This window comes from Phodopus roborovskii, unplaced genomic scaffold, assembly GCF_943737965.1.
Source record: "Phodopus roborovskii unplaced genomic scaffold, PHOROB, whole genome shotgun sequence".
Lineage (NCBI taxonomy): Eukaryota > Metazoa > Chordata > Mammalia > Rodentia > Cricetidae > Phodopus > Phodopus roborovskii.
In genome coordinates this window covers 9,210,732-9,333,995 of record NW_026126558.1, presented here as the reverse complement: position 1 = coordinate 9,333,995, position 123,264 = coordinate 9,210,732, and the positions used below count along the sequence as shown (strand labels likewise).

Sequence of the window (123,264 nt, the reverse complement as noted above, 5' to 3'; positions counted from 1 at the left end):
CCCCTTTAGTTTTCAAATGCTTGGCCACTAGACACAGAGAGCTTGTTACTAGAACAATGACCCACTGCATTCAGTCTTGGAATTCAGAACAGTGGCCTGATGTGGAGGAGGGAGTCATGCAGGCGGGCTCACAGTGAGATCAAGGTTTGGAGCAGGCCTACGTGAGAAAAGGCCAGTGTTAGAGGTCGATGAGATGTCACAGAGTGACTGACTTTCCTAGTAGCTGTGTCTAACCATACAAGGAAATGGCCTGGGGGGTGGGGTGGGGGGTCAGACACAGTCGTGGTTCCGTTTGAGCCAGTGGAGCAGTTTTCAGTGTAATCACAATCAAATGTCAAGGAAATACTCACTTCCCACCAGTTCTCAAAGTGCTTGCTCTGGGGCCATTGTGGGAGCTGAGGTGAATGACTTGGCTGGTGAAATGCTTCCCTTGCAGGCAAAAGGACCTGAGTTTGATCCCCAGGACACATACAAAGAGGAGGGTGTGGTTGTGTGTGCTCATAACCCCAGCACTGAGGAAACCAAGACAGAAAGGTCCCTAGTGTTCACTGGCTGGCCAGCCCAGACATCTTGAAGAATTCTCAGCCAGTGAAGAACTATCTAAAAAACGAAGTGAATGGCCACTGCCTGAGGAAGGTAAGTGAGTTTGTCCTCAGGCCTACAAACACCACACAGGCACACACACACACACACACACACACACACACACACACACACACACGAAAGCATGTATGCACACATTGTGTTTGGCACATGGCATCTGCTTTATATTTAGGACTGTTCTCATTTGGAGCTGCCATGTGGCACATGTTTAGTGATCCTGTGACTGTGTAATGGATGGCACAGGTGAAGAAAAATGGGAAGGTGACCCCAGCTGCACCTGCATCCAGCACAGCAGGGTCAGCAGTATTCACCTACTGCCTTAGGCATCATCTCTGTGATATCAGAGTGACCAAAGGGGCCAAGAAGAAGAAGCAGAGGAAAAGCCCACCAGGTGGAGCTGGATATCTAGTTCAGAAGACAGAGGGCCAGCACTCCAATCAGTGTAGACGTGCCCAATAGCAGCGGTGGTGTGAAAGGCCCTATCAGGAGCCACACTGGGAAAGCAGGGGGTCCTGGCAGAGAGGGAGTGCTGTGATAGGGGCCTGCTGGGGGGAAAAGCCCTCCTGGTGGGGAACTAGGAGACCTGGCACAGCACAGACAGAGGAAGGTCAGGAGGGCATCCCAGAGCATCACCCCAGCTCAGGCAGAAGCCAGGCCACCCACAGAGAGACCCAGGAACTGGGCCAAGAGCCTGCTGTCCAAGAATGTAGTATAGGCACATGTGGAGAAGGGGAATGGGGGCTGGGAACCGCTTTAAGGGAGGTGCCGCTGGTGGTGGGTGGGAGGGTGCACCCATCTTCATGGGTGCCCATCCTGCTGGTGCCACCCTGCCTCACAGGATGCACCCCAGGGCTCTCACATAGTGGCAGACCTGAGGCGTGTGTGTGGTGTCCTGGGGCCCCCTACCCCCTGCAAGTGCCACTGGGGCTGCAGGGAGGTCTGACCTCTCTCTCTTTAGAGGAGCCCTCAGGAGGTCCGCTGGGGCTGGGGTCACACCTTCAGCCCACACCATTGCCTGCCTGCTGTCAGAGCAAACATGGAACCTCCTTCTACCTCTGTGCCCCCTTCTGAGAAGTGGACATCCAAACTGCATCTACCTTTGCATGCACAGACAGGCTGGTGGTGACGGGCTAGGTGCTGTGTGAATGGTTCAGCATCAGGACCCTCAGCGCAGGTGGATGAAGGCACTTTGCTGTGCTGTTCTACTCTGTCCCAGAGTCACATCACAGCAGGAACCCAGAGATAAGAGCATGATCTGCCTCCCGACACCAGGGCCACAGGCGCCTGTGGTCTTCTGCCCCCTCCCTGCAGCACCCCCAAAAGCATCTCCTGGGGCAGACAGTCACCAGCCGTACTGAGAGCAGCCCCAGCCAGCAACCCAGCCCAGCCCAGCCCAACCCAGCCCAGCCTGAGGCAGCAACAGCATGCTGGTTAGAGAGGAGTGGCAGGCCCCTCCCGGCCACGTCTCTGCTGGTACCCCCTCCTCCCTCTGCCCAGCCATTTGAGCTGAGCTGTCCAGCTTGCAGCAACCCTCATCACTGAAGCTACAGGGTGGGCTGAAAATAACCTGAGGACCAGCCATCACCCAGGGCGCAGGTGCTGGGGTGAGGACCCGGGATCCCTGGGGCACGGTGTGGAGCACCAAGCCTGAAGCAGGCAAAGCACTTCTGTCCCTCTCTCAGGCCCCACCCAGGCTAGCGTCCCTCCTCCCTGTTAACCCCTTTTGCCTCCTTTCCTGGGCCTGCGGAGGTCACTTGGTCACTCGTGCTGGAGGAAACCCTGTCACCAGCCTCGGGATGGGCCACTGCCGCAGGAAGGTCCTTTGGGCTCTGGGCTTCCTGCTGCTGCTGGGCGCCAGCTCTGCCCAGGGTACCTGGGAGGCGATGGTGCCGGCCAGGCTGGCGGAGAAGTCCCGCGTAAGTGCTGGAATGGGTGGAGGGGCCTCTGTGGGTGGGAGGTGGCCCAGGGGACACAGGTCCTCAGATGCTATGGTTTCTCGGCAGGGTGGGCGTCTCCTCTATCTGAGCTGCATCCGGTGGTGGGCAGAGGGGACTCAGTGCCCTCCAAGGACACTCTTCTGCCAGCAAGGGGGGCAAGAGACGTGTCTGCCCACGGGAGACTTTGCTTTTGAAGCTTAACTGAAGCATCCTTCTTCCTGGAAAGCAGAGTCTAGTGAGCATTTGGTGTGTCCCCCCACACTCCTCCCTCTCCCCACTCTCGTGTCTGAAGCCTGGCCAGGACGCCTTACTCAAGGAGGAACCACTTAGTGGAAAGTATGCTGACAGAGCTCTATATGGCAAACCTGTAGGTACAAGATGAGGAGACCTGCTCTCCCTTTGAGAGTGAAGCAGGCGGCCTGGGGACAAATGACAGCGATACCTGGGAAGGTTCTGAGAAGAAAGTCAATGAGAAGCAGACCCAGTGGGACCCTATGGCGGAGTCTAAGTCAGGGCTTGTGACTTTAGTCAAGTTGTTTGACCTCTCTGGATACCAGCAGTCTCCTCTGCAAAAGACAGGGTGATGTGTTCTTCTCAGTAAACGTGAACATTTTGTTGTTGTGTGTGTGTGACATGCACATATGTGTATTTACAGGTGTGTGCAAAGCATGTGCATGCACATACATGTATGTGCAAGTGCCTGTGGAGGCTGGCAGTTGGTGTCAGCTGTTTGCCCCGATCACTCCATTTTGTTTACTGAGGCAAGGTCTCCCACTGAACCCAGAGTTCCCTGGGTGGACTAGTCTAGCTGGTCAGCTGGGACTGAGCATCCTGACTGTCTCTCAAGTCCTTGGGTTACAAGTGCCTGCCACCCCTGCCAGCTTTTACATGCATTCTGGATATTGCAACTCCAGCCCCACACTTGCATGGCATCCACTGAGGCATCTCCCCAGCTCTGCTGTTTGGCAGGCACTGTCCTGGGTGGGGGATGTGTCTGCCAGCGGTCTGCCTAGGGTGTCTACACAGCAGTGTGGGCAGCAGAACATGAATGAGAGGAAGGAAGCCCTGGGGTGTGTTAGCTTTGGAGCACTAAGGACAGACAGATAATGAGGAAAGGGCTGGGGTGGGTGTGAGGTGGGCACCCTCCAAGGGAGCACAGATCAAGGGTATAGAGCACCTGCAGTGACATTTCACACACCTGGGCAGAAGTGGAACTGGTGCACAGAAAGGGCTCAGGACTCGGAATGGCTGGTGTGTCTGTCTCACAGGCTTCAAATCAAAGAATGGGAAAGTGCCATGCATGCCTCCTGGGGCTGGGGCTGCTGAACTCCCTGCCAGGTTCCTGCCATCAAGTCAGCACCTGGAACATTCTTGTGCATGACTTGAAAACAAGTGCAATGAGGACAAAAGAGTGAGTTTGTTTAGCCCTGCCCAGGAGCAACAGGAAGGGCTTCCTAGGGTTGGGGACATTCAACCTGGGGCTTTGAAGGGCAAATAGGAGTTTGCCAGATCAAGAAGCATGAAGCTGGGATATTAATCTGTACCTTGCCTGAGCTGGGCTGGCTGGATGTTCTTGGCAAGAGACAGGAAGTCGCAGGAGGGGAGTCAGAGAGTGAAGTAGTTGGAGATGAAGTTCATATGAGCATGTAACTGCCAAAGGCTTCCTGGAAGAGGTGGATACCCTGAAGGGGGCCTGAGGAAGGATTAAGAATTAGGAGGAGGGGTGGGGCGAGCATTCCTGGCAGCTCAGTATAAACTGAAGCTCAGAGGCCAGAGGCCATCTAGAGGAGGGTTGGGTGGAAGGAGGGCCAGAGGGAGGAGGTGAACTGTAAGGAAAAGGTCTTTTCTGCTTCCCCCAGGCCCAGCTCTTTGTGTCTTGTTCTGCCATTGGACACAATCCCTGGGCTTTGCATTATTGCCCCACACTGCTGCTCAGTCACAGGTGACAGAATGAAAGAAAGTGGGTGGAGAGAGCACACCTTGGGGGAGGCCAGGCTGTGACTCAGAGGCTAGGCTTAGAAATCCTCATGCATAGAGAGCTGTGCAGCCTTGGGCCGATTGCTGGCCCTCTCTGGGTCTCAAGCCATCCTTTAACCTGAAGATAACTAAGAGAGATGCAGCCCACATGTGCTTAGCAGTAAGATGTGACTGTAGCCTTACTCCCCTCACGCAGCTTGGTGCTGTGGGCTGGTCAGAGCTGGGGCCCCATCCATAGGTATTTGGAGCAGATGTAGCCGTAAGTGGAGCCACTTTCATTGAGGACAGTTAAATGTTAACTCCAGTATATCTACCATGGATAATGTATTATAGTCTGGTCTGGAATGCTCCCTAAAGACTCGCGTGTTGAAGGTCTGGTTCCTAACACGGTAGTGTTGAGAGAAGGGGGCTGTGAGAGGTGATTGACAGGTCAGAGCTCTGAGGACTGGATGGGTTAGTGGGTTAGTCTCCAAATGGGCATATTCCTGGATGGACAGTTAGGACACAAGGATGTCCTGAGAACTTTAGGGGGTGGGGCCTGGTGGAGGAAGTAGCTCACTGGGGTCACAAATTTGAAGGGATAATCAGTCCCTGCCCTTTCCTCTCTGTTGTCTCCCACTTCCTGGCTCTCTACTCCCGTTCTGCGATGATCTGCTTCTCAGGGCAGAGCATTCATAGTGAGACCAAGCGAACCTTTCCTTCTTCCAGTTGACTTACTCAGGGGTTTTATTACGGTGCCAGAATGCCATTAGCTCACATTCAGGAGGGGACACTCTGAAGGCTTGGTTGTTTTATCTTCCTCACTGCCCCTGAGACTTATATCTGTAAACTTGTGGGGGTTAATGAGGTGATACTGTTATTTCTCCTCTCCTCGTGGCCTGGAGTCAGCCCCGGCCACAGAGGGGAGATGGTTTTTAAACCCTGCCAGGCACAGCTGCCTACATCCCTTCCCTGGTTCCTCCCACAGTGGAGTGGCTTGTATCTGGGGACAGAGCAAGGCCTGTCCATTTCCTGAGTGACTCACAGTAGGGGACAGACAGGAACACTAATATAGTCTTCCCAAGTGAAGCCCTAAAGAAAACCTAGAGATGCCAGATGGTATTGGCTCATACCATTAATCCCAGCACTCAGGAGGCAGAGGCAGGTTGATTTCTAAGTTCGAGGCCAGCTGGTCTACAGAGTGAGTTCCCTAGGGTTGTCATCTTTCTGAGCCTCAGTTTCCATGTCTGCAGTGGGGAGTACAACAGCATGTGCCTTGTGGGTTCAGCAAAAGATCAAGTTGGGGCTGGATCGGCAACTCAAAGGTTAAGAGCACTGAGTACTCTCCCAGAGGCTCTGGCTTCAAGTCCCAGCACCCTAATGGTGGTTCACTACTGAATAACTCCAGTTCCAAGGGATCAGACACCCTCTTCTGGCCTTTGCAGGTACCAAGCCACTCTGTGGTTCACAGACAGACATGTAGGTAAAATACCCACACACATAAAAATAAAAACTAGAAAGACCAGACCATGGCTCTGTGCCTGCACCACTCTGTGTACGTACACACACTCATGCATATGTTTGTGTATGTTTGCCTATGTGTGTATGTTTGAATGTATGTATGTGCAGGGATGTATTTGTAGATACTATGGGTGTATGTATGCTTGCATACATGTATATACATATATATGCACATATGCATGTGTATGTTTAGAGTATATAGTGTGTGTGTATGTGCGCGTGTGTGCGTGCGTGTGTGCTTGCGTGTGTGTGTGTGTGTGTGTGTGTGTGTGTGTGTGTGTGTGAAACCTGGAGCCCATGACAGCTGGAACTGTGGGCAATGACCATCTTTGTCCCCTTCCCAGAGGCCCTTACCCCAGAACCTCCCAGACATGTGTCATCTCTGCCTCTCCTCCCCACCCCCAGACCCCCCTTCTGTGCTTGCTCTCAGAGTATCTTGACGTACTCTTCACTCTGTTGTTCTTATCAGAAAGATTTGTTTATCTTTTTACTAGCTGCTTTTGTAGAAGACAAAAGAAGCAGAGGGTTTGCTCTAGGGTGGGTCTCACTTGCTTAGTGTCAGGGGAGGGTTAGCCCATGTCTGGAACTGGGCCAAGTGAAGACAGGGGCAGTGTTTGGGGGTCCAGCCCAGAACTCTTCAGACCCAGCTGAGAGCCCAGAGCATATAGGCTCAGGCAGAAGATGTCCATGTTACCCAGAGCATAAAAGAAGGCATGGAGAGCTTTAGAGAGGAGTCATATGTGCAGTTGATGAGATACTATCCAAGGCTGTCTTTGGAGCTCCCCTCTGGGAAGGGCCCCATGGCCTGCTGTGGAAGCCCAGCATATCCTCACACTGAGCCCCAGCGCTGTGGGCCAGGGAGGTGCTTATTTTTAGATCTCTGACGTCCAAATTCCAGAGGAAGGGCAAGTGGGGCTCTGAAGAAAGTTGGCTTTCTTCCTCTACCATGCAAACCAGACCTGAAGACATTTTTATTGGTCTAGCTATGAAGTCTCTAGAACATTCCAAAGAAGGGCAATGTTCTCTTGTGGAATGAAGGGGTGGAGAATATAGGGGAGGTGTGGGGTGAGGGCAACCTTGCAGGTGGGGTGCCAGCTCCCCAGATGGAGGTCACTCCACAGTTCTCTCTGATGGGGCAGCACTGATATTTACCCTCATAAGAATCTGAGAGCCCACAGCTAGAGGGTTGAGGACAGTCCACGAGCCATCTTCCTCCACCCATTGCTCGTCTGTGTGGACCTCTATTTTTCCATGAGCCCTGCCCACAGCACATGTATTGCCTTTCATTCATATTGTTTAAAATGTTTGAGTTGAGTTAAACCTTGCATGACATAAGACAATTTTTATTTTTACTTTTAACTTTTTGAAACAGGATCTTATGTTGCCCAGGCTGGACTCAAACTCCCTATGTCACTGAGGATAACCTTAAACTTCTCATCTTCCTGTCTCCACCTCCTGAGTGCTGGGGTCGCAGGCATGTGCACCACATCCAATGTATGTAGGGCCGGGGATTGAACCCTGCTTTTTTAAGCATGCTAGATGAGCACGGTACCAACTAAGCTTCACCCATGACCCCAGACAAACCATTGGTGTGTGGGAGTGTGTGTATGTGTATCTATGTGTGTGTGTCTTTTGTGTGTGTGTATGTGTATCTATGGGTGTGAGTATTGTGTGTGTGGCTGTGTGTGTATCTATGTGTGTGTGGTGTGTGTGTGTCTGTGTGTATCTGTGCATCTCTGTGTGTGTATCTATGTGCGTGTGTGTCTCTGTGTTTGTGTGTATGTGTGTATATCTATGTGTGTGTGTGTTTGTGTGTCTGTGTGTGAGTGTATGTACCTATGTGTGTGTGTTTGTGTGTATGTGTGTATCTATGTGTGTGTTTGTGTATATGTGTGTGTTTCTATGTGTGTGTGTATGTGTATATGTTTGTGTGTGTGTTTCTGCGTGGGTGTGTGTGTGTATTTATGTGTGTGTATATCTATGTGTGTGTGTGTGTGTATCTATGTGTGTGTTTGTGTGCATACACAGTTCTATGCAGTCACCAGTTCTCCCTGCTCCCAAAGTGCTTCCTTCCCTCCCTTTCCAAAGGAAACCCAGACCCAAGAAGCACTTGCTTTCATTCTCCCAGCAGCCACCCAAGGACTCTGTCTCTGTGGGTTCCCTGCTCTGGGTTTCCTTTTGTGCATGGCAGATTCGCTCTGCACACGATCTGCACATGATGTTGGCTGATTCTTGTCCTTCCCATAAGGCCCATGTGATGTTCCAACCTGCAGCTGACCCATCCCTTACTGCACCCGGCCTCTGGCTGTTGGAGACACTGACCTTGAACTTGCTGATTCTCCCTCTCAGGTCCAGTAAGACATATCCTTGGTTCATTTCCTGTGGATGGTATTGACCAAAAGAAAAGGCTTTGTTACCTGTACAGGTACCAGAATGTCTCTCCAGGCTATTGAGGCGCTTAGGGGAATCATTCTACTCAGGTCTGGCATGTGGGGCTGGGACATCGGAGTGGTAGTTTGGGGGACACCCTTAAGATATAATCCTGAGTGGGGGTGCAGATGAAGGCTGGGCCTCACAGGAAGGGGTGCCAAGGCCCTCATGAAAGATGCTGTCATTCTGGCTGAGCCTCTGGCTTCTGTGAGAGGTTTGACATGCTCCTGTTTCATTTCCAGCGGAATGGCAACATAGGCTGGAGAGAAGGGTGGGTTACAGCCACAAACAGGCCAGGAGTGAGCTGTTTCTAGAATGTGCCTGGATGAGGATGGCAGACACCTAACTGTATTCTGGACTGGGGCTGTTCCCCAGGACCCTGGAAGCTGGCATGTGTGTGAGATAAAAGACCCTCAGGGCCAGAGAGATCCAATCTGCCTCTGTCTCTGGAGAGCAGTATTAGCTCAAGCAAGATGCCTTTTCTAGTCGCAAGCCTCTGTTTCCCCATCTGTAAAGTGGGTTAATAATGCAGAGTGTGCTGTAGGCTCCTGAGTGAGATTAGAGCTTGACAAGCACTGCTTCAGGCCGCAACTGTGAATGAGATTGCCCAAGTTCTGAGTCTGGAGCTCTTTTGGGCGGTGACTGTGTGCCGCGGTTTTTTGACTGTGTGACAGCGCCAGCAAGAGAGCCTACTGGAGAGGGACAAGGCCACACCAAGCAATGGTCAGAGAGTGGTGTGAGCGCAGAAACCTGTCCCATTGCTGGAGTCCTTTTCCCGAATGCCCCTACCCCACATCTCCTAAGAACTCTGCCACCATGGGGTTGTCACAGTGAGGTTACCACATGCCCACCACACTGCTATTTGTGAATCTGTCTCTGAATGTCCTATGTGCCCAGCTGGACCAGAGCTCCTGGGGCCAGGGACACATTTTTCTTTCTCTTCTTTTCTTTTTTAAAGATGTTATGTCTATGGATGTTTTGCCTGTGTGCATGTCTGTGTATCCTGTGCATGCAGTACCCACAGAGGCCAGAAGAGGGTGTTGCATCCTCTGGAACTAGCGTTACAGACAGTTGTGAGCCAGCATGTGTGTGCTGGGAATCCAATCCTGGAGTTCTGTAAGAGCAGCCAGTGCTCTAACCACTGAACAATCTCTCCAACCTTCTTTTGAACCTGTCTTAGCATCACACTTCAGTCCATGGTGTTGGGGGTGCCCAGCCAATCACCCGCTGTGAGTGATGTGTGGGAGGGAGGCAGGAAGCCAGAAAGGGCATTGGTATGGGTTGCACAGAATGTTGTAGAGATGGGAAGGGAGGTCCCTGAACCCATAGAGTCAAACTTGGTAGAAGCAGTAGTGATCAGTACCAACTGGATTGAAGCATCAAGGCAGCCTCTGGAATATGACCCATGCACTAGCCCTATCTAGTCTTTAGAGTGTGGAGTCCTAGTAAGATACTGGCACACAGGAACACACACACACACACACACACACACACACACACACACACACACACATCCAAGAGTGACAGATGGGGTGTTGTATGTGAGCAGAGTACACAAATGACCATCCAGGCAGGTGGTAGATGGTAGATGGCTAGCGGGGGACAGCCTGGACATCTGGAGAAGGTACAGTAGGAAGACAGGAGGGAAGGGGGGAGGGAGAAGAGGGGGTTGGGGAGCCAGTCTTGGCCTGACCCTTGGGGCTGTCGAGCCTTTAATTTGGGACCAGGAGGGGCTACAGAGCATACCCTGTGTTTCTTTGAGTTCCTTAGAGTTTTTCTAAGTGTCACCTTGCAGGACATGGAATGTTCTTCAAAAGTATTTAATCAGGGCTCTCAGTTCTCAATCCCTAGGGAACATCTGTTGTCAGGAAGGAGTTCTAAGGTGCTTATTTTCACCCTGGGAAACAGGCTTGTGTTCCCATGGGACAACAGCGGCCAGTATAAAACTGATCTCTCCAGACCTCTCACTCAGGCTGCCCCTGACTAACTAATGAGACAGGAGGCCAGGGAGGTTAGAGAAGATGCTCGATGCTGACCCCAGGCACCATGGTGCCTGCACATGGGACCTACTGGGAAGAAAAGCCTGCTCCTCCCCTGATAGTACCCAGTGGCTCTCAGTTACCCTCTGAGGGGCCAGCATGGTTGTCATGGTGGATCAGGATTAGGGTTGGTGAAGCTGAACCCCATGAAGTTCCCTTAATCCTGTAGATGATGAGTTGTGGAGTGGAGGGTGAGGGGTTATGTCCCCTGCTGGTAGTTTCCAAGCAACTGGGACAGTGTATGAATGTGGGAGACAGACAGGGGCAGGATGCTGAAGACAGAAGACCCAGCGGTCAGAATCCCCACACAGGTCTCCCTTGAGTCTCTGGGGGCCTCTAGCTGCAGACCTCCTCTCCATATCCAGAGCACTCAGCAATGCTCTCTCATTTACTTACTTTTGTATGTGTTTGGGGGGTAGATATATGTATGCATGTTTCCGGGTAGACTTGTGTAGACGGGGATAGATGTGTGTGCATGTGTGGGTGCAAGTGTATGCACATGTATGACACCTCAGGTGTCCCTCAGGCTCTGTTCACCATGTTTTTGGCTTTTTTTTTTTTTGTTTGTTTGTTGGTTGGTTGGTTGGTTTTGGTTTTCTGATTTTTGAGACAGGGTTTTTCTGTGTATCCCTGACTGTTTGGGAACTCACTCTGTAGACCAGGCTGGCCTCAAACTCAGAGATTCACCTACCTCTGTCTCCCAAGTGCTGGGATTAAAGGGGTGTATCATCACTGCCTGGCTTTCACCTTGTTTTTTGAGACAGGGAACTCACAAAGTGGACTAGCCTGGCCTGTCTCTACCTCCCCAGCACTGGGAATACAAGCACTTTTTGGTAAGCCTGGGTATTTATAAGGATTCTGGGAATTGAATTCAGGTGCTTATGTTTGCAAGGCAAGCTCTTTACTGAGCCCTCTACCTTTCACAAATTGAATGAGCAATCTGTGCAAGCAAGAAGACAGATTCTCGAGTGAAGCAGGCTATAGCCAGAGGACCCCCATCTTGGCTGCCCCCACCCTGCCTGCTTTTGATTTTCCTGTGTGCCAGCTTTTTGGGCAGGAACCCAAAAGCCATTGCCTGCTTTGAAGCCAACTGGGGGTGGGGGTGGGGGAAATGCGGGCAGATTTATTCCCTGTGATCAGACTCCCCCAGCAGGACATCAGTAGTAGTGCATGGTGTTCTCAGCCTCAGAGATGGCAGCACAGAAAGGGTGTGTGGGTAAGGATTGTACCAGAAAGATCCATGCCTCTGCTAGTGAAAGAAGGCCACCCTCAGGAGGATATATAAGCTGAGAGCTAGAAGGTGATCCAGCCAGAAGATAGACGGAGCAGTCTTCCAGGCAAAAGACCAGTTTGTAGGAGTGGCCACCTTCCATCCAGGGACAAATGCCACACTGGACACTGTGCACATCTCACCGTATCTAGTCATCACAAACCCAAAGAAAGAGGAGATATGTTGTCCCCATATGGAGAAAGGTCACATAGCAGAATGCTAACTCCCAGGACCCAGATTTGAAGCCATCATGACTACAGAGCAGAACAGGATAAAACTAGATGAATCAGAGCACAGTTAAATACAGGGAAAGTACTGTTAATATTAATGATGGGCTTTTGATGCAAACAACCCTCTGACTTTTTTTTATTTGAACAAGGTAAGAAGTTTGGCACTGGGGTCTTTTGACTCCCTAACTGCTGTTAGACCCTTCCCTGTGCTAGACTTCTCTCATGCAGCCCAGCTGCTTTGAACACTCCACAGATGCCGTGAGGAAGATGCATGGCAGCCACAGCTGCTTGCTGCTGAAGCATAACTCGGCTCCAGCAAGCAGTGTCTTAGCCAGAACTGTTTTTGAACAGCTTGCACTGGACCGCTTGTCCACCACAAGCCTCAGTGAGCTCCAGCAGACATTTTCAACTAGAAAGGAAGCACTGGGCAGGTAGAGAAAGGAGGGTCAGAAGTTCAAGGTTGTTCTTAGCTAGAAGGCAAGTTCAAGGCCAACTGGGATACCTGAGACCCTGTATATAAGAAAAGAATTGGAAGAAATTCATAACTCAGTCACCAAGTGTGGATCACTGTTGCTATTTTGACTCCCTCCCCCCATTGCCATGCGTATACATACATAATACACTGAACACATATGTTCTGACTAATGTATATAAACACATAGTCATGACATGACTACATAAGTCACTTCACTTATATATTTTTAAATGTGCATGGGGATTTTGCCTGTTATGTCTGCATCATGTACATGCTAGTGCCCACAGAGGTCAAAAGATAAAATCATGTCCTTTGGAACTAGACTTACAGATGGTTGTGAGCTGCTGTGAGCATGCTGGGAATCAAATCCAGGTCTTCTGCAAGAGCCAGTGCTCTTAATCCCTGAGCTGTCTTTCCAGCCCCATGTCACTCCTTGTAGGTGTATAATCAGACTTTTTTTTTTTACATTTATTGTTTTGGTAGAAATAACATAGGGCTGTGGAGATAAAAGGACAATTTGTCAGGGTTGGCTCTCCTTCCACTATGCGGGTCCTGAGGATCAGACTAATCACCAGGCTTGACGGCAAGCACTTCTACCCTCTGAGCCATCTCACCAGCTGTCTTAGGGTTACTACTGCTGTGATGAAAGCCATAACCAAAGCAACTTGGAGAGGAGTGGGTTTATTTGGCTTACACTTCCATATTGCTGTCCATCATTGAAGGAAGTCAAGACAAGATCAAGCAGATCAGGAACCTGGAGACAGGAGCTGACACAGAGGGGTGCTGCTTACTGACTTCCTCCCCACAGCTTGCTCAGCCCGCTTTCTTAGAGCACCCAGGACCACCAGCCTGGGGATGGCACCATCCACCATGGGCTGGGCCCACCCCCATCAATCATTAATTAAGAACTGATCTACAGGCTTGCCTACAACTCCATCTTTCTCAACTGAGGTTTCCTCTTCTCGGGTGACTGTAGTTTGTGTCAAGTTGGCATAAATATAGCCAGCACATGAGCCCTGACAGTCAGATGGTTTGTGGCTATGACAATACTTGAGGAAATAATTAGAGTGTTGGAGGGTCAGTCCATAGTTGGCTGGCTCCATGGCTGTGGGCCTTGGCAAGAAGTACCCTGGTAGTAGGAATGTGAGGAAGAGGAGCTGCTTACATCATAACAGTCAGGAAGCTGGGGACAAGTAAGGACCAAATATCTCTTTCAAAGGCATAGGTCCATGACCTGCTCCCTCCAACTGCACCCTCCCTCCTAAAGTTTCCACCACTTTCCTTGAACAGCACCATCTGCTGCAGGTCAAGTGTTCTACACACAAGCTGTGGAGGGAAATCCAGTTCAGCGTCTTAAGTGGACAAATGTCGCTGGAGAGCTTGGGGAGGTGACTAGGTAATGATTAGATGAAAGTGACAGTTCAAACCAGGAGACAGGCAGAGCTGCCCCAGAAACCTATTCTATATTGACTTCTTATGTGTCTATCTGCATGTGTGAGTGTGCATGTCACCTGTGCATGCCACCTATGTGAGTGCCACTTGTGTATGTGCCGCCTGCATAAGTGCATATGCCACCTGTATGTGAGCATGTCACCTGAACATGTGTGCATGTCACCTGTGTGTATGTTCATTCTACCGAAGTGTGTGTATGTGCATGTATGTGTGTGTGAATGTTTGATGATCTGCCCTCCTCACATCCTGTTTCAAATTCCATCATGACACTGTGACCAGCATAGATTGTCTTGTTAGTGGGCTGCCTGGAGTGACCTGCCCGGGCCGGCCAGTCAGTGCCACCAGCAGCCTCACTGACTCCCCACACCAGGCATCTGCTTTGCCTGGCTCTGGATTAGTGTAACAAATGAGGGTGCACAAATGCTCTCCAGTGACCTTTTCACCTCCATGGTCGTGTGTGAGAGTTATCCAACATGTTTGTGACTACATCCTGTGTGCGATCATGAATTCTCAAAGCTCTAAACATGTGGATGGATTGCAAAAAAAAGTTTATACAGAAATATACATGTACAGTATCTGCATGTGTGTTTACATGTGCATCCATGTATGTGCAAACACATGTACAGGACAGCTAGCTCATAGGGGGTCCTGTAAACTGTTACTCCAGCACACACTCCGAAAATACCTCCCTTCCCTTCTTCCATCCCTCCCTTCCTTCATTCCTCCCTCCCTTCCTGAGCGATCTCTTTGGGGACTCACAGAGAAACAGCAAGTCAACCCAGAACTGCTCTATTCACCCATCCATCCTCACAGCAGATTCTGCCCAGATAACTGTTTTCCCAGGGAGGAAGCTAGGGCTGAGAGCCTAGGCTAATGCCCTTCCACTATGTCCCACAGACTGAAGAGGGTACACCAACAGGTCCCCGGCAGCCCCACGCAGACCGATGCCCACCACCCCCACGGACACTGCCTCCAGGTGCCTGCCAGGCCACACGATGCCAGGCCGACTCCGAGTGCCCCCGACACAGGCGCTGCTGCTACAATGGCTGTGCCTATGCCTGCCTGGAGGCTGTGCCACCTCCACCAGGTAAGTTGAGCTGGGGTCAGGTGGACCCAATGCTGGCCTGATGGAGAGAAGGAACTGAGCTGCCTGCTGCCCAGCCTGGGTGCTCATTTGGAGCCTTCAGCCACACCTCCACATGGAAAATACACATTCCAAGGACATCACACTTATAAAATTCCATCCTTTAAAAAGGGCTGCAGTTTGTGGGATGGCTCAGCCTATAAGGGAGTATGGGATAAAGGGGTCAGAGCACCTGCAACCAAGCCTGATGACCTGAGTTCAATCCCTGGAACCCATATGACACTCACCCAAGTTGTCATTTGACCTCCACGTGTGTGTGTGCGCCCCACCACACACACACACACTCTTTATATTCAGTGTGGGAATGTAGTTCAGCTGTTAAAGCCCTGGGTTTGATTCCCACCACTGAATAAACCAGGTGTGGTGGGTGGTACACACTTGTAATCCCAGCACTCAGGAGGTGGAGGCAGCAGGATTAGAAGTTCAAATTCATCCTCAAGAGTTCAAAGTCGGCCTGAACTACATGAGGCCCTGTCTTAAAAACTAATAGTAATAAAATCTAGATTGGGGACTTTTCTTTAAAATCCCTAGCCAATGCACTATGTCCCCAGCTGGGCAGCTCCTCTAGCTTTTCTTAGGCAGCCCTGATCTGATGCCTGGGTGCCCCTAACATTTTCCCTGGATACCTACAGGGTCACTTCTTCACAACCCTTAGACCCTCCTCTGAGAGGTGCTCTCTTGACAGCAGCCGCTCATCCAGGAGATCCTCCCTCCCCACTGTTACAGGCTGCAGAAGTCTGGGTTTACTGTTGTGTATACCTAGTGTCCCCTACTTGGAGTCAGCCCTGCAGGGCAGAGGGTAGGCTACTCTACTCCTTTCTGTATCCTAGTACTGTGGTCTCTGGACCATGCCAGGCACTCGGTGAACATGGATGTTTCATTTATTCATTTCTGGCATCAGGGGTGGTTATGTCAATTAATAATATTGGCAGTGATGACATCTGACTCAGGTCTCTCAGCCTTAGCACTTGGCCGTGGGGTTGGGGGACAGAAGGGTGAGGGTAGCCTGGATGCTGCAGGCCTGTAGCATGTCCCATGGGGCAGTGTGCTGGAACCATCCTCACCTCTTCTGTGGGTGACACACCTCTTCCTCAAGGCAGGTCACATTGAACTGCCCCTGGAAGGCTTCCATCTTACCCAGCTCTCTGTCAGTTCTAGATTGGCTGGTACAGCCCAAACCGCGATGGCTTGGTGGCAATGGCTGGCTGCTGGATGGTCCTGAGGAGGTGTTACAAGGTACCTGCCATGGGTCCCCAAGCCAGGGTTGGCCCTCCTTTTCACTGGCTTCCATGGGTCACAGGGATGCTAGCTGGGAACCCAGTCTGGTTTCTGTGGCCTGTGCAGAAAAACAGCAAGGCTCTACCCGAGAATGGGCCTCCATCTCAGTAGAGATGGAAGGGGGTCTGGGACCCCTAAAGTCTTAAAGGGCCTCATTGCCGACTATAGAGCCAGACTCTATGTGGATGGGCATGGAGGGCAGTTTCTTAAGTAGCCACATACAGACTTGAGGCCTGGGAGTTTGTAGAGGTAGGGCTGTACCTGTGTTCGTACAGCAGGACCTGTGGCTTTGCACTCCCTCATGTGGACTATGTCCATCAGGGTACGCCACACATGTTCGTGTGGATATAGTTGAATGTGGGTGTCTTTATATAAAGACATGTGCAAAAGCATGTATGTATGTGTTGATTGTGGCTGTGTTGTGTGTGCACATGTGGCTGTAGCTGTGAATGTGTGTTTTAGGGTTTGCCTGTATGTGTGTATTTGCACATTGCTCTTTGGTTGATGGTATGTTTAGGGTACTGTGACTGTGTACATGGGCACTGGGTGCTGGAGTCATCACACAGGTGGGAAGTAGTACCTCTGGGTGCACATGTATGTACAATCATGGCCTGGTGCCTGAGTGTACATGTGTGCACTGCGTGAGAGGCATAGACATGGTATTTGGGTGGGGCTGAAACTTGGCCTTTCTGGATGGGGAGCACTGCCTGCTCCCCAGGTCCACCACCTGAGACCTGGCCTGTGTCCCTCCACAGCAGAGGCATGCAGCACCACGGAGGATGGGGCAGAGCCACTACTCTGTCCCTCAGGCTATGAGTGCCACATCCTGCGCCCAGGAGACCCAGCCCAGGGTATACCCAACCATGGGCAGTGTGTCAAGCAGCGGCCACAAGCAGGTGAGCCCTTGCCCCCCTCTCACTGTCCTCCTGCCCCAATGCCTGTCGCCCTGAGCCTGGCCCAGAGTCCCTTAGCCTCACTTCCTGCTCCCTCTGTGTCCTGCTCCCTCCCTTCCACCCATAACCCCAGCTCTGTGTCTGCTACCTGGGTGACCTTGGTGTCAGTCTCTTCGTCTCTGAGCCTCAGTTTCCTCCCTGATTTTGCTCATTTGAGTCTATGATTTCTAAGACTAGTGTAAATCAAACCAGTTCATACCAGTTCTAGGGAGTCTGAACCCAGTTCAAATTTCCTGGGGGAAGCTGAGCATAGAGTGCAAGAGATCCAACAAGACCAGCAATGCCCAAGCCTGGGACAGAAGTGTGATGGAGACAGGAGTGCAGACTCGGAGCTTCAGAAACAGCTCACAGCCTGTTTCTTCTTTCCTGGGAGGCTTTGCTCTGTCTCCAGACTTTCATAGCCTCAATTGTTCTAGCTGTAATTACTGCAGGGGCAGGTTCTGAAGCTTGAGTTGGTGTCTGTGGGGTGCTTAGGTCACACCTGACACACAGCAGCTCCTAAGTGAGCGTGTGCCACCTCCAGCCCTGCTACAGTAAGAGGGAGGAATCAAGTCAGAAACCTGTCCCACCAGCTGCAAAGGGCATGTATGTACCTGAGCATACACCTGTGTGTTAATGCACCTGGGGGTGCTTGCAACTGTCTGTCCTTGCACCTGTGCATGCTTGCACCTTCGTGTGAATGCACCCATGTGTGAATGTACCAGTGTGTGCTTGCACCTGTGTGTGAATGTACCTGTATGTGAATGCACCTTCGTGTTCACACCTGCACATGCCCACATGTGCTGTGTGTGCCTCCTCTCCCACAGGAACACCTCCAGACTCCCAGGTGGAAGCACATCCTCCCAGCCTTGACCTCTGGGCTGTCACTTAGGGGTAATTGGTGGTAATTCTATCTCAGTTTGGAGTCATCTTGAAGTCCGTCACCTTCCTTTAGGGTAAAACTCTCAGCAGAGTATAAACACATGTGCCACAGTAACTGAGAGATACAGTTAAAACAAAAGACAAACAAGTTTTTTTCTGCTGCTTATTTAAAGTAATCTCAGGCTTACAGAAAAGCTGCAGGAACATTACTGGGGTCATCTCCAGGCCCAGCACTGTCAAAACATTCTTCTTCTCTTTCCCTCTTTCTCCATAAAAATGGACATATGTACTTATATACTTTCTTGGGCCATTTGAGAATTAATTGCTGGGGCTGGATAGATGGCTCAGTGAGTAAGAGCTCTCACCAAGCAAGCAACAGGACCTGGAAAAAAAAAAAAGGCTGAGTGTGACCAGGTGTGAAATCCCACCACTGAGGTGGATTAGGCAGAGTCCAGGGGATTGCTGACTGCCAGCCTAGCTCCAGGTTCAATGAAAGACCCGACTTCAAAGGAATGAGGTAGAAAATGAGAGGGCAGGATATCCAATGTTCTTCTATAGCTTCCAAGCACACACAGGCATGCATACATGCATATGCGCACACACACACACACACACATGCAACACACACACATATACACAAGCACACATACTTGCATACACACATATATACACATGCAAACCTATATGCATACACACATCTGCACGCACGCACGCGCACACACACACACATACACACACACACACACTCACATACACATTCTAAATTTCAGGCTCATGACCACTTTAAGGCATAGTCTTCCATGCTACCAGCTCTCCTGGGGTCAAAGGTTAGGACAGATTTATGGTTCAGGTAGTAGCTTCCAAACTTTTTGGTCTCAGGTCCCCTCTGACCCTCAAAATATTGTCAAAATATCTTCACAACACTGCAACTGGAAACCAACTAGCAGTGCCTAAAAGCTTTCTCTTCCCACTTGTTTTCCAGAAGGGCGGATCCTGCGACAGAAGCTTCACAGGGAATACCCAGGTAAGAGGGGAAGGCATTCTTTCTCTGCAGAAGACACACAGAAGGAAGGCAAGCATTTAAGTGACAAAGAAAATATTAAAGTTCAGGGCTGAGCTAGAGGACAAAATGGCAGTTGGGTTTGAGGAATAAAGCTGAGCCCTGTCATTATGATGTTGGGCAGGACAGATGTAAACCAAAGAGGGGCTCAGGGCAACCATGTCCTCACTGTAGGGCCAGAATTCTGGGGATGTCACAGTTATGTCTCTCCTACCCTCACTCAGAGAATTGTAGAAGATAATCCTTCATCCATCTTTCTAGTTGTTCATTTATCAGAGAATCCATACATAACATCCACTCATTCATCCACCTATCCATTCTTATATCCATTCACCCAGGCACCCATCCATCCATCTACCCACCCATCTATCCATCCATCCACCCATCTATCCATCCGTGCATTATCTATCCATTCATCTAATCCATTAATTTACCCATCCTCCCCTCCACTCTCCTATCCACCCACCCATGCACGCACCCATCCACCTCTCCATCCACCTATCAATCAATTTATCCATCCTCCCATCCAGTCTCTTATCCATCCACTCACCCACCCCATCCACCTCTCTTTCCATTCAGCCTTTTATCCATTCTTCCATCTATTCATTCATACATCCATTCTTCCTTGCATCCCTCTCTCTGATCTTCCTTTCTCATCCATGTGTCTACCCATTTTTCCATCCATCTATACTTTCTTCTACCCTATCTATTTTTACCTATCATTCTTTCATTCATCATTCATCTATCTGCCCACTCACTCCTCCATGAACCCACTACTCACCTACCCACTTATCCACCTGTCCATCACCATTCCATCCATGCACCGTGTCTTTATCAGGCACTGCTCACCACTCAGGGCTTGAGGCCCTGAGGCCAGGGCCGTGGCTCCATCTGTAAACACAATGAACCCAGTTCCTGTCACAGAGTAGCCCAGGCAGGAAATTAAATACTCATAAAGCCTATGTGGTTATTTCATGGTACCAGTGACAAAGTCTCTAGATGTCATATGCCAGATACCATGAGGACCCTTTAGACCAGAAGGGCTTTCTAAGGAGAGCAAGAAAACTCAGCCTATGGAATCTGGAGGCACTGGCAATGGAAGGGTGTGTGTGATGATCAGGGGGAGGTATAGCAGTCCTTGCGGCTGCTCAAAGGTAAAGAGAGCACTTAGTGTGTTTGAGGACTTGGACTCAGTCCCCAGTATGATAAGGATGGGCAGAGACACACAGGCTGGGGCCCTGCTGCGGTAAGGGGAGAGATGCATACATATGCAGACTGCCATGCTGTGCCAAGGCATCCATCCAGACTACCTCTGGCAGTCACGGAGGGACCAAGGTAGGAATTCTAGCAGAACCTCTATCCTAGCAGCTGTGTTTGTTGCAGAAGGTCACTCCAAGAATGTGGCAGAACCTGGAAAGAGACAACAGAGGCACTTTCAATAGAGCAAAGACTGGCAGGTAAGTAGAGGTGAGATGGTTGCTTGACAGTCATTGTCCCATGTTGTCCACATGAGGGCGACATCAGAATGTCACAATCCCTCCAAATTCCCAGTAGAGACCTGGCTGACTTGTCTCCCTCCTAGTCTGCTGCCTTCGCATCTCCGCTCCTAGGCCAGTGGTGCCTTCTGCGCTCCACAAATCTTGTCTTCTCCCCGATTCTGCCAGGCAGTACTGTATTAGGGAGCACCTCTCTGACTGCTGCGGTGCTGATACTCCTTGGCTGTGGCCTCTCCTGAGCTCAACTGCTCAGCAGTAGCCGGGGGTTTCTACTCTACACCACAGGGAACAAACCCCACAGGTGGAATTGACATCCTGTTAGAAGGGAGTCTAAACCAGCCACCTAGTAGATCAACAGGGAGGCCACAGATATACCAGGGACTGTGCGAGGAATGACTACCAGAGTGCGGGAGCTGCCTCCAATGAGGGTGAGGAAGGCCCCTGGGTAGGCAGGGGGCACTGAGCTCATAAGTGAAATCCAGGGGTAGAAGGGATAGCAGGCTGGAGGACAGGATGGTACCAGGTAGAGGGAAGTGATGACTGTGGTCCCCACGGTGTGGCACTTGAGCTGTGAGGAGACACCGTGAGGCTACTGAGGGGACAGGGATGTCAAGGAGGTTATCTGCCTAGGGGGCTGCCCAGCAAAACACCCATGCTGAAACATACAGAGGCTCAGTGTAGCAGCCACCGGAGGGTCTCCACCTTCAAACCCAAGAATCCACCCAGACTTCAGCAAGCTGACAAAGCAAATGGCATCCATGACAGCAGCAGTTCTACAGGGCTCATTGAAAAGGAAGCAGGCAGCTGGGGTGGTGGCAAAGGCCTTTAATCCCAGAACTCCCGAGGCAGAGGCAGGTGGAGGTGGATCTCTGTGAGTTCCAGGCCAGCCTGGTCTATAGAATGAGTTCCAGGACAGACTCCAAAGTTAGACAGACAGACAGACAGACAGACAGACAGACAGACAGACAGACAGACAGACAGACAGAGAAGAGAGAGAGAGAGAGACTCCAGGGTATCATGGGCTAAATCCCTGGTAGACTGTGGAGCAGTGATGCCAGCCTGTCTGCTGTTTGCAAATGACAGGAGCCAGGTTTGGCATGTGTCTGATAACATCCAAGCCTGCAGCTTTCATTAGGGTCTTCCAGCCTAGGCTCAGCATGGTCTTGAAGCATAGCTGAGGATGGGTAGAAGTTCAGACTCTGGGGCCAGTGGGGCCTAGCTGTAAATCTCAGCTCCCTACTGTGTAGCCTTAAGTGAAGGACTCAACTCTCCAAACCTGTTTTCCCCTCTCTAAAATGGGCATGATGGAAATAGATGATCAATAGCTAATGAAGGACCATGGAGACCTCTCAGGGACTTGAAGGTTTCACCTTTGCAGAAATACATCTTTCTGATGCTACAATGGGTCCAGGGCAGATGGAAATTTAAAAGGCCTGTGCTGTTTGTCCTGCCTACAATCCACTCATATGTCTCCTTGCCCCCTTTTTGCTTCCTTTACAGCCTTTGAGGAATCCTTCCTATGCTTTCCACATGCTAAGCCTTGGAAACAGGAAAAGAATTTGACCCTAGACATCACACCCATTTCCACAGAACAGAACTCCAGAGCTCCCAGGGACTCCTAACCCCAGCGTGGTAACTTGGGGGAAGCCCCTGACAAACTCTGAATGCAACCTTGGTAACACAAGCCTGCAGCTTCTAGGTGACTTTTGCAGATTTTGCCTGTGGAGGACATATATCCAACCTGATTGTTCCCAAAATAAACTGCCCAACACATAGTAGAAATGAACTCCTTTATCAGACTTGAGTCACAGCTGGGTTTTTTTTTCAATTTTTTATTTCATTTATTTATGTGTGTGTGCACACTTGTTGCAGGGGTTTCTATGACCACCACAGCCAGCAGAGTAAGGATCCTTGGGAGGCAAGAAAGTAGTTCAGTTCAACATGACTACGTAGCTGGTGTAGGCTCACACTTCAGGAGTGACTCCGAGTAGTTTATTTTAGGCATATTTAAGCACAGCACAACTTGGTGACAACTTTCCTGGTGACAATTAACAATAAAGCAAAGATGTCACTACATCAAAACTCTTTGTAAACTACATGTGGCATCTTCCATAAAGATGAGTTCTGAAGACTGAGGACATGTGACACCTTCCATGAAGATGGGTTCTATAGTTTGACAGGCAAACAGAAAAGCTTTGCAGAAGGATCTGGTGTGGCCTCAGCCACACAGATAGTGAAAAGGTCACCAAGGTATTAACCACATTGCCTCCTAGTCTTCTGGGTGGATAACAGGTTATGCATCCCTTCCTTTGAAAGAACATCCCTGTGTGTTTAATATTCCAGGTTCCCTTAGGGCTTATCTGTACAGACAAGGACCTCTATGCCTCCCACAGTCTGAGAGTGTGTGGAGCTCAGAAAGCAACTCATGGAAGTGGATTTTCTCCTTCTACCTTGTGCCAGAGATTGACCTGGGCTTGTCAGGCTTGGTGTTGGCATCTTTTCTGCTGAGTCATCTCAAGCCTGAGTCGGGGTTTTAACTATTTAATATCTTCATCAAATGTGCCATGCTAGAGGCTACCTGTTGGCGCCTGGCCAGGAGGATAGGAATGCTGTGTCTCCAGAGGCCAGAGGCCTCAGTGCATCTCCCCACAGTAAAGAGGGGCACTGGGAAGCAGGGGAGAGTAAGTGATCTGGGAGCTGCCCCAGGCCAGAGGCCTCCCCTGGGCCAAGTCCCTTAACAAGGACTTCCCTGTGGGAGCAGACTTAATTAAACAATCTCTTTGTGCTCTGGTCCTGCTGACCTTGGCCCAGTCCTCTCTGGGGTTTTCCATCAGCTCTTCCAGTTTTAACTCCCCACACCTGAACAACTGACCTTTTTTTTTTCCTAGAACATTCTCACAAGATCAGTATACTGGGTGATGTAAGCAAAGAGCAGGTAGGTTCCTTCGGTGGCCATAGGGCAGGATACTGCATCTATGACCCCCAGGGAGGGCCCTCTTGTGCTGCTATATGAGGCAGTCACACATGATTCTGGGTAAAGCGGACAGGACCACTCACTGTCCCCAGAACCCTCCTTGCTACAGGCACAGCCACCTAACCTGGCATAGTTGAGGGGGTGCACTGTGTCTGTGCCCCCCCCCAGTGCTGTGAGATAAGCCATGAATGGACTCTGGGGGAGGAGCTATAGAGGGCTTCCTAGAGGTGGGGAATGTCTGAGTTAAGTTTCTGAGTATTGGTCTCTGGGGCTGCCATCCCCAGTGGTCACCAGCCAAGTAGCTAAAGACAACAGAAACTCAGCACATGACTGAACCTGGCTTAAGAACCTGACCCTCACCCTGTGAGCTTGTACAACTTCTCTGGCCAGTCCAGCCCTTAAAACAATGAAAACCGCACCTCCCCCTGACTACTATGGGATTAAGTGAAATGCCATCAGTGAAAGGTTTAACCCCAGGGTAGGAGAAAAGAGTAGGTTAGACAGATCTGGGGGGAGGGGAAGAAGAAAGGGAGTGGAGAAGTGGGGGCAGCTCTTGACCATGTTCCAGGACTGGCTTCTAACCCACGTGGCAGTCAAGGCAGTGACTCCAGGGTCCTCAGTAGCTGGCTCCCTTGACTTTGGTTTGGATTTGTTCAGTGAGTTTATCTTGTTCGTATGCAACAAAGTTGAAGCAATACAACCCGTGGGTTGGGACAGGCTGGCAGATGGACTCTGTGAAGTCTGTCAGAACCTCCTTGCATCTACATGCTGGGACTCTCCTGTCCTTGACCCTGAGACTAGGGAGAGAAAGTCCAGCAGGCCACAGTCACAGGCATATAGAGCTCCTTGGTGGCCATGCCACCCATGCTTACAGCGTCATAGCTGGGGACAGGCACAGTCACCTCCCCAACCCACACCTATTCCACACCTGTCTCTCCTATTCATGGAGACTCTGGCTTCTCACCGGGTCACACTCAGAGTGGTTCGACAGGTGCCTGGAGATGGGCAGCACCCTACCCATTAGATGAAGGAGTGCCACCCTAGCCGGTCTTGGAGACAGGGGAAAGGAGGAGGAGTATGCCTGTCTCTCATTTCACTAGTCACACCTGTTCACCACCTGCATGCCATCAGCAACCAGCTGCCACTAAAATGCCACAGGCAGCCTCCTGTCCTATTACCCAGGCTCCAATCAAGAAGTCAGAGTGTGCCCTCTGTGAAATCAACAAGGTTTATTACTAACATATTTCAAATATAGACCTGACCCTTAAGATTATGACCCAGTCTCCTCAAGATTATATAAAATCTTAGAGATTGGTTTATTTAATAGTTATTTCTCTACTTATAAATGTATGTGTACACATGTACACATATATACATGTGTATGCATACACACATTACACACATGTATGTGTGTGTGTATTTCACAGCTGAAGGAATAAGGTCACCAATGAGTTAGTTTTTGTTTTTGTTTGTTTTTGTCACCTTGACACAAACTAGATTTATCTGGAAAAAAGAACATCAGATGAGAAGATGTGCCCATAAGACTGGCCTATAGACAAAACTGTGGGCCACTTTCTTGATTTATGATTTATGTGGGAGAGCCCAACCCACTAGGGGGCATTGCTACCCCTGGACTGGTGGTTCTGGGTTCTAAAGAAAGCAGGTTGAATAAGCCATGAGGAACAAGTCAGTAAGTAGCAGCCTCCATGGCCTCTGCTGGAGCTCCTGCCTCCAGGTTGCTGCCCTGCTTGAGTTTCTGCCTTGGTTTCTCTCAATGGACCCTGACCCAGAATATGTATGCCAGATAAACCCTTTCCTCCCCAAGCTGTTTTGGTCCATGTTTTTATCACAGTAGTTAAAGCAAACTAGGACCCTTGCAGAATGTGGGTGAAGGGTTACTTGCAGGTCATGGGTGACACCAAAGGAGACACATCACTGAAAAGTGTCACCCCACCATGGGAGACGCCTTCCCCTTAGCTTCGTAGATGGAGTTCCCCCTTTGGTTACCTTCCACCCTCTCTTTAGTTCAGCACCTCCTAAGGCCATGTGCAACTGGCCCAATATCACATGCAGCTAGAAAGGGGGTATGCAGAGCCAGGGACCCAGTCTGACAAGGGGTTTTGGGAGGAGACAAAGGCCTCCTTGCTCCCTGACTCAACTCAAAGGCTAATGGAGGACCCTGTAGCTTGTGGGCTCCCATGAATGGCTCTCCATTGAGTAGCTCACAATGGACAGTGATGTCCCCTCCCCAGCCAGGTCCCAGCGTAGCTCAACTCTACCGACTCACTGTAGGGGTCAAGAGATGCTTACCCTGAACCATCAGCAGTGCCCATCACAGCAGCATATGGCTGGAGGCCCTAAGCTCCTCTCGATGCCCAAGCCCACCTGGCAGCCCAGTTGGGTCCCCCAGGCTCTCCACCCTAGAGATGTTCTGGACAAAGAGAGAGTTCATGCATCTCTGATTCCAATATCTCTCCAGGCATACAGTAGGTCATTGACAGTGATGTTGAATCAGTAACTGATCAAGGGGATAGATCAGACCTGCCTTCCTAAAAAGGCATGGTGCTGGAGAAGGAGCTTAGAATTCTACATCTTTGATCCACAGGCAACAGGAAGACTGAGACACTGGGCATGGCTTGAACATGTATGAGACCTCAAAGCCCACCCCCACAGTGACACATTTCCTCCAACAAGGTCATACCTACTGCAACAAAGCCATACCTTCTAATAGTGCCACTCGCTATGAGCTTATGGGGGCCAGTTACATTCAAATTATCACACTTTTGGGATAATTACAGGGTTACTGGAGAGGGCCAAGATGGACCCCAGATCTCCAGAGGCAAGAGAGGATGTGCAGGTGTGGGGAATCTGGCAGAAACTTTCTCCCCACCAGTTATATTTTACCCAGGTATGGCTAGGGTGCAGTGTCAGACCCAGGGACATGGCCTGACCGCAGGGCAAATGTGTGGTCTCTATGCCATTGGCTGACTTCTATGGGTGTACAAGACTATCACCTCCATCAGAACAGAATGGCCCATAACACCTATGTAATGCTGTCCGCAGCCTGGCTTCCCTGTGTCTGTACTGCCACTCCATGTCATTTCCAGGACAGTACATAAGAAGAGACCCACGGCAACAACCTTCTGAGCCACAAGTATCCTCTATTGGTCCCCCTCACTCTGTTCTCCCTCCCTCCCTCTCTCCCTCCCTCCCTCCGATTCCATGATCATGAGTTGAATTTCATTGGGCTTCATCGCCTTCCTTCTGGAATGCTCTGCAACCTCTTCCTGATGCCTGATGGCTACATTGTTTGAGGAAATGAGCCAGTGACTTCCTGGAACACTTTCCCTGTGGGACTGGTGTCCCCATTGTGTAACACTGTGAGGTGGCTATCGCTGACTCAGACTCAGAGCAGCTGTGATCACCCAGACTCCTGAGACCCTTGGTAGAATGGGGATGAGGGACATCAGACCCTCACCTGGAAACACTAGAGTGTTCAGGAGGAGAAGGCTGACAGGATGGGGACTCATCTGTGCATCACCCATGCTAGGGTGGGAATTGTTAATGATGCAGCTACCTTCAAGGTAGCCATGCTTCTGGAGATAATCCCAGAACATTCGCCAGCTCACCAAGCTGGACATGAGCGACCCTGATATTCTCACCATCTTACCTAACTAGACATGAGTGAACCTGGATGTGCATAAAATCTTCTCTGCCCTCTCTGGGGTGAATAGAAAGACTCCCCAACAGCTAGGCAGTGAGGAAGAGGCAGGTGAATCTCTGTGAGTTCGAGGCCACCCTGCTCTACAGAGTGGGTTCTAGGACAGCTAGGACTATTATGTAGAGAAACCTTGTCTCTGAAAAAAAAAAAGGAAGGAAAGAAGGAAGGAAGGAAGGAAGAAAGGAAGGAAGGAAGAGAGAAAGAATGACTCCCCAAGAAGACTCACTCACCACCACGGGACTGAGATTCAGGCTGGGTTTTTAGGTAGGAACATCCTTGAGGTGGCATGTGCCCTCCTTCATGCATCTGTCCTACCAGGCCATAGGATACCTTGTCCCTGCAGGGTCACAGCTAGGCTGGCTCCTGCTAGGTGTCTCCCTGTGAGGTCACTGCTTCTCCTTTGTGACTGGCAAGTGCTGTGGGCACATGTCTCATGACCTCACAGACGGCTCTTTTCTCACTGGCCTGCCTGCTTGCCCTCACAGAACTCAGAAAGATGCAGAATTTAGCTGGAGGCCTGCACACTGTCAGACTTCCCCAGGGAGATTTTTCATTCACCTCAGAGAGGATGGTAACACAGTAGAGAAAGGAATCCATCCCGGTCCCTCTGTGAGTCAGGGACCACACTGGGGTTACCTACAGGAGACTGGGAAGTCCACCCCAGCACAGGAGACAACTCACAAAACCCTCCCTCTCTGGAGTCTCAGGCAGTTTGTAGGTCGCTCCACCAGAGAGTCTCCTCTCCCCAGAGACTGCTCACTGCCTATATAACCTCAGGAGGGGCCTTACGATTACTTTAAATTGTGGTTCTCATAAGCCTCCTCCCTCAGTGAGAGGATGTTTCAACCTGGAGAAAACAGGCATACAGTGACCAGAGGGAACAGTGGCAGTGGGATTCCCAGAAGGCTTCTCTGAGAGGGGACCTTTATGCCTAGGCCTGGAGAAAGAGAGGAAACCCTACAAACAGCTTGAGGAGATCATGCCTGGCTGAGAAACCTTTGAATATCAAGGCTGGAAGGCAAGGACTGGCCAGCTCTCCTCTGAATGGCAACCTGAAATAAGTGACATGGGCAGGAGAGGGTGGCAAAGGGGCCTGAGGCCTGGACTAGTTGTCAGTTACTACAGGGAGATACCTGTGTTTTGGCTCAGGTCTCACGGTTTTCCCAGAACTACAGGTTTGGGAAATGAGTCCACGGGGAGCCATGAAGAACAGCCATCTATTTTTAGTTTTATTTGTGTATGTATTCTTATGCATACATGCATGTGTGTGAGCATACAGAAGCCAGAGGCCATGACAAATGTCTGGGGTTTTTAGTTTGTTTGTTTGTTTGTTTTTCTTTTTGATTTTTTGAGACAAGGTTTCTCTGTGCAGGCCTGGCTGTTCTGGAACTTGCCTCTGTAGACCAAGCTGGCCTCAAACTCACAGAGATCGGCCTGCCTCTGCCTCATGAGTGCTGGGACTAAAGACATGTGCCAGCCACCATTCCCAGAGACAAGTGTCTTTTTAAATCTCCTGCCTACCTCCCCTCATCTTCATCTTTGTATGTGTGAGTGGGGGTGCATGTGTACCAAAGGGAAGCCTTGGGTATCAGTCTTCCCCTTGACCTTGTTTGAGACAGGAGCTCTTGTTCACCACTGCATAGAACAAGCTGGCTAAGGCAGGCATTTCTAGGCAGTCCCCATCTCTGTGTCCTGTCTTGCTGTGCTGTGCTGGGATCACAGACACACACTACTGTGTCTTGCTTTGACTTGGTTCTTGAGATCTGAACTTTGATCCTCACTCTTGCATAGATAACAAGCACTTGCCCTACTGAACCATCTCTCCAGCCCAGTGAAGCCATTTATACTGAACCACAAATTCCTACCACACCGTGACACTGACCTGTGAAGGATGTGTGAAAGCGAATTCAGAGATTTTTATCTATGTCTCTACCTTCTAGAAGGTTCCTTGATGTCCTCCAGCAAAGCTCTGCCTTCTTCCTGAAAAAAAAAAAAAATCTTTTGTTAGATAGATGCATTTATGTGTCAGGTGTCAACAATTATGGTAGCTACTAATAATGATGAAAAGGGTTCCCAGGCCTGCCCCAGCCTAGAGAAAATGACCCTTTGCTGTGACCTGGTGACCAAACAGAGATGTCTATGGCTGTGGGAGGAGTGGGAGGGAGCCAGGCATCTGAGCTATGTGTTTACCCCTTGGGCTCCAGTGAGTCCTGGGACAGCTTCACTGGGTTCCTGGTGTCACATGCACAGGCTGGGGCTTATCCTTCCCGTTAGAATGGAAACCCTGCAAGACCACTGGTGTCACCCAGCTGTGGAGAGGGGTCACAGCAGGACAGGTCTGGAGATGATTCTACCAGCATGACCACAACCGAGAGCAAACATAGGAACTGGGTCTCACAGCTGTGGCACAGGCTGCCAGGCCTTTGCTTCTGACACTGGCTGTTCCCTTTGCTGCATAGAGTCTACCCTCCCTCAGGACCCTCTCCTCACAGTCTCTGCCCCCAAATCCCCTCTTAACCATGGAGGCCCCACCCAGGCCACCAAGCTTATATTTTTTTCTTTTAAAAGATTTGTTTGCTATTTTATTTCACATGCATACATGTTTTGCCTGCCTGTATGTACATGTATCATATACAAGCCCGATGCCCAGAAGGCCAGAAGAGTGTGCCAGAGAAGTTGGAGTTACAGGCAGTAGTGAACTCCCTGACATGGGAGCTAGGAACTGATCTTGGGTCCTCTGGAAGAGCAAGTGCTGCTAGCCACTGAGCATCCTCCCCAGTCCCCACCCCACTCCCCCTTTTTTTAGCATACAAGTTTCATATGGGGTTCCATACCCTCCTCATCTCTCTGCCCCCGAGACCTGCCCCTGCTGTACCTTTTCAGCCCTCAGTATTCTCCTACTTCCACACAGCACGTGTTCTACTGCTCTCCATGTCACGCACCCTCCCTCCGTCACATGGACCCTTTCCTTTTCCCCACCTCCACTCTCACCCACAGACACTCATTTTTGACAATTAGAAGCTAGGTTCTATGTGCGAGAGTGGACATGCAGTATTTATCTTTCTGAGCCTGGGTCACCTCTTTTTAATATAACCTTTTCTTCATGGCATGGCTGCGGGTCCCTAGCTCTGGGCTGCAATAGTGAACAGCACCTACCTGCCTGGCCCAAAATCCCAAGTATTTGTTCTCTCAGTCCCACACACACCCCAAAAAACCAAACCCTTAAGTTGGTTTTGGCAGGCATTTTGTCACTACTTGACAAAATGACACATGAGGGCTGGACACGTCTTCCCCCAGACATTAGTCAGCCTGCTACCTCACTGCCTAGTGTTGTGCCACACATGTTCACCACAACCTGGCAGCCGGTTTCACCCACCGGGAGAGGACAGGGACAAAGCATGCTGTGCCTGTGGATTCTTCCCCATAGCCCTGCACAACAGCCTTAAAACATGTCTGAGACACACCTGCGGGCAGCAAGCCCTTTCAGAAGGGGACGCCCTCGGTTATCAAACCTGGGAGTGCAGTTTACAACCAAATAAATTTCAGCTGCCTTGAGACTGTATCAAACCTGCTTGGAGAGCTGCGTTCTTGGGAGCAGACTGAAAGGGCTCCACTTCCAAGGAAAGAGTGAAGGGAGTTGACTGGTGTGACCTCACTCATTGCTCAAGGTGTCCAGAGCAGACATTTCAAGAAAGGCAACATGTTTCTGGTCAGGCTCCACCCTTGGCTCTTAAACCTGGCCCAGCTGTCAGGGCCATCTCCAACCTGCACACCTCAGGAATTCCCAGCTGGCTGCTTTGTCTAATGATATTCCTTAAAATGTGGGTTCTAGAATCTTCCAAGGTGAAGACAGAAATAAAATAATTAAATTTTCTCAAAGGAAATATAAGGGTCTATAGGAGCGAGCATAGTGTGCCAAGTGACAAGGCTAAGAAGAAAGAAGCCCCAGGTGTCACTGCTGGGGACACCTGTACAAGAGCCCCGCTTACTACAGATCAAAATAACAGATGAAAGACGGAAAAGCATTCCCCTCTAAAAGCAGTCATGAAGCGTGAGAGGTGGAGAGAGGCCAGCCAGACACATTAATATAGGAAGAGCAAACTCAGATGGGACAAGAGAATGCCTGGAAAGGAAACTTCACAACTCTCCCCACTTGTCAAATCACATGGCTACCAAAAACAAACAAGCAAACAACCACAGGACCAGAAAGTTCCAGCTGACAGAGTCAGCTCACCAACAACACACTTTGCATGTAGCCAACAGTGCCATGAGATGGCCTAAGAACGTGGCCTGCACAGCAGTGATAAGGGTTCAGTAAGTTAAACTCTAGCAGTGGTGAGTGCAGGCTACATGTTCCCACCACAATGTGAACTGCAACCTCGGTGTGGGAAACTTTCACAATCTGCATCGTCGTTTTGGGAGTGCTCTGTGACATCCACCACCCAGTGTCCCACCTCACATTTCCTGTGCATTCGCATGCCTACCCACAAATTCTAGCCTCCACACCTCTGGTAGGAGTGGGGCTGTGGTGATGGGACCCAGGAGCTGGGCCGTGCAGGGGAGTTGTTAACCAACCAACCCACTGCTGCTGATGCCAGTGTCTGCCTTGCCCTATCAGCAACACCCCTGGGAAGGTAAGAGGTTCCATCCCTCCATGACATCCTTCTTAGAGCCAGAGGAGGCAACCTGCAGAAGACCCAGGACAGCAGAGCCAAGTGTCTCAGTGTTGTCTCCACGAGCCTCAGACTCCTGAAAATCCCTGTGGGGCAGTGCTAGGCAGGGGCACATCATTCCCTTATGCAGCATCCCACTGCAGGGACTCAGCCCACAAGGAGGCACTGATGACTTTTGGCTTCTGCTCAGAGCCTCCCCCTGAGGCTCCCACTTCCACACTGGCTCTCTCCTCTCTAGCTGCCTTCTCTAGGAGGCCCTCGATGCACAGCAGCCAGTTCACCCTATTGCCACTTCCCCTGTGTCCACATCCCTGGGGACAGTCTCTCACTTCAGCCCTCACATCACTCCGTTTCAGGGTGCCGTTTCCTTCTGGGACCCCGGTTCATACAGGTAGATAGGCAGTGTCATTCTCTCTTCATGGAGAAATAAACTGATGTTGAGGGAGGTGGGAAAAATCACCCAAGCTCACACACAACTGGAAGTATGTGGCCTGGACTGTAAAGTCAAGGGAGTTCAATAGTTTCCCCTTTTTTTGGACCTGGGGGTGGGGGTGTAGTCTCCTGAGGGAAGCAGGCATGTGGCAGGGAATGGGCAGCATGATGGAGGTGCTTTGGTTTTAAGAGAGCAAGACATAGTGGTGACATGAAGCCACCTCAAGGGTCCCATCAGATTTCCCAGGACTGGAATGGCCACCACTTGGGGGAGCCAGTGAGACAGGTGGCAAATATTTGCTCAAAGGGGACAGTTTCATCACACAAACAAATGCAGTCAGATGGTTGATTGCCTATGGTCAAAGGTAAACCCAGGATGGAGCATGGCCCAGCCTTTCCTAGGGCCACCTCTGCTCTGTGGAATAGGGACCCTGGTCCACCCCAGAGCCTTCTGGCTTTCCTCGGTGCACACTGGGCAACCCGAAGCAGTTACATGGCACATGTGCTCCGGCAGCGCCTTTGGTAGTTGTGTGATGCCCCTCTCACCACCACAGTGTACCAGCATGCTGCTGACACAAGCATGCTCTGTGTGAGCCCTGCAGGATGCCCCACATCACCACTGCCTTCAGGACCCCCAGGTTTTCTGAGAAGTCAGTGCTGTCCCAATGGCTATTTGGCAGCGCAATAACCAAAGATTCAGGAAACATACAGCACTCACCTGCCATTTATTTGCAAGGGAGGAGTGTGCACGACAGGTGAACATAAAAGTTGGAGATCTCCCAGTTTCCCTACTCCCAAGGTCACACCTAAATAGGTATAGTATATGTAAGGTTCCTGTGGATAAGGTCTCAGCCTTCTGCTCCATTTCAATTACAGATACAGCCAGGTGGCTCAGAGAGGCCAGGTAACTGGCCCAGAGCTACACTACCCCAAGTAAGGCTTCGGCTCAGGACTCTCCCCCTTCCAGGTAATTCTTATGCTCTGGCAGGTTTGGACAAAAATCATAGCTCTGAGACCACACAGTGGCTTCCTGGTCATTCCAGAATCCCTGCGGTTGACCCTGGGAGTATGGGGTCCTGGCGCCCGCCCGTGGGGCGGGCCAGCTGTGCAGAGGGCGGCGCTGCTGCGGCCCTGCCCAAGGGCGGAGCTCACCTGGGGACCAGGTAGGCAGCTCCCGGGCAACCCAGCCGCCCGGGAAGCCTGGGCGCGCTTGAGGCCCCAGGGACGCGGGCAGGGACTGCGACAGGCCCCACGCCCGGCTGTGGAGCAGCCTGGACACCGCTCAACATGGGGAGACGCCTCAAGTTTCTGCAGAAACTGGCCTTCCTGGGTCAGGACCACCGGTACAAGGCGCTGGAAAGGGACGAGGTGGAGACCCTGGTGAGTCTGAGCGATCTGGTTTGAGGCAGGGAACTCCACATTGTCCCCTGGGGTCCTGCATCTGACTCGCGGGACCCCATGTTCATTGGGACTGAGACTCTACTCAGCATCTCCTTTGATTCTGAAGAGAAGCTGGCTTCCAAGGAAGCAGCTCCACCCGGCTCAAGGCACACAACTCACAATTTATTCTGGGTTGGCTAGCCCATTCGGGGAAGGAGAAACTGAGACCTGTGCTCCTTAAGAGCGTGAAGCTGGCAGGCCACCTAGCCAGGGACTTACACGCTCCTCTGACTCCAGGGAATTTAAATGCACACATAGGCAGTTGTATGGACTTTTAAAAAGCTACTGGAAGTGAGGTGGATTGGGTACTGGTGGGCATAAAAACAAAACAAAAAACAAACAAACAAACAAACAAAACCACACACAACAACACACCGAACACAAAATCTTGCCCAAGTTTAATAGTGAAAACTAAAGCGGCACAATAGGGCTACTGGCTTCATTTCCTCTACATCAGTGTGGTTTTTAAAAGCTGCTCTGAGCCAGGTGCATGCCTTTAATTCCAGCATTTAGCGGGCAGGGGCAGGTGGATCTCTGTAAGTTTGAGGCCAGCCTGGTCTACATAGTGAGTGAGTTCCAGGACAGCTAGGGCTATATAGAGAGACCCACCCTGGAAAGAAAGAAAGAAAGGAAGGAAGGAAGGAAGGAAGGAAGGAAGGAAGGAAGGAAGGAAGGAAGGAAGGAAGGAGAGAAGGAAAGAGAAGGAAAGAGAAGGAAAGAGAAGGAAAGAGAAGGAAAGAGAAGGAAAGAAGAAAAGAAGCCACTCTGAGCTGAGCTGAGCTGAGCTGTAGGATGACTTGAACCTCCAGGGACCCTCTAGGATAGCCCTTCAGGACTGCAGTGCCAGGAGTTTCTCTCTGAGACCAACAACCATAAAGTTGTTTCTGGACCTCTGATGGGGCAACTGGGGTACAGCCAGTGGGTTGTTGATCCAGCAGAGTATCTTCCTCACACCAGCTTTGTAAGGCCTGAGAGTGGAAGCCCGTGGAACACCCAGAACTACCATGCTTGTCCCTGGGGAAAAACACCGTCCCCCCCCACACACACACAATACCGTCTTTTCAGGTGTGTGTGGGGTGCCGGGTCCAAGTTAAATTTGTTTTATAATGACAGAAAATGTTTTGTAACATTTCAATTTTATTTTCTCCCAAAGAATGCCATAATCAAAACATTTGATGGTATGGCTCTTAAATAGTTATGCATTTACTTACTGCCGTTATTGTATGCACCAGTGTCAATGTAAGAATTGTGGTGTTAGGGCTGTGAAATGCACTACTCAAAACCATCTGTGTTTGTCTTCAGCCTTGTGGGTTAGTGGTGTGCCATAATCCTTTGCTGATGCCAAGTGTGTCCTTACATGTTTGTAATGTGTTATTAGCATGGGATTTAGCGTGTGTTTGTTAAACAGATGGTTTCCTTCTACCTTTTGTATTTTTGCCTCTCTATCTTTTGGTGTTTTGCACACGGCTGAACATCCCAGAGTACTCCTGATGCATAGCTGATTGTCATCAGGGAGCCTAAGAGTGTGCGGGTGTGAGTTTGGTGTGACCCACATGCAGTTGCTCTGAGCCAGGTGGCCTTCATCAAAGGCAACCTGCCTGCAGGCTTGTTCCCCTCCTGGCCTTGTTCTCTGCAGCACACTGATGGTGAAACTTGCGGTGACTGGTACTGTAGACTTATGGGGAGGCCGGTGATCCTGGCAGATCTCACCAAAGGCCAGTTCTTGCAGGTGTACTGTCTCCAAAGCTGGCCTTACAAACACAAGGTACAAAATACGGGTGCATAAGTCGGGGTCTTGGTGCATAAGTCGGGGTCTTGGGACAGTGGAACCCAGCGGCGGGTCAGTGTGTAAGGGCTGGCTTCCCTCCTCAGTACCACAAGAAACCAAACAACCATACGAAAAACCAGTCCCTGGGAATGCGGTGAGGGAAGGCCAGAGGAGACACTGCATCCCATGGGGCTTGGAACCCTGTCCCCGACCGAGAGAGTTTTATAGGAAGTCTTGTTCGCTCTGGGGTCACTTCCGCAATTGTCCTGGCTCGGCTTTATGAGCACTTGGTGTATGCTGTGTCCCAGGTGCTGTGAGCTTCACAGCACACACAGCCGTGAGAGGAAACAGTCCTGAGAGCTGATTGGGTCCCCTCCTAAGCCTCCAGGCTCCAGATGAGATTCGTGGCAATTTTGGGAGAAAAGAGTGCCAAGGTTCTAGGCTGGCACCATTTGTTTCTTGCTGAATATTGACTGGACAGTCTTGGCCAGTGCAGAGGATCAAGGTATTCACAGGCCAAGTAGTAGGAGGTGAGGAAAGTGGCAGATGTGCTGAAGAAGAAAGCCAGAGATTGGACAGAGACACGAGGCTGAGATACAGAAATGGAGATGTCGCCAGGTGACAGGTGTCAGCGCCCCCCCCCCCCGGAAGCTAGCTCTTTTTTGCTGTGTTTCCAGGGTGACCAGTAGAAGGGAGTTTGAAAGACTCCTTGGTGTTGATGCTGGACAAAGCTTCTCTCTGATGTCCTGCACAGTAGGAGAACATTAGACTAGAAATTCCTGTTTCTGGGCAGGCCAGGTGCCAGCTCTGCCCTTGAGGCTGCTCCTGAGGTGGGTGTGACTCCCACTTGTCCTGCCATCCTGGCTACTAACCTTGTCACACTTCTGGGCTCTCCAGATCCAGGCCTGGGTACCAGTAGATGGGCACGTGCAGTGGGCAGCCCGTCATTCAACCCAGACTCCAGCACCTGTTGTGTGCTGCAGCGCTGAGGAAAATGAGCGCGTTCCCCACCCTTAGGCATCCACTGTGGTAGGTGGAAACAGGACATAGTTGACCTTGACTGTTGAGTGTGAGAGCTGGGAGGGAGTAATGTCTGAGATTAACAGGAGTGGAAAGATGAGTGAGCTTGGCCGAGTTCCCCACCGGAGGAGGGAAGTATAGGGCTGGTCTGAGAAGGTCAGGCTACACAGGTGGCCCCAGGAGTCTTGTCGGAAAGAATCTGGCCTTCCTACTTACAGTGGGGACCTTTGAATATGCTGTTGTTCACATATTCATATCCATGCCAGGCTTTACTGACTCGGTGAAGACATGACAATCACAGAATTGCATGTTTAAGATCTGACATGCCCACTGTTGCTCTTCCAAAGAACCCAGGTTCAGTTTCCAGACAGTTGACAGCCATTTGTAACTCCAGTTCCAGGGGTCCATGCACTCTTCTGAGCTCTGGGGTCACTGCATGCATGTGGTGCTAAGACACACAGACAAAACACCTATCTACATTAAAAAAATAAAGATTAATTTTTAAAGTTTATTTTTATTTTATGTGCATTGGTGTTTTGGCATGGGTGCTGGGTTCCCTAGAACTGTAGTTACAGACATTTGTAAGCTGCCATGTGGGTGATGGGAACTGAACCCAGGACCTCTGGAAGAGCAGTCAGTGCTCTTAACCACTGAGCCATCTCTCTAGCCCCCAGCTTAACAAAAAAAAAAAAAAAAAAAAAAAAAAGACCTGACACTTGTCTAGCATGTTCAAGGCCCTGGGTTCTACCCCCTACCACATATCACAGGACATATGGACATACACATACATATTCTTAGCCTGAGGTTGACCAACACCCTAAAATTTCACCAATATGTAGGTATGTTAAAGAAAAGAATTGCACCTTCTACCCTTTGTCATCTTCAACAATTCACACTGAGGTCTGACTTCATCCATATTAACATTCAACCAGCCAATCAAAGGAGCCACAGGCTCACTGCTCAGCTGTGGACACAGGCTTGTGAGTATGAAGTTCAAAGATGCTTTTAACAGGGCCAGAAAAGACAAAGACCCAACCTAAGATGTTTGATGCCTGGTTCGTTCTCCATCACTGGCTGAATAATACTTTGTCCCCAAGCTTGCAACAGGTACTTGTGTTTGTCTAGCCCAGTGTTCCTGGCTCAGGGTCTCTCACAAAGTGGTGCTCACATTGTGTGCAGGATTGGGGACTCACCTGGAGCACTCGCTTCTAAGTACTTCAGCTGTGGCAGGCCTGTTTCTGGCCATGTGATCCTTTCCACGGGGCTCCTCCTTACACAGCAGATAGACTATAGAGTATGAATGACTGAAGGCAGACTTAGAAGAGCCACAACTTGTCCTGAGAATGAGAACTTACAACTTCCACTGTACTTCTGCGACTCTGTAGAGGAAGTCTAGGCCTGGCCCCTCCATAGGGAAGGGATGATACTGCCTGAGTGATGACAGGGGACAGAGGTGGTAATTAGGGGCTCCCTCAGGTTGCCCTCCCACAGTACTAGGAAGACTTCAGCCAGCATATCTGTCATGCCAGCATTCCAGAGCTGGAAACAGGAGGATCTACAGTTAAAATCATCCCTGGCTCCATAGACAGCTCAAGGAAAGCCTGTGCTTCATAAGACCCTTTTACCCTCAAAAATAAAGGCAGAAAAGAGAAGAGGATTTCTTTAGCCGAAGTGATTCCAAGTAAAAAGGCCACACACACATAGCCTGGTCAGAAATTCCCTAGTTGTGTGATGTTTCCTTTGATGTTATTGTTTCTGAGCTCAGTGTCTGGAGTTTTTGAGCATGCTCATGCCAAGAATGGCCATTTCCACATGTGTGTGCCGAATAGGATGTCAATATGCAGGAGCTTGCTAGTTTAAGGTGATCAGTCTCAGGCCTGTGACACCTGGCGGCAAGCAGGCTGTGACCAATAGCTGCAGAACTGGCTTGGCTGCTTGCAGAGAAGGAACATCTGGACTGGAGAGATGGTGTTTCTACACTTCAGTCTGTAGTGTTTAATAACTCGCTCCAGGGCTCCTTGCTGGTGGCAGGCAGGGAGCTGTGAACAAAGACAGGATTCCTGTCAGTCACCTGCTTGCAGCCGGCTGTCCTTTTCTGCCCTTCTCACCTCTGTAGTTAATACTTGAAAGTCCTCAACTGAGATCTTGGATGTCTCCATTCTCCTGTTAACAAGGTGTGGTGAGACTGTTGTTACTGGTGCCACCAGGTCTGTGCTTATCAGGCCAATCACTGAAACAGATTCCATTTAGCAAGTTCTCAGGAAGCCTGAAGGTCCTGGAGAATCAGGCCAAAGATGACACCATGGGATCTGTCTAGTCCTAATGCCACAAGCCTTGTCCTGAAGGGTAAAGAAGCCTGGACTCTGAGCTCTGAAGCCAGGATCTATACAAGAGAAGTGTTTGGTGTGTGTCTGGGGGGAGGGGGTGTAGAGCTGGGGGTTGGGGCTCCTGAGCATGCTCAGTGAGAACAGGATCATCCATCAGAAGGATGGGTGTACTGTTCCTACCCTCCACCAGGTCTGTCTCCCACTCAAAGCTGTCTGACTTACAGAGTACCCAAGTGCTTGAGCTTTCCTCCTGCCTTGACAATGACCAACTGAAATGAGAGCTGGCAGGAAGTGCAACCAGAGAGCTCCTAACTGGGGCAAAGTGACCCTGGCAGAGTCAAGGGCTAAGGGCTGCAGTAACTGGATGAAGTAAATGGCTGTGAGTGGGGGCCCCATCAGACCCCCAGCCTGTCACATGAGGTGCCAGTGGGGAGAGGATGGTTTGGGGACACAGGCTGCCATTCTTAGGCTTCCCTGCTCCCAGTGATTCCTGACAGAGACTACTTAGGGTCATTATCATAGGGACTGTGGGATTGAGTGGCTCAGGAGAGGGACTTGGCTCAAGGTAGTTGTGGTTGGTATGAGAGCAGAGCTGGCTGCCTAATTCCTGGACTGGGTATGAGAGAAAAATGCACAAAGGAGGAGAATGTTTTTCTGTCTTCATGGCGTTCACAAAATTATTCCATTTATTATTCTGTATATGTATATGGGCACGATACACTCATAGAGGTCTGAGGATAACTTTGTGGAGTTGGTTCCATCTTTACAAGGGTTCCAAGCTTAAAATGCAGGTGCCTTTACCCACTAAGGCATCTCATCTGCCTCTGTTTCTTAAAAATGTGATTAGTAGGCAGGGGTCATGCATGCCATGACACATACAGGAAGGTTAGAGGACGACTTTTGAGAACTGGTTCTCTCACCATGTGGGACCTGGGCATTGAACTCCAGTCATCAGGCTTGGTAGCAGGCTCACTAAGTCATGGCAATGGCCTTGTCATGGGTTTTAACTGCTTCTTAGTATTCTGTACCTTGTGGATTAACTACATGGCATAGGCAGAGATCCCAGAGGGAGGGTGGTCACAGCCACTGAAATGATGGATGACAGGAAGTGGAACCCTGCATGAGCAGAGCCAGCCAGCCCCAAGCTAAGCATGTGTCCTTGTCTCCTTAGACTTCTGTGTGACACAAACTTGAAGATAAATCAAGATGGCTAGCATGGAGCAGTAAGCTCCAGGTTCCACTTCTTCTCCATCCCTTAAGAGCTGGGATATCTGTGCATCTGTGGTCTCACACCCAGGAAACTACAAAGTGGGACATGCCTTGGGTTCCCGCTGGAGAGGAAGGGGAAGATTAACATTGAAATACAGTAGTAGTCTGTACTGACAGGAAGAGGAAGACTAATCTAATACCAAAGCACAATAGGGACCTGTGCTGCCTCAGGCTGCACTGGGCAGCTCCTGTGCTATTTTTAATTAATTACACTTATATATTATTTTGTGCATGTGGGAGTCAGTTCCCTCCTTCTATCATGTGGGTCCCAGGACTCAAACTCAGGTCATCAGGCTTGACAACAAGGACCTTTACTCACTGAGCCATCCCACCCATCCCATTGTAGGGCTTTTGACCTGTTCAACACTAGGAGTGACAGCAGAGAGCGCAGCACCATTCAGTGGGGCCTGTGGCCACTATGGCCTCCACAGCTAGAGGGCTAGGGTCTTTCTCTGGCCTCCTGCCTGCTTCCTATCTACAGTACACAGCTGGGATGGGGGTTCAACAGTGTTGCTCATGGGTGCAGATGCTCTGGGGTGGGCTTCCTCCCTTGGAGGAGGTACTGTTTCTCTGCAGATTGCTATGGCTCACACTAGAGGCCTGAGATGGAGGTATTGATGGCTGACTAAAGAGCACCATTTCCCTCACCCTGTCCTGATATTCTCTGAGGTTGTGTTGTGTCCTGAGCTCCTAAGAACTCCGACCTGATGAACTGCCTTTAGTGACCTTGCTTCATCTCAGTCACCTCTTTTAAAGCCCTGCCTGTAGAGAAGTCATATCCCAAGGCTGGGGTGGTGGTGGCCATGGGAGGGGATGCAACACATAGCTCCAAGTTTCCTATGGAAAATTCTCCTAAACAGTCCACTGCCCTGCTGGGCAGTGGTGGCAGGCAGATCTCTGTGAGTTTGAGGCCAACCTGGTCTACAAAGCAAGTTCCAAGACAGCCAGGGCTGTTACACAGAGAAACTCTGCCTCAAAAAACAAAAAGGTCATTGTCCTTCCAGGAGCTGCAGCCATCATGAGAAAATCATTGCCTTCTATGGAGGTTGCAGAGTACTAGAACTTAGGTTAAGCCCCCATTTGTCCCCACATCTAGACAGAAACCGTGCTATTACAAGGGCCCTTCCAGAACCTTCTGCTGATCTACTAGAGGGAAGAGAGCCCAAAAAGCACAATCAAGTGTAGACAGGGAAGCGTGCCTAGGACTTGTGGTTCTGAAAACTTCCAGAAGCAAGGTCAGTGTAGCACACGATCTCTCTTGAGTATGAGAACGTGGCCTGGTTAGTCTGTGTGTCATTCACAAAACCACTCATGTATTCTCAGGATCCATAAGTCTTTGCTTCCAGACAGATCAAATGTGAGAGTCTCGTGGGTATTGGGGGAAGGAGTATGGGTCTGAGACCACCCCGACCCAGATCTCCAGCTGTGGTAGCTGAGGGTCTGCTCCTTCTTGATGTATGACAAAGGAGGCTTCCTCATCTGGTATATCTCTGTGTCCTACTGTGTAAGGAGACACTTGTCATAAATCGTGGTTACTCCCATGCTTCTGGGTTCTTCCTTTGCCCGCTTCCTAGCTCCTCATAGCATTTAGGCAGCATAAGCAGAGTCTACATGGGCCTTGCATCCCCATAGACCTTCCCTGGGCACCCATGGAGAGTAAATGGAATAACCAAGGCGCTGCACTGACTCCAAGCAACCCTGAGAGCATGTGAAAAGGGCTCCAGACCTCAGACACTGGCACTCTGGCTCTGCTGGCCTTGGTGGCTCTGGTGCTCCCTGAGCTATGACCCACTCAACGGAGCAGCAACTTCTCATTGGTTAGACATCACCCTCCTGTGCTCCCTCTCTGGGGTCAGAGAGTCAGCAGACTGCCTGTCCTAATATGTATTATCTTGAGGTAGGTCCCACGAGGCAGGGTAGAGCCTGACAGACAAGACAGACAGATGTAAAGAGTGGTGCTTCTGCTGTGATACAGACACTCTGTAGAGGAAGGGATGGGGCACAGAGAACTGAGGTTAGAATTTGACACACCCCTGGGTCATACTTCACACGGGCCATAGAGCCCACAGCCTGGCCATGGGGGAGGATTCCTGGGAAATTAAGCCATCTTCTTCCTCCTCCTTGATTTGGGAGGTATCTGCTCCCGTGGAAGCTCTGTGGGCTGGTCCCCCTCTGTGTCACTCTCCCTCTGGTTTCTGAAGACTTCTCACAGCTGTCCCCAATCAGTCCCCTGAGTGTCAATGTAGTGAAGTTTCAGCATGTCCTGACTTCTCTGCCCGTGTCCATTGTTATTGATTATTGTCTCGGAACTTCCTAGGACTGAATGTGACTCTGCTACCTATTTTTCTTTCCATTTCCCCCTCTCTACAGCTGTTCTCATTTTTCCCCCTTGTATGCCTGTAATTTTTTTTTTCCTTCATGAACCAACAGCAAATCTCAATGGGCACAGTGCCACACCTCACCCCCACCACACATTTATTTTGGTCCCATTTTTCTCCCAGGCACTGCTGGTTTGTCACTGTGTGACAATCAGGTTGTGATGTGCAGGGGCTGGTTCTTTCTCTGGGCTGCTCTAAATGCTGTGGGCTATGTTACAAGACACCTTGGCTGTTTTGCTATAGACTCTATGGCTACACCTGGCCCTGTAAGAGCTTGTGTAATGTCTTCACGTCCCATGCCTGAATCTACCCTCTGCACAACGGGATAAACTACATACAGCAGAGGTGCCCTCTGAGAGAGAGTGATTATGGGATTAAATATTTAAATCATTAAATAGTGATGAAATATTAAATAAGGAGTTCAGGTTGAGGGCGCCACCTGTGGGCAGTTCATGTGTATGCAGATGCAGGCACCTGTGTGGTGGTCAGGACACAACCTTGAGTTTATTCCTCAGATACCATTTTTCTCTCCCACTGGCATGAAGATTGCCAAGTATGCAAGGCTGACTGGCAAGAGAGCATTCCACCCGTCCATGCCTCCAACCTTGTGGTTTTGGAAACTGAACTTGGGCCCTCACACCTGAAAGGCCATCTCTCCAGTCCCCATAGTTCCTCTTTAGTTACAGGACAGTATTGTTACATGACTCTGACTGTATATTTTCTCCACCTGCAGAGAGCCACCCCAGTTACACCACCCCTGGGCTCCCCCAGCTCTCCCTGAGTCCTGTAGCATTAGTAGGTAGGCACACATTGACCCACACCTATAGCTAGTTTTCCTTTTCTGTTTGAGGTTCCAAAATGTCAAGAGCTTGTCTAGAGTGAGATGACCTGCCTGGGAGTTGGAGGCTGATCCTCTGATTTTTAAATTTCACTTCTCTGTGCTGCTGGCTAATCTCTTAGGCTATTGAAACAGGCTCTTTCAAAATGTTTTATGCAAATAGCCCCTGGCACTTGGGTTTACTCTCAAGTGAGTAATCCAATCATGCTTCCTGTCTCCTCCTGGCCAGGTGACTCCAGAAGCCCAGCACTGCTACAGCCAGGGATCCGGGCCAAATGCTCCCAAGATCAGCAGTCAGAGACCTAGCATCACTGAGGTGCAGGGTCAGATACTGCCCACAGGGAGGCCCTTGGCACTGCAGGAAGAGCCAGGAAGGTTTTCCCAGGGCTAGAGGAATCAGGCTAGCCATGCTGATCCACTGATCTCCAGAAGTGAGACCCACAGGAGTGGCCTCAGGACGGGCAGGCAGAACCTGAAGCCAGAAGTGTGACTGTGCTTCCAGGAACACAGGTGTGGTGCTTCCTGGAGCCCTTTCCTTATCATCTGGGGCTCAGCTACTTCCTGCTACACAGGCCACAGCACGTCCCAAGGAAACCCACCTTGCACAACCCAGAATGCATGGGTGAGGTGGAGGCCCAGCTCTGTCTGAGAGGCAGATTGGTAGACTGGAGGGCCCACTGCCCAACAGAAAGGTAGGCTCAGTCCTCACTCAAAACCTGCCTACCGTGACCTTGAGGTCTTTTGATCCTGGGACACCACTTTCCCCTTCACCAAAGTCGTCACTGCACATCACCAGCTAGCCTAGCCTTTGGTTAGACTTGGGAGCGGGGGCATGCAGAACTGACAGCTGTGCAGGGCCAGATGTGCTCAGGGAATACAAGCTGGGTCTGCAGCTACAAAGGGGACTGTTGGGAGACCATAAACCAGACACTGAATGTCCTTCACTAGGCCCCTTTAGTTAACACTCAGCCATGCTGATTACCTTGCCTTCATGCTTGCCACCCCCATTTGGGCACAAATTACATGGTGACCCATTGCCCCTAAACACTTGAAGACATTCACTCCTAATTACAGGGCAGCCCTTGCAGTCCACTTACACCATGACTCAGCCACAGGCACATTCACGTGGTACGGGGACTCACCCAGGTCTGGAACCTTGTGAATTATACATTCCTTGTCCCCTATATGTGTAATGGTTCCTTGGGTTTTCCTGGTCTTTGAAGTACCTGGTATTCTTAAAGATTCCAAGCTCCCAACTTTGTGGAATGTTTCCCCGACTTGGGTGAGTCTGATATTTCCTCGGGTTCCATTGGCTCCATTCTCCTGAGGGACCTCATGGAGGGCACAGTGATACCTTCTACTCTATGCACCGTGTGGAGAAGCCTGAGGTGGTATTTGGTTCACTTGTGTGTGTGCAAAGGCCAGAGCTTGATGTTGGGTGTTTCCCTCCATTCTCCACTTCACTTCTTCAGTTTCTCCCTGAACTTGGAACTTGCTGGTTCAGCTAGATTGCCTCTGCTTCTCCAGCACTGGGATCACAAACCTCTCCTGCCATGCCTGGACGTTGGGGGCACTGGACTCAGACCCTCACGGTTGCATAGCCAGCTTTTTACCAACTGAACCATGTCCCCACGGTCCTTGTGATGCTGTCTATCTCATTGCTGGTGGTGGCGGCTCTTATACTCAGCTGTAACTAATGTGTCACTCTCTTAATTCAGCCTGCATGGCTGACTAAAGGCATCACTGAGTGATTTCCTAATCATTCAGCAACTTCCTAGCTGCCCACATTAGGGAAAGCGTCCTCTCCTCCCCAGCCCTTAAGTCATTCATTCACACCTGTGTGAACACGCATTCCTATTTCTGTTAATGTCTGTCCTTGACAGCATTCATTTCAGCTCTGGCTTGGGGGAAACTCTTCCTAAGGCTTCCATGCCTTCCCAGCCTTTCCCAGAATCAAGTGAGGCTGCTGAACTAGGAAGAAATTCTACACTTACCTCCCACCATCTCTCCCCAGCCCGGGAAGCAGCCTTGGCTACTGGATGTGCATTTTGCTTGGGCCACTGTGTCAAGAAACAACAACAACAAAAATCTATCACTATGTTTGTCTTTGCTAGTGGGAGGAGGGGTGTGTGCATGCATACACTGTTAGTCTATATTCAGTCTTGTGTCTGTGCACATATACACTTGTACATCCCAATCTAATAAATCCCTAACAGCCCATGTCTGCTCTCTGAGTACTTCGCTGAGAACACCAGTCACCATGGTTATCAGGCAATTTATGAGTCATATAATCTCCCTGTGTGTGAGCAGTCTCCTCCCACTGTTGGTTCCTAATTATATTGGCTGCCACTGAGCCCCGCTGTGTCCTCTTGTCCCTAACTATGCTGTACCTCTTGAATAACACACATAGTGGGTCATGGTGTATCTTGCTGAGAGCTGGCTACTCCCTTAGGCCTTATACACACATGTATGAACGCACACACACACATACACACACACACTCGTACACACTTACATACATGTGCATACTCTCTCACAGGAGTATACATGCACACATGCAAATATATGGGTTGTTGCATCGAGAAATTTTCTTTGATACTAAAAGGTACTGGGTGGGCCCCACTGAGCTCACTTGCAACCACCTGCCCCCTCCTTTTTCTGCTGCACTTAAGCTATGCCAGGTGACCTGCCTCTCAGGGTGTGAGCCTCCGCCATGGATTCCTTACCCAGCAGAATTCCCTCTGGGCCAGAGGCTTTTCATCTTGAGTCCTTTCCCTAGTGAGCAAGGTCTTATGGCCACTAGGCATTTCTTCCCATGGGAAGCCACTGTCCCTCTCTCTATTCCTGTCCCCAGGACAGGCAAGACTGGCTTCCCCACTTTGAATCTGTAACTCTTACTTGTAGCTCAAGACTCACAAAAGCACAAAGCCAGGCTTCCAAAACCAAAGGCTACACGATTTCCCTACTGTCTGCTGGATCCTGCCAGAAGTGAATCTTCCATCTTCTTTTCTCTATGTTTTACATGGGCTCCCTTATGCACAGTGGCCCATGCCTCTATTTTTCCTTTCTATCTCTTGGTAATGGTACCACTATTTGGATAAGAGTCTGTGGAAGAGTCCATTATATCTAAATGCCTGCCCTGAAACCTAACAATACCCTGTACAATGTAACAGCCCAAACAGGACACAGCCTACATGCCAGTTCCTGCAATCAGCTAATAAATCATGATGCCGGGTGGCTATACGGTGATGGGATGAAATACCCATAGTCCCACACAGCAGCAGAGTAACCCATCACTGGTAGAGAAATAGCCACTCTCACACAGGTAACAGGAGACCTGGGGTCCCTGGGTGTGACACTTTATGGGTTTCTGAAGCAGGCAGAACAGATCTATGTGCAAAGCGGTCAGTAGTTTAATCTTTCTAGAAGGTGTTGCACGAGAGGGCCCAGTAGCAGGAAGATTCTGGGAACTATAAATTTCTGTCCTTGCTCTGGGTGGTGCTTGCTCAAGTATGCACACATGTGAGTCTCCATACAGCTGTGGATGACTTACACATATTACTATGCCAGGTATACGTCAATATACAGTTAACATTTCCCTTCAAGGAACTCCTTGAAGGTGGTCACTAGGTCTCTTTCAGGGACAGCTTTACACCACACATTACAGCGGTCTCGTGGTTAGCCAGCCAGCCTATAGTGAGTGTGTGGGTAGACACTAACATAGAACCATTACGAGCAGAACTGTGAGGCATGGCTGTGAGAGGACCCTCTGTAAGAAGGGCCTCTGAACAAGAAGTGAGCAGAGCATCTCCAACTCCAATGATGCCACATGCTCTGTGGTGGGACTGATTGATACCCCACAGCTGTGTGTGAGTGGAGACGTCTCCCTGGCACCAGTGCCAGTGTGTGAATGTCCATGGCTTTATCATGGGGCTTGCACTCTTGGTACATACCTCTTCCCCTGTTTTCACAAAAGACAAAAACAAAGCAATGGGCAGTAATCTTCCCCTTCCACAGCCCAGAGACCCACAGTGTTTTGGTAAATTCTCTGTCTTGGGGTCCTGCTGCAGTTTTATCTTGGGACTCTGCTCACAGTGCTCTCACAGCCCAGTCCCCTTTCTACCTGGGACTTGAGTCTTATTTCTTATCTTAGCTTTATCTTGTAGTTAGTCCTTTCTCACTCTGCCATCCTAAGAAAAGGCAGGTCTTTGCTTCCTCTTGCACTTGGGTGGCTTCCTCTTTGTCCTGTGTTCTCATCTGTTGATTTAAGTGAAGGTGCTTGTGTAATGTCTTGGCATAGCTCAGGAACTGTGGTCTCCCAGGCAGCAGACAGGGTTCTCTGCGTTCAGGAGGAAGCCAGAGAATAAAGGGGCAAGCCAAGGAAGCATTGTTAGGGTAAACTTGTGCCTGCTGCAGAGGCCACGGCACAGGCGTTGGCCTCTATGGGGATGAGGGTGGTGCCACCATAAGGGGCACCCTGCATTGTGAATACCACTCCCTGGCTGCGCCTGTGCCTGTGCCTTTTGACTGTCTTTCTGGCTATGCACGAAGCTGTTATGGCCACTAGACCCCTCCCTTTCTAGTACCAACATTGAGACTGCTCTCATCTTCTCCCCTTCTGCAGCATGTTGGAGCACTTCCCGCTTCACATGCACTGTGCTGATACTCCTGCGTAAGTGGGATTATGGCAGCCCCTCTCCCATGAGGCTAGTGGAGAAGTGTGGGAGGCCTATGTGTGGGCCAGCAGGCTTGTGCGTCTGGGTACAAGGAGGGGCTGAAGTCTGGATCTCAGCAAGCAGGTGATGACATTGGGGTACCACTGATGCTTTAACACCACACACTTCCATCATTACAAGCCACACCCGTGTGTTCCCTGGTGATTAGAGAACAGAATCCAACCTGGGTCTCACAGGTAGAAGGCAGTCTGATCAGGGCAGCGCCTTGTGTAGGTTGGGGAGGTGAGGGGGGGGGTTCCCTGCTTCACACTAGCTTTAAATTTTCAGCAGTCCTCCTGCCTCAGCCTCCCATGAGCTGAGATGGCAGATATATGCCACCATACCCAGTTTGACTAATTTTTTCTTAGTGGATGTGAGTCTCTGGCAGTGCCTGGTTCACACACATGCAGAGGAATTCCTGACTTCTCATCTGGGTGTCAGAGAGACTGGGCCTCTGTGATCCTACTTGCTAAGCCTGGCACTGTCTTTAGGACCCTGGTTTCTGAAAGGGACCCTGCTATCCCCTGGTCACCTGTATGTGGGGTTTCTTGATGCCAGGAACTGCATGTTGGTCTTTTCTCTCCTTTTCTTCAAGAGCCTGTTGCAGTTTTATAATGACCTGCTGTGACATGTCCTACTACTCAGAGGAAGAAACTGAGGCAGGGGTCCGTTTTAACAAATATGTAGGAGGAATACCTGTGATATCAGCCCTAGAACAGGATAGAGATCCTGGTATCTTGGTGACACAGATAGGATCCCTGCACTGGGCAGACAGGGAGGCAGGGAGGCTGCACCCTGTTGCCCAAATGCTCCCTCTGCCCTGAGCTCCAGGCTGTCTGTTGAGCCTGTGTCTTCCATGGGAGATCACATTTGTCCTGTGTAGGTCCCTTTTAGGATCAGTTCCAGCCTGAACCTGCTGCTAGGGAAGCTTCTCTGAGAAGTCTCCATGTCCTGGACTGTTGTTGCCTCAGGGACCCACAGGGGAGCAGCAGGCTGTTTGCTGTAGGCAAACAGCACTCTAGGGTCACAGAGGAGACACAGGGGCAGGGAGGTCAGTTAGTGTGGGATTCTATTCTATCAAATCCACAGAGGTTAAACCTCAGAGAATATGAGGCTGTGGCTGCAAAGACTGCAGGGGTGGGCCAGTCACCAAAGCCAGACCAAGAGAGATGGGTGTGTCCTGAAAGCAGCCAGGATTAGAGTGTCTCCAATCCAGAGAGAGAGGGGGGGAGAGAGAGAGAGAGAGAGAGAGAGAGAGAGAGAGAGAGAGAGAGGGAGAGAGAGAGGTTTCAGTGTCACAGGACACTGTATTTGGAAAGTGAGTGTGGTATATATAACCAGAGGTAGAGATGCAGGTGTGGTCATACCAGGGCTGTCCCCCATGCAGAGGGAGGAAGAGTGAAGCCTGGATGGGGACTGGAGCCTAACAGCCCAGTGGTGCATTTGCAGCGAGGTGTGGGGACATTTGGGGAAGCCACAGAACCTGGCAAAGAGCCATGTCCTCACTGCCATACTCTGCTTATGGGCGTCAGGAGCAGAATCCCACAAGATGGGTATGTTTGGCGGTTCCTATGGGCAAACGGGCCACTACAAGCTAACTTGCATTTGGGGAGTAGCATTGGTGAGCAGGGAAGAGGAACTTGGACTTCACCTCATCTAGAGGAAGTTGTTAGCACCTCTCTCCCTTCCGCCTCCCCAGTTCCTGGTGATGTCTTGAGCAGAAAAAGATGCTATCATGTCCCAGTGTCAGAATTCTGGGAAGAACAATGCAAATGTCTTGATGTGCCCTGGCGCTAAGATCCCTCTGTTGTCACAGTGTCCCCAGATGTTTGCTTGCCTGGGGCTCTAGGCACAGGTCCTCAGGCTTCTAGGACCTAACAGTAGTCTCCACCCCTTTCCTTGAATTATTTACAAGAATTTGTGGTACTAGACTGTCATACCACAGACTGCCACAGGAGGCACTCTTTACAGTTTGTTCCAAGTTTTGAACATGTAAACCAGAACCCTGATCTATCAGCCTAATCCCATTAAAGAAGTTTGTTTCATGCAACTGGACAGGTCATTCAGATGCCAAAGCGCTTTGATACACAAACATAAGGACCTGAGTTCAGATCCCCAGTGTCCACATAGATATGAGTGTGGCGGCACACATCTGTAATACAACTGTTACCTACCCCAGGGCACAGGTGTACATGTTGAGCCAAGTGGAGCCTCAAAGCTCACTGGCCAGTCTAGACAAGAGGTGAGTTCCAGGTTCAGTGAGATCCTGTCTCAAAAAAAAAAAAAAGAGTGAATGCAATGATAGAAAATATTGATAGAGAATATATCAATTGTTGTTCATACTACACCACACACACACACACACACACACACATGCATACACACACACACACACACACATGCATACACACACACACACACACACACACATGCATACACACACACACACATGCATACACACACACACACACACACACACATGCATACACACACACACACACGCACCACATATACCACACAGATACTATACATATACTATAGACTATAATAATAATTTTTAAAAAGGTTATTTCCAAACAGATGTATTGATAATAGCCAATGACTATAAATAAGTCCCACATGCCCCTATCAGGAGGGACAGGAACAGAATCTATGCATGCACCTATGGAGAGGGCTGTGAGACACCCTGCACACTGTCACTAATATGGAGAGAAAGCACAGTCAGAGGATGCTGGGCACATGACCGTTTCCGCAGAGTTCACACTGAAAAAAAAAAAACCAACAACAAAACAATCTGGGCGGTTGGTGATGCCATCTGTCTCAAGATGTGGAAGAGGACCACGTGGCTGGCTAGGCGTGTGTACTTGGGGTATGCACACGTTGTGCATGTGTGTCCTGCTTTAACCGGAGACCTCACAGTAAGACGTCCTGTGCTCACCAGACACACTGCTCTCTCCACAGATTGATGACCAGTGTGAGCTGAAAGCCATCGAAAGAGAAAGGACTGTCACAGCTCTGCCACCCAGGGAAGCGTGTAAATGCAGCAAAGAGGATCTGGCCAGAGCCTTCCATGTAAGAATTGTGTTTGTATCTGTGTTTATTACTTTTCTCGTTGTCTTGACAACAGTGCTGCCCAAAGGCAGCTTAAGGGGAGGGTCTTTCTGGCTTCTGGTTCAAGGTGCAGTTTGTCATAGCAGGAAAGTCCTGGGGACAGGAGCATGAGGCAGCTGGTCACCTATATCTGCAGTCGGGAAGCAGAGAGAGATGGATGCTAGTGCTCAGCCAGCCTCCCTCCCCCAGGGAATGATGCTACCCACATGCAGGGTGGGTCCCATCTCAGGAAAACCTTCCTGGAAATGCCCTCACAGACACACCCGGAAGTGTGTTTATGAGGATTCTAATTCCTGTCACGTTCACGAGCTGACCCATCGCACCTAGTACCATTGTGAAGTAGTTTGTGGACTAAGAAAGTACCACAAAGCTGTTAGTGTAGAATGGCTTGGATTTCTACACAATCTCTAGGGTCAGTGCTGCTGCCCCTAGATCCAGTCCCTATATTCCCTTCTAGAGGCCAAGGGTCCTTCAACCACAGTTCCTTTGGCAGGCAAAGAATGATGAGAACCAGAGTGAGTGACCAGCATGGTTAGGAAGCCACACGGCCTGGGCTCCTCCAGGATTTTGTTGTCATGGTTCAAAATCTTTGCCATGCCTGCCTCTCACTTTTCATCTTTTATGACATGGAGATACCAGTGATAGACATCAAACTCTCATGAGCACCTAAGGGAATTAGAATTTGTGTGTGTTAGGGGAAAAAACAGCCCTTGCCTAGAGTCTGCCTCTGCCCTCTGGTGCCACAGGATGGAGCCAGCATTATACCATTAGCTTATGTTACTTGGAACATCAGCAGAAATTGTGGTGCATGGATGTGTGTGCATGTACATGTGTGTGAGGGTATGTGTGCATTGGTATGTTGTATGTGTGTTCATGTACATATATATGCACGTGCTTGTATGTACAGGCATGTGTATGCATGCATGTATGTGTTACATGGATATATGTGTAACTGTACATGGGTATTGGGATATATATAATTGTACATATATGTGCACATGTATGTATGCACATGAGTATGATGTGCATGTGGGGGTATGTGTGTATAGGTATGTTGTAGGTATGTGTATATACATACATGTTCATATGCATGTGTGTACATGAGTGTGTGTATACAGCATATATATTACATGGGCATGTGCATGTCTGGGTACGGGGGTATAAGTGTCTGCATGTGTAAACATGCGTATGTACATATTCATAGCTCATCTTGCTTTTGGAAAAGAAAGTCCAGCAGGGAAAGGGCATTTGGTACCATCCAGGCCTTAAGAATGTCCTGAGTCCATCTCAGTCCTGCTTCTTGGTGAGAAAGGGAGGAAGGTCTTTTTCCTTGTTCAGTCATTTCCCCAGCTAGAAAGTGAGCTAGGCCCTCCTTTCCTACTGAAAACACCTGGAACACACTCTAGCTTCCCTCTCACCCCCAAAGCCCTGTGCAGCATTCTCGATAAGTTCCACATGAGCTCAAAGCTCCCTGACATGATGATCAGCACTTAAATTGGCTGTGTCTAATGATTTTGTTCACATTGAGGGCCTGTGCTAGCATCTGTCATGGATATATGATATAGTTACTTCAGCCACTCCAATCTCCCAAGGAATGCCTGTTTTGTTTTTAAGATGTAATTTAATGATACTAAGATATACAATATTAGTCATTTGGGTTTGTTGTTTGGGTTTGGTTTTGGATTGTTTTTGTTTGTTTTAAGACAAGATTTCGGTATGTAGCCCAGGCTAGCTTTGAAATTCACAACACTGCCTCAACTTCCCAAGTATGGCAGTCACAGGTATACCCACCATGCCTAGCTCTCTTAACCATTTATGTTTTGTTTTATTTTGAATCAGGGTCTCATGTAGCCCAGGCTGTCTCAAAATCACCCTGTAGCTGAGGTTGTGGTTGAACTTCTGGTCGACCTGCCTCAGCCTCCCAAATATTTGGATCACAGGTGTGTACCACCTGGGTACCACAGGTGAGCACCCAGGATTTCTTAACTTTTTAAGTGAATGTGTGGTTAAAAACAGTTGCCACTTTTTGTCAATGGCACCATTATCCATCTCTGGGATTCTGACCATCTTTTACAACCCTGGGCTCTGTCCTCACTGAACAACAGCCTCCACCTCCCTCCTTCAGGCCTCACAGCTCTGCTTGCATCCTGACTGTATGAGCTGTATAGCCTTCTCTTAGGGATGACATCTCCAATCAAAACCTTTGGACCTGTATAGCCAGAGTGGAATGGCTGGGTCATGTAGAAATTTTGTTTAATATTCTGAAATGCTACTAAGTAGCAGCTACATCCAAGGTTCTCTCTCTCCCCTTCCCCCAACCCGTGTGTGTGTGTGTGTGTGTGTGTGTGTGTGTAGGAGCACAGGCATGCATGCAAAGGCTAGACATCTATACTTTGACATGGGCTCTCTCCCTGGCCTGAGGTTCACTGATTATCCTTATCTAGCTGGCTGTTGAGCCCCAGGGATCTTTCTGTCTCTCCTCAGTGCTGGGATTGCAATCACATACAACCACACCTAGCTTTTTTGAGTGGGTTCCAGGTTGATCTAGGTCCTCATGTATGCATGGCAAGGCTTTTCTTTTCCTTCCTTCCTTCCTTCCTTCCTTCTTTCCTTCCTTCCTTTCTTTCTTTCTTTTAACTTTTTTCAAGACAGGGTTTCTCTGTGTAGCCATGGCTGTCCTGGAACTTGCTCTGTAGACCAGGCTGACGTCCAACTGCCTCTGCACACCTCTGTCTCTCAAGTGCTGGGATTAAAGTTGTCTCCACCACTGCCCTGTTTCTGCCTCTACTCTCCAGTTCCATTTGCTGACACTGTCGCTCAAGGCCATTGTATGTTGACCTGTGGGCTTATTGGGAAAGAATAAGGCTTTGTTTCCCTCTCTCTCTATCCCAGTATCTCTAAGCCAGTCTCCATGGATGAATCCGTTTTCCTAGTCCACCCTAGAAGATGCCTGTTCTCATCCAGTACATGTGATTTGTTTCCTTGGTCCTTGTTGGCTTGCTACACTCAATATCTCTTTTTAGGTGGACCTGGACAGTGGTCTGTCAGAGATGGCAGTGGCCCAGCGCAGGTTGGTCCATGGCTGGAACGAGTTTGTCACTGATAACGTTGAGCCTGTGTGGAAGAAATACCTGGATCAGGTAGGGGCAGGACACCCTTCTCTGTGTTCACTAGAGGCACTAGCCAGGAAGGGCGGGCCAAGCAGTCATTCTTTAAATATTGACCCTGGGTACCCTTGGACAGGTCCCACCTGTGGTGTGGGATGAATGAGTTTCAGGATAAATAGTCCTGTCATTTTGGATGCTCTGAGCCTCCAGGAGGAACTCTACAAAGTGACTAAAGATATAGGTAGCCATGACCTTGACTAGCACTGACAGGCACTAGGGACACTTGTCACAGACCAGGTGCCATGTCAAATGGTAAGTAAATAAGTAGTGTTACCTTATTTTATCACCCCCCTAAAGCAAAGGGAGAGAGTGTGGTAGAGAAGCAGGAAGTCTTTGCTTGGCAAAGACTTTGCATGACACATAGCTTTGCCAGAGAAAGCAAAGAGAGACACGGATGCCCTGGCAAACAGGCATTTCAGAAGATCAAGGAAGAAACAATTGAGTAGACGTGTGCCTCAAGAGATCATAAAAGTGAAGTTACTGTCGGCGTCAGGCTGGGGAAACAGCTCAGTCAGTCGAGTGTTTTTGATGAATAATGAGCACAAGGACCTGAGTTTTGCTTCTAGAATCTACTTTTGAAAAACTGAGTTTGGTGGTGTGCAATCGAAATCCCAGTTCCAGGGAAGTGGAGACAGGTGGATCCAGCCAGCGTAGCCTACTTGGTGAGTTCCAGACTAGTAAAAGGCACATCCCAAAAAGTAAGGTGGACAAACCCAAGAACAAACCAAGGTTACACCCTGGCTACACACACACACACACACACACACACACACACACACACACACACACACACTTCCCTGTACATTTCAAGTTTACCTGCTCATCTTGGGTGCAGGAGCCCAAAGTCACCCAGAAGTAGGCTGTGATGCAGCCCGCCCCTGAGCACCCACCAATCTCAGCCGCTGAGCTTGGTGGTGGCCTGGTGCTGATAGGTGTGCTACAAGTCAAATGTCTAGCTGGCATTAGGAAAAGAGGAATGGCCATGGCTGCTAGTTCTGATCTAGAAGTCTGGTCTAGAAGTTTGCTCCCTGACTAGGCAGAGATCTCTGGCACCAGAGCCATCCAGGTAGACAGTTAATTTACCTCTCTTTCTCACTCCAAGCCAGACATTCTCTCTTCCTGTTTGTAGACTCCTGGGCTGCCCTCTGATTGGTTCTATTTTTAAAGCTTTCTTGATTGATTGGTTCAAAGACCAATCACACAGTTCAGGTAGCATCCCCATCTCTCCTTCTGGCCTTCACTCTGATCATCACTCAGTTCTCAGTGCCCTGCATTGGCCATTTAGCACCATTGTTCAGGCAGTGGAGGGTCCTGGAAGTTAAGGCCTAAGGATGGAGATTTAGACAAGCAGAGATCAGACAGCTCTGTCCCATTGGCTTTCTGCTAGGTGTCTGCCCTGTCTTCGTTTCTTCTGGGATCCTCCTCCAAGCTCTGTCCTAAGTTTCTTGGAGACTTTGCTTGTACACTAAAGGCTTCCTGCCCCCCTGACAGTGGGGAGCCCTCCAGTGACCAGTGGGCTGGCTCTGCTTTGGATGGCAGGTCCCCTTAAACAGCTCCTGAGGGTCTGTGGAACATGGTGGGGTCTGGAGAAGAAACATTTGTACCCTGTGGCATTGCTCTTAGGGAGGAGGCTTCAGCCTTCTGGATGAATCTATCTGTACTTTGAAGTAGGTCTTGGGCTTTGAGGGAAGCGGGTCCCTTCTCCTCACCAGGAAACTCCACCCCATGTGTCTCAGACCCAAGTGCTAGAGATTGCAAACATCCCACTGTGTGGTAGGATTCTCTCCAGAAGAACCACCCATTCCTATCCCTTCCCATCTCTCCTCTCTGCAGCCCTGGCAAGGAGGATGAGAAACTTCCTGTTAGAAGAGGCCATCCCTGGAGCTGCATAGTCACTGTTTATCCCTTACTCCATTACCAAATATCACTGTATCAGCCTGGGTCCATGGCCAGTGGGGACTTATTGAGCCCTGGGAAGGATGCTCTCATTACCAGGAGCAACTAGGCATGGAGATTCAGACATGAAATCCCAGCACTCAGAGGCTGAGTTCTGGGTTAGCCTGTGCTACATATTGAGATGCTGACCCAGAAAATTAAAATAGCCAGGCATGTTGTGTATGCCTGTGACCCCAGCACTTGCAACATGAAAAGAACCAAGAGTTCAAACCCATCCTTGACCATGTAACCAGTGTGAGATGCCCCTATCTCACAAACCAAACTGAAAGAAAGAGAGGGGAGGGAGTGTGAGGGATAGAGAGAGGAGAGGAGAAAAAGGAAGACAGCATGCCTGCACCCTGGAAAACAGAGGCTGGGAGAAGTCAGAGATGGCTCCAGGTTGTATGTGAGTCAGTGGCGGGGACAGGCAGGAAAAACCAGATTTCCAAGTTCACCATACCATACCACTAGACCCTGTGCTGGGTCATGAACAAACTGCTGCATCCAGGGCAGACAGGGTCTGTGACATCTGAACTGTCATCTCCCAACTGTCAAGTAGAGGTAGGTTGGTAGAGTCAAAGGCAAACCATAACCCCAAACAAAATGTATTTGTGCCTCCTGATGTTGAAGAGTTGAGACTTCTGCTAGAGTCAACTCTGGGCTGCTACCAGCAGAGCTACCCCAACCTACTGGGTAAGGGTGGGGTTCATCCCTTCACATGTTACACAGGGCTGTGGGAACCCATGTTCTGAGCCATATTTCCTCTTGCACCTTGGCCATTGGGAAGCTCAGAGGTGGAGATATGCTTGTTGACCCTTCAGGGTTCTCCCTGGTCTCCTTGGCTCTGCTCTTTGACACTGTTTTCTGTTTGTACTTCTTTTCGATTCTCTGTAACATGAACCACCTTGATGTTAGGGGTGACAGACAGCGGCAATCAGAAGTTCTTGAAGAAATCTCTGGGACATCTGACCCTATGTGGCACATGTACACGTGTGGGGACTAGAGGTCAACCTATGAGGAGCATCCCTAGAGTCACCACAGATTTTTACAAGAGCAGAGTAATCGTGGCCCACGGGGTTGGGGGTCTGTTGTGGCAAGAGAGGGGCGCTTAGTGATGGTAGCCAGGATGGACATCCACCATGTATTTCAAGGAAACCCTTGAGGGATGAGGTGTGGCCAGGCAAGAAAAAGAACTCAGAGTCAGGGCCAGGCCTGAATGGAGCAGTGTCAGGAGCAGTCCAGAAGGCTGTCAACAGAGGGCTCCCTACAGAAGAGGAATACCAGTAGAGCAGTCCCTCTTCCCAAGCCCTTAGCCACTGTAGGGAAGATGTAAGCCCAGCCCGACATGAAGGTCTGAGCTGCCCACCAGCTGCAGGTAGGAGCCTTCACTGGCCTTTGTGAAATAAGACCTGCCCTGTTGTTCATCTTCCAGTTCAGGAACCCCCTGATCCTGCTGCTGCTGGGCTCCGCTGTGGTGAGTGTCCTCACCAAGGAGTATGAGGACGCCATCAGCATCGCCCTGGTGAGTGACTGACAGCTGCAATCTCTGAACAGGGATGCCCAGGGCTGGCTGTGGCTCTGCAGCCAGTTGTTTTTCAAAACGTATTATGGTTTGTGTATGTGTGTGTGTGCATGTGGGAACACATGTGTGCACACAATCAGAGGCTAGAATCAACCTCAGCTGTCATCTCTCAGGACCCATTCATCTTGTTTCTGGACACAGAACTTACCACTTAGGCAGGCTTGGCTGGCCAGTAAACCCCGGGACCCACCTGTCTCTCTTCCCCAGCACTGGGGCTGCTGGCTTTTTACTTGGATTCTGGGGCTCAAACTAAGGGCTTCATACTCACAAGGCAAGCATGCTGCTAACTGAGCCCTCTCCCTAGCCCTGTGGCCACTTGGCACACAAGAAAAAGGGGTGGGAGTTTACTGTGAACAACGAAAGAAAGGACAGATTAAAAACAAGCAAATCCACCACTTGCCCCTCTGTCAGCACTGAGGGAGCTTTGTGGCATAAGCAGCCCCAATATGAAGGGGTCTGATTGGGGGAAGACTGCTTTACCACCATCTCCCCTCCCTATGGGATCTGAGTGTGTTATAAAATGCAGCCACTCCCTATTAGTTGCTTTTCTCTCTGCTGCAATCAAATACCAAAAGGAGGCCTTATTTTGGCTCAGGCTTTGAGAGGGGTCAGTTCAGCAGGTGGTGAAGGCTGTGAGAGCAGTGCATGGCTGTGGCTGCAGAGGAGCGAGTTAGCCTGCTCACATCTAGGCAGATCAAGAAGCAGGACCGCAATATAAACCTCCATTCTCCCCTAGCCACCCACTCCCTTCGGCTAGGCCCCCACCTGCCAAAAGTTTCACAGCTTCCCAGAACAGCACCACTATCTGGGGATCAAGTATTTAAGCCCATGAGCCTTTAAGAGGTGTCTCACATCCAAGCCACAATACCCTTAACCACCATTACCTAGAGGAGACTTCACCTTTTAATTTTTCCTCATTTGAGTGAGATATACATTAAAACTGATCATTTTAGTCATGTGTGATGGTGCATGCCTTTAATATCAGAACTCTAGGCAGAGATAGTCAGATCTCTGTGAGTCTGAGGCAAACCTGGTCTACACAGCAAGTTCCAGGACAGCCTGGGCTACATAGAGACTGCTCAAAAGAAAAAATTGATGGTTTTAAAGTGAATTCAGTGAGATTTTGCACATTCATTTAATCACTTCTGTCCAGTTCAAAAGCACCTTCATTTCCCCCAAAAGGAACGCCATGGCATTGACAGACATTTGTACCCCACCCCATCCCAACGCCCCACCCCTGTGCAGCCCTGATGGCCTCCACTCCTCACATCTCTCTGGGTTTAATCACTCCTGTGTCTGACCCTGCAGATGATTTGGACAGCTCTCAGTACACTTGTTTATATCCACAGCCCGTCCCACATGTGGAGGTCAGCATTTTCTGCTTTTCTCTGGACACTGAGTGCAGAGCCACACCTGCAGGTAGAGGAGAGGCCCCGAGCTGCAGGGAGAAAAGCAGCAGGCTATAAGGGAACAACACATCTGTGTCACATGATGTCATGATGATGATAGTGTGTCTGCAAAGAAATCCAGAAGGGCTCCCCTGTGTGGGAGCCCTGGGGAGTGGGATGTGATGGTTTTTCTGGTACTGGGCAGGGGACACTTGGCTGCTTGCTGAGTTTCAAGAACTAGCAATGTATGCTGTCCTGTTAGTGCTGTACCTCACACATGCAGGACAAGTGCCCTGCCCCTAAGCCACACTCCCAGAATGCATTGGGGATCCCAGGCAGGGACTCTAGCCCTGGGTGATCCCCCCCCCCACACACACACGTGCAGTCCTCTTTTTATAGGTTGAGACATGGTCTTCTAAGTTGTTCAGGGAGGCTTCCTGCCTCAGCCTCCTGAGCAGCTTGAATCACCGACCTGCACCTCTGGGCTTGGAGTGCAGTGCGCTTTCAGAGCTCCTGTGCTCTGGTGGCTGGCTCTGGCCTCTCTGACACTGGAAGTCAATGCTCACATCCTCCCTTCCTGGCACCCTGTCTTCCAGGCCGTGCTCATCGTGGTGACAGTTGGCTTCATCCAGGTGTGTACATCCTGAGATCCCATCTGTGTGGGATAACTGGGACATGAAGGGCACTGGCCTTGTCGGGGTCCCCACCTTTGAACAGCACATCTCATGTGCTTCCTGCCAGGAATACAGGTCGGAGAAATCTCTGGAAGAGCTGACCAAGCTGGTGCCTCCAGAGTGCAACTGGTAAGTGAGGGCTTCCATGAGCCTGTGATCTACGGCAGAAGCTGATGGATGCACTAATGAACTTGACCAGTGCTTGGCAGGCTCTGTCTTCTCGATGGTGTGACATGAGGAGGGGTGTTGCGGTGATAGGGGAGGGACAAGGGGACAGCCTTGCTATGACACTGGAAGAAAAGTCGACACTGGAGGAGGAGCCATGTAGCAGCAGGAGTGTGTCTGATGCTCTTGGCTACAAAGAATGGAAAAGTTAATTACATAGGATGCAAGGAAACGACATTGTGTCTCAGAGAGGGATGGGGGGAGGTGTGGTTGGCATGGTGCCATGGGCTTGCCCTTGCCTCCTTACTTTGCCAATTTTGGGTTGTTGGCATTGCACTCTGATTGGCTTCACTTGTGGTGCCAATGTGGCTGCCACAGCTCCAGACATCATAGACACAAAACTGTGAAAGTCCCACTGAAAAGACTGTGTGTCTTTTCAGAGGAAAGAAAACTGTTGTTGAGAGTTCCAACCAGCAGCATCTCATGTCTCATAAGCTGGAGCTCTGTGATGTGTTAGTGTGTAAGTCTGTCACAGGCGAGGATGGACCACTCTGGTGATTATGCCACATGTTTATAGCTAAATATGTACCTGTAGGGAATAGTGGAGGCCTAAGCAAAATCGTGTCCCCTGCCAGGATAAAGGGGATACCTACCCTCACTGCCAAGGTCTATAATGACCCTAAGACCACAAAGTGGGTATGTTTAAGACCCCAGTGGAACCAGGAATAGCAGCAGGTCAGGCAGCAGATTGTGGGGTTGCCTCCAAGAGCATGAGAAAGCGCTGGAGTGTTTGGAGGAATGAGGGAAGTTGTCCTAGCTCTCCCTGGTTGATGGCCAGCTGAACAAGAGGCCAGAGGGACTAGGAAAGGGGGCATTGCAGTAGGAACCTGGTGGCCAGACAGCCACTGATTATCCCAGGGCAGGTGGCTGTGCACTGAGAAGGGCCAGGCTTCCCAGGAATGGAAGTTGCCCAACCCTCCCCCCACCATGATGTCCTTCCTTCCTGGCTTCCAAGCCAGGGTGGTATGCCCTCTCAAAGTGTGTTTTCCCAAATGTCATTCAGAGGCCATAAAGCAGCTGGCCTCCAGCAGTAGAGGCTTCCGGAGGCTATAGCCTCATTTCTCAGGTGAGACTCAGGGTTTCTCAGTAGCCATATGTCTTCCCAAAGTATTTTGAGATACAAAAGTTTAAAAAATAGAACTATAAAATCTCAAGTTTGCTTGCAATAGAAACCCCAAGTTGTTCTCTAAATCCACTTGTCAAAGGGAATGAAATGGGGTTCACCATTCTGCCTCCTCTCCCACACAGCCTGAGGGATGGCAAGCTTCATCACATGCTCGCACGAGACTTGGTTCCAGGAGACATCGTGTCCCTATCTATAGGAGACCGGATCCCAGCTGACATCCGACTCACTGAGGTGAGCTACATGTAACAGCTGGTCCTGATGAGCAGGCAGAAAGAGTGTTGGCATAAGACCCACCCCCAAAGTCATCTAAGTGGCTTATCTTCTAAGCACAGAGATGCTCCTGGCTATGTGCCTTCCATTTCTATAGTTTGTTACTCCCGGTCAACTGTGCTCCAAAAATATTAGTAATTTTCTCCACGAGAGAGAGAGAGAGAGAGAGAGAGAGAGAGAGAGGACATTTATTATAATCTGTTCTGATAGTCAGACATCCTCTGGGGAACTGGGAACATGGCCCCATGGCTGAGGGGGACAGCCAGCACAGGCCTAACACATCTTGGTCATGTGGAGCTTTGTACATATGTTTGATTTCATGTGTGTTCATGTGAGAGTGGAGGCTGGAGGCCCACCTCGGGTGTCATTTCTCTGGTACTGTCTATCTTGGTTTTTGAGATGGAAAGTAGCCTCAACTGGCTGAGCAGTTAGCCCCAGAACCTATTTCCATCTCCCTAGCTCTTAGGTTATCACCACACCCTGATGCCACAGTCACCGCCTCCTCTTCCTCTTCTTCCTCGTCCTCCTCTTCATCTTTTCTTTTTTCTCCTCCCTGCATAGGTCTGGGACTCAAATCAGCACTTTACCAGCTAAACTATCTCCCAGCCCTGCTTATGTGGTTTATAGAGCAGATCACAATCGCAAAATCATCCAGAGCAGGACTGGGGGAGGCTATCGGCTGCTTCATTGCAAGGAGGGAAACTGAGGCAGAGAGTCATCAAGTGCAGCCAGGACCTGATTTGGTGACTTCAGTGGGACTGGCTCCTCTCACACCCTAAGGGTTCAGAGTTGAACCATACCTGGGATTCTATGAGATGATGCTATATTCTGGAGAAAGGACTGGGTGACAGAATCACCCCAATGACAAATTCTTCCAAGAACAGTCAAGTACTGTTTGGACTCTTAGTAAGCAGGTGACTGAGGGGTTTATTCACAGAGTCCTGAGGATGCTGCACAACCAGTCAGGAACTGTATTTAGGGGAGGCAAAGAGGCAGAGCTGTGAGACCCGCTGCATATAAGCCTGGCTTTGAACTCAACACCTGAGATTCTAACTGTGTAACCCAGAGCTCTTTACTTACCCTAGTTTCCTTATAATGTAACACAGGAGGTAATAACAGCCTGGGGCAGTTAGAAGAGTTAAATAGCTTTATGGATACAGAACTGTGAGAACACTGACCAGCTCATAAGGAACTCTGTGTGTGAGGGGCAAGGGAACCTTGTAGTTTAGGTCCTGGTTCTGTGTCTCATTACATAACTGGCATTTGTCCAGCCTGCACAGAGTTACAGTGTGGATGGGAAATCCATGACCTATAAAGGCCCAGATACTGGCAGGGGAATTTATGTTTCTGAAGCCCTGACTAAACCACAGACCTTTAAGTACCTTCCCTTAGTGCTCCCGGCTCTTGGAGTCTCATGTTCATTTCAGTAACACTCTGTGCATGTTGCGAGTGCAAGAGTGTCACCATCATGCCACATACATCTCCCTGCTGGCATTTTGCAACTCCCCGGGACAATCAGTGGCTTTGTTTATTATCATCAGAAAAATTTTATCGCTGATTAAGCTCCAAGACTCAGGAGTGGCCAGCTCTGACCACTGAGTTCCGGGAACAGGAGGTTCACAAGCCTGAGAACAGGACCCACAATAGCCTGTGCATGCACGGCTGCATGGGGTCATAAAGCCTTACCTTCTGTTCCCCTGAGTGGGAACAAAGGCAGAAGTTCTTGGCTGTTCTTTCCGGTGGAGTCGACAGTGAAGACAATTGAATGGAGTTGTCAGACATCCAAGGAAATCCTAGCACTGCGGATCAGCATGCAGAGGAGTGGAAAGAACAGGAACACATATGTGGCCTGGAAAGGGATGGAGCCTCCATGGGCCCCGGCCTCCAGCACAGCCACCTTGGTCATGCTGGGGCTATGTGGATTATGTCCCCATTTCTACCTCAGATCCACTGCCGTCTCCCCACCCCCACCCCCTGCTTCATATCCCCACAACTATCTGTTCCCTCCTTATTTGGATGCTTTATCCAGGGCTCCTGGGAAGAGACCAGTGTGTATCTATGACCACATACTGCAAATTTTAGTCTAGGCCATCAGAGCCATGTTCCCAGTGGTGGCCCACCAGACTTGGCACCCTAGTAATGTTACAGCCATCTTGGCTTAGTCAGCACACTCGGTGACGTCGGCTCAAATTGAAGTTGTCACATTTGTCAGAGTGTCTTCCCAGCATTAACACATGTGGCTGAGTTTGTACATAAGGAGCCTGTTGACACTGTGGGAATCCCTCTTGTCACCACCTGGTGACCTACATGGCTATACAGCCCCCCGAGGTGGCACTCAGGGTGGCATTACACCTGAGGCTCCAATCTGCTGTCCTTACCTCCCTCTTCTATGACTGTTCTTCTAATGACCCTTCTGCCAATCAGGGACCAGCAGCTGTTGTAACAAGACTGAGTCCAAATATAGGCAGACCATGCTTCTTCCCAGCTCTAGAGACTAGTAGAGGTGTCAGTCCACGCTCCTTCCAACCCTTAGCCCCTCTCTGATCACTTGTCCTTCCCAAGGATCTTGGGATGATGCCATTGCCCCTACTCTCTGGAATCAATATAATCGCCCCATTTCAGAACGCCTTTCACTCCTGCCAAGTTGCCTCTGCTAAACTGGGTGGTGCATCTGCATGTTCTGAAGATAGGGATACAGGTGTCTTGGCAGGGTCCACACCCAAAGACCTTCTTTGAGCTCTTCTTTCCATACCAGAGCCTCGTGCATGCTAAACCCACACATACCACACTGAGTTACATCTCCTGCCTTTGCTTTGCTTTTGAGACAGGTTTCACTAAGTTGTCCAGGCTAGCTTTGAACTTTTGGTCCTCTTGTCTCAGCCTCCAAGTTCTGAATGACAGACTGGTCCTGCCAGGCCCAGCTGGTCTAAGGTGTCTATGTGCAGGGCACTATGGCTGAGTACCAAGGATACTACAGAGAGCAGCCCTGCCCCTGAACTTGGGTTTAGAGCCCAGAGCAACAGGCCTGAGCCTGTCCTTGCAGGTAGCTGTTCAGTGGCTGTTGGGAGAGTATGATGGAATTTCCTGGGCTCCTTGGAGACAACTACTTTGGGGATAGCTTTGAGGTCAAATGGACAGGAATTATCTGTCTGGGGCAGAAAAGGGCTCAAGTTACAAGTCAGGTCTGACCTCCACACAGGCCTGTCTTCACACTGGGACCCTGTCTGCTGCTGGGACTGTGTCTGTGTGTCCCCTTCCTTCCCACCCCCATAGACTTGGCCCTTCCCATCTTGAGATCTCAGCTCAGGTCTATCTTTCCTCCCAGTCTCCTCCAGTGGCTTTTCTCCCTGTCCTGTAATGACTTTAGCTGCTGAGCCCTCTCACTGGCCCTGTCCCACCCCATTAACAACTCACAGAGGGAATTGAATCACAGCACACACAGAGGGGAGGCACTCATTCCATATAGAGCAGAGCTTTTGTTTATCATGCCAGAAGCAGTGGTGGAAGGTGCTGGGTGAAAGCACCTGGGTTCTTGGACAGAAAAAGACACATTCCAATAAGCAGCTGAGCCATATTTTCCAGTGAATCTGACATTGCAAATAGCATTAAAGTGTGAGACTTGCGTGTCTTCCCGGAGGGGCCCAGAGCTCTTGGCTTTTTTGATTTTATGATTCTGAATCTGGGTTTCCAAGGATCCTTCCCTACTTGACATCTTATAGGGCTTTTGGTATTGTTACAAGCTTGGAAGCTCTGAAGGGCAAGAGGGGAATCTCAAGAGTTTCACTTTTGACCCTAGGTCACAGACCTCCTGGTGGATGAATCCAGCTTCACAGGGGAAGTGGAGCCATGCAGCAAAACAGACAGCCCATTGGTGGGCAGTGGCGATCTCAGCACCCTGAGCAATGTGGTCTTCATGGGGACACTGGTACAATACGGGAAGGGAAAGGTAAGCAGAGCCCCTGGGGGCCTGGAGCCCTGGGATCCTGGCTGTGCAGCTCCCAGCCCTGTGTTACTTCCTCTCTCCTCTACACAGGGAGTTGTGATTGGAACTGGGGAGCAGTCTCAGTTCGGAGAAGTATTCAAGATGATGCAGGCGGAAGAGGTGAGGGCAGCAGGCCATGAGTGGCCACTGTTTGCATCAGGGTTGTTCTAAGCCAGAGTCAGCCCTGTTCATCTACAGAAAGTCAGAGGCCACTTGAGATAGGAGCATGCTTTTCGTTTTTAATTTTAAAACTTAGCATGCGTGTTGGTGAGATTGCTCAAGGGTAAGGGCACTGGCTGCCAAGCCTGATGACTTGACTTTGATCCCACACATGGGAAAGAGAAAACAACTCCCAAAAGTTGTCCCCAGAACTCCATGTGTGCCACCCCCAAATAACAAATAAGTAAATGTACCATGTTTATCAAATATATATGCATGTGTGTCCCACATAGTCATCACTCAGAACAGTCAAAAAAAATGGGGCCCTAAAATACCATTGTCCTTCCTGCCCCCCCCCCACCTGCAGACACCTAAAACCCCACTGCAGAAGAGCATGGACAAGCTGGGCAAGCAGCTGACCATCTTTTCCTTTGGCATCATTGGTGAGTTGAGTCGTTTCCTGCTGGGTTCTGGTGAGTAGGACTGTGCTGGTGAAATTTCAGGAGCTCCATATTGGGCACCATACATGCCTGGGGAAACAAGGTCCCTTCTTTGGGTTCTTGGTCTCATTAATAAAGGAATTTTAAAATGAACTTGGAAGGGAGCTTGAAGACATTTTTATTAGAGTTTGAGAGAAAATAATAGGGCATTTTCCAGGGGGAAGGCTGGGCAGGGGAGACAGAAATCCATGCCTTTCTAGAGTTAGACCAGAATGTACTGCCATGGAGGTCAGCAGGCAGCCTTATGAAAAAAAGAGGCAAGGTCAGGAGTGGCTTCAGAGTAAGAGCTGGAAAGCCCAAAGCACCAGAGAAAATGTTTCAGCTTTGGCTAGTGCGCCCCCCTTCTTTCCCCCTCCCCCACTCTCCACCTCCCTACCCCCCATCCCCGTCCCCTGATGAGGGCAAAAGACATAGAAAAGCATAAAAAGGCAGAACTCAGGAATGAATTGCCTGGTGAGCCCTGTGAAGGATTGCAGCAGCAAGGCACCTAGGGAGGAAGAGTACAAGGAAAATACTTTGTATCCTTAAGGGGATAATTATCCCTCCCACCTCCTTAGAATGACTTAAGGTAAATCACCCTCCCTAGGAGTGGTCTCTAACTGGTGATTGACAGACCCAGCTGGACTACCTCTTAGCGGGGAAGACAATAGCCTACAATGTTCTCAATTTTGGAGTAGAGCCATTAGGACATGGCCTGCCCTCAGTAGCCTTTCCAGACTGGTAACTATACTTGGTGGAATGACTCAGATTAGGGAAGGCACCTGTTGAGAGTTTTAGGTTCCTGTGTCCTGGAATGAAGCTTGTGGGTGGGGAGAGAAATAGCATATCTTATTCAGGCAGAGAAAGGCAATGGAGAAAGGAGGGGGTAAGAGAGCGAAGAAGGGGCCCATACTGAAGCCCTGCATCTTTCCATGGGTCACCACCTCCCATAAGTTTCTTACACAGAGCCCCTCTCTGGGAGATCTCATACATCTCTGTGCTGCTACCTGCTGCCCTGGCAGGGAGGGATTTCCAGTCTTTCTAACTGGCCTAAGAGCTCTGGGGATCTGCCTTTCTCTGCCCCACAGTGCTGGACTTAAAAGCACAGACAGCCATGCCCAACTTTTTATGTGGAATGGGTTCATTAGGGGTTTGAAATCAGATCCTCATGCTTATAGACCCTTGTCAAGGAGATGACAAGGTTTGTCCACAGGATGAAATTTCTTTAATAATAATAGTAATAGTAAAGGTGATGGAGGCCAAGTATTGTAGCACACCTTTAATGCCAGCACTCAGAGAGGTAGAAGCAGGCAGATCTCTGTGGGTTTGAGGCCAGTCTGGTCTACATAGTGAGTTCCAAGCCAGTCTGGGCTACACAGTGAGGACCTGTCTCAGTACATAGATAATGTTGGCTTGAGAGTTAGCCAGTTTGTGAAGTACTTGCCTTGTAAGCATGAGGACCTGAGTTCAAATCCCCAAACTCTCATTTTAGAAGCCAGGTGTGGGCCATTGACCTGGGTCTGTGAGTAAAGATTCCTGCCAGCAAGCCCAATGATGATCCAAGTTCAATTCATGGAACCCACAAGGTCAAAAGAGAATTGACTCCTGCAGGTTGTCCTCTGACCTCCACATGTACGTCATGGCTTGTGCACCCAAACATACAACACATGCAGGCACATACAGCACACACAAAGATATTTGTAATTTAAAAACTTTTAAAATATTATTCAAAATAAATTCTGGGTGTGTGTTTGCAATCCCAGCATTGAGGAGGCGGAGACAGATGGATTCTTATGGCTCTCCAGCTAGCAAGCCAAGCCAAGGCAGCAAGCCCTAAGTCCCCATAAGAGACTACATCTCAAAAACTAAGATAGACACCCCCAAAGAACTAGGCTGAGGCTGTCCTCTGGCCCCCACATAAACACCTGTGCACACACATGGACACACTCAAACAATCATATGCACACAGGTGTCCCATGTGGAAGGCTAACAGGTGACTGCCTTTCGGATTCTTAGTCCCCGAGTTAAAGTAGAATTTAATCCCATGGCATGCCCATGGCAAGCAACATACACACACACACTGGGGGATTCTCAGAAGAACCCTCACTTCCAATAGACTAGGGATGCCAGCTGAGATCCCAGGACTCCTGGAGGCCCACAGGAGCTGTGGGAAAGCTGGCAGAGGCCCTCTAGGAGGTGATGGTGTCTGCCAATTCCCTTGGTTAGATCCTTTTGGCACAGCCAACTTCAAGTTATCCATGGCAGGTCACTGAAGGTGGCCATGGGACAGATGCACATGGCTGACCCTTACAAGGCCTTGCCAGCCAGCACCAGCATTTTCTGGCTGCAAGGGAAGCTTCCAGAGGGGACTCTGGACTCTCTGACCAGCCCCCATTTCATCTTCATTCATTTGGGTCCCCACAAAGATTTCAGTATGGGGCTGAGTTCTACAGCTAGTCAAATCCTGTGAACTCTACACACATACATACACATGCATGCACATGCACATGCCAACATAGGCCATTCCCAGTTTCCTGTGCCCTGCAGAGCAAAGCTGGCATCCTTTAGCAACTCTTCTAAGTGCAGTCAACAAGCCACCTGCCCCTTTCCTTCTCACTGTTATTTATATCAATGGCAAGGACAGGGAGGTGTGGTCATGCTCCCATTTTACAGGTACAGAAATTGAGGCTACCTGTGGCTATCCCCCAGTACTTTTCTGCATTGTTGAAACATCTTGTGAACTTGTTCATGAGTCCCAGCAGTGGCTCAGACCACTTCTGTCCCTACACCTCCAGGTCCCAGCACGATCCCCAGTATTTAGTGAACATTTGATGACTGACTGGTGAAGGAGGAAAAGGAAATTTTATCTGGACATAAGACATATTTGAGAAACAGTGGCCCAGGAGTTGGGGTGCAGCTCTGTGGTAGAGAGCTTGCTAGTGTGCTGAGGTTCTGGGTGTCTTCCCAGCACTGGAAAATACACACACACACACACACACACACACACACACACACACACACGAGAAAGCAACAGAGTCTTACCCACCCCTGCAAGAGCAACAGGGAATATAAATGGGGTTGACACAGTGTGGAGTGGTGGTCAGTGCCTTCACCCTAAGCTTGGCAGGAATCTTTCCTAAAAGAATAAAACAGCCCCCCATGGACTGTGTTTTCTTCAAACAAAAAAGGTAAGTGGTTATGGATTCTTTTTGTTTCTTTGTTTTTGTTCATTTGAAACAAGGTCCATGCTGACCTCAAACTCTTGCCATCCTCCTGTCTCCTGAGTAGAAGCCACTATGCCTACATATCCAGTCAACTCCCTCTGAACTGACACCCCCCCATTCTGGAGTCTGGACCTAGGGCTTTATGCGTGCTGGACCATCCTTTGTCTCCAGCCCAGAAGCTTCAAGCTTGTTTCCAGCATTTGAGGTCCCAGAAGGCCCCTCAAGACGTGGGCTAAAAGCATGGTGAGTCAGTGGAGACACAGGGGCCCAGGCTGACACTGTCATGTCTCTTATAGGTTTCCTGATGCTGGTTGGTTGGATTCAAGGCAAGCCCCTTCTCAGCATGTTCACCATCGGGGTCAGGTGCGTTGTCAAGACCCCTAGGCCACTTCCCAAGCAGAGCAGATAGTAATCTACAGGGCATTCAGAGAGCGGGGAGACACTTTGACCCCACCAAAGTGGGTCTCCAGTGGCATGGGAGGGATGCACTGTATAGAGCCTGGCTCAAGGCTTCAGAGGGTTCTATCTGTGGCCACCTGGCTCCTATGATGGGCAGGACAAGATGGCAGGTGTAGCAGGCCAGAGCTCTTCCTGGCAGCAGAAGGTGGGGAGACATGTAGTACTCCTGGTTCCCTCCTCTTCCCTTCATTGCATCTGGGCCCTTTGGGATGGTGCCACCCACACACAGGGTGGAACTTTCTGTTAGTCAATCCTCTCGCACATGCCCAGAGGCATGATTTACCAGTCTCCTGGCTATTTCTCCATCCAATCAAGCTGATAGTCCAGACTGACTCTAATAGGGGCCAGGGTGTAGGTCGTTGGTACACAAGGCCTTGGAACCCATCTCTGCATGGCAAAAGGGCAACACAGCACTTCACCTTGACTCGACTACATCTGCAAGGACCCAGTTCTCGATAAAGTCAGCCATACATCCAGGGTTAGGACCTGATGAATCCATCGATCAATTTCTGTCTAAGATGGGATCTCATGCAGCCCAGGCTGGCTTTGAACTTCTTAGATAACCAAGGATGGCCTTGGAGTTCTGATCCCTGTGTGTAGCTGTTTTAAGCCTTGTTAGAAATTGAAGCCAGGGTTTTGGGTGCTCAGGAGTGGGAGTTACACGTGATCCTAGCTGGACCTTGCTCAGTTCCTCAAGGTCACACATGCTCCATCTTACAATGGGAAAAACATTCAGGCACCACAGTTGCTCTTGGCTACAGAATCCAGGAGCGGAGGATAGATTCTGAACCACCCATCACGGTGCCTCTAGGCAGAATGGGACCCTTTACTTGCTAAGGTTCGGTTCCCACCCTTGGCAGCTAGCAGCCATCGGCCCACAAACATTGACTGAGCTTTGATGGGCTATCTGTTACAACATCAAAGCACTGACTGAGCCACAGGCCTGGGCCCTCATGGGGCTTTCAGTGGATGAAGAAAGTGATTGTGAAGAATTTAAGTGTGGGTTAACAAGGCAATTACAGTTTAGCATCCATATTATGCTGATAGCCCATAGGAAATGTTGACAGTGAGAGTGACTGAGAGGGAGAAGGAAGGAGTGTGGGACTGGGAAGGTAATCAGGGATGATTTCTATGTGGTATTGAATGTAGGGAGTTAAGAAGGGCCAGTTAGGAGAATAGCAGGGGCTGGAGAAGTGGCCCAGCAGTTAAGAGCACTGGCTGCTCTTCCAGAGGATCTAGGTTCAATTTCCAGCACCCTCATGGCAACTCACAATTGCCTACAACTCCAATTCCAGGGAAGCTGACATCTTCACACCAATGCACATAAAATAAAGTTAAGTAATTTTTAAAACTAGATAATAGTAGAAAGGGAGCACCAGGCAGGAAGGGAGCACCAAGCAAGTATCAAAGCCCTGGGGTTTGGATGGTGCATGGCAGATCAGTGCCACCAGGAGGATACCACTGACACCTGATACTATCTCTAACAAGCTCCCAGAAGTGCTGAGGTGCCTGCCCTAGGGCATACTCCATGGCTGGGATTAGAACCTTCCCCAGTCATGCCCCAGCATAAGCAAAAACAGAGGTGCAGGTCTTAACACCCCAACAGAGCCCTGTCTTGAAACCATGGAGAAAGATAGAGGAGGAGGGAACTCTGAGCCTTGAGGGGCTGCTAAGACAGAGCCCTCGGGAGTCAAGCTGGTGAAATACTACTCTCCACAGAAGGGTGCAGCCTAACCGTGCAGAGCGCAGGGGCAGGGGACTTGCCTGGTATGCAAAAGGCTCTGGATCTCATCCAAACCACTAAACACAAAAAATTACTACTGTGTATTTTCTCCCATCTTATAAGCCATCAAAAGTTGCATAAGCCTAAAAAAAACATCATGTTTGAAGGATAAAGAACAAAACCCCAGTGTCCACAATGATCCAACCCACATGGCTCATGGTAACCTGGACAAGAATCCATTCCTCTCCTTGGGACATTGAATAGGCAAAACCTTCAAGCTTTGTGACTAATTTGTCACCCCAGCCACTGTAACAGAAAGATAGAAAGGGCAGACGAGCCAACGAGGAAACTTTCCAAAATAAATAAAAGTACAGATTCATTCTTCTAAAAACCTCACCTCTGGCCCTGGTGGCTGGAGAGTTAGTGAAGAATATCCAAGGAACTCACTATTCCTGATCTTTCCCAAACTTTATTAGTTTGTGGATTAATTTTTTTATTGCTATGAACATACCCAGGTGTGCATACTGCACCCATCCCTTGACATATGGGGGTGTCCCCCTCATAATCTAATGTAAATGTTTGCTTAGCTGGTCTGGCCAGCCCAGGCCATAAAACCAAGGAAGTTGGTTTCACTCTCCCATGGAAACGCCCCCCACCCCACCCTGAGCTCCTTGACCAAATTCAGTAATCTTGGTTTATATAACTTGTTTCTGAATGGCCCATTGTCTCCAGGTGAAAGGTCACTATTCATATTTTCTCTCTCTCTCCTTTTTTGTTTGTTTTGTTTGGTTTTTAGACCAGGCTGGCCTCACACTTGTGATCCCCCTGACGCTACCTCCTGGATGCTAGGATTGCAGGTGTGAGCCACCATGCTTGTCCAGGAGGCAGCTTATACCAGTGTGATCAAAAACCCTATACTACAACACACATAACACTGATTTTTTTTAACATTCATTTATTTGGGGGTGGGGGTGCACAGCACACATTTGGAGGCCAGGGGACAAACTGCAAGAGCCAATGTTCTCCTTCTGCCACACAGGCCCCCAGGGAAGAAACTCAGACCTTAGTGGCAGATATAATTATCACTTAAACCATTTCACCAACCTCTCTTTCCTTTCTCAGTGAGACACCAAATAGTGATAGCCTTCACCATTTAATGCAATGAGGTTCCATGAGTGATGATGGTCGCGTGAGCCCCCAACAATTTTTCTGACTTTTCACTCACCTGAGCTGAGTGTTTGCTCTGCACAAGCAAGAATCAGGTATCCATGAGTATTCATGAGTTCACATCTGTCCCTTTAGCAGGTGTCAACTGAACTTAGCCTGAGGAGTACAGAAGGGGAAAAGCTGTCCCTGCATCAATGTAGCCAGAGATAGCTTTTAGTATGAACTCTGTTCTATTTAAATTTTTTGTTACCAATTCTTTAAAATTAGGTCCTTATAAGGCTGGACATGTGGCTCATAATTCAGTGCTGGCCTAGCATGCATGCAGCCCTGGGTTCCACTGCAGCGCCACAGAAACCAGGTGTGCACATATCTCATCCCAACACTTGTGAGGTGCAGGAAGTAAGGTCAAGGTTATCTTTGGCTAGGTGAGTTCAAGGTCAGCCTGAGCTACGTGAGTCCCTGTCTTGTAAAAAATAAATATAGTCACTGTATTAAAATGGTACCTGGCCTCCAGTTTCTTGAGAAGGATAGTTGTTCTAGCAATACTCTTGTCCCAGACCTCAGGGTGATGGCTTGTCTTAGGCAGGCCTGGCCTGGAGGTCACATGTTCAGCATGGCTTGGACTGTCCCCTCTCTTATCTCTTGTGTGGCTTCGCAGGCAACAGAGCTTGCCCTGTCACTTTCACATCCCAAGTAGTCCCTTTCTAGAAATTACTGTGGGAGGTTCCCTCTAATGAAAATACTTGAGATTTTACTGTGGTTACAAGTCTCACAGCTCTACCTTCACTCTAGGGCCAAATGAGGGGGGCTGTGTGGTGGGTGTGGCCAGCTTCTCCTAAGATCTCAGCTGGGGGTTCAAAGCACTAGAGGGGGTGGACATCAGATCTACTCTATCATGAAGGTGGGGGTTCGCTCTGCTTTGGTTTCTTCGGTCTCCACAGGAAAAATAGCTAAACCATTGAACAGTAACAAATGAAATTCAAGGGTCCCAGAGAAGAGTCTACACACCAAAACCCCTGCCACTTTCCTTCCTTCCTTTTTTTTTTTTTTTCTTTTTTCTTTTTTAATTCTGTCATACATTACATCCCATCCACAGTTTCCTGACTCTGGACTTGCCTCTAGTTCCCTGACTCTGGAATTGCCAAATGCTTCCCAAGAAGCTCTGTCTCTAATAAGTGAGAATGGCTGAATATAAAAGGGCATAACAGGCACCCAGTTCACACTAAGATGTGACTGCCTCAGTGGAGAGGTCCTGTCCGAAATTGGGGACGTAGTTGACCAGGCAAATGGTCCAGGCAGAAATATCAAAGGAGGCAAGTGCATTGTGGGATTAGAAATTGGATAGAAGGCCCACTGGAGCAAAGACAAGCTTTGCTAGAAGAAAGCATCACCGCCAGTGTCAGCTGAGCTGCTCATCATTGAGCCTGACTTGACTCTTCTACTCAGCCTGGCTGTAGCAGCCATTCCAGAGGGGCTGCCCATCGTTGTCATGGTGACTCTGGTCCTGGGAGTGCTGCGGATGGCTAAGAAGAGGGTCATTGTGAAGAAGCTGCCCATTGTGGAGACTCTTGGTGAGGGTTCCCCCTCTACAATGCAAACTGAGTCAGGTGGAGGTGTGGGGCTGGGATTGCTCACACCCAGACTGTTCCACGAACCCCAGGCTTGGTGGTGACTACTCATTTCTCTAAACCTATTCCCATGGTGCCAGGCTGCTGTAATGTCGTCTGCTCTGACAAGACAGGCACTCTGACAGCCAATGAAATGACAGCGACCCAGCTCGTCACATCTGATGGGGTCCACGCTGAGGTGAGCCTCGTGCTATCTCACAAGGCAGGAGAAAAAGAGGTACCCTGCCAGCCCTCTCCTGCCCAGAGAGATCACACAGACTCTCCTAGAACAGCGAGGAAGAAATGAATACCTTGGTGGTCTGTCTAAGAAAGTGCCAGTTGAAGATGGCCTCATTGATTTTTTTTAATCCAATTTTATTTTTTATATTTTTTTCAGGATGGAAGTAAGGGTCTCCTCCACAATAGACAGGCACTGTACTACTGAAACACATCCCCAACCCCTTGTTAACAAATCACCCCACTTGTGTGGCTCTGGGGATTGCCTGGAATGCTGGGTAAACATTCTACCACTGAGATGTCTCCCAGCTTGTGCTTCACTTTCATCCGGAGACACCGTATCCAGGCTGACTTTGAACTTGAGATCCACCTACCTTGGTCTCTGTAGTAGCTGTGATTACAGGGCCACTAGGTCCTGTTGCTTTGGGGTCTTTTTGAAACAGGCTCTCACTCTGTAGCCTGGGCTGGACTGGAACTCATTATGTAGCCCAGGCTGCCCTGGAAATTGTGGTAAATCTTCTTGTCTCAGCTTCCCACATGCTGGGGTTTCCAGCCATGAGTCACCACACCCAGCTCGTTACAAAATTTAAAAGCTACAGAAATACTTGTCACCACCCACGACAAACTGACCCTGAGTCACTGTTTGTGCTTCTCTGTCACATAGCACAGTTGCATGCTCACTCAACAATTTTGTGTCTGGATATTTTTCCACAGAGCTTTCTAGAGTAAAGGGTAAGCACATGGGGGCCCTCCTCTTGTCAATGATGTTTTTTAATTTTTAAAGATTTATTAATGTGTGGTGTATCTTTATGCCTGTGTGCTGGTGTAGGCGCATAGTTACAGAGCCCTTGGAGGCCAGAAGAGGGCATTGGAGCCCCTGAAGCTGGCATTATAAGCAGTTTAGAGCCATCTAGTGGTGGTGCTGGGAACTGAACTTGGGTCTCTTAAAGACCGGTATGCACTCTTAACCACGGAGCCACCTCTCTGGCCCCTCAATACCATGTTCTTGGCACACTGTCATGCCCATCTGTAAATATTCCATGGCTGGTTGCTTTTTTATCCCCAGGCTGCACTATCTTGACTGACAGGTTTATGAGCTGCAGAGGATTGGATATTTCCTCTTGGCTTAGATGCAGCTTCTCCCAAATGTCTCCGGCCACACCTTAGTTATACCGCCCTTGTGCAGCCACGAGCTCCACCAGAAGCTCTATGCAGTTTATCATGGTGCATGTACCCTCTACTACCGGGGGGGGGGGTCCTAGGCAGCAGACAGTCTGCAGGATCATCCTCACGTGTAGGCTCGTGGCTTTGGGGTGGACCCTAGGAGAGGGAACGGGTATCGTCCAGGGTTTGAGGGTTGGCTCTTGATAACACCCTCCATCTTCTGTGTCCTTCCAGGTCAGTGGAGTTGGGTATAGTGACGAAGGGACTGTGTGTCTCCTCCCATCCAAGGAAGTAATCAAGGGATTCAGCAATGTTTCGGTGGGGAAGCTGGTGGAGGTGAGTGTTGGATACCATAGTGGAACAGTGTGCAGCCTGCCTGGCATGAAGGAGGTGACTGACTAACCACAAGGGTTAGGCTGTCACAGCAGCAGATATCATGCCCAACTGGAGGGAAGGAGGAGGGGAAGGGAAAGGCGGGGCCCGACCGGGCCTGTGGGTGCATTACCGAGTCAGGTGTGGTTCTCCTCCACATAAGCCATCTGCCCTCCCTGCATGGCAAGCTGCCTCCAGGAAGTCGGGACCTCCTCTAGAACAGTCCCTCCTCCAGGTGGGCCCTGCTCTGCTGCCTCCCCTCCCCGCGGCCCCCTCAGAAACAAACTCAGAGAAGCCACTGGAGGGCTGAGCTCCGCTCCAGGCTGGCAGGGAAGCGGCAGTCGCCCACACTCTACCAGGTTTCTTGATTCTTCTCTAGGCTAGCTGTGTATGCAGAGCACTTCCATATAAAGCCTGTGGCTTGATGGATGCCTGCCTTCCTCCTGTGCGCCACGGCCACTCTCCAGCCCCAGAGCAGTGTCACCCCAAGTGGAGACACACAGGCTGTTAACTAAAGACATGGCTTGGGTTCAGTTCAGTGGTAGAAGGCTTGCCTAGCATGAGAGAGGCCTGGTTCAACACCTAAAGACGGGGAAGGGGATGACACATGTGTTTCTAAGACACTGACTTACTTATTTGAAGGAAACACTTGTCGACTGGCCCCGCTTGAAGGCCATGCCTGCAGTGTCCAACCTTTTCATGGTGTGGGTGAGCCCAGGGTCCAGTACTGACTGCAGATATTCCAACCCCCTTCAGGCAGGTTGCATCGCCAACAACGCTGTCATTAGGAAGAAGACTGTGATGGGACAGCCCACAGAAGGGGCCTTGATGGTACTGGCCATGAAGGTAAGGGGTCAGAAGAAGTTGTCTCTGTGACTCTCTGCCTGTTCCCTTCAGACAGGTCTCTTGCTGAACCTAAGCCAGGCTGGCAGCCAGCAGACTCCCAGCCATCTTCCTGTTACCCACCCTGTGGTCCAACAGCACCGAGGGTGCAGACACACATAACCACTTGATGGCCTAGAAGTTTTGGCTCCAAAAGGAAGAGTGTCCCTGCTAAGGAGACACAGCAAACATTTGGGTTTCTGATGCCCTGAAGCCAGCAGGCTAAGAAAGGAACAATGGTAGTGGGATCCTGACTACCAAGGGGAAATGGGATTGCTTCCCCACAATGGTGGTGAGAAAGATGATGTATGGAGAAAGATGATGCAGGGGATCCTTCAGGGCATCTCTTGGTGCCACCATGTCCTGTGATTAAAGTCAATGGGAAAGTTCAACCCAATCCCGGCAGGATGACAGAGGGCACAGACCCATCAGGAATGAAGGTGTGAGTCACTTACTTCTCCAGGGAAAGACCTGCTGAGGTGCTTGCTAAGGTTAGAGGAAATACAGAATGGGTAGTAGAGGAAAGTATTTATAAATACCATTGGGTTTTCCCAGAGTTAGCATGGCGACCCCAAACATCCGCATCCTTGTGGAGTGCAGTCTGACCTGGTGTCTTCCCTGAAGAGAACCATATACTCTAGCATGTCCCCTGCTACACCTGAGGAAGGGTTGAGGGGGTGAGGGTCTAGAGTCCGCCCTGCCCCTCCTTCTGAGGGAATGTAAACAGGCCTCATTTTGAAGGTATCTTTGGATGAATCGTAGCTTCTAGGATGAAGATAGTGATGGCTGCCCTTCTCAGAGGACAGCATTCCACAGTACAGCCACTATTCATCACTGAGGGGGGGGGGCTCCTGACATATCTGTGCTTTGAGAGGGATGGGGAGAACTCTTTCCAGGTATGGTGGCTCACACCTTTAATCCCAGCACTGGGGAAGCAGAGCTAGGCAGATTTCTGTGAGTACAAAGCTAGCCTGATCTACATAGTAAATCCCAGGCCAGCCAGGGCTATCAAATTAGACCCTGTCTCAATGAGGAAGCAGGGTCCTCACAACCCCTCCTTCCCCAAGCCATTCCCACTTATACAGCTTCCTGGAATTCCTTTCTCCCCCAAACACTGTCTCTAATGCATGAGATACCTGGCTAACACTGGTTTGCTTTTGGAAAACTGCATTTGACCTTTGGGGCAATAGGTCCCAAAGTCATCAGAGACCATGACCACACAGGTGATGGTCCTGCAAGACTCAGACTTCACCTTCCCAAGTGTCCTTGTTCCCCCAGAAGTTTTCAAAGGTGTAATGAGGCAAAGACTTGGTTCTGGGACAAGAGATGGTTGAAAATAGGCAGCCTTCCTGTAGCTACTACTTGGATTTGCAGTTTGGATGCTGATTTACACAGACACTTAGCATATAGCAGTGGTTCTCAACCTTTGGGCCATGACCCTTTTGGAGAGAGGGAGCAAATGACATTTTCATTGGAGTTACCTAAAATCATTGGAAAATACATTATTTCCAATTTCTGATTTATAACTAGCAAAATTACAGCTATGAAGTAACAACAAAAATAACTTAATGGTTGTGGGTCAGCTCAACATGTGGAACTGTATTAAAGGGCTGCGGCGTTAGGAAGGTTGAGGACCACTGGGCTACACCCTGGCTTGGGATGACTCCCTGAAAACATGCCACCTTACACCCTAGATGAACTTAGGTGGTGCCAAAGATTCTTTCACTCGGAGAAAAGAGATTCCCTTCAGTTCAGAGCAGAAGTGGATGGCGGTGAGGTGCAGCCCAAAGAATGAGGTAAGTTTAGCCTTTGCTGAGACAGAGTGTCACTGTGGGGCCCAGGCTGGCCTGGGAGCCTCCTGCCTCAGCATGGCTGTGCTGTCCCCCTCCCTTACCTGGGGGAAGAGGGTAGCATGCCCAGCACCTTCCAAGAGCTTCCAAACAGTGAAGTAACAGCCAGGAACCTGGCACTGTGGCCCGCGATGCTCACAGTGGGGACCCTGAGCCAGCCACACCTGTGTCCCTGGGGATCAGCAATGTGGAGTCTCAGGTTCCTATGAACCTCCATTGGGAAGTCCAGGTGTGCCCCAGGGACCTGTCTGTTGGGGATTCTGGTATAGGCTCAAGTGTGAGGCAGTTGTCTGTGCACGAGGGATCACCTAGTGACAGCAGATTTTTTTTTTTTCACTTTTCTTGTCCAAGGATGGGGAAGACATTTACTTCATGAAGGGGGCCTTTGAGGAAGTGATCCATCACTGTAGTATGTATAACAATGGGGGCATTCCCCTGCCTCTGACGCCCCAACAGAAGTCCTACTGGCTGCAGGAAGAGAAGAGGATGGGATCGCTTGGCCTGCGGGGTTGGTGTCCTGGCTCCTTCCCCTGCCCACTGGGGCCTTGAGTTTGCCTGTGGTGTTGCTGGGATGCACCAGATCGGGGTCCTGGGTGGATCTGCCACCAGCCAGAAGGCAGGCAGGGGTGAGCTAACAGCAACTCCCAATGTGAAACCTCACCCCTTGCCACCCATGAGACTCGCCAATTCAGGTGTGGCTTGTGTATGGATGGCATGTTACTTGCCAAGTTCCCTAAGGCATATGAAGTTTATGCCACACACACTAATTTCAGGCACTTTTTCACTCTCTGCCTTATGAAAACCTAGAACTCTCAGATGAAGGGGACGTATGCAGTTTTCAAAGCTGCAGGGTCAGTGTCCTCTCCATCAGGCTGATGTTAAAACCCTTGTGCCATTGGCTGCCCTGTCCCTTGTTGGAGAAAACATCTCGTAACACTATTTGTATTCCATGGGGGCAGGGCTAGGAGAGGCACTGGGCTCGTGCTATCCATTACCTTGACAGATGAGTGTGCATTGAGCTCATGGTAGGTGAAGCTGTCGCAGATGCCTGTCTGCCATCTTCCAGGGGCTTCAGCTGGACACTCGAGCTATTTCTCACACCTCTCCCTCCCTATCCGGTGTACCTGTGCTGTCCTGAGGGTCACAATAAGGTGTTCTAGGACTAAAGATGGTCACCAACCTGCCCTTGTGTCTCTCACAGTGCTGGCCCTGGCGTCTGGGCCCGAGCTGGGGAGACTGACATTCCTGGGTCTTGTGGGCATCATCGACCCCCCGAGGGCTGGTGTGAAAGAAGCAGTTCAGGTGCTCTCTGAGTCTGGTGTGTCAGTGAAGATGGTGACCGGAGATGCTCTAGAGACAGCCTTGGCCATAGGTAACCAGGGTGAGGGGCCAGGAGTGAAGGGGCCTTGCACCCAGTTGAAAGGACTCTGAGCTGTGTAGACCAGTGCTCCCTACTCCAGCTTGTGTCCCAAATGGGGAAAGGTCCACATGTAAACTGAGGACCTACTATGTGTTTAGGGGCTTTTCAACTGTGTCATAGAGCCACTCTGCTGCTCGTCTCTTCAACAGCAGTGGGCTGACAGGCAGCCTCTCCTCCTCTAATCATTCCTGTTAAGAGCTGTCATGTTGGCTTTGCCCAACTCAGCCCAGTGCTGTGAGGTCACAGGCCAGCATATCAGAGCCCTCGTGTGAGATGCCAGTGACATGTCCCAGCAGGCTAGCCTCAGGGAAGCCAATTCTCCGGTAGTTTCCTCATCACCGGCAAATTTAGGTTCACCATGGTTAGCAGACACTGAAATGGGCTAAGGTCAAATGTGTCACATGCTGGGTGGGACTGGACCACAGCTCAGGCCCTGAAGGTGCTCCTCAGTCCTAACTCCTCTCCCAAAGGAAGAACCATCGGCCTGGGCAATGAGAAGCTGAAAGCCATGTCTGGGGAGGAGGTGGAAGGCATGGAGCAGGACGCACTGGCTGCCCGAGTGAGGCAGGTGGGTTCTCCCAGTGGCAGACAGGGCTGGGATGGAGAGGCCCTCCAGCTCCTATGTCTGCTGATGACACTTTGACCTCCCGTGCCAGGTATCTATATTCTTCAGGACCAGCCCGAAGCACAAGGTTAAAATCATAAAGGTAACTGGGTGGAATGACAGGGGCCATTCATGGTGGGGCCATCCAGGGTGGCAGGCTCTCAGTTGGCCAAGTGACAGGGATGGTCCAGGGGGACAGGTGGCTAAGCTGGCCTTGGCCACATAGCTTCATTTTCTAGGTTCTAGACAGCTGCGTGCATCCCATGTATCCATCCATCCCTGCTTGCTAGCCAGAATGCTATCACATGGTTAGCTGCAAAGGATGCTGGGAAATGCCATCTCTAGTGGGATGGGCACTTCACAGTTAAAACAGGAGTGGGTCCTCTTATGCGGTTGTGGGGAGGTTGGGGACCACTGGCCACGGACATTGGGAACAGCCCTGGGAGTTAGATGATGTAAAGAGAAAATACTCAGGGGCCGGCCGTGGTTTCTCTTTGTCAACCGGCAGCCTGTACCCAGCAGCTTGCTGAGGTGTTTGGTAGCCATGTTTTGTTCTTGGGGACAGTTTGATGGGGTCCTGGGGTTTTAGTTTTCAATGATGAAGACTAAATGCCAACCACATATGGTGGCTCACAACTGTCATCCCAGTACTCATGAGGCTGAGGCCAGAGGATGATGAACTCCAGGACAGCCCTAGCTACACAGAAAGACTGTTTAAAAGAGAGAGAACAAATTTTGTATATATGAATATTGGTGCATACAAGCCTCAGTGCACCTGTGGGAATCAGTTCTCTATTAACCACGTGACTATATGACTAAGGTCATCAAGATTGGTGGCAAGCTCCTTTACCTGTTGAGACATCTTGACAGCCCAGAGGCATGGCTTCATTTGCTGCTTACTAACAGCAACTTTTACAAGCTACATCTATTGTCCTATCCAGAGTGTCACAACAGCCTGTGATGCCAGGATGGTGACTGCCATTTGCTTTGCAGATGGAGAAACGAAAGTTGAGTAGTTCAGGGCCATGCCCACTTCCTGAGCCACTGCAGTAAAGCTACTGTGACTAGGACAGCTGACCGAAGCATCTATCGGGTGGGTGGCAACTGCCCCCATGGTACACCAGGCAGGGCATCAAGAAAGGTCTAAGAGGGTCCTCAGGCTGTGGTTCCCCATAACCTGCTCTTCCCAAAGGCATTGCAGGCATCAGGGGCCATTGTGGCCATGACTGGGGATGGTGTGAATGACTCAGTTGCCCTGAAGTCTGCGGACATTGGGATAGCCATGGGCCAGACAGGGACGGATGTCAGCAAAGAGGCTGCCAACATGATTCTGGTGGACGACGACTTCTCAGCCATTATGTGAGTAACTATAACCAGCATCCCCAGGATGTACTATGGTAGATATGAAGGGGCTTTCTTGGGTTCAGGGAACTCCCTGAGAGAACTGCATCCCAAGCTCATCACTGTGGTGATGAGCCCACTCCAAATGTACAGGGCTTCTCCAAACAGGGTCCTGGGGCCATGCTGCCATTAGTCACTGTGGGATATAAAGAAAGCCTAGATCCACTTGATTAGCCAGTAACAAGAGACAGGTGTTAAAAATCATACTGCGGGCTGGAGGGATAGCTCGGTCAGCATGGTGCTTGTCTGCAAGCATGGGGAACCGAGTTTGACACTTGTCACATGAAAATGCAGGCAGGGTGGTACAGGCTGCTGATCCTGCTGCTGAGGAGGAGACAGGCAGACCCAGGGCTTGCCAGATAGACAGCCTCACCTGATCAGTGAGCAAGCTCGTGTCAAAGGAGAACAACAGCCTTTGTGGGGATGACACCCAGGTTACCCTCTGGCCCCCACATGAGCACACCTGAACAAATAAGTCACAGTTGGAGGCCCAACAAGGAGGCATGTATGTGCCTGTGATTCCTGAATTCAGGAGGCTGAGGCAGGAGAACTAAATCACACAGGCACATAACACACGACAGACAAGACAGATGGACAGTGATGTCTTGTTCTGCCTCCAGTGTGTAGAGCATGGGTTTCTCTCACTCTGGTGTGTCATACTGCCTATGGATTGTATACTTGGCTTCCTGAGGACAGTGGGGCCTTGGGCTTTGCACAGGGCTGACATCACCTCCTACCAGTGTGTCCCAGGTGTGCCAGCAAGGGTTACCTGCACTGTTGCAGGTGGGCTGACCACACCGTGTGGCAAAGCCCTTGACCCCCACCCCCAGGACCTTTCTGCCCACAAACACTCTCGCCCCCTTTCAGGAGTGCGGTGGAGGAAGGAAAAGGCATCTTCTACAACATCAAGAACTTTGTCCGCTTCCAGTTGAGCACGTAAGTAGAGGCGGACGTTCCTCTGTAGTCGGTGGGCGCTGCATCCTATGCACGCATTAATGGGCTTCCTGTTGCTTGTGCCCCACAGGAGCATCGCTGCCCTGAGCCTCATCACTTTATCCACCGTGTGCAACCTGCCCAGCCCCCTCAATGCCATGCAGATCCTGTGGGTGAACATCATCATGGATGGGCCGCCAGCACAGAGGTGAGGCAGCAGGCTGAAGGTAGGACCACATGAGCTCAGAAAAGAATCTCCAGGCTGCTGAAGTATGAGCAGCTTCCTAGAAGGCAGACTGGAATGCAGAGATGGAGCTTTGTGCTCCCTCAGTCCCAGTGCACTCATAGAGCCCATGGCTCAGGTCACCATCTCCAAGAAGTCCTCCCTAATCAACCTAACAGTGGTGGCTTCATCCCTGGGCCTCTGCCCATGCATTTTCCCTGAAGGGGAAAGTATTGTTTTGGTTGAATGGATCCATTTCCACTAGAGCTGGTTGCTATGGACTTGAGGCCTCTTGACCCTTAGGAAAGTGCTTGCATGACATAGATGTGCATGACCTCATTGGTGGCACAGGAGACCTGTGTGCCCAGTAGCCTTGGTTGCTCCCACAGGGAGGTATCATTACAAATGCAGCCAACGTTACTGTTAGCATCATCTGCTGAGTTACACAGAGAGGGAAGCCCAGAGCTCAGCAAGGGCTGCAGCTGCCACAAGGCTCCCTGTATGTGAGAGACAGCAGGTGAGGTAGCTCCCAGGTCTCTATCCCATGTGCAACTGAGCTCTCCTGATGTTCCTGAGTGACAAAACTGAGTGTCTGTCTGACACATGGACCTTGGAAGGTGGAGCTGGGTCCTGTTCCTCCAGGCCCCACTCAGGACCCCTCATGACAGTGGGAACTGCATGGAGAAGGCTGAAGCCCATTGCTAGCCTTTGCTAGGTAATCTGACCTCTCTGCATCTAGATACTTGGAGATAGATGAGTAGGATAGCCACTGGGGGACAAGAACGGCCCTGCTCACAGGTGACAATTCAGACTAGGCTGGCCTTGAATTCATCCTTTGTCTCAGCCTCTGGAAAGCTGGGATTACAGGTGTATGCCACCTGGCCCAGCCTCCAAGTGACCTTTGCTATTTCAAAGAGTCACTTGCCTTGTTCTGCACAGCCTGGGGGTGGAGCCTGTGGACAGAGATGCCCTGCGGAGGCCTCCACGGAGCATCAGGGACACCATCCTGAACAGAGCCCTGATCCTGAAGGTCCTCATGTCAGCTGCCATCATCATAGGAGGAACCCTCTTTATCTTCTGGAGAGAGGTGAGCAAGGCAGGGGTTGGCTTGCTCAGGAACAGTTAGGAGCCCTGTGCAGGACTGGGTGCTCTCTCCAAGCGAGACACACACTCCCTCTCCCTCCTCTCCCCCCCCCCAGCTCCTCCACTCTCAATGCTATCAGAGGCCAGAGAGAGGGTGGTGGGTAGAGATGCCTGGGGGAGAAGTGTGTGGGTCAAACACTGGGGCCAGAGCATAGATGGTGGGTGTCTCTTCACGGGGTGGGGGAGACATTTTTATTGTCACAAGGAAACTATAGGAGCCCCTTACACTCTCTGAGACTATCTTAATGCAGGTCAATTTTCAAGGCCCATTGGGCCAGGGAGCCTACGCATGGTTGCATATGGTTATATGTAGCCAAGATGAGGAATGAGGCAGGGATCCCCATTGTGTCTAAACATGTCCTTCGGGGCAGGCAGATGGCAGCCTGGTTCTGAAAGCCTGCCTGGCAGCCAGGTGCAGAGGTGTAGACGGGACTGAGCTGTGTTCCAGCCTGATGAGGGTCCCACAGGTGGGGAGGGGAAGCTGGGGCAAAAACTGTCTGAAAGCGTGCACCCACAAATCCATCTCACTGGGGCTCCAGCCAGCCACGGCAGACACAGCTAAGGCCCCAACAGACATTTTTATCACACCACGTTGTGTTTGGGATCAGCTGTCCCATGGTCCTCGTAAGATATGGGTTCTGATCTGTAGGTGTGTGCAGTGGCAGGGCCTGTGAGGCATTACCCACTGGGCCAGTGGTTCTCAACCTTCCTGACCCTGCAACCCTGTAACTCAGTCTCTCATGCTGTGATCCCCCAACCATAATTATTTTCATTGCTATTTGATAACTGTAATTTTGCTACCTTTTTGAATCATAACTATCTGTGTTTCCTGATGGTCTTAGATGACCCCTGTTGAAAGGGTCATTTATTCCCAAAGGGGTCACAACCCACAGGTTGAGAACTGTTGCCCTAGGAGGAGATGCCTTTCCCTTCTCTGACACTCCTTCCTGATAGAGGACAAGGCTCCTCCCAGGGTGGGGAGTCCCCTGGGGCCAGCACAGACACATGACACAGAGCCAGTTTCTAGGGTACAGCTTTGGGACTGGGCTGACCAGCAATCTTCAGGCAGCACCCACAGGCCACCCCTGGCACACCGACTTTGCCCCTCAGCTCTAAGGCAGGGAGCCACCTTCCCTCTCTGCCATGAACATGCCTATGTGCTGGATTCCAGATCCCAGAGAATGGGACCAGCACCCCACGCACCACCACCATGGCCTTCACCTGCTTCGTGTTCTTCGATCTCTTCAACGCCCTAAGCTGCCGCTCTCAGGTGAGCAGCACTGACCCTGCACCAGGCTCCACCCCTGCAGATCCACCCATAACAGCCCCCCCCCCAGGGATGGAGACACCATTCCACTGCCTCTCTACTCTTGGCGAAGTCTTGGGGAGGGGGCACAGGGATCAGACTTCATGTCCCCAGTGGCTCCAACAAGCCTCAGCACTTGCCATTCTGTCCAGGTGCCAACTTGGGGGGGACACAGACTGACTGCAGTGTCCCGGGACATGGCTGCTGACCCCACACTGTGCCTACACAGGTCCACTCACGCCTCTCCTCCCCACAGACCAAGCTGATATTTGAGATTGGCTTCTTCCGGAACCGCATGTTCCTGTACTCGGTCCTTGGGTCCCTTCTCGGGCAGCTGGCCGTGATCTATGCCCCACCCCTGCAGAAGGTCTTCCAGACTGAAAACCTGAGAGCTCTTGGTGAGTGGTGGGGACAGGGACAGGCAGTCACCTGAGATTGCTGCCACCTGGGGTGGAGCTGCAGGGGCCACGGAGTGGGAGCTTTCAGAGCCGGTCCACAGTTTGGTTTGCAGCATCTGCTTTATGTCACATGGGGTAGGAAGGTGACGTGCAGGCACAGGGGACACAAATAAAGCCCAGAAAGAGGCCCCTGTGCTGAAAGCAGGGGGCAGCAGCATTCTGGACCTCAGGATACACAGTCTGGGAGGTTGCCTGGGGCCACTGTGACAGGTGCACATTGGAGCTGGCCATCAGAGTTCTTGATGAAAGGGACATAATTTAGCAGTCTGGGATGCCCAAAGGCCACTGTGTGCATTCCCTGCTCTGGAACCCCGGACACTGCTGCAGCCAAAGAGAAGTGGGGACAGGAAGCAAACAGTCCCTATCGCTGCAGGGACAGGCCCTGCAGAGGAACTTAGCCCAAGCACAGCAGTTGCAGGCCCCCTACCTTTCCTTCTGTCAGCTCCCAGATCCAGTACAGAGAGGGGCAATGCTCCAGCACAGCTCACTACAGACCCCAAGTGGCCACCTGGGTGGGAAGATATGAGACAAAGCCAGGCAGGCTGGGCACCTCCCTGTGATCTAAAATCACTGCCGGCCCCACTGAGTGCCCTGTGGGAGCAAGCAAAGGAACCCACGAGTTGGGGAGTCAGGACAGCGTGGGGGCCCCCTGTCTGATCCTCAGAATGCATGCACCAGTAAATGCCAGTGCTGGGGGCAGGGGGTACACACAGGAGGACTCCTGGGTTCAGTGTGGCCAGCCAGCCTAGCTGAAAACGGTGAGTTCCAGATTCAGTGAGAAAGCTGTCTCCAAAAAAGGTGGGGAGGGGAATGTCAACCCCTGACCTCTGCCTGCATGTTCCTACAAGCCCACACACAAAGAAAACCCCTGGGCTGGAGCTGTAACTCTGTTGGTAGAGCACTTGCTTGGCTCACACAAAGCCCTGGGCTTCATCCCCAGCACCAATACTACCTTGGCATGCCTGTAATCCTGGCGCTGGAGAGGTCAGCCAGGAAGATAGGGAGTACAAAGTACTAACTGCATAGTAAGTTTGAGGCTAACCTGAACTATCTGAGACCCCATCTCAGACAAGGAACCCCCACCCCAAGCAAGTTTCCACACAGCCTTTCCACGGTAGGGAAGACAGTCAGCCTGTCAAAGCCATGGTGACCCTGGCCTCTTCAAGAGTGGACAGCCCCTTCTCAGCCCCCACAAGTCTGTTGCGTTGAGGAGAAAGGCAGAGAATATGGAGGAAGACGCTGCAGGACGTGACAGGTGGCCATTGCCACCTGAGCCTGCTTCTCTTCCCACAGACCTGCTGCTGTTAACTGGCCTGGCCTCGTCCGTCTTCATTCTGTCAGAGCTGCTCAAGCTGTGTGAAAAGTTCTGCTCTGGAGCCAGGACCACCCAGACGCTCCCAGATGCTGTGTAAAGGAAACACTACAGCCCTGAGTGACCTTGCATGCCTGTGGTCTGTCCACTCCAAGGGGCAGATTTTAGGAGCACACAGCATCAGGACCCTGGCTCCACATTCTGTCCCTGCTGGGATGCACGGGACAGGATGGAGCTTACTAAAACATGGCACTATTTATTAAACCACTGTGTTTTTTATTTAACCTGTCTCTGTGCTTGAGCAATGCAGCCCCATGTAATGGCACAGGGCTTCACAGCAACCAGGAATATGGCCACTCCGCCCATAGCTGTCTCCTTCGAGGTCTTGCTTCCTCATCTAAGATGAGTGCTAAGGAACAGTTCTCTAAAGACCTGTGACTCATGATGTGGAGTTGAATCCCCAGTGTTCAAAAAACCAAAAACAAAAAAACCTCCACAAGTATGATTTATGTAAAATCTGATTGAAAACAAAAGGTGCTGTCACCAAGTGGGGATAGGACATTAGTCACCTAAAAAGCTGAAACTCCAAGAGCAGCTCCCTTACACACTCACTGTGGTGAAGAACACAGACGTCTTGTGTTTACAAAGCTCTCACACCATGGACACCAAAATAAAACCCTGAAGACTTTTTCAGAATTCCACATCCACTTCTGACAGGGACGGCTCATAAACACTAATTTATGTGGAAGCTCCCTCCCCACAATAAACAGATACCTCAAAAGCACATGCTGGCATCATGCCTCATGCAGAAAGACCAGAGCATCTCCATGAGAGGGAGGAGGGGGTGGTGGAGGTGGCAGAGCTGGGCACAAACCTCACAAGGATCACAGCTCAAGGCCAGCCTAGAAACTCAGTGGGACTCACGATCCCCCTGCCTCCACCTCTCAGTAAAAAGGGCTGGGACTTGGCACTAGAGTGTCTCCCTGGCATGGGTGAGGCCCTGGGCTCAGTCCCACACTGAAAGCCATAAAAGAATCATGGTACAATGTGTAATGAAGCCACCAGAGAAGCAATGCCTGCACACTCAAGACAACCTACACGTGAATAAAACCATTACGGTCGCTGCCAGAGGGAGCATGGGCTCTCAAGTCTCTCCATGCTTCCCTCTCAAGACGTGAAGCCCAAGCCTTATGTCTCGGGAAGCTGGACAAGTGATTCTGAGTCACTAATAGCTGAGGGTCATGATACAAAAGGATTCAGCAAGCATCAGGGGTGAATCTCACACACATATGCCCGTGTGTGCTCAACTATACTCACAGGCATATGTCATGCATGCACAAGGGAAGTGTACCTGCACATCTGCACCTTCATACAGACACACATCATACACACACATGCACCCAGCACAGACATAAGTCACAGAGACACATGTGCGCCTGCACACAGGCATACATCACACACAGAGAGGCATATGTTATGCAGACACATGAGCACCTGCACACAAGCATACATCACACACATGTGTACCCACACACAGGCATATGTCATACATGCATATGTGTACCTGCACAAAGGCATATGTCACACACACACACACACTCCTGCACAAGGTAATACATGACAGATGCATGGACCTGCATAATACATCACACCTGCACATATGCATGTCTACACAGGTAAACATCACACATGCACATGTGTACACAGATCTATGTCTCACAACATGTGCACCTATACACACACACAAAGAGGCATGTGTGCCTGTACCTGGACATACCACATAGTATCTTTCCATCAGCTCCTGTATTCACTCATTTCATGCCAGCATCTGGACACAGTGGACTCTTCTGTCAGGGCAGGCACTGAGCATCGGTGAGGTGAGCTTCTGTGGACGTTTTCTGAACCAGTGGTTAATGGACACAAGCAGGCTCTTGACTATCTCTGAGCTACAGCCTCAGCCACTTTACTCTTTAAAAAACGGTCACCATGCCACTGAAGAGAAAAGCAAGCAAACATATGAGGCAGTTCCAAAACACTCTTGCTTTACCTTCCATTGTTAAACTCATTTTATTTATTCATGCTTTTTTATTTTGGTTTTTTGAGACAGTTTCTCTGTGTAGCTTTGGAGCCTGTCCTGGAACTCACCTTGTAGACCAGGCTGGCCTCGAACTCACAGAGATCCTCCTGCCTCTGCCTCCCAAGTGCTAAGATTAAAGGCCTGCGCCCCTAAAACTCCAGTATTAAAACATGAGGAAGATGCCTGAATTCACACAGAAAGTCAGTTGATTAGAAAGTAGCTTAAGGGGCTGGAGAGATGGCTCAGAGGTTAAGAGCACTGGGGGGGGGGGGTTCTTTCAGAAAACCTGAGTTCAATTCCCAGCATCTATATATCATATCAGCTCACAACCATCTATCATTATAGTCCCATGAGATCTAATGCTCCGCTCTGGTGTGCAGACATATATACAGACAAAATGCCCAATTACATATAATATAGAAATAAAAATTTTAAAGCAAGTATCTTAAGTACAGGAAAGGCATGCCATTTAACACAAGAGGACAAGGGGTATCTTTTGTTTTATTTTGTTTTGTTTTGTTTGTCCGAGACAGGGTTTCTCTGTATTGCTTTGGAGCCTATCCTGGAACTATCTCTGTAGACCAGGCTGGCCTTGAACTCCCAGAGACCCACCTGCTTCTGCCTCCCAAGTGCTGGGATTGAAGGCGTGTGCCACCAACGCTCGGCAACAAGGGGTATCTGAAGTACAGGAGAAAGGCATGCCATTTAACACAAGGGGTATGGGGCTGAGGAGAAGCCTCAGTGGGTAAAGTGAAGCTGAGAAAGCCTGGTTCAACCCCTGGAACACACCTAGAAACCCTGCTACAGGTGTGCTACAAGGCGTGCAGCAGGGACAAGACAATCTCCCAGGATCTCAGAGATAGCTAATCTGCGGTGTTTAGCAAAGCAACAGAAACAAGAGTCCCTTGTCAACATGGCGGAAGGTGAGAACTGACGCCTCAAATTGTCCTCTGACCTCTGTACTCACATAATTTGGTTTTGAAATACATTAAAAAAAAAAAAAAACTTTTTAAAGGAATTAGAACTATAGGGATGAGATATACTTTTTAAAAATACTTTGGGCCAAAGACATATAAATAGAAACCACAGGAATAGCAGCAGAAGTGACCCTCTCTATCCCCTGAGTGGAGGGGGTGCAGTTTGCTTAAAAGAAAATGCTGACAAATGTGATATAACATCTAAAATTCATGTGCAGGAAAATCAACACAGATAAAGCTGAATAAACTATGAAGAATCTTAACCACTCCAAATAAGTATGGTTTTGCTTTGTTTGACAGAAGCTTTTTTTAATGTTTGAAATTTTTATTTTTGTTTTATGCATATGTTGCCTGCATGCATGTCTGTGCACCATGTGTGCCTGTTGCCCGAGGAGGTCAGAAGAGGGCACTGGATTCCCTGGAACTGGAAGTAACAGACAGTTATAAGCTGCTATATGTGTGCTGGGAATTGAACCCAAGTCCTCTGGAAGAGCAACCAGCTCTTAACTGCTGAGCCATCTCTCTGGCCCTCAAAAAAAAAAAAAAAAAAAAAAAAAAATGCTCATATAAAGCCAGGTGGAAAAAACAGCCTAGAGAAAGCCAACGGACACTGACTAAGTTAGGGTTTCACCATAACTACAGCAAGCCTTATAAATGAAAACATGTAACTGAGGCAGTGGCTTACAGTTCAGAGGCTTACAGTCCACCATCATCATGGTAGGGAGCATGGCAGCTGAGAGTGTAGTGGTATGCAGGCAGCCACGGCGCTAGAGGATTCTACATCCTGACCAAAAGGCAACAGCAAGTGAACTGTCTCACTGGGCATGGCTTGAGCATACGTGAGACCTCAAAGTGTGTCACCCCCACAGTGACACACTTCCTCCAACAAGGCCACACCTCCCAGAAGTGCCACTTCTTTTGGAGGCCATTTTCTTTCAAACCACCATAGACACTGAAAAATGAAGCTGGTAAGGAGGCACTCAGTATGTTACAGGGGTGAAATGACGTTGAAAGCTCTGTCATACCTCAGCCAGGTGGTGTGGTGTGGCACAACTGTGGTCACACCATTCAGAGGCAGAAATAGGGGGGATCATGACTTCAAGACTAGCTTAGTCTATATAGGAGACCCTACCTCAAAAAGTCAATGGGTAGGGACACAGCACAGTAGTGAGCATTTGCCTAGTATGCACCAAGCCCTGGGTTGCCTCCCACAGCATTATCAAAACGAATGAGGGGGAGGGAAGCATCTTTTAAACCAACTAGTCACTCAGTTCATCCTGGAGACTCAATGCCAGCCAGAGACATGATGGTCACTACGGCAACAATAAGCCTCCAGTAAGACGCTGGCCTGCCTAACAGAATGCAGCAGCTGCACAGCTGACAGAAACAGCAGGAAAGGGGATGGGGAAGCCCTGAGTGACTCCCACTGAAAAACATACTGTGTCCAAACACAGCTGTGCCCCACTGTGCAGAGGGTGGCCTCCAGAGGAGCCCACGGGAGGAGGGGGCATGCCTTCCCAGAGCTGTCCTTCCGATCCTTACACAAACATCCACTCTAACAGCAGCCATGTTTGCAGCATGGGATGTGTTTCTTACCTCTTCCTCCTGCCCTTTCTGGGCCCCATATGTAAGGAGGTCTCTGGCGCTCACAGCTGAATTCTTGTTCCAGTTTCACAAAAGACCACACTCCTCATTGGAAGAGATGAGAAGTTCCTTGGGGCCTGGTTGACATCCCACACACATTTGTGCCCTGAGAGATTTGTTACAGGTACATGCGGAGAAGCAGAGCCTGTCACCTGCACCCCAAGAGGGATCCCAGACCCTCCTGTCTTTGGGGTGCTGTTCTGAGAAGCAGGATCCCATCCATGGCTTGAGCTCTAGTCAACACAAAGGTCAGAAAGCATGAGGGCCATGCTATCATGACCTCCCAATGGGCCACACCAAGAAATGGGCACCACAGGCCTGCTACTAACAAGAGACATGACTACATTTTTATTTAAAAAAAAAAAAAAAAAAAAAAAAAAAAAAAAAACCACTCCATAGCATAGTGACCTAATTCTGTGAGGTTACAATAGGGTTGTCTGAAGAGTCCAGTATTTTCTCTCTATCCCACATACCATTGACAACTGGCTTCTTATCAAGAAAACCAAAATGGCCCAGCTCTTGTCTGCACCATACATACACCCCTCTATGTACAGAAACAATACTTCTGTTTGGAAGGCACATGCCTCAAATCCTCTGCTGTGCTCAAGACAGTTACACGAATGAAGTATTCTAGGAGCTTCCTGTGTAAAAAACACAGAACTGGAAAAATGCACATAGCTGGCTTTACCATGGCTTTTAATTGAGGCAAACTGTACAATCAAAGGCAGAACCTTAATCAGATCTATAAAGGTTGAAGTTTACAGCAAAAGGCAATCAGAAGAGGTAGAGGTCTCAGAGAGGGGCCCATGGCTCCTCTGAGTGGGTAACACTGGGCGGCAATGACTCAGAGTGTGATGGGTAGCCTGCCCACCTGAGTACTTTTCAGTCTTCTGGGATAACAGGAGTCTGTATAAAGTACATCTGTACTATCCCATTACTCATCATCTTTCTGAGAAGCCCTGAGCTGTGACCTCAGAGAAGGTACCTGGAGGCTGCCACTCCCAGCCAAGACTGAACATCACCCACCACTGACTTCAGGGATGGGTCTTCTGCATCCATTAAGCAAGCACCCAGACTTCAGCTCTCTCCAAACACCCTCATAGTTAAGTTAGCAGCACACTAATGGCTTGGTCTCTGGGTAGATAGGTCAAGTTTTCCCATTTGCCCATCAGACTCATTTTAAGTGTTGAAATAGCTGTATGGACACCCCCATCAAAAATCTGTTTGGAGGAGTCCTGCCCCCAGAAACATTACCTTCAGATCTTTAGCTACAAACCCAGAAATCCCATGCTGGAGGTGGGGCGGTGGGTATTTCCAAAGTACCAAGATGCTCATCTGAACACCTCTGTCTTTCCACTCACTGTGGACCATCAGGGTGTTCACTAGGACCCAGAGCAAAGGCCACACATAGAGCCCCCTCAGAATACATGTCCCCAACAACCACCTTTCCAGCAGGTTTCAAGCCAAATCTTTGTCTTTGGATTCTACCCACATAAAATGAACAAAGAATAAGGCCAAAGTTCTAGCCTATGCTCAGGGATCCTGGGAGGCAACACCCATCAATTATGGCTTCAGTGGGATTTTTCTTTGCATGGCTGTGTTCTGATTAAGTACATCCATGATGGCCTAGTTGTGGTCATGTGGCTGTGTTAGTTAAAGCTAAGCCAGAGTCATGGCAGAGGGTGTGAGGGGCTCTGCCTACCCGGCACTGCATCCCTGGAGGAGTCCCTACCCTTGCTCCAGGAAGCCCACAGTTCAGGGACCTCAGTCATCATCATCATCAGGAACTTCCCGAAGTCCCTCACTGTGGCGAGCCCGTCCACTGATCTCCAGCAGGGATTGGGCTGCAGGATTCGAGTCAAGGATGCTCTTCTTGTTCTTGACCTTGGGAAGAAGGGGAATAAGTATGTTTAGGACTACACAGGGAGATAACAGTTCCCACCAACCTGGGCCATATAGTGACTTCCTCCTAGAGATCAGCTTATCAGACTGGAGTCACAAAAAGGCCAGGTGTCATGGGTGCCCTGAAGCCTTCCTGGCTGGGATGCAATTGCCAGGATCATGCAGAAATCAAGTGTTCTTGCAGACTTGCAGGTAGGGAAGGCAAAGAGCCATCTATCTGGGCCAGGTGCACATCTTAGGTAGGTCCCCACTTGCAAGGCAAACCCACACCCTATTTTGCTGCATGTATCCTGGCATGGCCCATAGCTAGTAAAGACAAACTTCCCAGATAGAGAAGCAGGCAGAGCAAAAGTAAGAAAAAGCAGAAAGGCCATGGCTCCGTGTGAGGCCACTGCCATGCAGAACTCACCGGACATGTCTTTAAGAGATCACCGAGCCCCCACACCTCCATCTTATCAAACTGGAAGTCCTCCTGGGCTGAGAGCTGTGGGCTGTTGTAGGTGGTACATGTGGGCTTGGCTTTGCTGTGCCCTTTCCCAAAGTCAGCAGCCACCCAAAGCCCAAAGTAATGGTGCTGCCCACCCATGCCCTGTGGAGCAAGTGGAGACAGACATCAGTGTCAGCAGCCATGCTTGATCAATCAATCATGAGAGAACCAGGGAAGGTCTTGTGTTCTTGGCCAGCCTGAGACATGGGGGAAGTAGGAATGTAGTGGGAAGTTTTGTTTTTGTGGACTGTGATTATAATCACATTCCAAGTTACTAAACGGTCATGGACATCAGCCGACCACACTCCACAGCTCTCTGGTGAGGCTACACACAGGGAACAGCAGACTAGGAACTCTGCATACTCCCACAGTGTTCCAAGCAGTTACTCAGGGGTGAGGTGAGCATGGGAACCCTGGAAACCTCTCTGTGCCCTGTCCCCACCACGCCCCCTCAGGAAAGGTGGCAGGCTAGGAGCGCAACTCAGATCCTTTCTTCCCACCACATAGTTCCACTGCCACGCTCAAGCCAGCTGTTACCCTGCCTCCCTGTCCTGATGTCACCCTCTGTCACACCCTCTTGTCCCTGGTGGGCCTGGAACACATGATATGGCCTGCTTCCATCTTGGACATGTGGGGATCCGAGCCCATGTCAAGAAGCAGTTTTTGATCCCTAGGCCAAGATGAGTGGTTCCTGTGGATGCTGGGACTGCTCCTGGGGCTGACTGCCAGACTTACTCTGAGAGGGCTCCAGTGCCCCTAAACTCTGGTGCCCTGGAGACCTGGCCCATGTCCCTCCCACAGCCTGGGAGGGAACTCTTGACCCTCTGTAGCTGGCTGAGGGAACTGTCTCCTTGGCTCTCAGCTCAGTAAACTCAGAGCTGGGCCTCCCCCCAGAAGGCTCATCAAGAAACAGACAAAAGAAAAAGGCCAGCAGGGTGGGTGGCTCTTGTCCATGCCAAGCATCCTTGTGGGCATCTGTCCTCCTAGACCACCATGCATCCAGCTGGCATTTCTGGCCTGGCCTCCAGCTTCCTCTCTTTTCCTCTTCTCTCTTCTCCTTCCCTCCTCTCCCTCTTGTCCACTTTCTTCTCCTCTCTCCTCTCATTCTCTCCCTTCTCCTACCCTCGCCCCTGCTCTCTTTTTCTTCCTGAGGCTATCAGCATTCAAGAATATGGCCACCACAAGCATAGCCTGTCTCATAAGTTACTAATGACCAAACTCAGTGCCCAGAGCCCTCAGCTCAGGGGTTGCCCACCTCCAACAAGCTCAGCACACAGCCTTGGTGTGCAGACTGAGCATATACGGCAGTGCCTTGTAATAGGTCTGCTATCAACATCCTCTTGGGATACAGGCCAATCATTTGGGGTCCATGGAAAGGGCCAGGCTACTTGCACACAAACCAGGGGAAAGCCCAGCAAAGGCATGGCTATCACTAAGGAAGATGTGCCCTGGTACGGGCTCTCAGTACATAGCACAGAAGGGGCAGACACACTCCCACCTGGCTGGTGGGACACCCCTCCCCACCTGCTTACCAATCCATTGGGCATGGTCTGCTGTCCGTGATTTAAGTACATGAAGTGGTCATTGTAACCTGTGTGCATGTACATGGCCATGTTGGGCATGATGGAGAACAGGAAACATTTGTTGTCCCCTGGAAGTGACAGAGAGCCAAGGAAATAGTCACTGCTTCTGAGCCAGACACAAATAATTACAAACAGGGACAGGCTACATCTCGGAACGCAGCAGCCAAGGAGAGGTGTGGAGGGGCGTCTTGGTGATCAGATGTCTAGGGGCCCCAATGGAGAAGCTGAGGGCTCAAGGATCTGAGACCTGCAGCACTGTCTGAGGTTGGCGCAAAGGCTCTGGAGAAGTGGCATTCATCTGTGCTCACTCAACCCTAGAGCTGAGCCTGCAGGGGCACAGTGAGGTGCCGAGTGCAGCCGGCCCTGGAGTCTCCAGTCAGGCACAGTGCTGCCTCTTCCTAGGACAACAATGCAAACAGCACAGGCTGCAGATCCTGAGGCTGCTGTTTCTAAACAGACCCACCCGCCAGCCTGGCAACACTTGAAAACTTGGACTCGGAGGCCATTCCCACCATTCCCTGAACTGGAACACCCCAAAACCTAGCAGTAAATCAAACCCCAAGCACACCTGATCTAGGGAACCAAGAGAACACGTGTGTATTCATGTGTGTGCAACCAACAGCTCATTTCCCTCCCAGGCCTGTGACCAACAGCCTGACCAGAAGAATTCCAGGGATGGCAGTCCTGCCCGCCCCTGGCCTCCAGAGCCGCATCTGCAGAATGAAGATGAGGAAGCCCAGAGGTGCGCTGTAACATAGGGGTGCCACGACGGCACCTTGGCCATCTGCGGGCACCGGAGGCAGTCTGCCACCTACGAAGGAGCCTGGGGACAGCCAGGAAGGACAGCTCTGTGAGAGTAGTGAGGGAAGGTTACAACTGACTCAGTCACATGTGACTTCCATGGCTAACAAAGCCACAAAATCAGAAAAGCAGGGAGCAAGGTAGCAACACTGGGGAGGGTTGTGAGCCAGTACAGTGAGCAAGCATCCAACCCCTGCGAGGAGGCAACTCACATCCCCTCCCGGGCCTCCATCTGGTGACATTTTTGTTGTCACCTGGAAGCAGGGTTGACCACCCAGCCAGGGCCAAATAAGGGGTCCGTGATTCCAGAGAGGAGCATAATACCTGTACTGCAGCTTCAGTCAAGAAACCATTGGAGGGTCAGGGGCTGTGTGTGTGTGTGTGCGTGCGTGCGTGTCTGTGTGTGCACACACAAGTATGTGCAAATATGTATGAAAGCCAGGGCTTGTGCCCTTCCCAAGCTTCTTCAAGCCTTCAGGGTTAGGGTCCCTGCTAGGATTTGAATGTGAAAAGTCTCCCATGGGTTGGGTCACTTGTCTGAACACTTGGTGCCAGGCTAGTGGAGCTGTTTGGGGAGGTTATGGAACCTTATGCAGAGGAGGAGGAAGAGGGTTGCTGGGGAGACAGGTCTCAGAGGTTATGGCCCAGTGCCACTTCTGCTCAGCCCCTCACACTGTGCTTTTTTAAAATGTGTGTATACGTGTTTTGCTACATGTATGTGCCTACCTAGTGCCTCCAGAGGCCAGAAAGAGGGCATCCAGAAAGATCCCCTGGAACTGGAGTTGGAATTGAGAGCCATCATGTAGGTGCTGGGAATCAAACCAGTGTCTCTGCAAGAGCAGCCAGTACTCTAACCTCTGAGCTGTCTCTCCAGCCTCACTACAGTGCTTCCTAACCCACCAGGCTGTTGACAAGCAGCAGTCACCCACTCCACCACCCTGCTTTGACCACCATGATGAACACTATCCCCCACAAACTGAGAGCCATGACACAGCCTCCCTCCCCTCAGCGCTTCTTCTGTCAGGTAGCTGGCCACAGCAACAAATGTAAGTATCCTAGTTTCCTGTCTGTTGCTGTGATAAGACCCAGACAACAAGCAACATAGGGAAAGGGAACTATTGGGCTCATCATTTCGGGGAAGTCAAGAACTCAGACAGCTATGCACACCACAACCACAGTCACAGAAGGGGATAAAGACTGCACCTGCAATGCCCACTCGCTCTCAGCTAGCTTTCTTTACTCCTGTATAGTTTAGGCCCAGCACACAAAATGGTACACCATCAATGGGCGGACTCTTCCCACATCAATTAACAGCCTGCTCTGGATAACACCTAAAACTCTCTCCCCAGGGGATGCTTGCCTGTACCAGGGTGACAGTTAACCCCAACCAGCGACATACCTAAGGTCTTACCTTGAAACTGAGGCTTGACCTCCCAAGAACAGGAGGCAAAGCCACCAAAGACATAGCCGTCCCTGTCCTCGATTACCAGCAGGCTGGGCCCCTGGTGTGTGATGTGACTGCACAGCTGAGAAAAGCTGTGTCCATGGAGCTGTGTGGAGAACAGCAGGCGCCAGCGGTGCCGCTGCTCTGCGGCCAGGTGGGAGTTGAGGTAGATGATAGATGGCACGTCCAGAATGCTCTCAAAGTGCTGCTCTTGGCCCACCTGGCACTCAGGAATCAGCGTGGAAAGGTCAAGGGACGAGTTCAGGAGGTGAAGGCCCCGATGGACGACCACACTCAGAAATATGCCCACATGAGGGACATGGAACACCCAGTCTTCGATCATGGTTTGGTCGCAGACCTGGTCCAGGCACTGAGGCTCCAGAAACGTGTGGCCATCTAAGGAGAGGGAATCGGCATTAGTGAGCCCACCGTGTCACCTGACAGCAACCACCCAAGCCTGCAATAACCAATCTAAGAACCACAAGTCACGTATGGCTCATCTGAGCCGAGGCATGTCGGAAGTCTCATGAGCACTTCCAGCTTCAAACAGCCACTATGAAAATCCACTGTAAAATATAACAATATCCACAATATACAGGTTAGAAACGTATTTTGGCTATATTAGCAAAACTCGAATCTCTATTTCTTTGTATAATTTTGATCTATTTATTTACTTATTTTGGGTTTTTCAAGACAGGGTTTCTCTGTGTAACAGCTCTGGCTGTCCTGGATCTTGCTTTGTAGACCAGGCTGGCCTCAAACTCACAGAGATCCACCTGCCTCTGTCTCCGGAGTGCTGGGGCTAAAGGCATGCAACATCACACCCTGTTATAAAGTTGGATTCCAACACCCATGTCTGGTGGCTCTTGAGTGGCTGTAACCCCAGCTCCAGAAGATCTAACACCCTCTTCTGGCCTCTGTAGGCACCCACATGCATGTGTACATACTACATACATAATAAAACTAGATGGAAAACTGAAAGGACACACTGAGATGCATAATAACAAACGCAGCACACGGCAACCTTGGGAATACAGCTAAAGGGGCATTTGGAGGGCAACTCTCATAGCTACAAACACCTACACTGAAGAAGGGAGACAGCAAATTAACCACTTAAACCTTAAGAAACAAGGGTGCTGAGGAGATGGCTTGGTTGGTAGAGTACCTGCCAAGCAAACCTGAAGACCTGAGTTCAGATCCCCAGCTGTGTCTAACCTCAGCACTGGGGAATGGAGACAGAGACAAGTGGATCCCTGGGGCTTCTGGGCCAGCCAGCCTAGCCAACTGGTGGGCCCCGGGTTCAATGAGAGATCCTGTCTCAGAAATAAGATGGAGAGAGCTTGAAGACGCCTGACATGAGCATGTATACACTAAGTATTGCCGCTCAGATGGAAAAGAATCCTGGCAGTCGGGAGCCAAGGAACTCCACAAAGTCACTGTAAGTATAGCATCTTACAGCCCTGCTCAGGGGAAAGGTTTCCCCAAATGTAGTGACTCTTCTCGGGTAGGAGAAGGTTCCCCTGCTCAGGTCCCAGAGTAGCAGAAAGTTTCACCAGCAAAAGTGTTACAATTTTACTCTGCTCTGCTCCTGTGAAAATTGTTAGTTCTCCTCTTGGGGGCAGGGTGTGTGTGTGTGTGTGTGTGTGTGTGTGTGTCCTGTGAAAATTGTTAGTTCTCCTCTTGGGGGCGGGGTGTGTGTGTGTGTGTGTGCGTGTGTGTGTGTGTGTGTGTGTGTGTGTGTGTGTGTGTGTGTGTGTGTGTGTGTCTCACCCAAACCTCATTCAAGAGATTTTATTGGGAAGCAAGGGGCTAGGAGGGAGGCTGCTCTGTCAGGATGGAAAAAGGCAGCTCCCTTATATAGGGCCTCTTAGGGGCAGAGTTTTTCCCGGGTGAAAATTAGTCAGGTTTTATTTCATCCCTGAGTTTGAATAATCTCAGAGATTGGCTAGATTTCCTGCTCTAGCATTGGTTGGTTTTTGTGCTGAGCTGGTCTGGCACAGAGTATGTTTCTTTGGCTCTGGTTTCATAGACAGGGTGTGTTTCTTAACCTTTTGGCTCTGGTTGCTGGGTCAGGATGTATTTCTTTTACTGGCCCTTTTACCCTAAACACACTACACAGAAAGAGAGAAAAACTAAGGAGACACAAGCAAGTCTAGTGCAAATAATAAACAGTAAAATGGACTGGGAAGACAGAGAAGAATCACCCAGACTTTAAAAAAAAAAAAAGTTGTTCTTTTTAATTAACAAACCAGCTAAAGAGATGGCTCTCACAGAGAACCTGGGTCTGGTTCTCAGCAGTACATTAAGCGGCTTACAACCATTTATAACTCCAGTTCCTTCGGATCTGATGCCCTCTTCTGGCCTTCACAGACAGGGTTTCTCTGTGCACCCCTGGCTGCCCCAGAACTCACTCTGTAGACCAGGCCGGCCTCAAACTCACAGAGATCCACCTGCTTCTGCCTCGTGAGCACTGGATTTAAAAGTGTGCACCACCACCATCCAGGCTAAACATTAATCTTTCTTTAAATTCAACAAAAATATAGAGACCCTTTCTACTAGATTGACCAAGAAAAAAAATATTTCAGGCACTGAAACCAGAGGAGAAAATGTGATGTCACAATAGCTTCTGCCCAAGGGCATCCCACAGAGCAATCACAGATCAAGGGAGAGAGGCACACACCACAGCAGAGCTTCCCTGGGAGGGTATAGTCCCAGCAACTGTGGCACCCCCACCATGCCAAGACCTGAATGGCAGAGGATGACCCACACTTGCCTTGAAACTTCATCTGTGAGAGCAGCTGGGCAGCCATCACCTGCACACTGGTGGGGGATGCCTTGGGTTTCCTCCGAGTCCAGCCTCGAAGCTCACGCCGGTGGGTCAGCACATGCACCAGAGAGGCTACCAGTTCCTCTGTGAACTAGGAAATACTTCACTGTTAAAGCCAAACCCTCCCCGACCCACTCCCAGCACCAACCACAGTGGACCTCAGCATGGGTGTCACCCCACTCTGTGTAGCTACCCATGTATTAGTTTTCTTTTCTGAGCATCCCATGTAGCCCAGGCTGGCTCCAAGTTGCTATATGACTGAAGGTGACCCTGAAGTCCTGATCCTCCTGCCTGTGCCTACTAAGTGCTGGAATTACAGATGTGGTCTGCTATACCTATTTTATGAGCTGCTAGGGGTGGAGCCATGGTTTTTGTGGATGTTATATGAAAATTCTAGCAAGTGATAGTACATCCCTAGCCCTCTTCCCCTTTTTGTTAAATCCAAACACAGGGTCTTACCAAGGTGCTTAGGCTGGCTTTAGACCCTCTTGAGTAGCTGGGTTGTCAGGCCTGTGCCCCAGGCCTGGCTTCCCTTCTTTTTTTTTTTAAATTTTATTTATATGTATTTTCTGTATAAATGCTCTGTCTGCATGTATGGTTGTGAGCCACCAGGTGGTCGCTAGGAACTTAACCACTGAGCCATCCCTCCAGACCCCGGCTTTCAATCTTCTAGTAACACCCTTACTTCACCTAAAAGTTTGCCAAAACTGGTTCAAGAGTTCTGAATCAACTAAACTATTGTGTGGGCTCAGCTCCCTGAGGCTGGCCAGCATCATGATGCCATCATTACCTAAGCCACTGTCCCAAGCCTCTACCAGGACATGGAGTTTCTACCTTCAGGACTTCTCTGGCCTTCACAGGACACTCTGCAGCTAAGATTATTTTCATAACCATACGGCCCTTCTCCTCGACGCTCCCTCTCAACAGGTGGGATAGGAACACTGTGAACTGCTCCCGGGAAACATTCCTGGAGCCCCCATGTGCCTTGTGGGTTGGCTTGACCCTCCACATGCCATTATATAGCCTGGTGACCATCACTGGAGGAAGAGCTTCCTTGACATGGTTCTGTTGGAAACAAACAGAAAAGACCTTAGGCAGGGTGCACTGGTGCACTGGAAAACAAGCTGAGGACAAGACCAACCACTGCTCCACAGATGCCACCTGCAGCTGCATAACCTTCCTAAGTCCCCACAGTACCGGGTCCCCAACCAGAGGGTCCCAAAGTGAAGTGGCTCAAGCTGGGGTGCTCAGTGGTAAAAAGCTCAGTGCCATATGGAAGGCCCAGGGTTTGATCTCTAGTAGTAGGGGGAAAGAAAGCCAGGCAGTGGTGGCACACACCTTTAATCCCAGCACTTGGGAGGGAAAGGCAGGTGTATCTCTGAGATCAAGGGCAGCCTGGTCTACACAGTGAGGGTTACACAGAAAAACCCTACCTCAGAAAACCAATTGATTAATTAATTAACTAATTAATTACTTAAAAAGAAAAAGAACAAAATATTCCAGTTCATCGTGGCCATCATATACTTCCTGTCTAGTCACTGACTGCACCTCACACTCCAGTCTCCCTAGGCCAGGCATGGCCTTCCTGCTGCTGCTCCTCACTCTGCTTAGGGCTCTGTGTTCACAGATTCTTACAGCTGCAGCACTTGTCTGAGCTCAAGAACATGTGGGCCACGCCTGTGGGGAGCTGGTGTGGCCTCTGCACTGAGCCACTATGAACTAGCTGCCTCTTACTCCTGCTATGTTTTAAACTATTTTTCACTCTTTCCTTTGCAATGCTGAGCCTTACACACAACAGCTAAGCACACTTCTCCCACTGAGCTACAGCATCGGCCATTAGACCAACTGACTCTTAAGACTTTAACATTCTGCTAGAGCCATCAAATCTGTTTTGGCCCAGGGGTTACAAAGAAGTAGAGAGGGAATGTGTCTCACAAAGTAGCAGATGTCCTACAGAGCAGGGTCTGTGCTGGATCCTCTCCATAGCTCAGGTCACCCCTAACCTGTCCTACTGAATGGTGTAGCTGCTGCCAGGCGCACCCCTCACACATGGAAAGGGTGGTCCTCAATGTGCTGAGGCATAGAAGCCACTACTGCCTCCCAAAGAGTCACCAAGCTGCACAGCAACGTGTCACTATGGACCATGATAAATGCTGCAGGCTTGACTAATCTATCCCTCCAGCTGCATGCACACGCAGCTGAGCCTTAGTCACCCACATATACCCATGCACATGTTCACATATGCACATATATCACATGTGGAGCTCCCATAACACCTGGAACAGCTGGTTAGCTGACGGTGGCGGTGGATCCACGAAGCCCCCATTCAGTTGCCTTCTGCATGCTCTACAGCAGTGGCTCTCAACCTTCCTGATGCTGCCACCCTCTAATACAGATCCTTGTGCTACAGCGACACAGTCTCAACCATAAAACTGTTTTCATTGCTACTTCATAACTGTAATTTTGCTACTGTTATGAATTATAATGTAAGTATCTGTGTTTTCTGCTGTGAAAGGGTCATTCGAAGCCCCCAAAGGGGTTGTGACCCACAGGTTGAGAGCCACTATTGTAGAAGAAAAAGCTTTAGAATGGCTCCGTAGACTACAGATACTGTCCATTCCAAGTTCCCTCTGTCCTTTCCATCTTTCCCTCGGACCCTTCTTCCTGTTTTCTGAGCCAAGGCCTTGGTAGGCCCAGGGATCCCTGTCAGCCTCCTGAGTGTGTGGACCACAGACAGGCACAGCCATGCCTGACATCAGGTCCTTGCTTTAGTACATATAAGACACTGTATTTCTGCACCAGCACTTAGAGGACTGAGGGAAGAGACCCACTGTCAGTTTAGGGCCAGCCTGTGAATTCCAGGTTAAACCAGCTTTGGCTATATGCCAAGACTGTCTCAAAACACAGAGTGGGATTGCTGTTCATCCATGGCCCATGGCTGCTTTCTACCTTTCCGCCCTACAAGGACAGAGAGCACAGCTGTGATATAGTCATGGAGCCCACAGTGCCAAAAACAGGGGTCATTCACCAAACACCAGCTTTTTAGTGCTCACCACAGCCGAAGACTCTAAATCCCCACCACGTGGCCCCTTCTTGCCTTTAGTGCCTCCAGAGAGAACGTCTCCGTTGCTGAGCCACCTTTATTAGATGACAGTGCATCAAACAGCCTGTCCACCTCAGCCTGTTCCTCGGACAGGAACTTGGAGCATGTTTTCTGGCTCGGCAGGCTCTTGGCATTCCCCATCTTGCCTGGTCTCTGGAGCTCTCTGCACACCAGGAAGAGAGAAAAGTTACAGCATGAAAATCACCAAGATATTGAAAACCCATGGTGGCAAACAACCACTCACTGCAAAGTGCAGCTAAAATACGTTTGATGTAAATTCTGATCTGATGGGGTAGAAATTAACAGCTGACACACATGAAATGTCTCGGGCCCGTGCTGACCCATCATCATTCCTTCATTTAAAAACCATACTACTTGGCCCTGGTATAGTGGCACAGCCCACTGATATTCAGGAGACTGAATCACGGGCAGTGGTAGCCACGAGCCTAAGCCAGAATAGATTACTTAGCAATGTTTTAGCACTTACCAATACCTCACTCCTCCTCATGGCTAAATGACATGCCATTGTATGGACATGCCACATTTTGTTCACCAATCACTAACTGGTAGGCACTGGGCTACTTCCACTGTGAGCTTATTACAGATAGTGCTGCTGCAATCCCACGCACTTGAGTCCCTCTTTTTGGGGTCTCTGTACTTCCTCCACAGGCTTCAAGCCTCAGACATGGGACAGTGGAACTCTCCATGTTCTGAGGAGCTGCCATCTTGTCCTCCAATTACATTCCCACCAGCCCAGCACAAGGTCCCACCTCCTCCACACCCTTGCCAACCTTTGTTCTCTGCTGTCTTTGGGGTGGGGGGGGTGGCTAGGGCCCTGCTCTGGACAGGCTTCCATGCTGCCAAGTTTCCCCAGAAGACATGTCCCTCCACAGGGCTCACTCAGCCCATGATACATACACCATTCAACCTAACCACTTTAAAGAGACTTGGCAGCAAGTCCAGGCTGTACTCCACAGCCAGCAGCACGAGGTTGGCCTCACCTCCAAACCAGGCAGCAGCACAGCTGAACCCCATCCCTCCAGGGACACGCCCATGCTGTCACACAGAACAGACCCCTGGGATCCAAACACTAAGCTATCTGGGACTCAGTCAGGTTATCGGTCACCCCAGATGAATTTTAAACAGCAACCAAAAAGCGAATGACTTCCAGCGGGGGGGGGGGGGGGGGGTCTCCAGACGCAGTGTCATGGTTGTTTAGGGTACTCAGGAGGGGACAGTGAAGAACAGTGTACTTCCAAACAGCTAGGAAGTACAGGGAAGGAGACACACTTCTACAGTTCGCAGGAGCCATCCAACCATCAGGAACCAAGTGGGGACCACTGTAAAGTGTCCTAAGGTAGGGTTGGGACAATGACAACAGAAAATGCCAACACAGCCCCAGGCCTGGGGCAGAACAGTAGACCAGGGTGTTGGGAGGGCTCAAAATGGATTCCAAGCTGGCTTGAGTGGTGTGGGGAGGGCTCTGAGGGAAGAAGAGGACTCTGAGGGAAGGGACAGTTCAGTAGCTTCATTTCTGCCTGAGAAGCAAAAGGGGACAGAGGGCTAGAGCAGAATTAGGACGGAGGAATGCTTAGTGGTCAAGGCTCAGGCCTTCGGGTGCTCATCCCCCTCCTAGAAAATCTGAAGGAGTCAGCCGGTGGTGGCACACACCTTTAATCCCATCACTTGGGAGGCAGAGACAGGCAGATCTCTGTGAGTTCAAGACCAACCTGGTACAGAGTGAGTTTCAGGACAGCCTCCAAAGATACAGAGAAAAACAAACAAAACAAAAGAAAAAATTAGAAAAAAAAAAGGAAGAAAGAAAGAAGGAAGGAAGGAAAGGAAGAAAGAAAGAAAGAAAGAAAGAAAGAAAGAAAGAAAGAAAGAAAGAAAGAAAGAAAGAAAGAAATCTGAAGGAAGCCTGGCCTGGTGGTGACACCTGAAATCCAGGCACTTGGGAGGCTATGTTAGGGTAGTGAGTTCAAGGCCAGCCTGGGATACATAAGGCCCTATCTCCCTCAATGGATCAATCTAGCAGCAAAGGGGCATCAGAAGGCCTGAGGGCTTCTGACAAGAGTTGTGCCTCACACAAGTGGCAGATTTCAAGAAGCCTACTAAGGGAATGGTTTGCAGACAGTAGCCTTCTGTCAGGCATGGAGGCTCAGGGCCCACTGGTAGCTGCTCCCACCCCAGCAAACTCCTAAGAAATCATGGGATGTCAGAATTATATTCTCAGGCAGCTTCCTTCCTCCTTGTCAGTCCTCACTGTCCTCCAGCTCTCATTTCTAACTTTGGCACTCATGACATTTCCTGGAAATCCCCTCCCACTCATGCTTCGTAGACTGTGTGCCGTCCTGCCCTCCCAACATGAGCTTGGTGGCACTGAGTTCACTGACTCCAGTGAGATGCCACCAAGTGCCACAAGCTGATTCCATCACTCTGCTCATCACTCTGCTCAGAGGTCACATCCTCTGAAGAACTCCCTGGTAGTCCCCACCCAGGGGCAAGCCCTGCCCTTTCCTTGTCCTGCTTTGTCCCCCACAGGGACCCTGATACCTGACCCCACAGCTTTTCCCTGTGCCATGTCTGACTCCTGGCTCCAATCTGAAGGCTACAAGGGGACTGTGATTCACCACCACTATCCCATGCCTTAGCCTGAGGTGACAAGACACATATACTGATGGCTGAGTCTATTCCCTTGCAGCCTCTCAGGACATAGTTTGCTCTGTCATAGATAATCTTAGTTGTCAACTTGGTGAATGTGGAATCACCTGGGAGACAGCTCTGGGTAAGTCTGTGAAGGATCACTGTGATTAGGTTGACTGACACACCCTAACTGTGGACAGCACCAGGCCAAAGGCTGGGGGGGGGGGGGTCCTGGGCTGAATAAAAAGGATAAAGGAAGCTGGGCACCCGTATTCATCTCTCTCAGGTTCCTGACTGTGGATGCTATGTGACCAGCTGCCTCATGTCCCTGCCTCTGTGATCCCCCCCCCCCCCGCCCCCGTGATGGACTGTATCCCCTCAAACTGCAAACCAAATAGAGCACCCTTCTCTTAAATTGCTTTGTCAGGTGTTTGGTCACAATGACAGGAAAGGTAGATGGCACCCTTTCCTTCCACTTTGTGGGTTTCCCAGTGCTAATTCTTCACCAAATCCCAAGAAGCAGCCCCCAAGGGCTCAAGCCCTCCCCCAACCCACAAGAGCCCCATGGTCAGCACCACTTGCTCCAGCACACATGGCCTGCCCCTGCTCAGTGACATCACTTACATAGCCATGGCCTGCCAACAGGAAGCCACAGTGGGGACCCAACTTACTGAGAAATTAATTGCTAAGCACCAGGCCTTGAACAGAAAACAAGCTAGGGGCAGCAGGAAACGGTCAGATGCCAGGGCAGAGCCGGAACACAGCCGGAACACAGCTGCTCTGTGGGGAAGGGGGAAGGTGTGGGGGGCTACATGGGAAGGGCAGCCTGCAGGGGAAGGGCAGGTCTAGAGCCCCAGCTCAGGGAAGACACCCCAGCCACTGTAGCTGAAAGGCAAACTGTCTCCGTTCCTTTCACAACTGCAGGAAGACTGGTTCTCAGGCTCCACACTGTTCCTCCAAGCTATAAGCTCTGTAATGTGGCAGGGAATCTGTCAGCTCCCAGGAGGAAGGTTTCTGTTGTGTGCAAACAGCAATCAGAGGCAGGTTCCATCCAGTGTCCAGGGCCTCCATGGGGACACCTCAGTACAAGGGACAGCCTTCCCCTGCCAATTTATATCCACCCTTTGCAGGTAAAGGCACCTCAGTTACTGTAAGGTCACTTGTAGCAGTGTGTGTCAGCCTTGTAAACCAGAAGGGACATTTGACGTGGATCAGAGCCATTTTTTTTTTTTTTTTTTTTTTTTTTTTATCAGAAATGGCGGTAGGGGAGGGTGCTGTTCCCATCCACCAGGCAGAGGCCAAGGATACTGCTAAGCACCTTACAGGGCACAGAACCTCACCCACCACAAAGCTTCCAGCCATGGCTTGAGAATGCAGGGCAGGGATCAAACAGGAGTCACCCCGTGAAGGTCACCCATAGTCACAGCCCTGACCTTTCTCCATTCAGCACCAGAGCTCTGCAGTCACAACCGGAGCAAACTTGGCCTCACTGAACACTTGTTCCATAACCACGGGCACATGACTGCTTCCACACCTGGGTATAATCAAGGAGTAAGCCTTTGCCTGGTGATATCTTAAGTCTCCTAAACCCACCTGTGCACTTCCTCGAACAAGCCAATCTCAGCAGCAGCCCATCCTCAATACCCCACCACCCTTGTTAGCTAATCAGGTCCTTTCTCCTCCCCCAACCAGGTGATCCATTCCCAGAGGAGCCCAGCCTCTCAACTGTGAAGTCCCATCACCAAGCCTCTACTCCACAGCCTTGAGTGGAGTGTGACCTACCATGTTTTAATAAGTTCGGATGAATCATTTAACATTAGGGCATCAGATTGAATAAAGCCATCCAAGGGTATCTGGTCCTACTTCCTGGAGGCCAAAAACAACAACAACAAAAACAAAACAAAAACACGGATGGGCCCACAATAATAAATGGGAGCTCCTTGAGTTTGTTTGTCCTAAAGCATGGGATAGGTTCTCTGCTGCCCCGGACTCCTGGTGGCAGGTCCGGGTGTGCCTCGGGCCTCTTCCCATAAGGCCTCCAAGGGATCATGACCCTCTGTTCAGTTCCTGAAGTCAATGTCCACCACCACATCTGAGTAGCACCATCAAGCCCAGATTTGAATCCTTGAGCCCACTGGCGCCTATGCAAGCTGGCCGCTCTCCTTCCAGCCCAACCGGGGGGCGGGGGGGGGGGCCTCAGGAGTACAGGCCAGGGCACCTCCCTAGCCTCTCCCTGACTGGGTTTTGAGCTCAGCTCTGAAGAATTCCTGGGTTTGTCTTGGAAAATAAGGCAGGCCCACAGACTCCTGAGCACACCCAGTTTCACCCTTCCCAGGCTCTTTCTGCTTCTCTGACAGCAGCTTTGACCGAGGGAAGGCTCCTTGGGGGCTTACTCGGACCACCCGAGTAAGCTTCCTTCCTTGAGCTATCCATAGCCTCCCTCAGTGTGCCCAATCTCCGGCTCACCGGCCTTGGCTCACAGGGACCGAGCTCCTTCCGGTGCGTCCAAGGGGCCAGGGTTGCCCCGGTCGCCCAGCCCATTCCCTAGCAACGGCGCTGACGGACCGTCGTGAGCACCAATTGGGGAAGGGAAATTCAGAGGCGGAGCCCTATAAAGAGCTCAACCAATGGGGTTGTAATTTGCAGGGGTGGGCGGAGCCTGGGAGCGGTGAATTTGAGTCTCGCTGGAGGAGCACCCGGGTATAGGGCTAGAGCATGGCGGCTGGTGTTCTAGGAAGGTAGGTTAGGAAGGTTAGGGCTTGAGGGGATGCTGGGAAGCTGCCGAGAGGCTGGGAACAGAGCATGGGGTTTGAGAGCAGGGGGCTGAGAGTGAGAAAAGGGGGCCTGGAAGAAGGGGGGGGGTCCTAGCAGGGGAGCTGTGAGTACAGTAGAGGATCTGGAAGCCGGGAACTGGGGGCCTGAGCTGGGACTGGCCCGCAAGGGCTACAGTGGAAATCTGATCCCCTCCCCTTACCTCCTGCAGTCCATTCCGCCGGCCAGTGTAGCACTTGTCACACAGAAATAGATGCCAACCGGTCTTGTCCCCAGAAGAGTGGAATAGCTTCCTGTCAGCCCCACCTGGCTTTTTCTGGTGCTGTGGAAGACACAGCAGAGACAGGATGCAGGGAAGCTTCGGAATTCTCAGCAGTGATGTCCCCACTAACAGGCAGCGGCTTCCAGAGAACTCCACCATCCGAGTCGCACAGGGAACTCCTCCCAAGCCCACAGTAACAGAGCTTTGCCGTTTGAAATTGTAGCTGGGAAAATGACACCAAATGCTGGAGAGGTGGTAGAGTAGTCAGGTCACTTGCTGCTCTAACAGAGGACGCTGGTTCAGAACTCAAGTGTCAGCTCACGTCTGCTTGTAACTCCAGTTCCAAGGGATCTGACACCCTCTTCTGGACTCCACAAGGCATCACACATGTGTTGTACATCAAGCAAAATGCCCACAAACATAATTTTTAAAAATGACACCAGCCCAGGTGCGAGTGGTGGCACACACCTATAATTTCAACGCTCCAGGAGGCCTAGACAGGGGATGGCTGAAAGTTTGCAGCCAGCTTGGTCTACACAGTGAGTTCAAGGGCAGCCTAGAAGACAGAGACTGGAAGAAAAAGGAGAGATCTCAAAGGAGAAAAGAAATTGGGAAGGTGGCTCCCCAAGATGGACTGAAGTAACATGACCACCAGAAGCTGACCTGCCTTGTGGTTTCTGTTCTCAGCATTCCACAGCCAACTTAATTGCAGTCCTTGGGAACCAAGAGCCCAGTCCTGGACTTGCTTCAGATGTCTTAAACTGACTTGAGCCCCACCCTCCAACAAGCTCCTGTGAAAACTACCTGAGTCAGTTTTCTGATGGGCTGAGCAGCCAAGACAGTTCTTGGGTCCTCGAGGGCAACATAAGTCTTCAGTCTATGGCACATGGCCACAAGTCAGGCCATACAGGAGACCACACAGTGCCTGCCCTCAGCACCTTCCTTCCTCATCCAGTCCCCACCTGACAGGATTAACTAAAGGGAGAGGGTGGGGATGGAGGTGTGGCCATGGATGAAAGCTGAGGGGAAGAGGGGAGGTAGAGATGGAGAGGAGCTAGAGTCCAGAAGCTACTAGCAAGAAGCCAGATGGGTTATAAAGACCCCAAATGGATGTCTAGACTTGAGGGTTCATCCAATCATGCCACTTTCTGTGTCATGGGTCAACTGTCTTTCCAGGCCTTTTATAAGCATATGCCAGGGCCATATTCTGAGCCAGGGTTCAGAGAGGGCCACAGACACTCCTAACAGCAAGCTGAAGGCTCTTTCCATTGTAACCTGGCTTGATGGCTTGGTAGTCATTTCCAGGGAAGGGAGTGCTCTGTGGGTTCGGGTTTTAGGGCCTAATTGTTGTTACATCATGGGCCACAGGATACATGTGGAGATCAAAGGACAACTTGTTCTCTCCTTCTACCAAGTGGGTGCTGGAAACTGAACTCATGTCATCAGACTTTGTGGCAAGCTCCTTAACCCACTAACCATCATGCTGGCCCTGTGGTTTTTACTGTTTGCTGTCATTCTGAGATGAGGTCTCTCCATGTAGTCCAGGCTGGCCTCAAACTTCCAATCCTGTCTCCACCTCCCAAGCACTGAGATGACACAGACATCTAGCCTGGGAGCCTCAAATGTCTTTAGAGGCCCTGTGAGGTCTGCCCATGGGCAGGAGCTTCTGAGAAAGACATCGAAGACTAGGTTGGCTCAGGGATTTCACTGTACTCTGAAGCAGGGGACCCAGCACATACATTCTTCTGCTGGACAGAGTCCTAGAAGGAGAATTATGCACAGAAAATGCCTTATACACAGGACAAGGATGAACAGCTCAAGGTACCAGAGCCAGATATGAAAGCAGTGGGAAGGGGCCTCTCCCCACGCCTTCGTTCCGGGCCACTGCTATCACACGGTCCACTGTTTAGCCTGCTGTCACCCTTGCTCTGTGCCTGCCCAGTGGCCAGAGCCATCGTAAAGGAGGATGTCATCACACCACCGGCAAGGCTTCCTGCTGTGGTTCACAAGACCTTCCTTTCTAATCCACCTGTCACCAAATTTCTAATTTCAGTCAGGGCTGCTCCCTTCCTCCCTTCATGACTACCAACTTCAGCTACTGCCAGTGCCTTGAACTCTCAGCCTTTCCTCCCCAGCCTCCCCCTGAGCAGAGCAGCCCCCACTGCCACACTCAGAGCGTCATGCCTGCAGGACAGCACTTATTCTGTGACCCCTGAGCTGCCTCAGCATCCCTGATTCCCCTGCCACTGTTTGACTTAGCTGGACTTACCTGTTCCCCACAATCCATAAAGACTCCTTTCAGCCACTATCACCTCAGCACATACCCAGATGCCAGGCGCCTAGCCACTGGGATGAGAACCCATGCTCACAGCAGCAGGCCCAGGTGGGCAGGTGAGCCTACTGTACAGAAAGGACATTTGCAAGGCAGCAGGAGCCAAACAATAAGACTCATAGGCTTCCACAGGAGATGGGGAGCCACTAGCCAGGGGAATTCCCAATGAGATCTGGGAGCATAAAACCAAAGGGGACCATGAGGTCAGACGGAGACGTGGGCCAGACTTAGACAGAGTGAAGCCAGCATGCCCCCAAAGATGGTCCTGCCCCCTAGCCCCTGTGTACATGCCACCTCCCATAGCCAAAGGGACTGTGGGTGGGGTTGAGTCCACCACAGATGAAGAGAGTATCTTGGATGGCTCAGGTGGCCCCAGCTCATAATTGTATGGGCATAGTGGTTACACCTGCAGTCACAGCTCTCAGGAGGTGAACTCAGGAAGCTTAAGGTCAGCCTTATCTATCTCAGCCATTCAAGGTCAGTGTGGTATATGACACCTTGACTTACACACACACACACACACACACACACACACACACACACAAAGCTACAATGATGGCATACATCTTTAATCCCAACACTCAAAGAAGACACAGGCAGGCAAAGCTCTTTGAGTTCTAGCCCCCCCCCCCCCAGGTCCTCAGATGGAGGTCCAGGATAGCCAGGGTTACACAGAGAAACCCTATTTCAAAAAACAAAAACAAGCAAAACAAAAACAACAAAAAACAGTGATTTGAAATAAAACAGCAAACACTAAAACATAAACTGAGGGTGGGGGGGAGGGGAGGAGACCCTGCACCTGCCCCACTGTAGACCTTAATGAATTGAAATCACTCTCAATGTAAGTGACTCTGGGACCTGACTGCCTATGAGTTGACCAAAAACTACAGGAAAAGCCTGTTGGTGGGGGGTGTTCTTTGAAGGGGAGGCAGTCAACCCCTTGTCATCCCCAAGCAGGACTGGTTTGGGGAAATGAAGCCTTCCTCCAAAGGCTGCCTAGGGTCAGGTACAGTGGGATGCATCAACTCTGTATCTAACGCAAAGTCAAAGTGAAGACAGAGCCTCCTAAGCTCAGGAGTCCCAGCTTGCTCTGCAAGGTTTTCCTCCCTGGCTTAGGAATTGCCTCAGGGCAGGAGACAGCCACCCTCCACTTTCTGCACCACAGACCTTTGGAAGAGTTCTTCCTGGGTACAGCAAGGCCATGGAGCCTTATGCCCACCAGGTGGCACTCGTGACTGCTGCAAAAATAAATTGCAACAACTGTCTAAAAACTGCATTATTACCTTGGCTTTACAGGGCTTGAAGACACATACCTGTAATCCCAGGGCTCAGAAGATGACATGGAAAGATGGGGGTTCAAGAAGATGCCAGCCTCAGTACATGACCCCTATCTCAAATCATCAAAATAATAAGTTTGTTGTTGTTGTTTTGTTTTTTAATGGAGAAGGTGGAGGGCAGGAGCAATGACTCAGTGGTTAAGAGCACTAACTGCTCTTCCAGGGGACCCAGGTTTCATTCCCACTGTCCACATGGCAGCTCACAACCATCTGTGACTCTGGTGGCAGGGGACCCAACACCTTCTTGCCTCCAAAGGCATTCCATGTGCATGCTACATAGACATACATTCAGTACAAAGTAATAACATTAAATTTAAAAATAATGCAAAGGGGCTTGGAGAGATGCCTCGGCAGTTGAGAGGACTGGATGTTTCTGCAGAGGATACAGATGTGGCTCCTAGTTCCCACATGACAATTCACAACCCTGTAATTCCCATCCTGGGAGATCTGACACCCTCTTCTGGCCCCCATGGGGACACATGCACATGGCACACACAATACATTCAGGCAAAACACAATAAAAACAAATCTTTTGTGTTACTTTATTTTGTTTTTTGAGATAGGGTTTCTGTGGTGGCTTGAAAGAGAGTGGCCCTAAATAGGTTCATATATTTGAATATTTTAATGCTTAGCAAGATTACAAGGATTAGGAGGTGTGGCCTTGTTGGAGGAAGTGTGTCACCTGGGGGGTACACTCTTCTCCAGCACCATGCCTGCTGTGCCTGCCACCATACTCCCTGCCATGATGGTGATGAACTAAACATCTGAAACTATAAGCCAGACCCCAGTTACATGCTTTCTCTTATGAGAGTTGTCTTGGTCATGATTTCTGTCCTAGTTAGGGTTACTAATGCTATGAGGAAACACCATGACAAAAGCAACTTGGGGAGGAAAGGGTTTATTAGGCTTACACTTCTATATCATAGTCCATCAGTGAAGGAAGCCAGGAACTCAAGCAGGCCAGGAACCTGGAGGCAGGACCTGATACATGGAGGGATGCTGCTTACTGGCTTGCTCCTCATGGCTTGCTCATCCTGCTTTCTTATAGAACCCAGGACCACTAACTCAAGAGTGACCCCACTAGCAAAGGACTGGACCCTCCCCCATCAATTACTAGCTAAGAAAATGCCCTACAGGCCTGGCTGAACTTATAAGCATTTTCTCAACTGAGGCTCCCTCCTCTCTGATGACTCTAGCATGTGTGACATAAAACTAGCCATTATAGTGTGTCTTCACCACAATAGAATAGTGACTAAGACTGTCATTCTATATGTACCTCTGACTGTCCTGGTACTCACTATGTAGCTCAGGCTGGCCTCAAACTCAGAAATCTACCTGCCTCTGCTTCCTGAGTACTGGGAATAAAGGTGTGCACCACCAAAATAATTAAAGAAAAGAAAAGAAAAAGAAAACAGTAGTCCTAACTTGCAAGGAGGTTTCAGATGCATCAGAGGGCTGCTGTGTGAGCCACACCTCCTCTCATCTGCCATCACCACTGGGTACTTCTCTAGGACATTTTCACCATTCAGAGCTGGCATTGGCACATTATGACTAATTAACATCCTAGCCAGACTGGGTAACTCAGGCTTGTCATTCCAGTTACTCCACAGATGAGGCAGGGGGAATCCAAGATCAAGCTACAGAATGAGAACTATCCGGAAAGGCTGGGGGAGAGGGAGGGAGAGGCAAAGAGGGAGACAGTTATTAGAGAGAAAGGGAGGTAGAGAGGGAAGGAGAGAGGGAGGATGGGGAAGGAGAGATCGCTTGAGTGAGAGTACCACCTCAGTTAGTGAAGTACTTGCCGCACAACAAGAACCAGGGTGTTTTATTCCCAGCTGCCACATAAAAAGCCAAGTGCAGAACATGCATCTGAGATCCCAGCACTGGGGAGGCCGAGGCAGAGACAGGAGGCTCCCTGGAGCTCTCTGGTCAGCTTGTTAGCCAAATTAATGCGCTCTCCTGACTCAAAAAGCAAGGTAGAGAGTGAATGAGGAAGATACACAAAGGTATCTTCAATACACAGATGCATACCAAAAATAAAACTCTGCTGTTTAAAACAACTCATGGGGCTCACCTCCTCCCATACCACAAATGACACCAGCAAAACCTACCAAGTCTCCTTAACAGTACTGGGGGAAACTCCAGCAAGGGATGCTGCTCAGATAAGAAGCAAGAATCTGGTGAGAAGGCAGGCTCATTCCATCCTCTAAGATGACTAAAGCCCAAGCCCAGGAGAGCAGTGCTCCATCCTGCCTCATCCTGTACCTGGAGGAATTTGCCCACAGCAGGTGCTTAAAAAGTGGCCATAGGGCAGGGATTATAGCTCAGTTGGTAGAGTGCTTGGCTAGCAAACAAGAAGCGCTGGGGTCCATCCCCAGCACCACACAAGCTGACTGAAAGTGGTGGTTCATGCCTGCAATCCCAGCACTTGGAGGTAGAGGCAGAAGGACGAGAAATTCAAGGTTCATTCTCAGCTACAGCTACAAAGTCAGTGTGAACTTAGCCTGGGCTACCTGAGACCCTGATTTAAACAAAGTGGCTGTTGACTCTTCCATCCACAGCAGCTCAGTTCCACCACACAAACAGGAACCTGCCGCTCACCTGGCTCAGCACCTGCCCACCCCTGCCTGCCATCTATCAGGGTCCCCCGTGTCTGTCCACACCCACTCCCCCAGCACATTCATTCCTTCCTAGAACAAGCTTCCTCCTTTCTCTCCTTTCCCCCCTCCCCTAGGCTTCTGCTCACATGCCTCCTCAGAACATTCACACCCCCTCCAAATCTCCCAGTCCCGGTCCTGAGATGAAGAAACAGGACAGCAGACATCTGTGCTGACAACCCAAGGCATGGCCAGACCCCACAGGGAGCCGGTAAAGAGGCCTGGAGGACACTCTGCTCTCCATCCCATTGCTGTCCCCCAGGCTCTCCGGCCCTCTTGTTCTGTCTCTGTCCGGTCGCCATGCAGAGCTAGCGCCTCCCCAGTCATCCAGCAAAGACTGGCTTTTTGGTGTCACTGAGTTCAGCCCACACATCTCACAGTGTGCGGCTCTGTGCTTGCTTTGTGCAGTCCAGGTCTCTTGTCTTCCTCCAAAGCCATAAAAGGTGACGAATTCTCCCAGCTGCTGAAGTTCCCTCTGCACGGCTCAGCTGGGAGCTTGTGGCTTTGCTAAAAGAGGCCCATGGCTGCCTGCTCACCTGTGTCACTGAGAAGAGAGATTGCCTTATAGGGCCAAGAGCAGCCACCCACCAGCACCAAGTGCAGACCTGGGAGGGTAGAGGAAGTGTCAGTTTCACCAGGGGCTTGCAAGGCCCAACTCTCCACAGAAGGGCCAAGTAGCAGGTGTTAAAGTCAAATAACCACATCCAGGCTAGACCAGGAACAAAGTATCTCATTTATCCCTCAAAAGAGCTCTGTAGAGTGGGTAGGAGTCTCATCATCCCCACTCAGAAGAGAAGTCCATGTCAGAGATCAGGAGCTGGTCCACCAAGCAAGCAGCAAGTGGCCGGGGGGGGGGGGGGGGGGGGGAGGGGAGAACAGCACAGAAACTCTGACTCCAAGGCAGCCACTCTAGAGAGACACCCCAGCAGCCGCAGGCTGAACTTGCCTATGGGGAAGGAAGCGAGGCAGGTCTGAATGGAGGTGTTAAGTGTGAAGGTGAAACATACCAGAGTTGGTGATGTTAAACCAGGTAAAATATGGGGCCAGTGAGAGGGTTCGGTGAGTAAAGGGGCTTGCCACCAAGCCTAATGACTTCAGTTCAATCCCCTGGACCCACATAGTAGGAGTGTACTAACTTCTGCAAATTGTCTTCTGACCTACACACACACACACACACACACACACACACACACACACACACACACACACAAGTGGGGGGAGAGGAAGAGAGAGAATTTTCAAAGAAGTTAAAAGGTTTTGGATTTTAAAGCCATATTGAAATAAATGGCTTTATATGTGGGAAGTTTAATTTTGCATGGTCTTATATACCCTTCATGAAGTTTCCCCCACTGGGGGGGACACACAATATCCAAACCAAGACAGACAATGGGTGTGATGTATAGATCTAGTGCAGTAATTGTGCTGGGAGTGCAGATGGGGCAGCCTAAAACAGATTTTAAAAAAAACCATCCTCTTGCCTTAGAGGCCTGCTTGCCCATCCCCGGAGTGGAATCCACTGGGTCAATTGATGGATGATCACCTTGCAACCTTGCAGAAGATGTATCACACAAATTAACTACACAAGGTAGGAAACACTAGGGAATGCAGAGTCCCACGTGAGATGTGTGCACTGTTTCTCATTATAGTTCAGATGTTGGCAGGGCTCCTGGGCGGGAACTGGGGAGACAGCTCTGTTGGTAGAGCTCTTACCATGGAAGCATGAAGACTTGATTCGGATCCCCAGACTATGTTTAAAAAAAAAAAAAAGAAAAGAAAAGAAAAAACAAAAGAAAAGCCGGGCCTGGTGGTGTGGGCTCAGAATTCCAGGACTAGAGGGTGGAGCAGAAACAGGCTAGCACATGCCAACAAAGTGGACAATGCCTAAGGAATGACTCCATGGATGTTTCCTGGCCTCCGCATGCATGTGTACACATGCACACACACTGGCACACTCAAGTATGCATATAATTTCAGACCTCAGATGCTACCAGCTTCCCTAGAGGGGAATCATGGGGTGGGGACAGGCCATGCAGCTGCACAGCTGTAGAGCACCCACTGTGTGCCAGAAAGTGTAAAGCACACGAGTGAGGGAGAGGCCTGGGAGCAGACACTCCATAAGAACGTGGTAAAAGTGAGCAAGGGGTCAGGAGCACACCTAGAGTTGAGGCAGGAGTGTTACTCAGCAGAACTGTCCCCACTGTCCCACAGATGGTCACTGGGCCCAGGACTGAGAAGCCAAGTGAAGGGGGTGACTGCGGCAGACACATAGAGACACATCTGCCACAGCCCTGGAGAGAAGTGCAGGGAGGAATCAGCCCTGCCCACACATTAGACTTCAGAACGGGGTGTGGGGGAGTACACTGTGATGGCTCAGGCTGCCCTGTCTGTGGGTCTTCCCTGCAGTGGCCCTAGGATATGAACACCCACATCTACCCTCAAAGCTCAGCTATGCTCTTCAGGCAAACTCCCCAGGCTGAGGCCACCATGAGAGAGGCTGGTTGATGGGACAGAGGGACACTCAGGCAGCCTGCATACTTCAGGCAATTGAGATATTCCAGGCTGCCACCAGGGAGCCTCATGGCCCTACTTTTTCGGCTAATGGAGAATGTGGAGGGAATTGTGTAGTGAATCCCCTGCTGGGCCTCTAGCCACGTAAAAAAGGGCAGAGTCAGCAGAGGAGGCGTGCCCACCAGCAGGGTAGCCTAGCTTCCTGCCGCTTAAGAGAAAGAAAGGCACCTCTGCCTCTCACCCCATCCCCAAGAAAGGTCCTGTGTGGCATCAGAGCATCCTTGAAGTCCCCCAGCTTGTGAAAGTGATGCACTGTCCTCATGCTGGGGTGTGAAGAAAAGCCCACATCCTCACATACACCTCACCTACCTACACATATACACACACACACCATCCTCGCCTCACCCCTCACACACACACACCACAACCCTCTGTCACACACACACACACACACACACACACACACACTACCCTCTCTCTCTGAACCACATATCGCTCCCTCCCCCCACACCCCTCACCCCCCACCACACACACAAGTACCAGGCATTTTCTTCCTAATACATAAGCATAGTAAACTATCAAAAAGTGTAAGAGAAGATTTGAAAAAGAAAATCCCAGCCAGGCCTTGGAGCTGTCAGCCCAACTGCTCAGGAGTCTGAGACTGAAGGACTGAAAGAAAGTTGAAGGCCCACTTGGGCAACTCAGTGAGACTGCCTCAAAATAAACAGAGGGAAAAAAAAAAAAAAAAGAGCTGACATGTAGCATGTAGCTCCGTAGGAGAAAGCTTGGTATGTGGAAGACCGGGTGCATGAAAGAAAGAGAGGAAGTGTTGGAGGGAGGGGAGGGGGGAAGGAAGAGAAAGGAAGAAACAATCTCATCTCCACCCAGGGCTCCCACAGCAACCACCACTAGGTCCCATGGGGGGTTCCCACACTTGTGTGAACACACATTCAATGTACCTGTCCCCTTACACACTGGACACCACCCACAGTGTCATACCCACTCTCTCCCTCCACGTAAGCACGTATTTGGGGCTCACACAAACCTGCATGCACTTTCACATCATGTGTAATGAGCAAGGGCATAGTCAAGCTCCCAGTCAGTCCCTTCATGCTGGGCACTGCAGTTACTCTGCCCGTCACTCTACAGACAGGCTTATAGCTAACATGCAAGCACAGGCTCTCTATACAGAGGGTCTAATGTTGGGGCTTCTAGACCTGCAGGCTTCATAAGGCAATGCAGTAAGTGCAGGGTCAGTGTACAGCTAGCTGCTCCCATATTTTTTGCAGATAAGAACTTTTTTTTACAAAAAAGGTAAAACAATTTGTCATTGTCCAACTCATTTTAAAGAAATCATTCTAGGCTGGATGTAGTGAGCCACACATTTAATCCCAGCACACAGAGGCACGCAGACTTCTGTGAGTCTGACACCAACCTGATCTATATAACAAAGTCAAGACCAGCCGGACTGCATAGACCCTGTCTCAAAATAAAATAAAACACTATCTTAACATCTGATTCTTAGAAGGGACTAGAATCTTTGAAAACAACCAAGCCTTTGACTGGCAGGATGGCCCAGTGGGACGGCATTTGCCATGCAAGCCTGGTGACCTGAATTGATCTCTGGGACCCATGTAAAGGTGGACGGAGAAAAACCACTCCACAGAATTGTCCTCTGGCCTCCACATGCAGATAATAATAATTTACAAAAACAAACACCCAGACACCTTGCATGTGGATTTCTAGCTTCCTGGAGAGGGAGGCAAAGTTTCTGTTGCATCAGGGTCCCGAGCCCCTGTGTTAGAGTGCCCAGTACCAACAATTCAATGTGCCCCTTTGCAGATGAATCATAGACACAGATGGCTTCTCTGCAGACAGGGGGCTTCCAGCCGCCATTTCTGGGAGGAGGGAGACAGAGTGCACACCCACTTGTGGCTCCCACTCAGGTGTCCCTGAACATCTTGGTAAGAGGAGCCTCCCAAGCTCCTTCCTGTCGGTTTCCAGTCACCCTTCCCTGGTATTCAGGCTCTCCTGCTTCATTTTCACAGAAACCTAAGTAGGTGCTCACTGCATGGAGGCTGGATCAGCCCTGTGGTCTAGCAAAGGCCCATCTCTTTGTAGCTGGCTGGAACACATACACCGCTGTCCAGGGTAAAATGGCTGGAAACAAGACAAGGTTGTCCATACTGTGGACCTCTGCCTGCATCCCTGGAGGTTGCCCGATTCTCCATCTCTCGTGAATATTTAGAAGTAGACTCTTATTCCCAAACATTTGCTCACCAATGCCAGGTCCAAGGGCAGCAGCCTGCCATAATTGGGCAGGCTGGGTCTACATTGTAAGTAAGCAGGCCATACACATGCACATGGAGGCTGAACACAGATTGTGCAGAGCCCTCAGGCACAATCAGGGCCATTCTGACATAGTGAGTCCAGGCTATCTCCCTTTTTTGAAGGCCTATGGGTACCAGGAGACCCCACCCACCCCAACTGCCTCCCTCTTCTCTGAGAACCAATGGCAGGTGCTGTCCTCGTTTGTTGGATCTTGATTGTTCTGAAACCAGTTTTGCAGCAGCTTCCTGCATCACAGAAAGCAGACATCCTGACAAGGAGACCAGACACCCCAAGACAGAGACTGGGTGTCCTGATACAATGGAAATTTCATCCCTTCAGTACAGAATCTAGAAGTCCACATCCTTGGTGTCTGGGTGAGGGCTAAGACACTGCCCTCTGTGATGACAGACACGTATGCCACCCCATCCTCCACTTTATTTTCAATGTTCCTTCTAAGTCTTTATGAGACCATGGGTGAAGCTGGGTTGGGCTGGGTATGGATGGGGCCAGTGGCCTGTTAGATCCTTTCTCTTAACTACTTTTGGGTCTAGTACAGTATGTGTCCCTGCACACCTTGGCTCTAGCGATCTCTGCAGCTTCTAAGGCTTAAGCAGCAAGGCCCCAGACACTCAAACTCAATGGGTCTCATTACTTTACTTTTAGACCAGTGTTTCTCAACCTGTGGGTTATGACCCCCTTGGTCTTCACAGAAGTCACATATTAGATATTGACATTACAATTCACAACAGTAACAAAATTACAGTTACCAAGTAACAATGAAATAATTTTATGATGTGGGGGGAGGGGTCACCACAACATGAGAAACTGTATTCTAGGGTCACAGCCTTAGGAAGGTTGAGAACCACTGCCCTTTGGTGTCGGTGGGAGACTTTTCAAAGGGCTCAGTCCCTGAATAGCCTTCAAAGTGGGGTCACTGACTTTGGGATGGCACTGAAAAACCAGCAGCCAAGGCTGCAACCCAGGCAGAGGTGCCACGAGACATAGCATCCTATGAACAAGCCGGACAAAGGGCTGGGCAATGCCACCAGTTTGAAAATGCAAGGAATCCTGGCTCCTCTGGGGTCCTTGCTGCCCCCTTCCAGGCCCCTCTTCACCTTCGACCTTTGATCCTGTAATAGTCTTCTGTTCCCCTTGAGGCTGCTATGTATACACACTCCATGGTGGTAGCCACAGGTTGCTCAGACCTCCCCTATATGGAATGCCTCTACTATCATCATCAGACCCACTAACTTTGTCCACAAGAGACCCTGAGATCTGATTGGAGCTATGGGATATGTGGGGAGTCTATTGATGTTCCCTCACGAGGGAGGGGCTGGGCAGGTCATGAGACCCTCACCTGAGATTCCAGGCACTCACACCTATGCCCTTCTCACAGCTGTAATTCTGTCCCAGCTGCAAGTGATCTTGGGAGATGCTAGAGTCTATGAACCGTGAAAAGTAAACGGAAGGTGGTTGTATTCATACATACTGTGTGGGCTTTTCATTGATGCAGCTGTTTAATAAATAATCCTCACCCACATTTCTGAAACTGACCCTAGTAAAAACTCACTGGTTCACAGAGCTTGACTTGAATAGAATTCCTTCGGTCTACCTACAGCACCTACCATGGAGGAAACAGGTATTTGCTCATATCTCCTCAGGAATCTTAACCCAAATTCCCCCTAAGATAACCTGCAGGTGTCCTTCCTCATAAGCAGTTACAGCAGAATC

The 123,264-nt window shown here is 50.2% G+C and overlaps 3 protein-coding genes across 4 annotated transcripts; 2 read left to right on the top strand and 1 right to left on the bottom strand.

Moving 5' to 3' along the window:
• Positions 1-2,240: 2,240 nt before the first annotated feature.
• Wfdc1 (WAP four-disulfide core domain 1) lies at positions 2,241-22,489 on the top strand. 2 transcript variants are annotated; one of them, XM_051201546.1, is made up of 7 exons: positions 2,241-2,519; positions 14,811-15,000; positions 16,210-16,293; positions 17,091-17,231; positions 19,132-19,173; positions 20,593-20,666; positions 22,206-22,488. In XM_051201546.1, the coding sequence occupies exons 1-6, from the start codon at positions 2,400-2,402 to the stop codon at positions 20,649-20,651; spliced, it is 636 nt and encodes a 211-aa protein (XP_051057503.1). In that variant the 5' UTR covers positions 2,241-2,399; the 3' UTR covers positions 20,652-20,666; positions 22,206-22,488. The 2 variants fall into 2 exon arrangements, with proteins under 2 accessions (XP_051057503.1, XP_051057502.1); XM_051201545.1 differs by having other exon boundaries at positions 2,264-2,519; positions 20,596-20,666; positions 22,206-22,489.
• An 11,231-nt stretch (positions 22,490-33,720) lies between these two features.
• On the top strand, positions 33,721-88,127 carry Atp2c2 (ATPase secretory pathway Ca2+ transporting 2). The gene is made up of 27 exons (XM_051201404.1): positions 33,721-33,885; positions 51,222-51,332; positions 54,395-54,511; positions 57,906-57,995; positions 60,040-60,075; positions 60,185-60,246; positions 61,591-61,699; positions 65,535-65,684; positions 65,772-65,840; positions 66,247-66,322; positions 69,879-69,945; positions 74,378-74,502; positions 74,640-74,737; positions 76,174-76,275; positions 77,068-77,157; positions 78,888-78,989; positions 79,395-79,551; positions 80,245-80,415; positions 80,934-81,031; positions 81,120-81,170; positions 82,260-82,426; positions 83,336-83,404; positions 83,493-83,609; positions 84,564-84,711; positions 85,939-86,037; positions 86,330-86,471; positions 87,825-88,127. The coding sequence occupies exons 1-27, from the start codon at positions 33,793-33,795 to the stop codon at positions 87,941-87,943; spliced, it is 2,835 nt and encodes a 944-aa protein (XP_051057361.1). The 5' UTR covers positions 33,721-33,792; the 3' UTR covers positions 87,944-88,127.
• Positions 88,128-93,220: 5,093 nt separating this feature from the next.
• Meak7 (MTOR associated protein, eak-7 homolog) lies at positions 93,221-109,884 on the bottom strand. The gene is made up of 8 exons (XM_051201424.1): positions 109,801-109,884; positions 104,683-104,851; positions 102,420-102,650; positions 101,532-101,676; positions 98,726-99,154; positions 96,463-96,581; positions 94,853-95,032; positions 93,221-94,425 (listed from the first exon to the last, which is right to left on the bottom strand). The coding sequence occupies exons 2-8, from the start codon at positions 104,827-104,829 to the stop codon at positions 94,306-94,308; spliced, it is 1,371 nt and encodes a 456-aa protein (XP_051057381.1). The 5' UTR covers positions 104,830-104,851; positions 109,801-109,884; the 3' UTR covers positions 93,221-94,305.
• Between the last annotated feature and the right edge of the window lie 13,380 nt (positions 109,885-123,264).

Coding starts and splice junctions, on each gene's coding strand:
- Wfdc1 (XM_051201546.1), top strand. CDS start 2,400: ATGGGCCACTGCCGCAGGAAGGTCCTTTGGGCTCTGGGCTTCCTGCTG. Junction 15,001..16,209: donor GGCTGTGCCACCTCCACCAG/GTAAGTTGAGCT, acceptor GCTCTCTGTCAG/TTCTAGATTGGCTGGTACAG. Junction 16,294..17,090: donor TCCTGAGGAGGTGTTACAAG/GTACCTGCCATG, acceptor GTCCCTCCACAG/CAGAGGCATGCAGCACCACG.
- Atp2c2 (XM_051201404.1), top strand. CDS start 33,793: ATGGGGAGACGCCTCAAGTTTCTGCAGAAACTGGCCTTCCTGGGTCAG. Junction 60,076..60,184: donor TGACAGTTGGCTTCATCCAG/GTGTGTACATCC, acceptor GCTTCCTGCCAG/GAATACAGGTCGGAGAAATC. Junction 86,038..86,329: donor CCCTAAGCTGCCGCTCTCAG/GTGAGCAGCACT, acceptor TCCTCCCCACAG/ACCAAGCTGATATTTGAGAT.
- Meak7 (XM_051201424.1), bottom strand. CDS start 104,829: ATGGGGAATGCCAAGAGCCTGCCGAGCCAGAAAACATGCTCCAAGTTC. Junction 99,155..101,531: donor CTCACAGATGAAGTTTCAAG/GCAAGTGTGGGT, acceptor CCCTCTCCTTAG/ATGGCCACACGTTTCTGGAG. Junction 95,033..96,462: donor AGACCATGCCCAATGGATTG/GTAAGCAGGTGG, acceptor CTTGCTCCACAG/GGCATGGGTGGGCAGCACCA.